Source organism: Anastrepha ludens, chromosome 4 (assembly GCF_028408465.1).
Source record: "Anastrepha ludens isolate Willacy chromosome 4, idAnaLude1.1, whole genome shotgun sequence".
Taxonomy (NCBI): Eukaryota; Metazoa; Arthropoda; class Insecta; order Diptera; family Tephritidae; genus Anastrepha; species Anastrepha ludens.
The window spans coordinates 101063689-101207867 of NC_071500.1; the positions used below are offsets into that span (position 1 = coordinate 101063689).

The 144179-nt window shown below is 37.4% G+C and overlaps 8 protein-coding genes and 1 pseudogene across 12 annotated transcripts; 2 read left to right on the top strand and 7 right to left on the bottom strand.

The window, feature by feature from the left end:
* Positions 1 to 598: 598 nt before the first annotated feature.
* LOC128860380 (ubiquitin-like-conjugating enzyme ATG3) lies at positions 599 to 2666 on the bottom strand. Its single transcript, XM_054097873.1, has 5 exons — positions 2358 to 2666; positions 2167 to 2302; positions 1920 to 2110; positions 1529 to 1855; positions 599 to 1422 (listed from the first exon to the last, which is right to left on the bottom strand). Exons 1-5 carry the CDS (start codon positions 2427 to 2429, stop codon positions 1141 to 1143), a joined length of 1008 nt encoding a protein of 335 aa, XP_053953848.1. The 5' UTR covers positions 2430 to 2666; the 3' UTR covers positions 599 to 1140.
* Positions 2667 to 3290: 624 nt separating this feature from the next.
* On the top strand, positions 3291 to 8423 carry LOC128860381 (kelch-like protein diablo). 4 transcript variants are annotated; one of them, XM_054097876.1, is made up of 9 exons: positions 3291 to 3622; positions 3704 to 3827; positions 4245 to 5012; positions 5087 to 5656; positions 5858 to 5979; positions 6035 to 6224; positions 6297 to 6484; positions 6564 to 6600; positions 6803 to 8423. In XM_054097876.1, the coding sequence occupies exons 3-8, from the start codon at positions 4299 to 4301 to the stop codon at positions 6586 to 6588; spliced, it is 1809 nt and encodes a 602-aa protein (XP_053953851.1). In that variant the 5' UTR covers positions 3291 to 3622; positions 3704 to 3827; positions 4245 to 4298; the 3' UTR covers positions 6589 to 6600; positions 6803 to 8423. The 4 variants fall into 4 exon arrangements, with proteins under 4 accessions (XP_053953851.1, XP_053953849.1, XP_053953852.1 ...); XM_054097874.1 differs by having other exon boundaries at positions 6564 to 8423; XM_054097877.1 differs by lacking the exons at positions 6564 to 6600; positions 6803 to 8423 and having other exon boundaries at positions 6297 to 6488.
* Positions 8424 to 14786: 6363 nt separating this feature from the next.
* On the top strand, positions 14787 to 18039 carry LOC128860382 (DNA polymerase eta). Its single transcript, XM_054097878.1, has 4 exons — positions 14787 to 15072; positions 15141 to 15408; positions 15478 to 15989; positions 16060 to 18039. Exons 1-4 carry the CDS (start codon positions 14912 to 14914, stop codon positions 17975 to 17977), a joined length of 2859 nt encoding a protein of 952 aa, XP_053953853.1. The 5' UTR covers positions 14787 to 14911; the 3' UTR covers positions 17978 to 18039.
* Positions 18040 to 20794: 2755 nt separating this feature from the next.
* Positions 20795 to 23461, bottom strand: LOC128860384 (larval serum protein 1 beta chain-like). Its single transcript, XM_054097879.1, has 2 exons — positions 23237 to 23461; positions 20795 to 23150 (listed from the first exon to the last, which is right to left on the bottom strand). The coding sequence occupies exons 1-2, from the start codon at positions 23444 to 23446 to the stop codon at positions 21015 to 21017; spliced, it is 2346 nt and encodes a 781-aa protein (XP_053953854.1). The 5' UTR covers positions 23447 to 23461; the 3' UTR covers positions 20795 to 21014.
* A 6300-nt stretch (positions 23462 to 29761) lies between these two features.
* Positions 29762 to 32465, bottom strand: LOC128860385 (larval serum protein 1 beta chain-like). Its single transcript, XM_054097880.1, has 2 exons — positions 32192 to 32465; positions 29762 to 32105 (listed from the first exon to the last, which is right to left on the bottom strand). The coding sequence occupies exons 1-2, from the start codon at positions 32399 to 32401 to the stop codon at positions 29970 to 29972; spliced, it is 2346 nt and encodes a 781-aa protein (XP_053953855.1). The 5' UTR covers positions 32402 to 32465; the 3' UTR covers positions 29762 to 29969.
* A 7210-nt stretch (positions 32466 to 39675) lies between these two features.
* On the bottom strand, positions 39676 to 42235 carry LOC128860387 (larval serum protein 1 beta chain-like; annotated as a pseudogene).
* Positions 42236 to 45876: 3641 nt separating this feature from the next.
* Positions 45877 to 48536, bottom strand: LOC128860386 (larval serum protein 1 beta chain-like). The gene is made up of 2 exons (XM_054097882.1): positions 48278 to 48536; positions 45877 to 48191 (listed from the first exon to the last, which is right to left on the bottom strand). Exons 1-2 carry the CDS (start codon positions 48485 to 48487, stop codon positions 46056 to 46058), a joined length of 2346 nt encoding a protein of 781 aa, XP_053953857.1. The 5' UTR covers positions 48488 to 48536; the 3' UTR covers positions 45877 to 46055.
* Positions 48537 to 60984: 12448 nt separating this feature from the next.
* Positions 60985 to 76956, bottom strand: LOC128860388 (solute carrier family 22 member 4-like). 2 transcript variants are annotated; one of them, XM_054097884.1, is made up of 7 exons: positions 76406 to 76956; positions 72202 to 72493; positions 66760 to 67009; positions 66567 to 66670; positions 65697 to 66466; positions 65447 to 65628; positions 60985 to 63422 (listed from the first exon to the last, which is right to left on the bottom strand). In XM_054097884.1, the coding sequence occupies exons 2-7, from the start codon at positions 72411 to 72413 to the stop codon at positions 63219 to 63221; spliced, it is 1722 nt and encodes a 573-aa protein (XP_053953859.1). In that variant the 5' UTR covers positions 72414 to 72493; positions 76406 to 76956; the 3' UTR covers positions 60985 to 63218. The 2 variants fall into 2 exon arrangements, with proteins under 2 accessions (XP_053953859.1, XP_053953858.1); XM_054097883.1 differs by lacking the exon at positions 76406 to 76956 and having other exon boundaries at positions 72202 to 72791.
* Positions 76957 to 105420: 28464 nt separating this feature from the next.
* Positions 105421 to 121513, bottom strand: LOC128862141 (solute carrier family 22 member 3-like). Its single transcript, XM_054100603.1, has 6 exons — positions 121024 to 121513; positions 110597 to 110858; positions 110420 to 110523; positions 109596 to 110365; positions 109345 to 109526; positions 105421 to 106036 (listed from the first exon to the last, which is right to left on the bottom strand). The coding sequence occupies exons 1-6, from the start codon at positions 121275 to 121277 to the stop codon at positions 105845 to 105847; spliced, it is 1764 nt and encodes a 587-aa protein (XP_053956578.1). The 5' UTR covers positions 121278 to 121513; the 3' UTR covers positions 105421 to 105844.
* Positions 121514 to 144179: the final 22666 nt, after the last annotated feature.

Consider the following 144179-nt stretch of genomic DNA (forward strand, 5'->3'; position numbering starts at 1 on the left):
GTTAACTGGCTCATCTCATCGAATTTGACAGTATCAGCTGATTGGCTGACGGAGTAAGGGTTATGAATCGGTTTGCTATTTTAGTGTATATGTATATGTATATAACGGATTTTCCAATAAGAGATGTTATATTGATATTCAAAGAAAAATGCTATTTTTTAATATAAAGGATCGGGTTGTTTATTTCATTATAAACAGTGGAATATAACATCAGGAAATGACCGCCACGACCACGCTTATGGGACAATATCCTTTTCATGAAATTTTCCATAACCGAATTGCAAAGTGGCTGCCCTATGTCCTCAAGGTGTGAAATCACAAGATCTCGGTGGCCAATTGTGATCACCTCTTCGCGAGATAACACGGTCCGGAATTTTATACCAAAACAGCTAAAGCAAGACATAGATTTCAGGTGATCAAAAATACAATAAAAATGAGGCCGATTTTTGAGTTTCCAGATTTCAGTATGGCTAGGACAAAAATGCTTAAGTCGGGATAGGATGCTTTAGCTCAAGATCAAAACATTTTATATTTCTTAACTAAATTTGAAATGTCCTGTACATAATATTCCAAGTGGGAAAAAGTAATGGGCGGCACATAAATCTGAGCTAAATAATAATTTTGATTTTTATTTTAAACAAACCACATAAGTAAATCAAGTATCAAAACTCTTTGTCAAATTTTCGACGGTAGGGCATAAGCTACCAGAAGTACTGGCTCCACATTCTTTACATATAGCATTAATAAATTTTTTGAAAAACAAATGTTAATATGCAATTTATTGCTCTGCATTGCAATGTCTCTTATAAATACACAATATGGCTTACAACATTCATTTCAGCTTATCTATAAATGTGTGTGCGAAAATACATAGAAAAAAGGTGAAGACATTCTTTTACAAAATCTCGAAGTCTGTCATACAGACGTACACATATATCGTTTTTGCAAGAACAAAGAATACATTTTTTGTGATAGTTAAAGCTTTAATAAATCAAATATAAAAATATTAACTTCTATGATCATAAGCAACTTCAGCAGCTTTCAAAGTATATATGTATGTATCTTATAAATAACATTAAAAATTGCTTATGTAATGATCAAAAGCCTTTTCTCAGCGCTAATCTTTATAAAATAACTAGTTTAAGACATATTAAAATTTTGTGTAAAATCATATTCAATAGTCGGTATAACAGTTTGCACGAATTTCAGGAAAATTATCAAATACATGTGCACGCCCAGTTCTCCGCCACCCTCCTCAACAGTTTGAATTATTTTCTTCATAATATCAGCATGACGACATGGATGTACGCTAGCCATATTAGGACCTGGCAAATGCGGGTGGCTCTCCATGGTAACAGTCTTCTTGGCATGATCCTGCGAAACATCCTCGTACATCTGTTCAACAGTTAAAGGTTTTCGATTCTGTTGAATGAATGAAAAATAATATTTTAGTTACACGCAAGTAAAGATGAATTTCAAAATTAAAAAAAAAAAAAAAACGGCATAGTAAAATATAACAAAATCTCACTTCATCATAGCCAACTACCCAGAGACGTGGCGTCTGATAGTATTTATCGTAAGTGATGTGTAAATCGTAGGTACGAGTATGCAACACAGAGTCTGTAGCATCAGCGCCACCAGCTGCTTCAGCAGAGTTGGAGTTCTTTGTTGCCAATTCGGGGTCTATTTTACGGGTCGTGGTGGCTACAGCAGGGTCCACTAATTGCAACATACCACTTTCTTCGAATTCATCCATATCGATCGCCTCGTCATCGTCATCATCATCATCGCAATCATCATTACCTCCGCCAGTTCCGTTAGTGCCATTGTCGCCATCTGGTGTACGCATTTCATCCTACAATTAAAAAAATTGATTTATATGGTTACGGAGAGTTTTGTTAAAACTATGTGCTATATACCTTGCTTTCGTCAAGCGTTAATTCGCAGACTTTTTCTTCTAACTCAGCGGTACCATCTTCATTCAGCTGGTGAGTTTCGACCCAGCCACCGTCGCCACCCTCCTCTTCAACGACAGTCTCTTCACCAACATATTCCATTTGTCTGCAACGTCTGTAGCATGGCACATTGCGAGTAATTAAAAATTGTTTATCTATGAAATTAATGCACTTTAGTTATTGGCAAATTTTTATATGCTATGAAAAGAACCTTTCGGTAAATATGGCTTCGTTTTTGATTCGTCGCCAGCAGCCCATTGCCAGGTGGGGCAATGATGAACCAAGTGATCACCGGCGGCTACAAACTCTTCTGGTGTCAAAACACCTGTTTCACGAAATTTAGATTCCTGGAAAAAATTACTGTTGGTTCTTCGTATACCAATATCACCAGCCAATAGTCACCTTTAGCACTGGGGTAAGATACTCAGCAACATTCAGCGCCGTTCCTTTGACAGTGTTTAAAACACTTTGCATTGTTCTCTATTTAATTTTAGCTCCTTTCCTATTATTATATTACTCTTTAAATGTAAATATACTAATTCAGTTTAGTAAATTTACTCGACTCCCACTGCTTTTTTTTGCTACACCTTGAGAAAAGTGTTATTTCCACAGACTTTCACCGACCGTCTGGAGCCTTTCGGAAAATGACGTTCAATTAGCGTTGCCAATCACGGATGTTTTTCCGATTACAGATTAACACAGGAACATAGGAAATAGTTCTTATCTATAATGAAGTATTTCGCATTTTGAATAAACTCTGAAGAATTAAAGGTAAACAATGGAAGAAAATTCTAGTTTTGTATAATTTAACTGAAAACTGCATGTAAGTTATTTTCGACAGTTATTGTATTTGTTTTGTATCTTTATTTACACACATATATGGGTGTACATATATAGCTGATCATAATATTCTATATATTCAAAATCACTGAGAGAATTGCCGTACTAACTAAAACGTAAATATGTAAAGTTTATTTTAAACTTTTGCAACTTATTAATAACACAAGTAATGCAGCTCCATGCACCATAAATAACTTTTTGTAAACAGTGACTGATTTATTTGTATTTGGGTTGCCTTGTAGTAAATGCATTTATCATCATTAATATATCTCCTCTTTACACAAACACATTACAAAAGCTGCCATATTTCGTAAATTTTTTTATGGATGATATCTGTCATAAACGAGTTAGAAAATGGTTACTTCATACATGTAGGGTTTCAATCCTACAGCCCTAAAAAAATATTTTTAAAATATTAGGGCTAAATTTCGATTAATTGTTTCGATAATTATTTGTGACGATTAAAATGTTTTGAAGAGGAAGATTGAAAAACTATTGGCAGCACTGGCAGTCGGATGCGTGTTGGTGTTTGTGCAGTGAGGTGGATCGAGAAAAAGTGACGATTTTTCTGATTTTTCGTAAAAATTATTGAGAAAAACTCTTAACTTTTCTTAAAACTATCAAAGATGAGTGCGAACACAATAGTTACGCTATAGTAACCCAGTTTTTCGTGAGTTAGATTGCTGTGATTGCATTTGCAAAATTTACCTTGCAAAATCGAACGAAAGACAAGATAAAGGGTAACAAAAATAGCAGCAGCAGAAGCAGAACGGTGCGACACCAGCATAGGGCGGTAGCAATCGCGCAGACGAACATTTTGGAGGAAGGTCGGTTGGTTAGCTGAGGCCACAAAATAGTATATGGAAAAATAAAATTCGACATAATTTTTTATATTTCGCATTCGAAAGGTTTTACATAGAGAAATTTCAATGCAACGACGCTACTGAGGAAACCGCGAAAATTGCATTTTCGAGAATTGCTACCTGGAGTTGGTCGTGGTGTTTTGGGCTTGTCGTTGACAAAAACGCTAAGGTAAGAAAAAAAGAACATGTAATTGCTAGTGTATGCGTTTTACTTAAGCAGTAATTGATAATTGGCTCAGAAAAAGTAGGTAAAGCTGTTTGTCAGGCAATGGCAGTGGCATAGATATTTTATGCGTTGTTTTTGTTCTGTTGTGAGGGCTGTTGTTGACAGCTGTTGTGGGCATCAGCAGTGCGACGGAAATAGTGGGCGAATAAGTTTTCTTAGTTCTTACATGAGCCGATACATGTGATATTTTTGGAGCGAGTTGAGACCGCACACATCTATAAATTTCAAAATAAAGCAGTGTCTGTACATCAATTTGAGATAAATATCGTAACTTGTAGATTTACAGGAAGTGAAAAAGCAGGGTGCTTAAAAGTTAATATTCTTAATCTATTTCATCTACTCATCCATCATTCTTTACAGATAGACGCGGTGTGGGGTTGGGCTTCTGCCCCGCTGCGTTTAGCGGCGAACAGGATGGGCGATCCAATGCTTCCAGGCGCAGCAGGAAGTGCGGGCGCCTCCACTGGCGCCATTGATCGGCCACCATCACCGGCACGACTGTCGCACACCTCGGAGAAGCACCCCAAAGTTACATTATCCGAGTTGAATATGCTCCGACGCCATCGCGAACTTTGCGATGTTGTACTCAATGTTGGAGGTCGTAAAATATTTGCCCATCGTGTTATACTTTCCGCATGCAGTCCATACTTTCGCGCCATGTTTACCGGTGAATTGGAGGAATCACGACAAACTGAAGTGACTATACGCGATATTGATGAAAACGCCATGGAGCTACTCATTGATTTTTGTTACACTGCTCATATCATTGTTGAAGAATCCAATGTACAGACATTGTTACCGGCCGCTTGTTTGCTGCAGTTGGTCGAAATTCAGGACATTTGCTGTGAATTCCTCAAGCGCCAATTGGATCCAACAAATTGCTTAGGCATACGCGCTTTTGCCGATACGCATTCATGTCGTGAACTTTTACGAATTGCCGACAAATTCACACAACACAACTTCCAAGAGGTAATGGAGAGCGAAGAGTTTTTGCTGCTACCAGTCGGACAACTTGTGGATATCATTTGCAGTGATGAATTGAATGTTCGTTCAGAGGAGCAGGTTTTCAATGCTGTCATGTCTTGGCTGAAATACAATGTTGCTGATCGGCGTCAACATTTGGCACAGGTATTATTTAAGTGAAAATTTGAAAAAATATGAAACTACTTATGATTTTGTAAATATTTTGCACTTTTTTTAAGGTACTGCAACATGTGCGCTTACCGCTATTGTCACCGAAATTTCTGGTCGGTACTGTTGGATCGGATTTATTGGTGCGCTCAGATGAAGCTTGTCGTGACCTCGTTGATGAAGCAAAGAACTATTTGCTCTTGCCACAAGAACGTCCACTAATGCAGGGCCCTCGTACGCGCCCACGTAAACCTACCCGTCGTGGTGAAGTGTTGTTCGCTGTAGGGGGTTGGTGTTCAGGTGATGCCATTGCCTCCGTTGAACGATTTGATCCACAAACGAATGATTGGAAAATGGTTGCACCCATGAGTAAACGACGCTGTGGCGTCGGTGTTGCTGTACTCAATGATCTGTTGTATGCTGTTGGAGGACATGATGGGCAAAGTTATTTGAATAGCATTGAGCGTTATGATCCGCAAACCAATCAGTGGTCTTGTGATGTGGCGCCAACCACTTCCTGTCGCACCAGTGTTGGCGTAGCGGTGCTTGATGGGTTTCTATATGCTGTTGGCGGGCAGGATGGTGTGCAGTGTTTGAATCATGTTGAACGCTACGATCCTAAGGAAAATAAATGGTCTAAGGTGCGTAATAGTGTACGAGAAAAGTCCATTTAGGTTTTTTTTTTTTCATTGTTTATATTTAATTATAATATTTTTAACGTTTCGTTTCTTTTTGTTTAATTATTACTTTTACTATTTTGCGTTTCATTATATTTATTAATTATAATTTGTTATTTGCACTAATTATGACTTTTTAATTAATTAATATACTTTTTTTAATAGGTTGCACCAATGACTACGCGCCGTTTGGGTGTGGCTGTAGCCGTACTGAGCGGTTATCTCTATGCAATTGGAGGCTCTGACGGTCAATGCCCACTGAATACCGTTGAACGTTATGACCCAAGGTGAGAGATAATCACTTTAATAATTATTCAGATATTTAATTTTTGTCTCTTGCAGGCAAAATAAATGGTGTGCCGTCAATCCAATGTCTACACGTCGTAAACACCTGGGCTGTGCTGTTTTCAATAACTACATTTATGCTGTCGGTGGGCGTGATGATTGCATGGAGTTATCTTCAGCTGAGCGCTATAACCCGCATACAAATACATGGAGCCCCATCGTAGCGATGACCTCGCGTCGCAGCGGTGTAAGTTTGGCTGCCATAAAAAAAAAAAATAAAATGAAAATAAGTAACCTGTATGTACTAAATTTTTATTAGGTTGGATTGGCTGTTGTAAATGGGCAACTATATGCCGTTGGTGGTTTTGATGGCTCGGCTTACTTAAAAACAATTGAAGTTTATGATCCCGAAACAAACCAGTGGCGTTTGTGTGGCTGTATGAATTACAGACGTTTAGGTGGTGGCGTAGGTGTAATGAGAGCACCGCAGACTGAAAACTATATGTGGTAAGTGTTGGCGTAAATTTGCTTAAAATTCTATACAAACTTTAATATATGTATTTTTTTTTTCACTTAAATATTTCAGGATACGTAAAGATTCCGTTGTTTGATTGAATCCAGAGGTGTGTTATTATTGAAGCCGGAGCTACGTCGTAACTATTGTGCGTTGCTACGGCACATTTTAGGGCTTTTGAGCTTATACTAAATTTATGATAAGCAAAGTATATATATTAGAAAACTACAACCATAAAAACAAATCGAATAAACTATTTAAAACTAATTAATTATATAAAACCTATTGCGCATGAATTCCATTTACAACAGATCAGATGAAATGCATTGTTTGCCGCTTGCCTGTGATGATAATGTGGATTTTGGATTTGGGCGAGAGGCACTTGTGCGCTTAGCCAATAATCACTTTGTAAAATTTTTAATAAAACATTTCCACATAGTTGTTTTAAACAGCTACATGTCCCGTGCGCTGTAATCGCAATTGAAAAAGAGAAAGAAAAAAAAAACAAATCGTTGCTTATACAGTGCACGGGACAGCGAAAAATATTTATTTGTAATCGAATAAAATCGCAATACCATAAGAAAATTATGAATGGAAAAAATTAAATTAGTTTTAACGAAGTTAAACGAAAATAAGCGTATATAAAAATTATAACTGCCTTCTAACTGCAAATAACGAGGAAGAAAGAAAGTTTGTTAGTTTTAATTAAGCACATTATCAGTATCCATGCGAAAAAAAATGCGCTAGTGGTTAAAAGAGGTTAGGTTATTTCATTATGCGTTTATTTTTTTGTTTTTATTTATGCACTATTTCAGATATATTTGTAATGCTAAAATGAAATTGTATGTAAATGCATTGTATTTTTTGAAGTTCTTTACTAGTATTTTTTTCAAATGGTTTCTTGTAAAATTACTATTTTTCAATTCACTCGCATAAACCCCTGCCGGTAGGATTTAGTAATGAAAAACTTTGCAGTGAAATAACATTTATTTTGAAAAAAAAACTTTTTCACTTTATAATTCTTACATCTTCTTATTTCACAACTATTTTCAATTATTGTTGAATAATAGAAATAGCTGTAAAATTAAAAAATAATCAAAGCAATACCTGAATACAACTGGCCATTGGTTTTTCATGCCATACCACACAATGACTGAGCTAGACTCGTCATTTTGCCGGAGGGGGTTAAGAGCGTATCAACAATTTTAGCTCTACTTCAGTCAATCTCATTTTGTACTATTGTTTCTTTAACCGAATCAACTAAAAATGAACCTGAAACTTGCACCTCCCACTCATAGGAATAAGCTATTAAAAATATGTTAACAATTAATGAAAGAAAAAATGCAAACAATGAAAAAATTGTAGCAGCCTAAGAAAAGAGAACCAAAAATTTAAATGTCGAGGAAGTAAAAGAGATAATTGATAAAAAGTAATTATGTCAATGCATGTGTGGCATTCTGCTTGATTTCCGCAGCCATTTAGTTGCACTCATGTATTTACACATATACATACATAATTTGTATGTGCGCATAATTTATCTATTTTACTTTTATGAAAGGCCTTTGTAAGATTAAGTTTATTTTAGTATTCTGTTTTTCTTTTTCTGTAATGAATTGATATATTTAGGTATGTAATATAAAAATATATATATGTATATGTATGTACGTCGGCATATCTATGTGAGAGCATGCATCACATGTACATGCATGTATGTATGCGTACGTGTATTTGAAAACTTATGAACATTGTTCTTTGAAGCAATTGCTGGAAATAAAAATGTTGATAAATTAAGAGATTATTATATGCAAAACAAAAAGAAATGAGCGTTGGCAACAACTCTAAATTGAGTTGCAATTGAGTTCTACTGTGAAAAGATAATCTAATACTAATGGACATTATTATTGAATGCGCTCAATAAATTAATGACTAATAGTTATTTGTTTTCATTTGATAAGGGGAAAAAGTAGAGAACGACCGAATATCTATTTTCGAATTCGAACCGAATTTAAGCCGAAACCGAACCGAATATTTTAAAGAGCCCAAATAATAAACAAGCAATGAGGTTTAACAAAACCGGTATTTTTATTAAAAAGAAAAACAAAGATGCCTAAATCTCAATCACATTAATTTCTGCTCATAAGATACTTATGCTTGTGAAAAATAAAAATAAACCTAACCTTAAAAATAAGTGCTAATGTGTTAAAATAATACTTCGAGTTGAATTATTTTACATTGTAATGTTAAAACATTAGCGTAAAGTACGTTCACATATGCAGTAATTAGCAATAAATCCACAAAATTAATCTAAACGTTCACATCTGTAGATTACCTGGAAAATTGACAATCAGCTGTCAATGCTGCTTTGAGAGGTTTTTCTTCATAGAAATTACACTGTGGAACAAATTCAGGTTAGCAAAAATTAGGTCCATTCTGAGAGTGGCGAGTGAAAATAGAGGCGAAATTAAAGGACCCGTATCGCGCCGTTTGTTTATGTTAGTTCGAATTTTTTTTTAATCGGCCTTCGAAGTTTGCAGTCAAATGCCGATTTTCAGTATATTGTTTATATGGTTTTTTGGCTATAACTCGTCGACTAATTGATATTTTTTCAATCTGTAAAAGCCAAATTATTGCTAGAGACCTGTGCAACAATTACAATTTTTGAAAAAATTGATTTCGAAAATGTTTATGGTACTTATGAGGCAAAATTATTTTTTTTCATGTTTTTTGAAAATATTTTCCACAAAACTAAGTGTTTTTTACTTTTTTTGTGGTTTATAATATGCTTCTCAGTTTCTTTATTGAATTTCATTTGAAAAAAAATTGTCTTAGTCGATAATTTGCGCTTTAGGCATACAGTCATAATACAAAACTTGCGTTTTTTGAGCTTAATATTAATTTATTTCTCATTTTTTTTTTATTTTTTTTATTTTTATTTTTTAGAGCTTACATGATAATAAAATTAAAAGTAAACTAAGCAAACGCAGCGCTAGCAGCAGAGGCTTTCGGCTGTCTGGTGATGTACTATATGTTGAATCAGATACGACGGAGTAGGTCGGTGTCCTTCAGAAATTTGTAAATATTTTTGATGTTTTCTTCAGTGGCTTCTTTTAGAAGTAGAAGAGGGTCTGTGCTCCTGAAGTGGTGATGCCTTTGAGAAGCAAGTTCTGGGCAGGATACCAGTAGGTGATGTACACTGACTGTTGCTTGGCAGAAGGGGCAGGTGTTGGGTGTATTACCCTGTAATAGGTGTACGCTGGTGATTATGGTGTGCCCAATACGGAGTCGTGTGTATGGGGTAATGTGGTTGGTGGGTACCGATTTTGTTCAGTGTTGGTTTTGAAGAAACATAGAAAAAGAAAATATAAAAATATGGAAAAAATATAATTTTGAAATGTTAATAATGAAAAGTTTTAAGTAGAAAAATAAAATAAATTAAATTAATAATTTGGCCAGCTGCCGTTTAGCAGGCGGCTGTGGATCAACATCACTGCTCTCTCTAATATCTTGGTCATCCACATCATCATCAGAGAGATCGATTATTTCGTCCAACAGATATTCTGGATTTTCATCTGTGTCTTCCCCTTCTTCCTCAGTTTCCTCGTCTTCCTCTTCTTCAAAGGTGTTTTTATACCACCAACAAATTTCAGCGAGTATCACATCTGGAGATTTTTTTCCTCTGTACCTGAAACGAAAATAGTTTTCAATCGTTAACATGTTTAAATTGTGCACTCTGACCAAGATATTAGAAAAATCTAGGAATTCAAAATATGCACACTCTATAGTTGCCTTATTTCAAATGGAAGCGCAGTTTGGTGATGACGTTCGCCTTGCTCATCAGATTCAGTTGACAACTGTTGAGCGAGTTTTTCAAGATGCTGATGCAAGAGATGAATTTTGTATGACATATTAACCCCAATTTCAGCGAAAGCTGCCAACATGTTTGCAACAGATTGTCTGTAGTTTTCTTCGCGTTCTTTACCCAAAAGTCCTTTGATGACTGCTTTCAATGCGAGCCATGCATTTAATTCTCGGTCTGTCAGAACTTGCTCAAAATCTTGACGACTCATTAGTTTCCGTATGTCGGGACCATTAACAACCCCTTCCTGAATTTTGGCCTTACTTAGTCTTGGGAAAATGTCTTTCAAGCGGTTGAATACTGCTGGTCTTTTTGCGATACATTTCAAAAAATTTTTAGCAATGCCAAGTTTAATGTGGAGCAACGGCAACAAAATTTTCATTTCAGGAACAAGACTTTCGTGTAGCCTATTGTCATTAGGCCATTTTCGCCCAATTCGACTACTCCAGTTATGTTGTTTGTACTGGTTTCTTCCTTTAATACCTTCTCCGTATCGTGAATCCCAATCGCACAAAAAACACGGATATTTTGGACGGCCTTAACAGCATCTGGCCTGTAATCAAGGAAACTACTTTGAGGTCGCAGCAAATGCGCCATTGGTGTTCGTTATATTTGACTACTTCCAGAATGTCTTTCAATTTATCGAAAGTTTCACTAGTGTCAGTGCTATACGCAATCGGAACAGAAGGCATTCTATTTGTCTTGTGCAAAAGTACAACTTTTAAGCTGATTAGTGAACTATCGATAAAGAGACGCCAATCATCTTTTTTATAGGTTAACCCTATCGCCTCCATTAACTTTTCAATATCGTTGCAATAAGCGAAATTTTTTGCATCATTGACATTGAAGAACTTTTGTAACTCTTTTTGGCGTTTTCGATATGCTGTTACTTTTGTACCTTTCGTCAGCAAATTATTTCCTTTCAAAAATGAAGCCAGTCGTTCTGATTTTTTCTGAGTCAAACACAAATTTTCAACAATTCCATCCAATTGGTTTTGTGTTATTAGGATTGGGTCCTTTGATGTTTTATAGGATGTACCTTCACCAGGGTTGAATTCTGAGGAGAAATCCATGGGTGTAGCAGCGGTGGTTGTAGTACTGATACCTGTTTGAAGATCAGTACTTCGGTATGTTGGTACTGGAACGAATTCTGAGTGCGGTAATGGTAATTGGACACTTGACACTGCTACATAAGTTTTATTCTTTGTTTTCCTTCTATTCAAAGTTTTATTGTAGTTGGTACATCCATAGCAATTTTCTTCTTGATGTGGGCTATTATCTGACCACATCATTGGTACACCAAAAGGCATAGCCTTCTTCTTTTCACTTTTCCATTGCATAAGACTTGAATAGCAATTAAAGCAAACTTTTTTAGGGGCATAGTTTACGTCATTGATAAACTCTTGCGAGAAATATTGTCTATAGATTTCCAAAAAAGAATCAGCCACATTGCCGCATTTTTCATCGCTTACTATGAAACGTCCACAAATATTACAAAAATGGTTCATTTTACATGTTGGTTCCGACATTTTTAATACAATATATATTATAGAATGTTTTTTTTTTTTTTTTTATGAAACTGATACACTTAACTTAAATCACTCACAAAATGAAATAGGTTCCAAAAGAATGAATAGCAAATTTTATCACGACCGAAGCGAAAATTAAAAGACATCAGCTTCGGCTGAGTTTCGAGTCTTGCCAGATATTAAGAAATAATAAGGAAAACGTTAATTTTTCGAACATTTTGTGACTTTCGTCTAAGTAGCTGCCAAAGTATTTAATCCCGTAATTTTCTTTTCAAATTACATTTATTTAAGAAACTGAGAAGCATATTATAGACCACACAAAATGCAAAAAGGACTTAGTTTTGTTGAAAATATTTTCAGAAAACATAAAAAAAAAATAATTTTTCCAACATTTTGCTTCATAAGTACCACAAAAATTTTCGAAATCAATTTTTTCAAAAATTGTAATTGTTGCACAGGTCTCTAGCAATAATTTGGCTTTTGCAGATTGAAAAAATATCAATTAGTCGACGAGTTATAGCCAAAAAACCATATAAACAATATACTGAAAATCGGCATTTGACTGCAAACTTCGAAGGCCGATTAAAAAAAAAATTCGAACTAACATAAACAAACAGCGCGATACGGGTCTTCTAATTTCGCCTCTATTTTCACCCGCCACTCTCAGAATGGACCTAATTTTTGCTAACCTGAATTTGTTCCACAGTGTTATTTTGGTGGAATATTTCGGTGTTTTTGGCTTCTCTAATTATTACTAACGATATGAAGAAAATACAAGGAGAAGGAATAGCTAATTTAATTGCGCAATTGGCTGCTAATAATAAACAGTTGGAGGAAATCCGTATGCGACGTTTTCTGAGGTAGCAAAAAATTATGGGAGCAATACGCATGGGAAATTCTATATTACATTTTATAATAAGTAATAAGAGGACAAAACGTTTATGGGCACACCATTTTTCCTGTAAAATGAATCCATAATTAATAATTTTTAACAAACACTTTATTAGAATTATGTTTACAGACCTGTTTTCTTTGCCGGCATGCATTTCATTTAGTTTTTATTTTGATGTGTCTCCTTACATTCGTAATAATAATTATCGATAACATGGAAAACACAGGGTTTTATGTCAAAAAGTACGGTTAGTATCTAGGATTATTTTATAATCTCAGTTTTTGGGAGAGAAATTTTTTATGGGAAATCTCGCTTTTTAATTACGGATTGGGAATTAAGCACGAAAAAGTAGATCTTCTACTGATGTGTGAACCTAGCATTACTTCTTGGTTTAGTTGATGATACTCAGCTGATTAACTGCCGAAATATTTCAGAAGTTATTTCGCGCCGAAGGGTTGTTTGAAAATATGCACCAATGATTTAAAGTCTGTCAAAAACGTGGCATACGTTATTGTATGTACAAAGCAGAGTAGCTGGAGTTCAAAAAATAATTCAGTACTATTGACAGTTTATTACAGTTTCCTGATAGGCAAACAATTTCGGTAATTCTTTAGATTCTGATATTTATTTAACAAAAAAAAAACATTATTCAACTTTTGTTGTCTTAATTAGTCAGACGTCACTGTTATAAAATTTTCAAATATTAGTTGTTTACCCATTCTCAATCCATTCTCGACTTGCAAATTAACACCTACGACGCAATAATGATGAAATGCAAGATTGCGTCATCCCAGACTTGTGACGCCAACTTAGAAAATAAACAAAGGAAAAGAAGAGGAGAAATGAGCAGCTCATAACCTGCGGCATTCGCTCAAGTACCCTCTGGATAGCTTCCGAACACCCGTTTGAGAGACAGCTAATGTGAGAAGGCGAAACAGGAAACCAAGATATTTGGTTGTGCGCTGGGTTTAGGACCCGCCATCGAAAAATCCTTCCCTAATGAAAAAGCAAGCAAAATCTCGTATACATACATTTTTGCTTCTCAATGGCATTTATTGAATTTTCTTCAAACATTTTTAAAAAACAAATATGAATAAAAATCTCTCTAATCTGCCTAAAATTAACAAATGAAGTTAAGCCAAATCAAAGTAAATGATATAAAGGTGTTTTCAATTCCTAATTGCTGCCATTTCTAAGTACTGCAAATAAAACATTGAGCCATTTGAAACTTCGCCGTACTTCAAGCACAGCTGACATTTCGAAGGTTTTCGAGAAAAGTGACATAATTCAAAAATACAAAATACTGAGTTGGGTCAGTTTTCTAGATAAGTGACGCGCCAATTCGATCACCTGACAAAACGACACTAACGCCATCTCTCAGAATTGCTTCAAGAATCGTTTATGACGCTTTTCCAGATAAAAATATATAAACTCTGTAGTTGATTTTTGCTTTTAACGGCAAAACTCCGAATTTTGAGTTAATTTTGAGTTGTGTCGCTTTTCTCGAAAACCATCGATTTGGTCTTATTTCAAGAATGATAGAGAAACAGATCGCGCCTTCCGAATTCGCCGTGTCATAAGAGGCCATGAATAAACAAGCAAAAGGAAGGGAATATACGTGTTTGTCAGAAAGAAGAAGAGTAGGCGAAAACAATGAACACAACCAAAGACAAGAAATCATACGCACACACACATACTTTATTGCCACGGCGTCTTCCGCATAAAAACGCAAACAAACTGCATTTGGAGGCTCCATTTGTGCTTTCACAATTTAACACACGGCACTTCGTTTGCATTAGTTCGTGTAGTTTAAATCTCACAAATCACAATATTACCAAGTCATTCACTGAATCTTCGCATACATGCAATTTCTCCTACTTTTGTTAATTTTGTATTGCGAAGGGAGCTGACGTCAGAGTAAAGTAACTGTATTTTAATGGCACCACCTTCAGTACTCAATTCGCCTTGGTCATGCGCCACTAATCCAGTTTTTACTGTATCAACTTCCTCAGCTGATATCTGAAAACACTTGTTTGCGCGCGGGCGCCGTTTCGTGTTTTGATGCAATTGCCTTTAGCGCAATCGAATTTTTATCAACATTTAATTTAGCTAAAGATATACAAATATTTATGTTATCGCAAAAATGTCTACGAGAAATTATATTTCGATGCAGCAAAAGTATAATCGTGTGATTGTGCTGGTGGACATGGACTGTTTCTTTTGCCAAGTGGAAGAAAAACTAGATCCGCAATTGAAAGGACAACCTTTAGCAGTGGTGCAGTACAATGCTTGGCGAGGTGGTGGGTAAGTTAAAATAAAAAATATAATTGAAGGAAATTTCATTAAAAAACTATCTATTAAATACGGTCAAGTATTATAGCGGTAAATTATGCAGCGCGTGCCAAAGGCGTTACGCGCCACATGCGAGGCGACGAGGCAAAGGAGAAGTGCCCAGAAATACAATTGGTAAAAGTGCCTAATATACGGGAAAAGGCCGACTTAGACAAGTATCGCGAAGCGGGCAAAGAAGTGGCAAATGTTTTACAACGCTTTACACCGTTACTGGAGCGTGCTTCGGTCGACGAGGCTTACTTAGACATAACGGAAGCGGTTAATAAGCGCTTGGGTGACATGAATGCAGTGAGTCAAATGAATTTTTGTAAAGTATCAAGAAATATTAGACTTATCTTTATTTTTCATATGCCACAGGGTTCATTCATGCTACAGCCACAAGGATTAGTAAATACCTATGCTGTTGGTTACGCTGGGATAGGCGATTATGTCAATTTGATTACAAACCGTTTCAATAATCCTAACACAGAGGATATTGATTTAGAATCTGGTGCGTTTGCCCAAGCACATGATGCCACCGACATGGCTGCAACACGTCATAGTGATATACGCCTGCTTATAGGCGCTGCCATTGCGGGTGAAGTGCGTGCCGCTGTCAAGGCGGATACAGGCTACGAATGCTCTGCCGGTATTGCACACAATAAAATACTCGCAAAATTAGCGTGTGGCATCAATAAACCGAATAAGCAGACTATTTTGCCACTGACGCAGATTCCTGTGTTATTTGAAACGTTGCCGCTTGGCAAAATACGTGGTTTGGGTGGTAAATTTGGCGAAGAGATTTGTGCTAACTTGCAAATACGATTTTTAGGAGAGTTGTTACCGTATTCGGAGCAGGATTTACAACGTAAATTTGACGAGAAGAGTGGGTGAGTTGTAAGAAAAAAAATATATTTACTTTCATTTCGTTCTCAATCATTTTAAAATGTTAACTTGCAGCACTTGGCTCTATAATATATGCCGGGGTATTGATTTGGAAGCGGTTACACCGCGATTTTATTCAAAAAGCATTGGTTGTTGCAAGAAATTTCCAGGACGTAACAACATTACCGGGTTGAATACACTGCGGCACTGGCTGGGCGAGCTGGCCAATGAAGTATGCAATCGCATGGAAAAGGATATGATTGAGAATAATCGTCGTGCTAAACAAATGGTTGTCAGCTTTGTGCAAGAATTTGACAAAGAGGAGGTATCCAGTTCACGTTCCGCACCACTCAATGGTTATGATAAGGAAACATTAACAAAATGCAGCTTAGATGTTATACAGTCACATACCAAACAATTCTTCAAAACAGGCAACACTTTGGCACTGAACAATCCCATAAAATTTTTGAGTATCAGCGTGGGCAAATTTGAAACAATACAAAGTGGACAGAGTAAATTACAGGAAATGTTTGCCAATATGGCAGCTAAGAGGAAAAACGAATCCGAAGATACTTTGATTCAGACACGCTATGTAAATAACGGTACAGACACGCAAGACCAAGTCGAGTTGCCCGTTGCTAAGAAACCAACTTTTATGGAACATTTTTTGCGACGTGGCTGTGAACAAAATGCGAATACTGCAACAAATACTAACTCGGATGCAGCTATGATAACTGCAGAGTCTGGAGAAGAGGCAACGTGCTCAACTAATGTGCAGTTCAAAACCAATACAACAGACTCAGGAAATGTAACGGCAACACAGATTACAATAAATAATACGATGAAGACTACACAAGCACCAGAAAAAAACAGTTTCTTTCTTAATGCATTGAAAAAACAAATGATTACGGAAGGCGAGTGTAAGCACATCGCAGTTGATCGAGGTGCTTCAAATGTTGCTAACTCCACGATTGAGCCTAAAAACACTGACATCTCGAAAAGTTTTTTTGCAAAGCTTTTAAAGAATTCAAAAGACGAAATTAATGTAACCGAAATAGCAACTCCAAGCAATCTGCAGATATCTTCAGAAGATGCATGCAGTACAACCACTTTCCAAAGTTGTGTTGCTGGCCTAGAACAATTCGTTGAGGAAATTCCACACATTAATGAACAGGCTTTTGAAACTGAGAGAATTGTTACAACTGAATCTCCCTCTAAATCAAATGAAAATGTTGGCTTATCAAGAAATAAGAGTAAATACGCAACTGCTATAGCCAACACATCCCCGCCGCATGCATTGCATTTAAGCAACATACCAGTAAATTCAAAGCATACTCCTTCGGAAACCTATGAAACCAGCTATGCAGAATTTGCAGTACCTGAATTGCGTACAGAATTTCTCCAAATGACGAAATGTGAAATTTGTAAAGTTGAAGTACCATCAGATGCACGTTCAATACAATTGCATCAAGACCACCACATAGCCATGCAGCTCAGTCAGCAACTACGCCAAGAATATCGCACAGAAATTAAAACTCAGTTAACTGCTAACAAGTCCACATCGACTGCGGCGGTACCTAAGAAAAAATCGAAAAAATCACCTGTACAAGCAGCAAAAGTCGCAGGTGGGAAAATTGGCACAAGTATAACCAAGTTTCTGAAGCCTACTGTTGTTGGTGCCGCAACTTCTTCGAATGTGTCTGAAAGCGTAGCGGCATCCGAGCATGCTGCCGCGCCAATCAACATCTTGGATGACACTGTAGATGCGGTGATTTGCGAGGAATGCAAGGCGCCCATAATAAACACTGAGCTCCAAGAGCATAAAGATTTTCATGTAGCCAAAGCACTGCAGCGCCAACTCAACATGCTGGAAGTGCGCACCGTGTCTGTTGTCAAGCCGAATACCGCTTGCAACAGCGTATTGAACACAACTCATTCAAGTATTAAAAATAGCAAACCAATTACACAATTCTTTTCACAATCAAATTGTTAGATGCTGTGTTAGATGGGAAGAATCTCAAACAGCGAAAAATATACAAGTAGCAACTATATCAACTCTGCTATTCTTATTTAGAATGTTTAAGGTAAGTTAAACCTCTTCAATTTATATTCGATTTAATTTTTCAAAACTTATGGGAACTTGCAATCACCTGTACCAAGCTGTATTCACATAAGGTGATACCTATTCTACAAATACAATAATTTAGCTCCCCATTGTCGAATTTCGGCGGAGGGAACAAGAGGGAAAGCAGCTGCAAATAATCTCACTTTGATGCGCCTTGTCCTGCACCTTATTTCTAGTGTTCTTTATATAGGGGTTTTCAATAAGAGGTGTTATTCCCGTAAAAGTTCAATGGTTCTTTGCTTGTGTGGCCGTAGCGTCGTCTTGTTGAAAATAAACGCTGTCCAGATCAACACCATCCAGATCAACACTTACCAGGAAAGGTAAGATGGCAAGAGTACCCCAGGTACACTTCAAGTAGCACTTGCGTGTCGTTTTGATACCATAATGTAGAGCACTACCTGTGAAAAGATTTAGGGAAGAGAAAAATCGTCTACAGCCATCCAGTGCTGTTGATGTAGTGGAAGAGAGAAAAGGGATCTAGGCTGGATAATTTTTTGAAGTCATCCCCAAAGGGCACGCTAAGGAATCTCAAGCGCCTAGCCGCCAGAGTCGGACATTTGCAGAGGAAGTGTTCCACAGTCTCTTTCTCTGCAGGATCTCCACAGCTTCTGCAATAGCGGTTGTACGGAATTCCAAGCTTCTCCGCATGAGTACCGATCACCTAGTGACCAGTGAACACCGCAATGAGTTTGGAAATTGAATCGCGGGGGATTCCCATCACCTTAAGCGTTCTGTTTCTATCGTATTGAGGCCATAATGTTTTCGAAATAGCGCACGATGAGACAGACCTCCATCACCTCCACAACAGTCGGTTCTACGTAACCTGAACGACCCGGATTCATATCCGGCCAAGGACTGTCACTTCAGCAGCATTCTTCGTATATGCACGGGGAATGTTTATGCTGCTACAACAACAACAACAATAGCAGACCTCCATCTTGCGCTTTTTTTTAGAAAGTAATTGTGTAGTTTCCCTTTAACAACGGTTGGTGTCCCCACCGATGTCTGAGAAGGGGACAGCTGAAACCGGTTCTATCGACCCCTTCCTGGCAAAGTACGGTACACTAGACAGGGCTAGTATGTCCAGCATGTGAAGGTACCCCGCACGACACTAACCACCTCTTCACATGCCCCATCAAACCCACTCATCTAACACCTCTCTCCCTCTGGACCCAACCCGTCGAAACTGCCAGTTTCCTGGGCCTACCGTTAGATGAGCTAGACGAAGGCGACCGGTAATTACACTACACTGACAGGGCGAAGATACTGCTACAACAACAACAACAACAACCCCTTCCTGGCAAGCTCATCGGCAATTTTATTTCCCTCTATAATCCTGTGCCCAGGAACCCAGACAAGGGAAATCTTTCCTGCACGTTCGAGACGTTTGAGTTCCTCCTTACAGGAGTTCGATTTAGAGTAAAGCCCCGCTCCCACTCCGGACTCCATATTGGATCTGTCAGTGAAAACAGAGGTATCAATATCCGTATCCCCTCTTTCCAATCTTGCCTGCTCGGAAAGATAGCCCTAGCACACCCCTTAAAACACAGTTTGCGGATGGAGAGGTCAGTGCAAAGAACAGAAAAGGGGAGATCCGCTTCATGATGCTACTATATCCTACAGGAAGTTGTCTCCAAAGGCCAATCTCCTTCAACCTAATAGCACTCTGAGCAGCAATGGATTTGCAGGTTAAATCCATAGGAAGTAAGTGCAGAATAACGTTGGGTGCACCATCCAATTCCGGCCAAAAAAAATCGTAAAAAATCAGCAAAGACACGACGTTGTTGATGATCTGACGGATTGAGTCCTTGTGTTAACTGGACTTTATAAGCTTTAATACCCAAATCTTTATGCAAAATACGGTGTAATGACGTTTGTGGAATGCCTAATTCCAAAGAACGACGAGGAATGGACAAACCCGGGTTTTCTTCAACATTTTCGGTTACAACAGCAATATTTTCGGCTGTTCTTGAGCGACGTGCACGGGTTTTATTCTTCACATCACTCACTTGTCCCAACAGCTCTAATTTTTTCACCAATTTTTGTATTGCGGTCCGACAAGGCGCTTCACGATGATCCAAAAATGTTCGAGTTTTACGATAGAAACCACATATGGTATTTCGAGACTGCTAAAACAAGCTTTCGGATCACTGCAGAATATCGCCCGTCAAGCGAAGCATGTTGGTTGGTTTCTGCCGGATTTTTGGGGCCTTCAGAGCAAATACGAGTTGCAGTTGAGCCAACTCGGAGATAATTCAGAAGTAATCCCTGCTGTTGTTGTTGCAGCAGTAACTTTGCCCTGCCAGTGTAGTGTAAATCACCGGTCGTCTTGGTCTGGCTCATCTAATGGAAGGCCCAGGAAACTTGCTGTTTCGACTGGTTCAGGTCCAGAGGGAGAGGGGTGTTAGATGATTGGGTTTGATGGGGCATGTGAAAAGGTGGTTAGGGCCGTGCGGGGTGCCTTCACATGCCGGACATATGTTTAGTATGTCGGGGTCGGTAGGAGTTTAACCTGCTACAGTATCCAGAACGTAAGAAGTAATCCCTCTTTGGACTTACAAGCGAGCGCCAGAAATAAGCCATTGTGCATACTTAAGAGATAATAGGGAGTTTATAGAAGTTTGGCCACGGCAAAAATTTCAATATGAATTAAATAAAAATTAGTTCTCGGTATACCTTTTGGATTGCGGTAGCAATTGGTTGCATTTTTATTTTGTTTTGTTTTGTTTTATTTTGTTTTCATTTTCTTGATTAACACACAAAAAACTAATCAAACACGTGTTACCCTAATAAAACAGGTATTGGAATCCAATCACAGCGTTTCGGTTGTCAAAATTTCCATATTTTACTTAAATATACCCAATTAGATATTGATTTTATGCCACAGCCAGCTCGAGCCTTTGGTTTATTGGAAGTATTTGGTGTAGTAATGATTGTAGAAGTTGTAGTCGAAGTGACCGAAGTTCTCGTATTCCTCGTAGTATTGCTTGAGTGTGTTGTTGTGGTAGATGCTCACATCCATGAAGTAGATGTTAGACATTGCGAGCAGTTCGGATTCATCAATTGGACGATCCAATGGATAACCGAATGGTTTGTTGTCAATATAACGTGTGCCGGAACCAATGCCGCTGCTGTAGCTTGAGTCGAAGTTGGAGTGTTGCTCGACGGATGCTTGGTAGGGCGCAATGTGGAAGAACAATTGCACAGGGAATCCACTCTCCCAACCCTTAGGCAAGAGAAGACGATCTGGGAAACCAGAGTGTGGTTCGCTAATGTCTAATGGCAATTCGTATTTGCCATCGAAGGCAGCCATAACGTAGTGGTACAATTCTGTGTAAGTGCTGCGATCCTTCACAGTCCAGAGGTAATCATCGGATGAGCGTTTGATTACATTTTCGCCAACAGTTAGCTCATAAACGAATTCATCCAACTCAACAAAGTTCTCACGGTTCTCTTGTAGTGAGATAATACGTCCGTATTCGTCGTACTTAGGTCCGTAGAATGAGCGAATGACAACCTTTTGTTGCTTGTCAGATTGCACTGTGATGTCAAAGTGGAATGGCTTGTGGTTGAGTCGCATTTGACGAGCGTACAATGATTTATCCCAAACGAATGAACCATCAACGAATACCATTTTGTCATTCATCAAGTTGGTAACATCAATGTCTACCATGTCGAAGTAGGTGACCAGTTCACTAGCCTCGACATTTTTGATTTCAACGCCGGAAAGACCAATTTCCTTTTCGGTGTAAGGAGGGAGATGCTTTTTGAAAATATTTAATATTTCGGTGCCATATGTGGCCATGCTGAGAGAGAGAGGAACACGCATCATGGTTTCGAAGTTCAATAGAGCGTTGGGGGTTACTTCGTAATCATTCTCTTTGACGTTGGCGAAGTACATATAGTGCACCATGTACCAGTAGTTGTAGAAGTGTTTATCGGGGCTCTCGGCATTGCTTTGCACATAGTTTCCGATGTATTCAATAGATTCCGGTTGGCGCAGATCGATTTTCTGACCGTCCTGTGTGGTGTAGACTCCGGAATTAAGGGTATTATATATACTTCTGTAGCTGCTTTGCAATCGGTGCCACATGTCGAAGTTGCCGACAGTTTGGATTTCGAAGTAGTTTTTGCGGTAGCTATAACCAACACCACTATACGAAACCAATTTCGGATCATAGCCTTGTTCGAAAGCATGATACCAAGAGGGTTTTGGGATTTTACCGATACCATGGGACAAACGTTCCATGGAGTAACGAGCCAACAGTTGCTGAATATTGTAGAGCCACCATTCACCACGGCGATCCTTATTCAAACCGAAGGTTTTGCCATCCAAGAAGAAAGCATAGTCCATATTCAAATAATACCAATACGAGTTCCAGCCCAAATCCTCAGTGAAGTATGACAATACAGAGTGCTTATTGAAGAACTCTATATCACGAGTGTAGTCAACGGGATGCCAGAAAATTTTGATATCCTTCATGAATGAGGCATATTTGTCGTCAGAAACAAGTTCGTAGGTGTTTTCGCGCAGTGGGAAGTTCTTCTCTGCAGCATACCAGTGTTCACCCAGACCCATAAGTTTCCACCATTGGTAGGTCTTGAAGTCTTTCATATAGAAGTAGTCTTGGTTGTTGTGTTTGTTGTTTCTGTAGTAGACATCGTTGAACTCCTTCTCGTACTGGTTATATTTGCTCCAGGTGTTGTAGTCAAATTTCTCAGCAGCGTAAATTAATTTGCTGTTGAGGAAGTATTGTGGGAAGATTTCATAGATGGAGGGTAGCATCAGACCTTGGAAGTCATCACGATGGATAACGGCCAAAGTAAGAGCATAGACGAACATGCCTTCGTTGACGTGCATGCGAGCCCAAGCGACGTTTCGTTGGAAGGTTTCCCAATCCTTGGCATAGTAGAAGTAGTTGAAGAGACCATAAGCTTGTTTGTGGTGAGTCTTGACCAGTGCGCCAAAGAATTCACCTCTTGGCAACAGCACACCCATTTTGTAGGACTCGTAGAATTTCTCCATATAGCTATCGAAATGCTGAAATTGTGCAGAATATTTTGTAAACTTTTTTATATTTTCCATATGAAAGTAAAAGTTAAATGTTGAAATGAATTTTAGCTTACGGTATAAAGCGCCTTGTCATGGACTGCCTGCTGACCCATCTTGATGTATTCTTCGAACATCAATGGATCCTCTACGCGGTAGACAATTTCAAGGAGGAACTTCTGCTTCTCCAAGAAAGCATGATCGGCGACTGTAACCTTATTGGTGGGAGGAACGCTGGCGGCGGCTACCAGGCCAACGAGTGCCAAAAGAACGATAGTGAACTTCATCCCGGCAACTGCTCCGGATTAGATACTTTGCTCCAATACCTAAAGACTGTTGCTTACAGCAGCCGCAACTAAAACTTTTATACAAAAATTTAGAAGTCTCAGCTCGCTACTTTAGGTGAGGCCTATCAATAATGACTACATTTTGGTGATATGTTTATTGCTAAAAATAATTAATATAATGCAATCTTTTTTTATATTTTTGTGTATGTAGGCATAGTTCAAAATTAATGCGCAGGCCTTATGAGTTGCATTTAGTTTAAGAATTACGTTGTTGATAACGGGATGTGATGCGCTGACACCAGCCGAAAAAAAGAACGACAAAAGAACAAGACATAATAAATATTTCTTTAATTTTTCACGTATGCATTTATATGATAAGCGTTATGTTTTTTGGCCTGGCATAACAACATGTTTTGAATATGTAATTATTGGGTATGGGAATAAGTTTGCGTCCTTTCTTAGCCAAAGTTACGAATTATTTAAACACTTAAAGAATTCATTATATTATGTGAAGTAAGTGCTATTGGAAGCTACAACTTTACTCCATCTTTCAGGCAGCATACGGATTCCCCTGACGGAAAATTCGATTTCTTTTGACTTGATCCAGTTTGCGATGCTCTCGTAAGAAGTGAACCGCTCGGACTGCCTGCATTGATCGGGACAGATGGTAATCCGAAGGTGCAATGTCTGGAGAATACGGCGGGTGGGGCAAGATTTCCCAATTCAGCCGCTCTAAAAATCTCTGAACCGATTTAGCATCGTGTGGCCTGGCGTTGTCATGCAGCAAAATCAGTTTGTCATGCCTACCGTCCCATTCCGGCCGCTTTTCTTTGAGAACTCGATTCAAACGCATTAGCTGCAGTCGGTAACGATCGCCAGTGATGGTTTCAGCTGGTTTAAGGAGGTCATAATAGATGACACCCTTCTTATCTCACCAGCTGCACAACATAAACTTTGAAGCATGAATATTTTTTTTCGCTATCGATGGACCTGGTTTTTGACTCTCAGGGTTATCATAATAGATCCATTTTTCATCGCCACTGACGATGTGATGCAGAAAAATTTTTCTTTTCTGCACTTCGAAAATCATCTCACACGCCACCAAACGTCTATCGATATCCCTCTCCTTCAATTGATGTGGCACCCGGTTACCTGCCCTTTATCGACGGTTGATCTGTCAACATCCAACTCTTTAGACATATCATCAAGGGTTTGTCATGCGTCTTCATCCAATAATTGTTGTAGTTGAGTATCTTCGAGTTTTTTAGGTGCCCCTTCGCGATCTTTATCACTCACGTCAAAATTGCTACTTTGGAAGCAGCGACACCTCCTTTACGAGGGCGGAATCTTATTCCCATACTCAACAGAAGGTTAGTTGATGGACTCACTAAAGCAGACTTAGGGAATTCTTTACACGAATTAGTACTGTATTTTAAGTGTTTATTGGCTACTAATCCAAATAGAAGTGGTTTTATAAATAGATATTTCAATCTGGAGCTGGATAAAACTTCTTTCCACATTTTTTACATTTTACTCTAAGTCACATTCCAAAGATACGCCATCGAATCGAGAACGGTGATTGCAAATTGCCATGAATAACTTAATATTAAATAAATAAATGCATTTATATACAGCGAAAATGCTTCCAAATTAAAATAAAACTATGATATGAAAAATACCTCTTATCATCCATTTATCCCTACTACTTCTATTAACGTCATTCATTACACAGATAACTCCAGATGATTGGCAACCACAATTACACCTATTTTGGTGTTGTAACGGTATTTTTTTTCATGCTATTGGCGTATGCTGACGATATCGATATTTCCAGCCAGAACAACCGCGCCGTATGTTCAGCGTACTCCAGTCTGGTGGGTCTTGCGGTGAACAAGAGTAAAACAAAGTACCTGCTGTTAACATACAAAGAGTCCGCGTGTCTTGGCCCACACGTCACTGTTGGCAACCGCGAGTTTGAAGTGGCGAAGGCTTTGTTTACCTAGGTACCAGTCTAAACATCCGAATGACGTCAGCCTAGAGATTTAACTAAGGCCAACAGGTGTTACTTTGGGCTCAGTAGGCAATTGCGAAGTAGAGCTCTCTCTCGAAATACGAAAACAACGTTGTACAAAAGCCGACTCATTCCCGTCTTTGTGTATGGCGCTGAAGCGAGTGGATGATGACGACAACTGATGGGAGAGCACTGGGAGCGTTCGAGAGAAAAATTCTCCGAAAAATCTTTGGTCCTCTTCTCGTAGGCGAGAATGAGTTCCGTATTCTCTGATGGAACAGCGAGTTGTATGAGCTATACCAAGACGTGGACATAGAGAAGCCTATGTATTAAAATACAGCGGTTGCGCAGACTTCGTCATATCTCGAGGATGAACGAAAGTGCTCCAGCACAGCACTCCTTTGAGAGCGAACCCCCTGGTGGTCCTCGTCGTCCAGGAGATTACCTAATATACGTAGGGAAGATCAAGTGAAGCATAACGCCATAACGCATAATGGCGCCAGCGAGCAGCCAATCGATCTAGATGGCGCAATGTTTTAGATTCAGCCAAAACCGACATACGGTTTTGCAAATTATATCGCCATTGCGTAAAAGTTACGCCGTCTTCTGTAATTTTGAGTGCAGAGGTACTTGATTTTGATTTTTTTACAGTTTTAAAAATGGGTTTGAATTTGCAATGAAGAGTTTGTATTAAATTTTGCGTTAAAAATGGATTCAATGGTGCGAAAACCTTAGAAATGTTGGGAACTGTTTCGGTAATGATACTCTAAAGATACGAGCCGTTTATGAGTGTCATGGATGCTTCAGAAGAGTGGCATGAACGCTTCAGAAGAAATCCTGAGTTGATCGAAGATGATGAACGTCGACATCGAAAACTGATGAAAACATTAATAAAGTGAAAGATAAGTTATCAAAAACCCCAAAATAGCCATCAGAGAGCTGACAGAGAACTTGAACATTGCTTATGGATCCGTTCAGGATTTTGATTTGCGCCGTGTTGCTGCAAAGTTATTGCCAAATGACCTGAATTTCATGCAAAAAAGGGAATGCGTTGTTATCATCAAAGACATGATTTCCGACCAAGCTGAATCCCACTCAACATTCATCAATCTCATGGAGACTAAACGTGGGTTTATGAGTACGACACGCAATGCTCACATCAGACGAGTGAGTGGAGAGCTCTACATGAACCAAGACCAGTCGTTTTCAGTCAAAAAAGAAAGCGATGAACAGACAACGAATTCAATCCTGAATATGGCTTTTAGCGAATTATCTAATTTGTGTTTGATCGAGTAAAAAACCCACTACGGGGAAGGCGTTTTAACAGCTGAAAGGAAGTAATGGGCAAATCGAAGACGGCTCTGATGGCTACATCGAAAATAGAGTTCCAGAAATGTTTCGAGAGCTGCATAAAACGCTGGCATAAACACATTGCAGTTGGAGTAATCCTCCATAGTAATCCTCTTGGAGTAATGCTCGAAAGTATCGCGGTATCGTGGGTATCGCGGGTAACGATATCTCTGACTCTTAAGCCAGAATGGGTTCTGAGGCACAACTTTCTTGGCCCGAAGCCCGTTCTGCCACTCCCTTCTACGGCTATCAAAGCCACGGTTAGCAAACGGGTTACTCTAACCCACAATTGAGCTTGGCAGGCTGAGAGAGGCTGTCATGCCCGACCTACTGTAGCAGTTCCTGATGTCACTAAGCAGAAGGGACTGTAGGAGGCTGGTTGGACTGATGACGGGCCACTTTCTATGGACAAAGCACATGGAAAAGGTGGGAATCTCTGCCCAGTATGGGAAGAGGAGGATGAGACGGCGGACCACTTTCTGTGCGTCTGCCCAGCCTTCGCTCGAATCAGGCTTGAAGTCTGTTGCACTGGTGTGTTAAGAAGCGACCACCTTGGCTCCTTGGCACCACAAGATGTACTCAGATTTTTTCGGAGGTTGAGTAGATTTAAAGAAAATTAAAAAGGGAATCCGAGTGCAGTACAATGGATTTGACTGTGTCTGAGTGCTGCACTTGCTAGTCTGTGCCGACAAAAAAAAGAAGTTGATTGGAAGTACTTTGATACGATAATATCACTTTTGAGGAATAAGTTGTATAAGTATGTATTTTGAATTTTCTGAATATATTCCGTGAACTTTTTGGCCAAAGTGGTATAACTTTTATAAAAAGCAAAAAACGTGATTTCTCTGTTATAAATTATGCAAAATTACTTAAATTTGGTACAAATGATGAACTCAAAAAAAAAAAAAATAAATAAATGCGACACAAGTAAAATATTGAAAAATGGGCGGTGCCACGCTCACTTTTGCGTAAATGCGTGACGGCTTAATCAAATTCGTTCAAACTTGGCACAACTCATTTAAATTCGACATAAATTCTTTTGAGCTCGGAAAAAACTACACCTATTTTATACTTAAATATGCTGAGATAAATTTTCCGTCTGTCCCTCTGCTGTTACAAGTTATAAATGAAAGTTAATATCTCAAGATCGAAAGTGTCCAGACGAGCGGAGCAAAATTGACAAAATGGCGCGTATTTGAGCGTCCGTTGTTCCAATCTGGGTTTCTATCTTAACATCTATCTTAACAAGTTCGTAATTTTTTGTTTTTGAGCGAATATGGGCTTTTTGGCTTCCAAGTGCTACGAAAAATTAACAACAAAAATTACTAGGGATACCTCGAGAAACTTCTCCTTTAATAATTCCAGTTTGACTTTTTTATTTTAACTGCTTCTGTTGAGATTTACACCGCAAAATAATTTTTTTTTCGAAACGCCTTGGGAGATACACTGTCACTTGCTCAACTTTCTACCAATTTTCCAAAAAAAATTTAAATGTTCATGTCAAATGTTGCATTATAACATTTTTTTCTATTAATGCCGCCTCCGAACGGCCAAGATGGTTTTCTTGAGTAGCTTTTATCATGGTAGAAATACTCTCGATGGCTTGCCATTGTCTGCCGGGGGCGACCGCTATTAGACACAACTTTTTTATTCTTTGGTGTTTCATGCGCAGAATTTCGAACCAAGGTAGTACCGAATGGTAGTCACGCACCAGTCCATTCGGCTACGGTGACCGCCGTATATGCATATATAAAACTACTAAACTTCAGTAAATTAAACAGCACCAAAATTTTAGTTTATAAGGGCGTTGTCAAAAGGGGGTGTTTTCAATACCTACAACTGTTTGCTATTAGTAGAAGATCGATAAAAAATGCAGGCGTACCAAATCCCTGTACCTTAGTACGCATAGTTCCAGAGATCAACAGTATGAATATTTAGCGGTGCCGTCCTCCGTTTTCCAATAACTATCTCTCTTAGAAGAGTCTTGCTACTCATCTTTTACCAAGCCCTTGTATGCACTTGACTATTTCTTCAATTGAAGTTCAGCGCTGCAAAATTCCACCGAAATCTGTAACTTTTGATTGTATCCATACGGCTTTGCTCCCTTACTTTTTACTACACTCAAGTTCAAATATGTTTTTTATGTTGTGTGATATTAAAGTTTAAGTGTGGAAGTTTTGTGAACATCCTGGCGATACTCTGGCAATCACTTAAGCATTCAACGAGCTTCTGACAACTAGGCACAATTTAAAGTTAGCTTCTAGGTTCATTTTTTGTACCGCTTTTAGTTTAGCCATGCATTCTGGTCTCTTTTCTAAAGAAATACCATGTGTATGGGCGTAATCCCCTAGTCTTTCTCTCTCTCGCCGCGTCTAATGGAAAAAGCGGGACAAGGCGGAGTGAAATTCATTGACCTGGCGCTAGTTATTGTACTCGTACACACAGTTGTCCAAATCTGCGCAGTTTATGTTTAGCCTTCCTGCCTATCTTTAAGCTTTGCGCTCAGTGACGACTCGGAGGAGGTGACAGGTTGCAAGTAGCCAAGTTCTTGTTGAAATCATTACCCTTTAAAAACTAGAGTTTTAGCTCACCTCTGAAATATTTATGCAAACGATTAAGTTTTAGCCTCACTTTTCAGAGGAAGATGAGCCGTTGGAAGACTCTGTTCAGAACTACTTCTTAGCTTTTGTGGGTTTCCAGCCCTAAAAGAAGTGATAATAGAAGTGCAGCAACTCGGATCTAAGGAACAATTGACTTTAATATGCGCCCCAACGAATATCCGCAGGATAATGAATGCGAAGGTGTGACCAAATTGGCTTAAGTTTTTAAATGTTTTGAGCCTTGTCTGTCTTGCGTGACTTTTTACCGACAATAAAGAATAAGTAGGCCACAATTTTTAACTCTGTTCATTTAGTTTCATATCTTCGGTCTACCTGTAATTAGAAATCTATTAATTTAAAGTAGTTGGCGACATACTTTTTGAATCGTCGTAGCGATTAGTTGCACTTTTTTGTTTTATTGTATTTTGTTTTAATTGAATAACGCTTAAGATACTAATTCAACACTTGAACGCTACATAATAGTTGACAAGATTTTAATTTGTTTCTTAATTATACCCAATTCGATATTGAGTTTATGCCACAGCCAGCTCGAGCCTTAGGTTTATTGGAAGTATTTGGTGTAGTAATGATTGTAGAAGTCGTAGTCGAAGTGACCGAAGTTCTCGTATTCCTCGTGGTATTGCTTGAGTGTGTTGTTGTGGTAGATGCTCACATCCATGAAGTAGATGTTAGACATTGAGCGCAGTTCGAATTCATCAATTGGACGATCCAATGGATAACCGAATGGTTTGTTGTCAATATAACGTGTGCCGGAACCAATGCCGCTGCTGTAGCTTGAGTCGAAGTTGGAGTATTGCTCGACGGATGCTTGGTAGGGCGCAATGTGGAAGAACAATTGCACAGGGAATCCACTCTCCCAACCCTTAGGTAAGAGAAGACGATCTGGGAAACCAGAGTGTGGTTCGCTAATGTCTAATGGCAATTCGTATTTACCATCGAAGGCAGCCATAACGTAGTGGTACAATTCTGTGTAAGTGGTGCGATCCTTCACAGTCCAGAGGTAGTCATCGGATAAGCGTTTGATTACATTTTCGCCAACAGTTAGCTCATAAACGAATTCATCCATCTCAACAAAGTTCTCACGGTTCTCTTGTAGTGAGATAATACGTCCGTATTCATCGTACTTAGGTCCGTAGAATGTGCGAATGACAACCTTTTGTTGCTTGTCAGATTGCACTGTGATGTCAAAGTGGAATGGCTTGTGGTTAAGTCGCATTTGACGAGCGTACAATGATTTATCCCAAACCAATGAACCATCAACGAACACCATTTTGTCATTCAACAGGTTGGTAACATCAATGTCTACCATGTCGAAGTAGGTGACCAGTTCACTAGCCTCGACATTTTTGATTTCAACGCCGGCCATACCAATTTCCTCTTCGGTGTAAGAGGGGAGTTGGTTTTTGAAAAGACGAAGTATTTCTGTGATCCAGGTAGCTCCACTGTAGGTGATAGGATCACGCATCATGGATTCGAAGTTCAATAGGACGTTGGGGGTTACTTCGTAATCATTCTCTTCGACGTTGGCGAGGTACATATATTGCAGCATGTACCAGTCGTTGAAGAATTGTCTGTCAATACTATCAATGCTACCTTGCAAAAGGTTTCCGATGTATTCAATAGATTCCGGTTGACGCAGATCGATTTTCTGACCATCCTGTGTAGTGTAGACTCCGGACATAATGTTACCACAGATACGCTTGTAATGACTTTGGATTTGGTTCAATATGTCGAAGTTGCCATAAGCTTGTATTTCGAAGTAGTTCTTACGGTAGCTATAACCAACACCACTATACGAAACCAATTTTGGATCATAACCTTGTTCGAAAGCATGATACCAAGATAGTTGAGGGATTTCACCGATACCATGGGACAAACGTTCCATGGAGTAACGAGCCAACATTTGGTCAATATTGTAGAGCCACCATTCACCACGGCGATCCTTATTCAAACCGAAGGTTTTGCCATCCAAGAAGAAAGCATAGTCCATATTCAAATAATACCAATACGAGTTCCAGCCCAAATCCTCAGTGAAGTATGACAATACAGAGTGGTGATTGAAGAACTCAATATCACGAGTGTAGTCAACGGGATGCCAGAAAATTTTGATATCCTTCATGAATGAGGCATATTTGTCGTCAGAAACAAGTTCGTAGGTGTTTTCGCGCAGTGGGAAGTTCTTCTCTGCAGCATACCAGTGTTCACCCAGACCCATAAGTTTCCACCATTGGTAGGTCTTGAAGTCTTTCATATAGAAGTAGTCTTGGTTGTTGTGTTTGTTGTTTCTGTAGTACACATCGTTGAACTCCTTCTCGTACTGGTTATATTTGCTCCAGGTGTTGTAGTCAAATTTCTCAGCAGCGTAAATTAATTTGCTGTTGAGGAAGTATTGTGGGAAGATTTCATAGATGGAGGGTAGCATCAGACCTTGGAAGTCATCACGATGGATAACGGCCAAAGTAAGAGCATAGACGAACATGCCTTCGTTGACGTGCATGCGAGCCCAAGCGACGTTTCGTTGGAAGGTTTCCCAATCCTTGGCATAGTAGAAGTAGTTGAAGAGACCATAAGCTTGTTTGTGGTGAGTCTTGACCAGTGCGCCGAAGAATTCACCTCTTGGCAACAGCACTCCCATTTTGTGGGACTCGTAGAACTTCTCCATATAGCTATCGAAATGCTGAAATTGTGCAGAATATTTCGTAAACTTTTATATATTTTCCATATGAAAGTAAAAGTTAAATGTTGAAATGAATTTTAGCTTACGGTATAAAGCGCCTTGTCATGGACTGCCTGCTGACCCATCTTGATGTATTCTTCGAACATCAATGGATCCTCTACACGGTAGACAATTTCAAGGAGGAACTTCTGCTTCTCCAAGAAAGCATGATCGGCGACTGTAACCTTATTGGTGGGAGGAACGCTGGCGGCGGCTACCAGGCCGACGAGTGCCAAAAGAACGATAGTGAACTTCATCTCGACAACTGCTCCGGATTAGATACTTTGCTCCAATACCTAAAGACTGTTAATGTTTTGCCAGCAAAGGTGCCTTTATATACACATTCACTTATCAGTGAAGGAACATTTTTTTTTTTCAGTGAAACTGTAAGAAAAAAATAAAGAATACAAAAACAAACCTTTGCCGATTCTGCATGACCTTTTGTTGCCTAGCTAGTGAGCATAAACAATGCATTATGAAGAACAAATTTAAATGTTTATTTAATTTTATTTAGTTTTTATTTTCAGCATTAGGGTAAGACAAGCAGATAAGTCTTGGCCCAGTGCCTAAACAAAAATAGTCCGTAAGTCATGCGGTCTGCGCCCCTCGTATTGTTTGGGCGGAATGAGGGCAACAGTTGGATTGAATAATAAAACAATTACTGAAAAGGTTCGGTAACTATTGCGAAGAGACATTTCTCTATTTGAGTTTACTGAGCTGGTATTATATGCCGAACATCGGACACCTCTGTATTATTGCAGCCATTTACCAATTGAATGCTTGAAATACAGGTTATACCAGTCAAAGAAATTATTCCGAGTTAGAAGTAAGAAGGATGCAATGAATATATTATGAATTTCTTTAATTATATATTTTATACCGCCCCGGCGGTATGAGAAGCTTTTTCGTGGCACAAATACACTCAGAGATTTGTCATTGCTATTATTAATAAATATCAAATCAAAATCATTTTCAAAGGATAATTAATTAACTCTGGTCCTGCCTAGGCCTAAGTTGGAAGCAACAGATGAGCGCATGGAGCGTTGTAGAAAGAGAGAAGCGGTGTATACCTATTCAAGAGAATAATAAGTAAATAGGAGGTGTGACAATTAATCTCGGATAACTTAATTATTACTTTGAAATTAAAAACTTCGGGTCGTGAAAATGTCTGGAAAAAGAGGTCGTTCCTTGGGTGCCGGTAATAGCACGTTTCTTTTGTGTTTTATGCTTTTATTTGAATGAAGGATTTCACTTATTAATGTTTTAGTTTTGAAATTTTAACTTGTTAAGGCGAGATGGCAGTGATTTAACTACAGATTTTAGCGTGGACTTGCTGATAGTGGCCCACTCTCTTTGTATTGCCAGTTTTAAGTCTCTTGTGGTGTTAAATTGATGCCCACGGATCTTCAATAGGCTTCAAGTCCCACGCACACTTTGACATCATCGTAATGACTAAGTTTTCTGGTATTGGCGGATCTTCTGATAGTGAGGCTAAATCCAATCCAAGTGAATTTATTGATCTTGGTCTTGTTGGAATCAAATGTTGTGGAGATGAAGGGCTTCAATTTCCGGCATACGGCATACGGCATCCAGTATCCGGCATCAAAAAGTCGTTTATAATGGCACAATAGGTCGCACCAAACTGTTGATTTCAATGGATGTAATGGCTGTTCTTGAAGGGCTTCGCATTGCTCTTCAGCGCAAATATGGCAATTTTTCTCATTAACATAGCCATTAAGCCAAAAATGGGCCTCATCACCATAAGTTGGCCTGTTCGCGCGATTAAAACTTTTCATAGAGAGTCGATTTTCGTAATACAATTGGACGATTTGTAAACGTTGTTGAGGCGTAAATCTTTCCATGAATGCCAATGAATACTAAAAAAAATTATGTATTTAGTTTGACAGTAGTCACGCGTAATCTGTCGAAAAACCCCTATTAGAAAAAGTACCTCCAATCTGATCGCCCTTTATAATGCTTTCTTTGACGTGGTTGACCGTGCACTAGTTATGAGAACAGATACGAGTCCTTGAACCTTGCCAAAACTTTTAATATTCACACCCTTTTCAAGGGCTGTTTCCAAACGCCCAGACATATTTCTAGTAGTATTCCAAACCTGCCTTAACGAAGGCACTTTTTCGAAGAGGTGGAAGAAGCAAACATTTGTGCTTTCCCCAAGGGCAATAAAAAGGCTGGCGAACCCGAGTCTTACCGATCAATATGTCTACTAGACACAATGCGAAAAATTCTCGAGAGTATTATTTGGAACAGATTGTCATCTTTCGCTGAAGATAAAGGTATTCCATCCACATACCAGTTTGGCTTCAGGAAATCCCACTCAACAGTGGATGCCATCAAATGCGTGGTAGATTTAGCAACAGAAGCAACTGAAGGCAAGAGATGGCGCGTCGGGAAAAAAGAGTACTGCGCTGTGGTAACTCTGGACGTTAGAAACGCTTTTAACACGGCTAGCTGGCAACGTATGCTGGGAACCCTCGCAAAAATAGTTATATTATCAGAATAATTGAGAGCTATTTCACGGAACTTAATGAATGACGGTTCTAAGACTGGATATACCCCCTAGAACTAAAGTCATTGGATTCGTGGAGGACAGCGGAAATGGTAATGGTAGCAAAGCAAATCCATGAAATTGAGAGGATCGCCAGTGAATCAGTAAGCAGGATCAAGGCTTGGCTAAGGTCTATGAATTTGGAATTAGCTGAGCATAAGACCGATGTCCTAATAAGCAGCAGAAAGATAGTATTGTAGAAACCATAAATGTAAAAGTTGGGACTGTAACTATTAGTTCAAAACCCGCTATTAAAAGCCTAGAGTGATGATTGACAGTCGTTTAAACTTCAAAACGTACCTGGAATATGCTGTGAAGAACGCATCGAGTGTGCAGTCCTGTCTGTCGCGAATAATGCAAACAACGGCGGTCCTAGCCACAGCAAAAGAATACTATGTAGCAGGGTAGTCAGCTAGGTTCTCTTATATGCCGCACCGCTCTGGGCTGATGCACTGAACATAAATAGCTACACAAAAAAACTGATAGCCATCTATCAGCGCTTTTGTGGACTATCTGCGACTTCCGTACAATTTCAGCCGGTCGTTATAGCCGGTTTACGCCCCGTAGGCATTTTGGCGAAAGAAATGCAGAGAGTGTATTTAAGGCTATGCGAGTCCGACGGTAGAGCAAGTCGTAAAAATATTGCAGAAGAAGAAAGGCGTCGTTCGATCGCCCACCGGTAAGCTCGGCGGAACAGATCACCAAAAGGTAGATGGACGCATGGCCTAATACCCATAAGAATGGGTGGTTAGAAGGGGGTTATGGAGAAACAAACTTCCATCTAATCCAATTCGTCTAAGGGCACGGGGTGTTTCGAAAATACCTCCATAGATTCGGTTATGATAGTTCAATAAGCTGCCCAATCTGCACGGAGAGGGAAGAAGACGCTTATCACGCCTTGTTTCTTTACCCACGCTATGCTCCCGAAACCTGTAGCAAATTAAACGGAGATAATATTAGGGTTTTTATGGTAAAATCGGGCAATGCCTGGAATCGAATCTGCGCGCATGTAAAGCATATCCACAATGATTTAAGACGCGCGAAAGTTCGTAGACGAAATACCTACCAGTCTATGAGCTAACCAGCCCCGTGAGGTAATTTTTTTTTGGACTGCTCCGCGTGGAGAGTGGTAGATAGTGGAGAGTTTAGTACGTAGGTGTGGCTGTAAGGCTACAAGTAGTGCATATTGCTATGCCGGTATAACAGTGCTCAGAGAATTTCCTCTTCACGGGCGTCATACCGGAAAAAACCCTTCTCAAGGGCATTCCAGATTTTGGGTTCCAACACTAATTTTTTTCCAATTAGCCTTCTGCCGGAGTACAAGCCCATCATTGCTTTGCCCACATGCCCATGAATTTTTCCCATCATGAAAACGATTTTTTACCATCCGATGCATTACCATCCCTACTCCAATTCTGATATTTTGCTTGGCACCGCAGAAACATAAAATTTAAAAAGTGCGTTTGTGGGTATCCCGTATGAGATTAGATGATACGTGTTAATTTGCTAATTGAAAAAAAAAAAAAACAAAAAAAAATTGCTACTTCTATGCCATAAAGCCAAAATTCATTAAATTTATAATCTAATGAAACGTCGTGCAAGTTTTCGTTATGATTTGACCTCGAACATGAATTTGATTCGAACAGATGTGCCAAACCATATTTATTTATAAATATATCATACATACGTACGTGCGTATATACATACATACATACACATAATATATAATGCCTACATTATCTTATCATTACTCTTATCAGTGGCTTGGAAAACTACCAATGTGGGCGACAATTAATCACACTTTAGGCGTGATGCTGATTTTATTTGTCTGTTGAGAGTATATAAATATTTGTATGTATGTTTCCTCGTATTTTTCACTTTCAGATAGTTTCAACACCTGCTGCCATAGCGTTGGCCAGTGTTGGCCCATAGGGAAAATTAGCACGCCAAAGCTTTACGATAAGTCTATATTTAACGCGACATCAAATTAAAAACATGTCAACAAAAAGATAAGTAAAGTGATAATAATAATACTCAATTTCAGGGGCAAAATAATTCCAAATCAGGATGAAAGAACTACACCCGTGCAGGTCTAGCACATAAAAAAGTTGTTGTATATTTCAAGGGGACATAATTGTTCGTTTATTTTCTGTGTATTTTCTTTTGCTTTCTTTATACAAATATTTTGTTTGAGAATACTGTTTGTGAAAATTTGCAGCGAATAATTTTTTAGAATATTTTGACCCTCTGGCGACCTCCCAAATGCCACCTTATTTAGATTTTCCAAAAGAAGGGTCTAAATGACCTTTTCGTGAGAAAGCTACTAGGTTAAAATGTTCTAAAAAATTATTTCTCATGAAATTTAATTTTTTGTATCTAAACTACATATGCATGTCGCTCCGATATGTAGACCTTTTTCCACTAATTCTAAAAGCTCTAAGACAAAAAATTGCAAACTTAATATGGCCATAAAGAACCAGTTTACCTTAGAATGCCAAAAAATATGGAGGTTTTGCTATATATGTCTTGGTCTTTCTTCCTGAGTTGGAATCCTTCCGACCACAAAAATGCTGTTGCACTTCTTCTTCCTGATTGGCGCCATAACTGCTTAAACGATTTTGGCCGAGTTTTACAAAGCGTGCAAGTCGTTTCTTTCTCGTGCTAACTGGCGTCAGTTGGAAACACCAAGTGAAGCCAAGTTCTTTTCCACCTGATCTTTCCAACGCAAAAGAGGGTTTCCTCTTCGTCTGCTACCCCGACTGTGTAATAATATTGTATAAAAAAAAATATTAAAAAGGTTGTGCTTGATCAAAAAGTTCCCGGAATATTCAGAAAATTCAAAATACTTCTACAATTTATTCCTTAAACGTGATATTACCGCCTTCAAAGTACTCCCAATCAACTACAACGGACTTATGCCGGTTTTCGTTCCAGCTCTAAAAAGAAATACTGGAATTCTATTTTGGGTATATCCATCAGAGCCGTTTTCAATTTTTTCATTACTTCCTTTCGCCTGTTAAAATACATTTTCCGTAGTGGTTTTTGATTCGATCGAACAGATGACAGAAACAAATAGCAGGGAGCTATATCAGACGTATTCGGGGGCTACTGGATGATACTCGAAAATAATAGCCACAGATAATAATGACACTGCCCGCGGTGCGTTATCATGGTTCAAAATTTACGAGTAGTTTTCTCACAATTTCTTTCTTTTTTGGTGAATTCCTTCTCCTAAACGTCTCATGACGCTCAAGTAATAGTGCTTTTAACTGCCTAATTCTCTGGAAAAAATTCGTGGCATACAATGCCGTTGTAATCCTTAAAAACCGTGAGCATCGCTTTCTTTTTTGACTGAAAACGACTGGTCTTAGTTCATATAAAACTCTCCACTCACGCGCCTGATGTGTGGATTGCGTGTCGTACTCATAAACCCATGCTTCGTCTCCAGTAATCATGCATTTGATGAATATTGGGTCGGGTTCAGCCTTGGAAATCGTGTATTTTGCGATATCAATGCGGCCCCTATTTTGCATGAAATTCGGGCCCATTGGGATCAACTTTGCAATATTCTGAATGGATCCATAAGACATGTTCAAGTCCTCTGCCAGCTCTGTTATGGTTAACTTGCGATTATTAATGAAATTTTCTTCCACTTTATTGAAGTGTTCATCAGTTTTCGATGTCGAAAGTTACTACGTTTGCCATCTTTGATCAACTCTCGATCTCTTCTGAAGCGTTCATGCAACTCGTAAACGGCTAATTCCTTTAGAGTAACAATTTCCCAACATTTCTAAGGTTTTTGCACCATTAAATCCATTTTCAATGAAACATTTAATACAAACTCGTTATTGCAAATTCAAATTCAATTGAGGTAGATTTACCGAAAACGGCGTAACTTTTACAAATGTCATACAATTTTGCTAGGAATGTTAATTACAGAATTGGCGATCGAACAAAAATAAAAGAAAGGACCTCAAATCAGTCCACCTAGAGCGGCAAACTGACCAGGGGAGGATCGCGAAGGGGTGGGTTTCCATGTGCAAGGAATGGATTGGATTTCCCTTGGCTAACTACTGGTCTACTTCTGGAAAGGTGGGTTGTGTGTCAACTCAACAGGCGCTGACACTCCTCAGTTACTTTCTTTCGTGATACTAAGATTCCGACACCTTGGCACCATAAAGGACGAATTTAGGATTCACGTTCCAGTGAGCCTTCTTATCTTTGGACATCTACTGTCCACGGATAACTCCAAATAACCTGTTATTAGGCAAGGAATATACATGAGATGTCCAAACCTGCAGCTCGCTGTTACCTGGTTGAATGAGAAATTTGTTAGTCTATGTGATATCCAACATGATATTCTAAGAAGCTTCTTCCACGCATAGAAATCCTTTCTATATTTGTTGGTAATCGCTTACTCAGTATTACACGTTAGAAATTTGATCTCTTGTGAGAACAAAATTTCTGTTCCTCCCAATTTTGGGTTTCGTGAGAGATTTCATTGGACTAAAAGACAGTCTTTCAACGGCAGTAGGTTTCATATTACCGAAACGATTCGGATTTTTATCTGGCCAAGGACTGTCACTCCAGCAGTATTCCCCCTACATGTATAGGGAATCTTTATGCTGTAAATGTAAATGTATCCTATAAATTCAGCGCTGATTACTGTCTTGAACAGACACCTACCTGCCTGCTTACAGTATAGATTACTAGCTGATCTACAAACCCAGATGCATTGAATGCTTTACCATTAAGTTTTACCAGAGTTTGTCTACCTCCAGCCTTCATAGCAAGAGAGAAAGTGTTCTATCTTAAGGACATTAAGCGTTTACTGATTGAAAACATAAATACTTGATTCTTCTAAATTATTATCTTTCAAGAGTAAGTGTAATAATCTACCCAGTATAACTCTGTTTTAATAACTAAAAGAAGTTGTCGAATACATTTTTATTACATTTTATTTATTGCATTTTCTATTGCTCCTTTAACACTTACAATACTAATATAAATCAAGACTTCAGAGTCACTTGACAATATTTCCATATTTTACTTAAATATATCCAATCCGATATTAAGTTTATTGGAAGTATTTGGTGTAGTAATTATTGTAAAAGCTGTAGTCAAAGTGACCGAAGTTCTCGTATTCCTTGTAGTATTGCTTGAGGGTGTTGTTGTGGTAGATGCTCACATCCATGAAGTAGGTGTTAGATATTGAAAGCAGTTCGGATTCATCAATTGGACGATCCAATGGATAACCGAATGGTTTGCTGTCAATATAGCGGGAGCAGGAACTAATGCCACTGCTGCAGGTTGAACCGAAGGACGAGCATTGCTCGACGGGTTCTTCGTATGGGGCAATGTGGAAGAACAATTGCACAGGGAATCCACACTCCAGACCCTTAGGTAAGAGAAGACGATCTGGGAAACCAGAGTGTGGTTTGCTAATGTTTAATGGCAATTCGTATTTGCCATCGAAGGCAGCCATAACGTAGTGGTACAATTCTGTGTAAGTGGTGCGATCCTTCACAGTCCACAGGTAGTCATCGGATGAGCGTTTGATTACATTTTCGCCAACAGTCAGCTCATAAACGAATTCATCCAACTCAACAAATTTCTCGCGGTTCTCCTGCAGTGAGATAATACATCCGTACTCATCGTATTTAGGTCCGTAGAAATTGCGAATAACAACCTTTTGTTGGTTGTCAGATTCCACGGTAATGTCAAAGTGGAATGGCTTGTGGTTGAGTCGCATTTGACGAGCGTGCAATGATTTATTCCAAACGAATGAACCATCAACGAATACAATTTTGTCATTCAACAGGGTGGTAACATCAATGTCTACCATGTCAAAGTAGGTAACCAGTTCACTAACCTCGACATTTTTGATTTCTACGCCGGAAAGACCAATTTCCTCTTTGGTGTAGGGGGGAAGTTGATTTTTGAAAAGGTGTTGTGTTTCGATGTTAAAATTAGTTTCACTGTAGGTGATAGGATCACGCATCATAGTTTCGAAGTTCAATAAGACGTTGGGGGCTACTTCGTAATTATTCTCCTCGACGTTGGCGAGGTACATATATTGCAGCATCAGTCGTTGGAGAATATATTATCGAGACTATCAACGTTACCTTGCAAAAGGTTACCGATGTATTCAATAGATTCCGGTTGACGTAAATCGATTTTCTGACCATCCTGTATGGTGTAGACTCCGGACACAATTTTATCATAGATATCTTTGTAATGGCTTTGAGTTTGGTTCAGTGTATCGAAGTTGCCATAATTTTGAATTTCGTAGTAGTTTTTGCGGTAGCTATAACCAACACCACTATATGAAACTAATTCTGGATCATAACCCAGTTCGAAAACATGATACCAAGATAGTTGAGGGATTTCACCGATACCATGGGACAAACGTTCCATGTAGTAACGAGCTAACATCCGGTCAATATTGTAGATCCACCATTCACCACGGCGACTATTAACCGATCCGGCGATCAAGCCGAATGTTTTGCCATCCAAGAAGAAAGCATAGTCCATATTCAAATAATACCAATACGAATTCCAGCCCAAATCCTCAGTGAAGTATGACAATACAGAGTGTTGGCTGAAGAACTCAATATCACGAGTGTAGTCAACGGGATGCCAGAAAATGTTGATATCCTTCATGAATGAGGCATATTTGTCGTCAGAAACAAGTTCGTAGGTGTTTCCGCGCAGTGGGAAGTTCTTCTCTGCAGCATACCAATGTTCACCCAGACCCATAAGTTTCCACCATTGGTAGGTCTTGAAGTCTTTGACATAGAAGTAGTTTTGGTTGTAGTATTTGTTGTTTTTGTAGTAGACTTCGTTGAACTCCTTCTCGTACTGGTTATATTTGCTCCAAATTTCTCAGCAGCGTAAATTAATTTGCTGTTGAGGAAGTATTGTGGGAATATTTCATAGATGGAGGGTAGCATCAGACCCTGCAAGTCCTCACGATGGATAACGGCCAAAGTAAGAGCATAGACGAACATGCCTTCGTTGACGTGCATGCGAGCCCAAGCGACGTTTCGTTGGAAGGTTTCCCAATCCTTGGCATAATAGAAGTAGTTGAAGAGACCATACGCTTGTTTGTGGTGAGTCTTGACCAGTGCGCCGAAGAATTCACCTCTTGGCAACAGCACTCCCATTTTGTGGGACTCGTAGAACTTCTCCATATAGCTATCGAAATGCTGAAATTGTGCAGAATATTTCGTAAACTTTTATATATTTTCCATATGAAAGTAAAAGTTAAATGTTGAAATGAATTTTAGCTTACGGTATAAAGCGCCTTGTCATGGACTGTCTGCTGACCCATCTTGATGTATTCTTCGAACATCAATGGATCCTCTACGCGGCAGACAATTTCAAGGAGGAACTTCTGTTTCTCCAAGAAAGCATGATCGGCGACTGTAACCTTATTGGTGGGAGGAACGCTGGTGGCGGCTACCAGGCCGACGAGTGCCAAAAGAACGATAGTGAACTTCGTCTCGACAACTGCTCCGGATTAGATACTTTTCTCCAATACCTAAAGAGTGTTGATGTTTTGTCAGCAAAGATGCTTATCAATGAACGAATAGTTTTTTCCAGTCAAACTGTAAGGAAAAAAACAAACCATTGTCAATTCTTCATGACCTGCTAGTGATCATAAACAATGCATTATGAAGAATAAATTTAAATACATATTTATTAAATGTTTTATTTTTTATTTCAATATTAGGGTAAAATAAGCAGATAAGTGTTTTTACATTGCGTGTGAAGATGTGGTATAGCTATTGAAGGCACAATTATAGGAATCACAAATAATGGTTCTTCTCGAATCCACAAGTAGCATCTGAAATAATTGCCAGCAGTGCTGAGACTTGACACATATTTCAAGCAATGAGCTCGGATGCAATTATAGAGGCAATAAGTAGCCGTTTTGTTTGCATGGAAGTTAACTTTAATATTTTATCACGATTATCAATACACTTAGGTCGCTTTTTTTATGGAACTAAACCAGTTCTATCCTTATGCCATAGATTTTACCTGTCGTTCCAGCACTTTTCATATATCGGACCTGCTTTTTACTATTAAGAAAACGATGCTATCTTCTCTGCCTTTCTTGGCCCAGCGCCTAAATAAAAATAGTCCGTAAGTCATGTAGTCTGCGCCCCTCGCAACAACTGGGTTTAACTTTTAAATTCTAACTTGGTTAAGACCTTTTCCCTCTCTTGAGGTGTTAAACTTATGTATATTCTTCTATAGGGTTCAAATCCGAACTTTTTAATGGCCAGTGCAATAGCGGTACTTTCCTGGACCAAAATGATTTGGAGCATTGGTTTGTTGAAATATCCAAATGTTACCATAAAGTTGGCTAGCAAATTCTATATATTCACAATAAAGCAAGTTCAAATATGCTCATCAGTGCATTTATCTTTGTCGATATGAAACAAGTAGGAGTTTTTCTCTCCTAACAAAAGGTAGCCCACACCGAACTTGAACCTCCGCTATAAAAGCAACGGAGTCAGGAGCATTTTTTGTACTGTGCCAATACTTCTTATAATCATCAGCGCCATAGAGGTTACATATTTTTTCGTCCCTGAAGATGTTACTTAGCCACTCTACATCTAAAAGTTGGTATTTGTCTGCAAATACTAAACAGCGTTTATATGTCGGGGCAAGAAGTCTGTTTGTGGTACCGTAGAAAGGTGTTTCACGTTTGGGGTTTCATGAATTATTTGACAAATTCTCATTCTTGTAACATTTAGACCCATTTTTTTTTTGTTTTACGAGGATTAGGCATCGAAAGTCTTTACCCCGTCAGTATTGGACTTTATCCCGTGCTTCATATCGGTGATTGACAATGAAATATTATACCATGCATACTTTGACGTCATTATGATTTCGACTAAGTTTTCTGGTTTTATCGGATCTTATGATATTGTGTCTAAATCTCGTGTGCTAGCCATAAATCGTGAGCATACAAAAAATACATGCCTTGCATCTTCATTTTCATGGCATACTGGGCATAAAGGCGACTCACATTGCTTATACCGATGTAGATAATTCTGGAGCAGCCATGACCTATCAGGAGTTTTATTAGCTCAAAGTTAATCTGGCCATATCTTCGATTTAAAAAACTCTCTATGTTTGCGCAAAGTCTGTACAAGTCACCCTATGGTTTTCCATCCAAAGATTTCCTCACAATTGTCACCCTATGGTTTTCCATCCAAAGATTTCCTCACAATTGTCGGGCGACTCTGCAGGTGGGTTCTCTACGCCATCTTTCATTCGCTGCGCTTACAATTTTCTCAAAAATAGGTAGTTCGCAAGTCTGTAAGGGTATGCCTATGTCATTGCCTTTGTGCTCATCAGTCAACTTGGTGCCAAGTCTCGCTAGTTCATTGGCCCTACAGTTACCCCCAATGTCACAATGGCATCCATGCATGGAATCCATGTTACCTTTAGTTGAAATGATTAAGCCATATCGTTAGAGGTGTGCGGTATTTCATGGCTACCTTGGAGAGATTTTATCGCCGCTTAGCTATCAGTAAAAATATAGATATTATCTCCTACCAGTGTTACGGTTTTTATTATTGCCACCAGTTCAACATGGAAGACACTGCAGTAGTCGGGAAGTCGCAAACTAAAAGAGATTCCCAGATGTTCGGAATATGGCCAGATCCAGATCTACTGGAAGGAAGTTTAATGTCACATATAATGCCTTCAGAGATGTGAATTACATTGCACCGGTTATGAGAACAGATGCGAGTCGGTGAATCTTGTCAATCCTTTAATGTTCACACGCTCTTAAGGGCATTCCACTTTACTACAATGTCATAGTAGAAAATTGGCTTAACTTTAGGCCGGAATATTAGTCCTATTTTTTTTCAATTAGCCTTCTGCAGGAGTAATACGACGCCATTGCTTTGCGTTCTCTACCTGGTACTGTGACTCCCCAATTTAGCTTTCTATGCAGTAAACGCCTCTTCCATTAATCTCAGGGGTGCTCCCTCAGGGATATTTGTTTGAGAACAGGTGTTTTATGTTTCCTGCTAAAAAGTCGCCGAATCGTTTTTTCCGGATTTACCCATGAATTTTTCCCATTATGACGGATTTTCTATGCGTATATGATAAACGCTTTGCTTTGCCATCTCTACTGTAATTCTGATATTTTGCTTGGCACCACAGAAATATAAAATTTAAAAACTGTGTGTGTTGAAAAAAATTTATATATATATAAAATCTGTTATTTCTATGCCATAAAGCCAAAATTCATTAAATTTGTATTCTTATGAAATGTCGTTCAAGTTTTCGTTAAGTATGTGACCTCGAACTTGGGTTTGAACAGATGTGCCAGCCCATATTTATTGTTAAATATATCATACATACGTACCTAAAGTACATATATACATACATATATACAAAATATAATACCTACATTATCTCTTTCAGTGGTTTTGACGACGGCAGTGAGGCGCGCAGTTAAAATCTTGTTTCTAAGTTTAATTTCAAATTCAATAAGTAAATTTGTCAAGTAACATTTACAGTAATCAGAAGCTGAAAACTTTATTGGGATCAATAAGTTTAACAATATAATATCAAAATTCCTATATAATTTAACTTACACTTTCTTTTCTGCTGCGTCCATGCGCTTTCGTCAACGGCTAAATGCAAAATAACTGAATTTGCTGCTATTTGGCAAGTGTTGATTGCGGAATGCGAGAGAAATAGATAGATGAGAAAATGCTAAATGGGTTGCCAAAGCGACTTTTCGCAACACCCCTCTTCGTAAATTTTAAGCAGTTTTATGCACGACGGTTACCTCTTCTGATCCAGAGCTAACATTATCTGTTAGTTCTCGAATACCACTGGAGTGGTTTGGCGTAAGGGCTTCATCTTCGGCTGCATTAGGCGGCACGTAAGTCAGTGGCCTTGAATTCAAAATGCTTTCGATGTCAGCTCCTTACCGGTCCTCTCGCAAGCCGGAATCTAGCGTTCATACCAAAAGAGAAAGTATCCTATCTTGGGGGCCTTAAAGCTTTACTGATTGAAGGCCTGCATACATATTTGATACTTCTAAATTCTTACCTTGCAAGACCTTATTACACTTACAATAATATTCTCAGTATAACTCTGTTTTAATAATTAAACGAAGTTGTCGGATACATTTTTAACAGCCGTAACCATCAGTTGAACTTTTTATTTATTGCATTTTCTTTTGCTCCTTTAACACTTACAATACTATATAAAACTTGAGAGTCACTTGACAAGGTTTCCATATTTTATATAAATATATCCAATCCGATATTTAGTTTATGCCACAGCCAGCTCGAGCCTTTGGTTTAGTGGAAGTATTTGGTGTAGTAATTATTGTAGAAGCTGTAGTCGAAGTGACCAACGTTCTCGTATTCCTCGTAGTATTGCTTGAGTGTGTTGTTGTGGTAGATGCTCACATCCATGAAGTAGATGTTAGACATTGAGAGCAGTTCGGATTCATCAATTGGACGATCCAATGGATAACCGAATGGTTTGTTGTCAATATAACGTGTGCCGGAACCAATGCCGCTGCTGTAGCTTGAGTCGAAGTTGGAGTGTTGCTCGACGGATGCTTGGTAGGGCGCAATGTGGAAGAACAATTGCACAGGGAATCCACTCTCCCAACCCTTAGGCAAGAGAAGACGATCTGGGAAACCAGAGTGTGGTTCGCTAATGTCTAATGGCAATTCGTATTTGCCATCGAAGGCAGCCATAACGTAGTGGTACAGTTCGGTGTAAGTGGTGCGATCCTTCACAGTCCAGAGGTAATCATCGGATGAGCGTTTGATTACATTTTCGCCAACAGTTAGCTCATAAACGAATTCATCCAACTCAACAAAGTTCTCACGGTTCTCTTGTAGTGAGATAATACGTCCGTATTCGTCGTACTTAGGTCCGTAGAATGAGCGAATGACAACCTTTTGTTGCTTGTCAGATTGTACTGTGATGTCAAAGTGGAATGGCTTGTGGTTGAGACGCATTTGACGAGCGTACAATGATTTATCCCAAACGAATGAACCATCAACGAATACCATTTTGTCATTCATCAAGTTGGTAACATCAATGTCTACCATGTCGAAGTAGGTGACCAGTTCACTAGCCTCGACAGTTTTGATTTCAACGCCGGCCATACCAATTTCCTCTGCGGTGTAAGAGGGGAGTTGGTTTTTGAAAAGGTGAAGTATTTCGGTGATCCAGGTAGCTCCACTGTAGGTGATAGGATCACGCATCATGGATTCGAAGTTCAATAGGACGTTGGGGGTTACTTCGTAATCATTCTCTTCGACGTTGGCGAGGTACATATATTGCAGCATGTACCAGTCGTTGAAGAATTGTCTGTCAATACTATCAATGCTACCTTGCAAAAGGTTTCCGATGTATTCAATAGATTCCGGTTGGCTCAGATCGATTTTCTGACCATCCTGTGTAGTGTAGACTCCGGACACAATGTTACCATAGATACGCTTGTAAAGGCTTTGGATTTGGTTCAATATGTGGAAGTTGCCATAAGCTTGTATTTCGAAGTAGTTCTTACGGTAGCTATAACCAACACCATTATACGAAACCAATTCTGGATCATAACCTTGTTCGAAAGCATGATACCAAGATAGTTGAGGGATTTCACCGATACCATGGGACAAACGTTCCATGTAATAACGAGCCAACATTTGGTCAATATTGTGGAGCCACCATTCACCACGGCGATCCTTATTCAAACCGAAGGTTTTGCCATCCAAGAAGAAAGCATAGTCCATATTCAAATAATACCAATACGAGTTCCAGCCCAAATCCTCAGTGAAGTATGACAATACAGAGTGGTGATTGAAGAACTCAATATCACGAGTGTAGTCAACGGGATGCCAGAAAATGTTGATATCCTTCATGAATGAGGCATATTTGTCGTCAGAAACAAGTTCGTAGGTGTTTTCGCGCAGTGGGAAGTTCTTCTCTGCAGCATACCAGTGTTCACCCAGACCCATAAGTTTCCACCATTGGTAGGTCTTGAAGTCTTTCATATAGAAGTAGTCTTGGTTGTGGTGTTTGTTGTTTCTGTAGTAGACATCGTTGAACTCCTTCTCGTACTGGTTATATTTGCTCCAGGTGTTGTAGTCAAATTTCTCAGCAGCGTAAATTAATTTGCTGTTGAGGAAGTATTGTGGGAAGATTTCATAGATGGAGGGTAGCATCAGACCTTGGAAGTCATCACGATGGATAACGGCCAAAGTAAGAGCATAGACGAACATGCCTTCGTTGACGTGCATGCGAGCCCAAGCGACGTTTCGTTGGAAGGTTTCCCAATCCTTGGCATAATAGAAGTAGTTGAAGAGACCATAAGCTTGTTTGTGGTGAGTCTTGACCAGTGCGCCGAAGAATTCACCTCTTGGCAACAGCACTCCCATTTTGTGGGACTCGTAGAACTTCTCCATATAGCTATCGAAATGCTGAAATTGTGCAGAATATTTTGTAAACTTTTATATATTTTCCATATGAAAGTAAAAGTTAAATGTTGAAATGAATTTTAGCTTACGGTATAAAGCGCCTTGTCATGGACTGTCTGCTCACCCATCTTGATGTATTCTTCGAACATCAATGGATCCTCTACGCGGTAGACAATTTCAAGGAGGAACTTCTGCTTCTCCAAGAAAGCATGATCGGCGACTGTAACCTTGTTGGTGGCAGGAACGCTGGCGGCGGCTACCAGGCCGACGAGTGCCAAAAGAACGATAGTGAACTTCATCTCGACAACTGCTCCGGATTAGATACTTTGCTCCAATACCTAAAGACTGTTAATGTTCTGCCAGCAAAGGTGCCTTTATATACACTTTCACTTATCAGTGGGCGAACAGTTTTTTCCAGTAAAACGGTAAGCAAAAAAAAAAAAATAAACAAACCATTGCCGATTCTGCATGACCTTTTGTGGCCAAGCTAGTGATCGCATGCGCTGATTTATTAAGAACAATCAATATTTTAATGTGTTTATTTTTATTAAGGTAAGATGCATTCGTGTGTTTATATGTTATTATACTCGTATGTTTTATGTGGCTACGATAAGGCCATTATCATTACTCAATAATGTTATGGTCAGCTGTCGTTTATGTTTTCGTTGTGAATTTTCGAGCAGATGTGCCATGCCATATGTTTTATACTTATATATGTTTTTAATTTTTATAAATATATACTCACATTTGCACATATACAATATAATAATATAATTTCTACTAATTGGCTTTAGGTGCATTTCTTATCTATGGATTGTGAACAAGGCCTAAGGAAAACCGCCTGGCCTAGTCTAACTGAAATGAACTTTGAAATTATTTCAGGATGAATATGTTAGTTGAAAATACATAAATATGTATGTAGGCTGGTATGCATATGTGTATGTGTCAACATATGCTGATATTTTTTATTTTGTTTTGAAGATAGTTCGGATAGCTTGTCTATATTTTGAGACGTTTAATAAATTATATTATTAAGCTGAGTAAAAAGTTCTTTTTTGGACTAGACAATTTAGACGTTAGAATTATCCGATGCTCCATTTTGTTCGATAACTTTTATCCATTCTGAGGTAAGAATTTGTAGTCTGTATAAATAAAAAATTTGATTATCAAAACTTTTCACAAGTGTATCCTGAGGCCAGTTTTTTGCCATAAAAAAATTTTGCAAATGCTTGACAATGACAATCGTTTTTAGCTACATAGGTCTCGGCTATAAGCCGGATGTCATGGAAACTCTCATCCAGGCTGTCTTTTGGCGCATCACTAAAAATATGTTAGATCTGGCATAAGAATGAACGTGAAAAATATTGGTCGTGCAAAAATCGTTGTAACATAAAATTTTTTAACAAGTTTTATTTTATTTTCTTCTTTATTATCATATCAATTTTCTTTGTTATGGCGCAATTTAAAATTTGAGTAGGTCGAGCCAAAGAGCACCAAGAGATTTGGTGGCTCCTAAAAGAGCTCTGTAAAGAGGGTAGATAGTCAAGGAGGGAAAGAGAAAAGTGTTAGAGAAAGAGATAGGAAAGAATAGAGACAGAGATAAAGGTAGTTAGTCCTGTGAGAATTTTCCAGATTCTTTGGCAAATCTGTAAATATCCTCCAGTTTTAGAGAACGAATACATTTGGAGAATGAATTAATTTTGACTTCTCTCATTGGGCGATGCACATCAGTTTTTTGTTATGGTATCTGCAGATCTCTGCCAATTCATTTTAAACCAATGTTTAATTTTAATTTCTTTTTTGCCTCTTCAGCAATTTCTTTTTAGCAATTGCCCAATATTTTTCAATGGGTTGCAATTGTGGACAGTTTGGTGGGCTGTGGTCCTTTTGAACAATATTTACTCTGTGATTTCCATACCAGTTCATGGCAAGCCAACTTTAATGACACGATGCTATATCGGGCCAGAACAGAACTGAGTCTTTATGTTGTCTTATGAATTTCAGCAAACGTTTTTGCCAATACTCCGTCATGTACATAAATGTCTTGATGTATAGTGCCCGTGATAATGAACGATTGCTTTTCATACCACACCGGTAGATGGGTTGCCAAACCAAATGTTTTTAAGAGAACTTCTCTAACATTGTTGCTGAAAGGCACCTGGAACTCCCCCTCTCGTCCTGCTTAAAGTCTGCTTTGACGTACGTTTCATCACACTAATCGAGCACATTTTGAAGAATACGTAAAAGTTACAAAAAGTGAAAACGCCAAATTAATAATGACAACAAACACTATGAATATGTAAATATATTTATGTTTATTTGCATTTAGTTTTATCCAAACGATGATAAAACACAAACGACTAGTTTGTTTCCATTCTTAATTAAAGCGACTCCAAATGAGCAGCGACATTTCCCCGGCACTTAAAAAGAGTATTTACCCCGCATTCAATGGCCTCTTCACCCGATACCCTAGAAGACGTAAATTCTATTCTAACTCAAACCTATCAAATTGACCCATCGATACGTAAATTTTCTAAACTTGAAGTGAAATCTGCCATTAAAAATCTGAACACAAATAAATCTCCCGGCTACGATCTTATTACAACCTAAGTACTCAAAGAGCTTCCAGAAATAGGAGGCAATTATACTAACTGGAAATTTTTCTGCTCAAAGGAAAGTGGCTCAAATTAAAATGGTCCTCAAACCTGGCAAAAAACCAGATTCAGTTGATGCGTATCCAATCAGCTTGCTACCAATCACTTCCAAACTTATTCTGAAAAGGCTGTTTCCGATCACCGAAGAACGAAAAATAATACCCAATCATCAGTTCGGTTTTAGAAGAGAACACAGAACTATACAACAAGTTCATCGAATGGTTGAATACATTGACAATGCATTCGAGCAAAAAAAAAAAATGCTGTACAGCAGTCATCGCTGAAGCTTTTGACAGAGTATAGCACGACGGTTTTCTCTACAAAATTAAAACCACCCTCCCTATAAATTTCTTTTTTTTTTTGTTTTTCCTTGTTCACTCCACTCGTGAGCATAGGGACTCGACAAGACTTGTCTTGCGTTGGTATCGTTAACATTTTTGTTTGCCGCTATCAGTCCTAAATAGTGGGAATGCTCACCTGCCTTTGCTTAGGAACAACGCCTTCTTTACTGCTTGGAGCGCCATCTGTGTGTCACATTTTTCTGGCAGAAGGATCGCACAGTTGGTTCAAGACTTTGCTAAATTTGGTGTGTCTGTGCTATTACCGCGGTTGCCCGCTTCCTCTTGCTGGCGCCACTGATGCAATGTGTAACTGTGTGTTTTTGCTTGTTGTAGCAGTCATAATGCAAATAATGCGGTGACTATTGTGTAGGAGTAAGGATGGAAGAGATACGTTTTTGGGTTTGATGAATGAGGTGTTTTTTTTTTGTTTTTTTGAAAGAGGCAAAGTAGGTAAATTTGGAAAAGTGCGAGGACCGTGCTTTACGTGGGATTCGAACCCACAACCTCTGGGATGGCAGGCTAGTGCACCTACGCTAGACTACCGAGACCGCCTATATACTTCTGCATATTAATAATGTCTTATCTCCATAGCCGAAATTTCTTCGTCAAGGAATTAGATTACCTCTCTGAGCTCTCCGAAAGTGCAGCGGGCGTTCCCCAAGGAAGTGTAAGGGCACCAATATTGTACCTACTCTACACATATGACTTACCCGAAACTGAACGGGGGTAACTATAAACACATTTGCTGATGATACTGCTTTACTACCAAGTGACAATTTTCCGCAAGCAGCTTCTTCTAAACTTCAAAAGGGACTCGACAAAATCAACCTATGGTTCAAAAAATGGAGAATAAAGTCCAATGAAACTAGATCAGTACAATTTACATTCACTTCTAAGCGAGACACTTGCCCACCCGTTAAACTCAACGATATGGAAATGCTATAAAGCAATGAAACCAAATAGCTAGAAACGCATCTAGACAGAAAATCAACGTGGAAAACACATATATACTCAACAAGAAAAGCACTTGATATTAAAATCAGCGACCTTCACTGGCTTTTAAATCGTCATTCCCCAGTTTTTCTCGAAAGCAAATTGTTCTTATACTCAGCAGTTCTAAAACCCGTGTGGACTCATGGCATTCAACTTTGGGGCACAGCGGCAAACTGCAATATCGAAATTTTACAACGATTTCAGTCAGAAACATTAAGAATGACCACCAACTCACCCTACTATATTACAAACTCGCAAATACACCGTGACCTCCAAATATCCACTGTTGTGCAAGAAATAGAGAAATATGCAAGAACCCACAATCTCAGGCTCCAAGCTCACTCTTATTCAATCCCATTGCTTTTACCCCACTCAAAAGAAAATCCACCACAGATCTTGTCTTCTAGTGGAAAAAACTAAAATGGGTTGTATCATTGGGTGCATCCATAAACGACTGAAATTCTCTAGCTGTTAGTTTAAGTTATTCTATAAATATTGCTGAATGCATGTATACAGCTTGCCATAAAAGTGTTCTTAAAAATCTTAATTAACATGTAAAACAACACTCTTTCCATTAGCCAATTCCGGCTGTTTGTGGTCGATTGCTAGAACGTTTTTCCTGTTGGGCAGTGTTGGGAGTGGATCATCCCTTCCCAATCACACCAAACACATAGAAAAACCTTCTGGGTCATTAGTTCGAGCTTGATAATCGTCGTAAATCCCACAACATCGCCGATTACCATCCGCTTGAAAAATGTGTGAATTCATTAAATTTCAGTTAAAAACCGTAAGAGGTTCTCAAAAGCTCCAAAATTTCAAAGCCTTTGATTGATTTGGGTGAAACTTCAAATAAAGCAGTTTTTGAGGGCGCTGGTTAGGAATCGGAAATTAATAAATAATTGTTGTGTATATCTACTTCTGCTAGGGGTTTGGATGAGCTCCTCCTCCTATTTGTGGCGTGCGTCTTGATGTTTTTTCACAAATGGAATCGGAAATTAGTTTTCAAAAATTTCGAAAAAACTCATCCGATTTTAACTAAACTTCGTATATAAGACGAAGTCCAAAATAAAAAAGATTGAGCTAAAATAGAAACGACAGGAGCTTTGTTCTGATAACTTCAAATTTATTTATTGAAAATAGTCCCCTCTGACATCGATACACTGTTTTGCGCGGTCTAAAAGCTTTTCGAAAGAGCTTTTCGGAATGTCCTTCAGGATGTCGGTACAAGCCTTTTGAATGACGTCTACGGACGCAAAACGCTTTCCTTTCATGACCAAATGCAATTTTCCGAATAGGTAGAAGACACAGGGAGCCATATCAGGCGAATACGGTGAGTGATTGATGGTTAAAATGCTATTTCTAGTCAAAAAATCAGTCACAAGAGTGGATCGATGAGATGGTGCATTATCATGCAACAAGTGCCAGCTTCCTCCTTCGCGATATTCAGGGCGAATTCGACGAATGCGACGCAACAAATGCTTCAAACCGCCAAGATAGAAAATTGCATTGACGATTTGGCCTATTGGCACGAACTCTTTGTAGACAATTCCCTTAGAATCGTCAATACAAATGAGCTTGGACCTGATTTTTCACTTCTCCAAACGCGATTTTTTGGGTGGTGGTTCGTCTGGGCCTTCCATTCGGCAATCGTCTTTTCTCGCCTCTTTAATGAGCAGTTCGAATGTTAAATTCTGAGCAAGTTTTGGTTAACTTGAGTCGAACGAAACGTGCACAGACTTTTCGTAAGCCCAAATGATCAGTTAAAATACAATAAATCGATGTCTTGGAGATATTCAACTTCGATTCCATGAATAAATAAATAAAAATAAATAAATTTACGAACAATTTCGATGGAGTTTTCGGGGATTACTGGTTTTTCTGCGGCCCGTATGTTCATTGTCATTTACGCCCTCACAACCACCACTGAAACGGTGAGCTCTGGCACGAGATAGACAATCATCGCCATAAACTTTTTTCATCTATTCAAATGTCCCGGTAAACATTTTACCGATTTAAAAAAAAATTTCATATTAGCTCTTTGTTCGAAACTCATGTTTGTACCGATGACATAAACATACTGACACTTTAGACGCTATAACTTCGCTTCTACTGAACCGAATGCCACCACGCTTTCACCACTGGAAGTCAGCTAGGGATGTAACTTTCAACTCACTAGCTCAGTAAAAAGATGGCGCCATCAAAAACATTTTTATGACGCCAGTTTTGTTTATTTTGGACTTCACATTGTCCGACCTTAGGTCGACTCATCGAAGCTGCGCTTATACCTGTAGTTTAACGCAGTTGGGTTACTTTACATGAAGTATTTATTCATATAATAAAAAAAAAGCTGCATAGGAAAAAGCTATACATTGCCACTTTCTGACCGCAATGAGAGCATTTTTATTACTAGAAATTCTAAGTCCTACAAATTCTGATTAAATAAAAATAAATAAATAATTGGCGCGTACACTTCTGTTAGATGGTTGGCCGAGCCTATTTGTGGCGTGCGTCTTGATGTTGTTCCACAAATGGAGGGACTTACAGTTTTAAGCCGACTCCGAACGGCAAATGGTTTTTTATGAGAAGCATTTTCTTGGCAGAAATACACTCGAAGGTTTCCCATTGTCTGCTGAGAGCCTTTAGAAAAAAGTGTGTCTATAATTTTGATGTTTCATGCACGAAGATTCGAACCTACGCACTCCCAAATTCTGATTCCCAGGGCAACTATTCTTTCGATTTTGAAGGCCGATCAGAAAATTAAATGATTTTGAGGTGGACGAAATATGAAATGCATTCTATATACCATATACCATTCTTTTTTTTTTAATTTATAAAAAAATTCATAAAATTAAAAAAATTCATAAAAATAAAAAAGACTCCAAAAATAGTACTACGGCGCCAAGGCTCATTGTAGCTTATCGGAGACGGTTTTCGTTTTGCTAAAAAATGCAATTAAATTTCATTAATATTGAAATATTAAAGAATGAAAAATTCAGCATCAAAAATCTTTAAGACTTGCATACATTAAGCGCATTGAAATACATAAAATTATTTTTAGCATTAAGCATATCACCGCGAGGTTATCAGCAAATGCTTGTCTGCACGTATTGCATTGCTTAGAACGGTGTTTCTCAAACTGTAGTATGCGGTACCATCAGTGTTGCGTGAGGTATCCTAGCATTAAAATAAAATGCTGTTCTGTTTCGTACAACTGCAGGACCATAAAATAGACAAAAGCTGAAAACTACGTCATCCTGGCCATAACAAGAGGGTCTGTAGGGAGAGCCAAGCTGCTCTAAAGGCTTTAGAATCCACTCTCACCTCTTTAAAAATAGTACATTAATGTATGTTGAAACTGAACTCCGTTGCAAGTTTGAATGAATTTGAACTTGTGAGGGTACCGGGACACTGTAGTGTTAAGGCAACGAACTGGCGACCGTTCTTTGGAGCGTTCAATTTGACTGGAACCAAGTACAGTCGCGCACAGCCGATTACTTCAAGGAATTCATTAGTAAAGTTCATGAGAACCGTTGAAGCAGTACCGACACCTGCCCAACAACCAAGCGTTTCCTGACAAGGCGTGACAGGGTGGTTGAAAACTCCTTCACAGACGGAGAAGCAGTTATTTAAGTGCTCTGATAGGACTTATTAAAGATCACATTCCATGTTGATGACATATGGTGTTCATAGGCATCATCGGCGGATTCACGGTATACACATTATTTGGAGGATGAGGATAGTACAAAACACTTTCTCTGTCGCTGTTCGGCTTTCGTCACATTTAGATGTTGTTTTTTTGGGTCGCAAGTGTTGAAAATGGACAAGGTACATTCCCTTTCTTTCGATAAACTGCTATGATTCCTAAAAGAGTATGGAAAGTCTGGAGATGAGCAATGAATGTCCACACCAACTGTCTTTTACTACACTTTAAATTTTCGTACTGCGCCTTAATAAAAAAAAAAAAAAAAAAAATAAATAACCGGCGCGCGCACTTCAGTTACGTGTTTGGGTGAGCTCCTCCTCGTATTTGCGACGTGGTTCTTAATGTTGTTCCTCAAATGGAGTGACTTACAGCATTTAAGCCGACTACGAACGGCAAATTGTTTTTTATGACGGGCTTTTTCATAACAGAAATTCACTCGGAGGTTTGCCATTGCCTGCCGAGGGGCGGCCGCTATTAGAAAAAAACTGTTTCTAACATTTTGCTTTTTCTTGCATAGCGTTTCGAATCTACGTACTTCCGAATGGTAGTCACGCACTAACCCATTCGGCTACGCCTTAATTGCAAGATATTGCCCATACTGCCTGATAATATCAATAATACCTATACCATTTTTAAACGATTACATCCATAGTACAGAGATTTACTGAGATTTTTTAACCAGAACTCACAAAGATTTTTTAACCAGAACTCACAAAAGTTACTTCTAAGGTAATCTGGTTGTGATACGTTAATGGTCCACATTATTTGTAAAAAAGTTTGCGAGCCACTGGCTTGAGGAATATTCACTTTTTAGTAGGTATAAAAGCCTCTAGCTCAGTTTTTTGAAATTAAAAGTTTTAGTTGAACAGCAGTTAATAATTTTGGGCCTTAGACGGCCTATTGGCCATCACTCTTCTGTTTGGGACGGTTAATGGCATTGCGCCGGCAGGGCACCTTATTTCCTTCGTAATAAGGAAGGAAATACCGGTATCGTGAATGGCTTTCGGTTTGGAGCAATATTAACCGATTTTCCGTGGCGAGAGCTTGACGATATCGATATATCCGAGCGGTGGTAGCAACCACATTACGGCGCAGTTTCTTATCTCGTCGCCCTATATTCCGATTTCTCTTTTGTAGTTGATAAGAGTATATGGCGTTTAAGCTTTCATGCGGTAAGATTTTTATTCATAAACTTTTTTGAGCACACCTTTTTAATTATAAATATTCATTCTTATTTTAGCACTTCGATTGGTAGATGGGGGAATTGGACGAGCTCTACATATGAGTTAACTATTGTTTGAACGTAACTTGGTAAAGACTCGCCACAAACCGGCGTACAATCTATTCAATTTCTTTTCCTACAATCTTACCTGCGTTAGCATCCACATCGGCGAAGTCATGCTCGGTTATTTATTTCCAGTTATCCATTCGATCGTGCAGTTGATGAGTCCGATTAGATGAGTTGCTTTTGATGCCTACTATGTACTTTAAGGGCAAGATCATGCACCAGCACACGCCGAGAATACAAGAACATCTTTAGCTTCAACTCATCATTGCATATAAATAAGGTCCAGTGCTTTGGTTAGTGAAAAAAATCATAAAAAATTGAATACGATTTTTTCCGTTCAATTTTAAAAAAATTATTTAATTTCATTTCAGGAATATTTTTTAGTTTTATATTTCGCGAAATATTCGCTCAAATGCCGGCATGTGCCCCTTTTTCGTAATTTTCCAGCATTTTTGCCCATGTTTTGGCATATTTGACATCTTTTTCTGTTAGATATTTGCCCTAAGTTAAACTAAAGTCCTTGGCTTGTTGTGCATAAATCGACTTTAAGAGGTTTGGGGTAGTCAGAGGCCCGAAAAAAATGATGATTTTCAATAAGTTTTTTTGCTAGTCAATTCCTTTATTTTACAAAACTAAAAACATAGTATTAATATATCATGTTTCGACTTGACTTTAGCAAAATTTAAAAACAAAAAAAAAAATTATAATAATTCTAAAAGTTATCGCTGTTTTACGTGCAGCATCCAGCTACTTGCTCTCGAGCGCTCCCGAGCGCCCTTTGTTAATTGTTGAATAACTCGAAAAGTATTTGTCGGATTCACTTCAAATTTTCACACAATATTTTTAAGATATTATACTTTAATAAAATGCAAAAAAAAAATTAAATTTTGTGAAAATTCTGACTACCCCTAACCGCTTAAGTAGGCGTACAGGAAAAATATACATTCCGGCGGTAGTCAGATGGGTCAGATGAACTTGGAGTAAAAATTTTGCTTTTTATAATATTGAAGCACTTGAGTGATGGCGTCAGATATGTGCGGTTAATGGCTCGGTTATTATAGCTTTAAGAATTACCTGATTAAAGGGAGGCTGCTCTACCACGTTTATCTTTCCCGCAGCGTTGTGATATTAGCGGTTCGCCGTTGTCTGAGCTTGCCTTATTTGGCTTGACCTATTTTTAATGATATAGTTTTAAGTGCTAAATTGTACACTCAATTGCTATCTAATGCTGCTGAAGTAAGTTACCATGGCATCCGCGGGAATGTGGAAAAAAACTTGGAGGTTCTTTCAAATATGATCTTTAAATTTATTATGTATTTCTATTTTTTGTTTTAAATATAAGTAAATATATATTATATGCATATATATTTTTATTGTAAATAGTAAATAGTGTCTATAGTAAAATTTCTAATACAAATAAATTTTGTTAAAAGTAAAAAAAAAACTATGGAGCACTAATTTTAATCTTTGAATAATAAATAAACTGATTTTTTAAATCTATATACATATGTAGTTCGGAGTTTCAGTATTATATTTATATAAAATTTGTATGTAATAGCCTATTTCCATCAAGAATCTATGATATTTAACAGCAATTAAGAGCTCTGTTAAGCTTCAGTAGTAACAACCGTTTCCACCGCTATAAAGTTACATCTGAGGTTTGCTGCCAAGAGATGGCTACTAGAACAGTGAACATTTTGTTTGTTTCTTTCGCATTGAGCCCTTCAGATACGATAACTATGAACTGGCAGTGCTCCACAACGGCAACATCAACGACCCGTTCACCACCAACACAGGCATAAAGAAAGCTTGTTCCCTGTCGCCCCTTCTCTTCGCCATCGTCCTAGACGACGTTATGAGCCAATTGACCCTGCACACAAGAGGCAGGGACTTCGCTGATGCCATCTGCCTCCTCTCTCACAAACATGTAAAGCGAAGGCGCACAGACTAGTCTAGCTGGCACGCACTGTGACAGTCAACCACAATAAAACAAGATCTATAATGGTTGATCGGTGTCCGGTGGAATTTGTCGAAAGTTTCTGCTTCCTGGGCTGCACTAACATGACAGACGGCGGAACAGATGAAGATGTCAAATCTTCAGGCGCGTTAAACTGTGAGTATTCAGCGTGAAGTCTGTATTGTTGTACAGAAGTGAAAGATGGCTGGTCTCCAACACCATCACTACAATCTTTCGTCAACAAATGCCTCCGCATCATCTGTGGAATATTCTGGCCGAACATCATCAGCAACGACGCGTTGTGGAGATCAACGAATGAGGAGCCCATTCTATGGCAAATCAAACGCAGATAGTGGCGATGGATAGGTCACGTGCTTAGAAAACCACCAGATAGCATAATGAGAATGGCACTGGACTGAAACCCACAAGAGAGTAGAGGTCGCGGTCGGCCAAAGGTCACCAGGCGAAGGTCGATGTTGTGCGAACTAGCAGACGCCGACATCACATGAGACGGCGCAAGAACAACAGCCTAGAACCGTGAGCGATGGAAGAGTCTTGTCGAGGTCTTACACTACCGCGCGGGGTGAACAAGGATATACAAAAATAATTTCAAATAATGCGACTATTTACTTCGTTTGTTCGAGAAAATTTAAAGGCTTACCGGAAAATGAAGTTAAGGAAAAGAATGACATTCGTATTAGAAATATGGGCGGTCATGTCGAAAACGAATTATAATGCCAAAACATGTAAATGAATGGTTAAGTTTTTTTTTCAGTCACATATTTTTTGCATTATTTCTTTCTAATAAAATTTTCCCCTCCTTGGAGTGGAGCCCGCAATCTCTCCATGAGTTATTTCTTTACTTTAAGTGTTAAACCTTTTTGTATAGCTAAAAAAACATACAAATTTTGATTTGCAGAATAAATTAACTTACTGACTGGTCTGAATAGATCTTACATGGACCACAAGGGTCCTTAGTGTCAGCAGTGTCGTTGGAGTCGTGTTAAATGTAGTTCGTGATGCATGTCTTGGCGAGTTTTAAAAGCCAATATTTTATATTCCTTCCTTGGGAATAATAGAATAAAGTTGGTTGCTTTCATGTTGCAAGTTTGTAGCAATATTTTGGCAATCCTGTGGGAGGTCTAGGCTTCCTATATATACTGTGCTTCTCGAGTTAGTTCCTCGTCTAGTTCCGTCTTCAAAACTGCGAGTGAGGGATATATATTCGACGTACTCAGCCTAGGCAAGCGGGTGTCTGCCTTAGCAAGCTCGTTAGCTCTTACATTTCCCTCTATTTCCTTGTGCACCTGTACCCAGTGAATTGTGGTCTCTTTATTCTCGCAGAGCTTCTCCATTTTGGTTCTACAGTGTTGCACGCATGAAGGGCTAGTCATTACAGCCATTATTGCTTTAATAACAGCGATTACTCTATGAAAATGTGTGTGGGACTGTTGAGTGGCATAAACTCCAACGCTAATTCAGCTGCTTAGTTACAGCATAGATCTCAGCTTAAAATATGCTACAGTGATTCGGAAGCCTGAAAGACTATTGGTTATCAAACTGCGGGCAAAGTACAGTCGCTTCTACTCTTTCCGTAATTTAATCGGATTCTAAACGCTTCTGCCAGTCATTCTCTATTATTTTCAAAACCAGGCCTCTTGGCAAAGTTTAATTGTGGAATAACGTAGTCTGACGTTCTGTTTATGTCCTGTATGTTGCTGTGAACAAAAAAACTTTGTGAGGATTGACCAGTCATTGATTTGCAGAACAGTTTCCATGAAAATAGAATAGACATTATTGATAATGTTTACTGCCATTTTACATATTCTTTAATAATAAAAATAAGTTAAATGGTTGAACTAACATTTAAAAAAAAGTGATTTTATTTAAGCAAAAATTTTTGAACTCATCTTTGAAATCTAATATCTCCGAAGCTGTAAAGTTATATATGTATAATCACATATTTTTTTATTTAAATGTAACCAAATTAATCAGAAATTGCCTAACTAATGTCTAGAACGTCTGTTCCGGTAACCTCGTATATTTACATATTAAAAAATAAAAGAATCAGTAATTCTTTTTAATATTTCCATAACTATGAATTCATTCTTTATAAATTCTTTCAAAACTTAATTAATTACTCCTCTTTTGTTTGCTTGCTTGCAGTTCGGGCTGAGCCTGAAAGTATCTTGAAAAATTCGACTATCCCTGTTAGCATAACATTTCCTGTTAGGCCAGAAAAGCTATGTTAACTCCATTTTGCAAGTGAGTAACTACTTTAAAAAAATAATTTCACGCAATTTGGCTAATTTAAAGACATTATTTAACTGTAGTTAAGCGTAAACCTTATATAACTTGTAAATTGGAAAACGGCTAACAGCCAATTAATGAATTACCTGCCTGCTAACAATTCACTAATCTTAGCACTTTGCAATTTTTGACTAGTCTGAAGTTTTTTACGGCTTTTAAATTATTAGAATATTTAGTAACGTGTGAGCTCCTTAAATATCAAGTTACTACCAACTTCATCTAAAAAAATGTTGGTAGCATTTTACAGCTCTCTTATGTTCTTGGCCTACTACGCAGCTACTCCATTTGCACCTGTGAGGAAATGTCATCTACTATTTTCATCGAAGTTTAACGAAGGTGCATATTATATCTCACTCTAAGTCTTGCAGAACTATCGACTAGCAGGCAAGTTGCATATTAAATATTTCTTTAATTGCCTATACGAGGTGCGTTCAATGGTATCGCGAATTTTGAATTTTCGCGGGTTACGTATATTCGAATTTCCATTTTTTCATGGCGATATGTTGGTACTCATGTCTCTCACTCATGCCGACGAGTTCGGCCATTTTGAATATCCAGTTAATTGTTCACAGCTGCTTTGCTTGCACGTGTTTCGGCTAGTCATCGATTTTCACCTATTCAAAAAGATGGATCAAAGAACCTGTATCAAATTTTGTGTGAAAAACGAAATTAAGTGCGCGGATGCATTCTGAATGTAGACTGTGCCATACGGAGAAGCAACGTTTATCGGTGGTACAAAATGTTCGCAGAAGGCCGAGAAGATGTGAACGACGAAAAACGTGCGGGACGTCGGAGCACTTCCACAACAGACGAAAAAAATGATGAAGTGAAGAAAATGGTATTGGCCAATCGTCGAATCACCGTTAGAGAAGTTGCTGAGGACCTAGACATATCGATTGGCTGGTGCCATTCGATTTTTTTCAATGATTTGGGCATGAGACGGGTCGCCGCAAAATTCGTACCAAAACTGCTCAATTTCGACCAAAAGCAGCATCGCATGAACATTGCTAATGAGATGTTGGACTCTGTCCGTGACGACCCAAATTTGCTCCAGAGGGTCATAACTGGTGACGAATCGTGAGTTTATGGTTATGACGCGGAAACCAAAGCTCAATCATCTCAAAGGAAGCTGCCGCACGAAAGTTTTGCTTACCGTTTTCTTGGATTGCAGGGGTCTGGTGCATCATGAGTTCTTGCCACAGAGTAAAACGGTCAATAAGGAATATTACCTGCAAGTTATGCGCAATTCGCGCGAAGCAATCCGCCAGAAACGCCCGGATTTGTGGAAGAACAAAAATTGGCTCTTGCATCACGATAACGCCCCTGCTCACACATTGTTGCTTGTGCGCGACTTTTTGGCCAAAAACAACACACTAATGATGCCACAGCCACCGTATTCCCCAGATCTGGCCCCCTGTGACTTTTTCTTGTTCCCGAAAGAGGTCCAGGACGTCGCTACGCTACGATTAACGAGATAAAAACGGCATCGAAGGAGGAGCGGAACAAGATAAAAAAAAATGATTTTTTGAAGTGCTTCGAAGTTTGGAAAAAACGTTGGCACAAGTGCATAATATCTCATGGGGATTACTTTGAAGGGGACAAAATAGATATTAATGAATAAATAAATAATTTTCGAAAAAAACACAAAATTCGCCATACTTTTTGAACACACCTCGTGCTCCACTAATTATCCTTTAAATATTCTCACTTTTATAATTTAGTTTCATTGAGAGTTACCCGTCTTTGTTCTGTTTACTTTTAAATATTATGGTATACCATATTTCTTATATGTAAGTGTTCTCATTTTCTAAGTTAATTGTACTGCTATTTGGATCCTTCGAAGGTTTCTTGTTGCCAATTTTATGCGCTTCATGTAATGTTGTTGGCAAAATCGTATTTGAGGTTTCGGGAAACAGCAGCGATAGACAGCCACTAAGTAAGGCACAGAACGCGAATAGTATTGCTGGTGCATTTTCATAGTATTTAGTCTGAAAGTAGGTAAGAAAAAATGCAAATGTAGCTAAGCATGTAAAGGGTCTTTCAATAAACGGGTCTATATGTTGTTTTAAAATAAATAAATAATGTAAAAAAATTGATTTTTCACTTTGCTTTAGATTCTTTACACTTCTTTCTCTGTTTTTTAAAAAGTCGCAATAATTTTAACGCTTTGTTCCATCGTGTAAAATTGTATATCTACCTACTTGACAAATGTCAAAGATACCATAGACAAAAGGTGCCGCTTAAAAATTATTCACTACTGACATCTAGGTGTCACTTTTGAAATACAATTCATTTTATACAGTTTTATAGATTTATATATAGACCTACATCTATGTAGAATCGAGACGTAACTATTAACAGTTTTGAATTGCCGCGAAAATTCATTTTTGCTTAAATATTATTTAGGGTTGAGTAGGTAAATAAATGAGTAGTAAAGCCCTCTCGAGCTGTCGAAATTATGACTGATGATAACATCCGATTAAGCGCCCTTAGAATGTGATTTTCGGAAGATTTATAAATCTCCGCACGCCTGAAGACTATGGTATATCATTTTGGTCTTCTGAGAGGTATGAGGGCTTCTAATAAATGTACTATAATTACAGGAACAAAATAACTATGCAAAATGACGTTGCTCAATACCAAAAGCGTCGTCGGAATTGGGGAAAACTTCTCCGAGCCGTTTGATACCAAACGAGGTTTCAAGTAAGGTGACTCTCTGTCGTGTGACTTCTTTAACCTGATGCTGGAAAAGACCGCGTGAGTCGCAGAATTTAATCGCTCAGGCGATATCATCGGCCTTAACAAACGCGCTGCTAATTCGGCGTTTTCCAAAATGGATAAAAAAGCGAAGCGAATGGGTCTGTATCAGCACCCACGTCACTGTTGACAGTTATGACTTTGAGAGAGACTTCGTTTATTTAGGAACCAGCATTAACACCGATAGCTCTCGACGAACAAAATTAACACTACAAGGCTCTAATATTGCCCGTCCTATCGTATGGCGCAGAAGCTTGGATGATGATAACATCCGATGAGGCGTCCCTTGGAGTGTTTGAGAGAAAGATTATGCGGAAGATTTTTGGAACTTTGCAATGGAACGATGAGCTTTATGACGACATAAACATAACGCAGCGAGTAAAGATCCAGTGGCTACGCTGGCTGGGATTCGTGGTCATGCACATCCATACAGAACTCTCGCTGCGACTATCCGATCCATCCAATCCTTGCTGCTGCTTGTTGTATGCGGGACAACACGTTGTTTGTAATGTGAGTCACTTACTGTGTTGTTTCCAGACATCAGTTCATAAGTTATAATTACATTGCCAACCTCGTTGATGTGGACACTGAAGAACCAGTTTTCTTGTCGGAACTACTTAATTGTCCATACATAAAAAATCCTCGGACTAGTCAAAAAGCATAAAAAGTGCGGGCACTTGGATTAACTTCCACACCAATCGATTGCCGGATCAGTGACGACCAAATCATCTGGTGGTAGGTATAAACGGCACAACTAACTTCTCCTTGCTCGGAAGGAGATGCCAAGGGTGTAGTATTTTATTATGTAATGTCCTCTCTGCTGCCTATACGCATATTCTACTAACTTTTGTTTTTAATATCGAAAGCAAACAAAAATAACCTACACTGATTCTGCCAATCTTCTTTGTTGAATTGAATTACAGACCTGGCAGGCGGTCTGCCAGCAACGATCAACAAGTTCGGATAGTTTTTTTTCAAAAACCCAGACGAAGATAAGAAAACTCGCACTCGATAGATTTGCTTATTACCTAAATGTGTCAATTAAGAAGAAAAAAAGTTTAGAAACATCTAGAGGTCGACCGCAGCAGCTCGCTGAAAAATATACCCGCAAACTTAAAACTGTGGGTCCCTCCGTTTGTGAAAACACATCAAGACCAACCACACAAATACTAGGAGGAGCTCGGCCAAACACCTAACAGAAGTGTACGCACCAATTTTTACTTTTATTTTTTTTTATGTGTTATTTAAAGCTTACCAGCAATGGAGTTTGTGGCGCCACCATCGCTCCAAATCGTCCCACCATCGAACAAAATGACATCAAACTGTTGCGCAGATTCGTTGGAAATATCTCCGAGGTGAAAAAGTATAAAACCTGGAACGCTGCGGTAATGGACAATTTGCCCACCAAAAACAAGGTCAGTTGCAGATAATACTGATCTGAAGTAGGTGAAAAAGGCACATTAGTAATGAATATGAATATTTATATTTGCATCAAATACTCCTACCTGAAGCCACGAACACCGTACACAAACAACATAAGCCACTGAGCAGCATATAACCGCAGAGCGAATATCTCCTGCCATATCTATCCATTGTTAGGCATGGCAAGAAGAAGCCTGGAATTTCCACTAGCGCAATCAACATGAAATTGTAATACTTGTTGCCGCCCAAAAACACCGAATTCAAGCTCAGTCCATAGTACACAAGCACAATGACTACCCAACTCAGCGAACAGTTTGCAATACGAAAAAATAATTTTCCACATGCCTCACGTATAGGGAAACGCCTGCCACCCTGAGTGTTTAGCTTCTCACGATTCGCCAATATTAATTTATCCAGCGTCGCATCAGACAGTCGACGTTTATTCGTGCGTGCTGCACGCTTCAATATGTCCGTAGCTTCCGTTTCACGCTCCTGACTAAGTAGCCAACGTACGCTCTCTGGCAGTATCCAGTAGTAGGATAAAATCGCTAGTGCTGGTATGTACAAAATCCGTAGCATAATACGCCAATTCGGGAAATACATCGAGACTGCGGCCAAGATTATTTCACCAATGGCATAGAAGATTGTAATCACGCTACAAGCAAGCACGCGCTTACTCGGCCCCACCAGCTCGATGCCAATGATGAAGCAAATAGTATAGAGTGAACTATTGGCGACGTTGTCTAGGAACTCGAAAATAAGAAATGGCACAAAGGCTGTGGTAAAAGAGCGCCAAATGCCAAATATAGCGCTTAGTATGCCGCCAAGTGTGAGCGCATTACGACGGCCATATCTGTGAATTGGTAGATTAATAATAATTAATGTTTAAACAAAAATTTCCCAACCAACTATATAGAACTGAATATTGATCGAGCATAAGAGAATGCACTCACTTATCTGATATCAGCCCTCCGAGTGGTATACCAACGAATTGTCCCACATTGTTGACCGTACCTGCCAACGTCAGCTTCCATTCGTCATCGCAGTAAATGCCAAACTGCATATGTGGATTGATAAAATTTTTATTATTTTTATTATATGTATGTATGTTGGTATATTGTTACTTGCATTTCGCTACACACTCACATCATTCGATATCGTCACTTCTTCATCGCGAAATATGAAGCTATTGCTTGGACAATCCTGTGCCACCTCGCTATCAAAATTGTCTGCCCCGCAATATTGTTCATCTTCGCGTGGGGTTGTCCAATTTGTAATTGCTCTGGGTGCATAACGTCGGCATTGATCTAGTTCGCGACTCTTCGTAGGAATGGCGTATTTCGTCCATGGCTCATCGTAGACGCTTTGTGGGCCATCGCATTCGGTGATGTTGCACCTGAGGAAAGAGAATATGGATGTATTTTATGATTGACAACGGAAGTCTTTGCGAGCTTTATTTTATAGATTTCTAAAATGGGAAGGTAACTTAGTTTCATTGTTTGTAGTGCAAATATTTGAAGAAAACTCGATTTTCGAGGTTCGCTAACACTTTTGATTTTTTATGCGAGTTTTTTGTTTTCTGAAAGTAATATCTGTGGTGACGTTGTGAAAATGAGCGAAAATCTATCTGCAATGATTCGTTGTCCTACACTCAGAACAACGTCAGACATCGGATGAGTCGGGAAGTCACTGGAGATGAGACTTGGATATTTGAGTATGATACCGAGAACCGTAAATAAAGTCGCATATTTTACATATACCCATATACAAAGTCTTTCAAGTTTGAGTTTCTCTTTTAACCTTAGAATCTCCATCAAGTGTCTTCGATCTACACATGGAGACCTCAGAAGTTTGTGTTCGTGCACAGCGTTCGCTGAGTGGACGCGTATACTACCTTTCCAGTAGTAGAACATGGGAAAAATTCTTTCATTTGGCAGGGAAATTACTTTACGGGTCCCCTGTCTATTTATCTCACCCACCCAGCAGTTTCCTGCAATGCCCCTCTGCCCAAGTAGTCAGATGAGCTTAATTTCTGAAGCAATTTAAAGAAAGCCAAGCATTTCCCATCCAGTTTCGAGCGCACCATCATCCTTAGGCTTAGGGTCCTAAGTGCTGCTTGCCTGTCGGTATAGATATTTACTTACTTTACAGTAATTGTACAAGTATGCAGCCAATCAGCTGCTTCTTCATTGAAGCAACCTCTGCTTGTCACCGAGTACCCGCTCACGTTGGAGCCGAAGCTGCCCGCACAATTTTGTTTTTCACCATAGCAGATTTGCCAAACCTGTTATAGCTGATTGTACCATATTTGTATTTGTATTTATATTCAAAGAAGTTGTTACCGGCTTTTTTTAGCTGTATGGAACTATCGATATCGATAACTGTGGTTTGACCGCTGAGAATGGTAAATTGCGTTGACATTTCTGTTTGAAAAAAAAAAAAAATCTGTTCGCGTAGCTCATAGAGCACTGGCGGTATCATCGGTCCTTATTTCTTTCTAAAATTTTGTTTCTAAAATTAATCAGCTAAACATCGACGACACTCAGTTTCAACAAGATGGCGCAACTTGTCATAAAGCGCGCTTAACCATCGATTTATTGCAATATTCCAGTCACCATTGACGGCATACGGCCAGATAGATTTATTGGCAAAACTAGTCGAAAATTTAACTGATCGAATGGATCGTGGCGAAGATATGCCAGATATTATATTCAAGAAATAAAAGCTATGAAATTATCTACCAGACTAAAATAAAAAAAGAATTCATTTCAACAAGATTTATGTTTTGTATATTATTATCATTCTAAGTTTTCAGGCTCTTAAAAAGCATCCGATATTTCTCAGCTTCAGTACAATTTAGGAATAAGATTTGAGAAAATGGTTAATACATTTCAAATCAGGTGAATTGCTGAAAGTCAACTTGATAACTAAGAGAGTATTGGATAATATTTTTCCATGTGTTTGCTGGGAGGCTATATAATTGATATATAAACTGATATTTCAATATTACATGAACATTTGGCCATCAATTATATTTGTTCACGTTGAATGAAAAAAGATTTGGAAAACACTCATAAAAAGGCCCGTGTCGTTTGCTTCGAAAATTGGTTCAAGATTGACTCAAAACAGAAATTGTTGGTAAAAAAAAAATCCTGACAAATTCAATTGCGGTAGATCAAGCGACGTGTATAAGACCTAGACAGATGAGGAATTATGGATATGCGAATATGCAACTGAAACCATACAGCGATCGACTGCATCAGTCTTTCAGATGATCCGAATCCAACAAAAGCTGAACGTGCATGGTGCACTTCGAAGCAAATTCAGCAAGTTCAGAATTATTGGAGTGATACCAGCATGTCATTAGAACAACGTACAACGGTAAATTATGAATAGCACACCATCATTCGTTTAGCAAAAGTATTCGAAGAAAAGGAAAACAAATCGCAGAAGACGAATCGATATGTACCATGTAATGCAAGCTCTCCGAGATGGGCTCAAACAAGTGAATTTTTGAATATTCAAAACATCTGGAATCAACTGATTACATCTCGAATCCGCATACACTTATGATTTGGCACCCTTGATTGTCTTCTTACGACCGTAGAATGAAAATAAATTGCGAGGCAAACGTTTTAAGGCGCTTGAAGGAACAGCTCTTGAGTTCATATCAAATCTTTTAGGTTTACCTAAGGCTTCGAATGGAAAAATGCTTTCAAAGAAAAAACACACGACAGCCATTTTTGATTATAAATGCAGTGGTCACACCATTTACTCGTAACCCTGCGTAGCACGTAAAAAAGTTAGCTTTACGCAAAATGTTTGCTGTAACAATATATTTCCTTTGGGTCGCTGATAGAATGTTACATTCCTAATGAATTGCCGTAAACAAAACTCGCGTTATTTCAACTCACACTGAAGGATTCCAAGGAAAGCAGGCAAATGTAGCGAAATGCTGCAAAACATTTATTCGTACACTATCAGCTCATGATATTGTTGCTGCAACAGTAACAATAGAAAGCGTTTGTGTTTTTACAAATATTGCTCAAGACGAAATAAGATTGGTTTTTCTTAGTTTTTATCGCCGATTCAGTTTCAGCTGGCGCGGGTCGATTTTGGCGCCCTGTGGCAGCCATTTTGTTTTGGTGACATCTGTCAAATCTTTTGTTTATTATTCAATTGCTTATGCCAAATCATCATGGCAAGTTGCACGATTGAATAGCACGTTCAAATGATAAAACTTTATTATCAAAATGAGTGTTCATTAACGCAAACGTTGCGCGCATTGCGCCAATTTTTCGGTAGACGTGGTGGCCCTTCAAATTCGACTCTTCAACGTTTGGTGGCCAAATTTGAGACGACCGGGTCAGTAAACAATCAGCTAACACCCGTACGTTCAAGGAACGCAAGATCAGCCGAGAACATTGCCGCGGTACGTGAAAATGTACAGCAGAACTCGAGGAAGTCTATTCCTCGCCGTGCACAAGAACTTGGCCTTTCGCAGACTTCAACTTGGCGAATTTTGCGTCGGGTCTTGGGCCTACACCCGTATAAGATCCAACTGACCCAGGAGCTCAAAGTTGATGACCATAGATAACGCCGTTTGTTCGCTGACTGGGCTTCGAATCGTTTGGAAGAGAACCCCAGTTTTGGGCGAAAAATCATCTTTGGTGACGAGGCGCATTTTTGGATGAATGGCTGTGTTAACAAACAAAATTGCCGTATATGGGACGACACCAATCCACACGAGGTTCACCAGGTGATAATGCATCCTCAAAAAGTTACCGTTTGGTGTGGATTTTGGGCCGGCGGCGTCATTGGCCCGTACTTTTTTGAAAACGACGTTGGTGAGGCGGTCACCGTCAACAGCGAGCGCTACACAACGATGATTACTCAATATTGAACCATATGGACCTAGACGACATGTGGTTCTAGCAGGACGGCGCTACGTGCCACACAGCAAACGCCACGATTGACATTCTGCATTAACGATTTGAGGGTAAGGTTATCTCTCGCAGGGGTGATGTGAATTGGCCACCAAGGGCATGTGATTTGACCCCGCTAGACTTTTTCCTGTGGGGTTTCTTGAAGTCTCAGGTCTATGCAAATAAACCACAATCGACCGATGCTCTAAAGGTGAACATAAACAAAACAGCAAAAATTATGTTGCTTATTCCTTCGATTAATTACTAGATTTAACATTACCATACTTTAACGATATCTGTTTGGTTTCTTAATTTCAGAGTACCCAGTTCAGAGATCTAGTGGTCACCGCAAAACGTCTTTTTTGAGAGGAGCTCCCGGAGATCAACTGTAGCTCCTTTCCAAATAAATATTTTTACTAATACTAAGTCTTAAAATGCAGTTAAAAGATAACATAATATGTGTAATGAATTTAAAAGCTATCTCAGAAAAAAATGCTGGCCTTCTAACTGTATAATATAACCCCTTAACAGAAAGAAGAGATTTGAGTTCGCCAAACGCTATATCAATGAGCCAGATTCTTTTTGGGACAACGTCAGTGTATTTAGTGATGAGTCGAAAATTAATGTTTTCGTATCAGATGATCCTCCAAAAGTTTAGCGAAAAGAAAATAGAGAACAACATGAAAAAATCGTATTCCTACCATTAAGCATGAAGGAGGAAATGCAATGGCTTGGGAGTGCGTAGCTGCAGCTGGAGTAGAACATCTGTATTTAAACATTTTGAAGAATAATAGTGCCGTTAAACTTGAATTGGATGCTAAAGGGTTCTTGTTTCAACAAGACAATGACCCAAAATACTCATATTATCTCGTGCAAGAATGACTTATTTACCACTCCAAGCAGCTTAAAACTCCATCTCAAACACCGGATCTGAACCCAATTGAGCATGTCTGGGAGCTCTTAGAATGGAGAAACAGAAACCACAAAATAACATCAAAGTCGTCATTAAAGACAAGCTCTAAGTGTTGAGTGGGAGAAAATTGCAGCTTATGAAACCAAGGTATTGGTAAAAAGCATGCGGCGCTATTTGGAAGCAGTTATTAAAGCTAAAAGCGGCCCAAAAAAGTACTGAATACTTGTTTTTTCTATTATTTTTTTAATAAAATATTCTTTATATGGCTATGTACGAATAATATTTTTGCATAAAATTGTGCCTTATTTCGTTATTGCCTTAAGTTATTCCAGAAATCAATTTGGAAGTTTTTGTTCCTTCAACATTTAATAAATCTTACTTTTTTACCAATGTATTATTGTAAAATTTTATTATTTTGTATAAATCGTGTTAAGTATTAAGTATACCTGCATATAAAGTGTGAGTGTACGAATAAATTGTGTGACCACTGTATTTATTTCACTTGACTACCTCAAAACTGATTTACATAGTATTTGAACCATCTTGCAAACATACGACTACATACATCTGTATAATATTTTTTTGTTGTCGCACGTTCATATTTAATACGTCTGTTATGCAAAAGTCACATGATTGCGGTAAAAGTATTTCATTTCACTGAGTGTGCACAACAGTAGACTTTAGCATTTTATGTAACATTTTTAGATATTTTTATTTGTTTTTGTTTTGTGTTTTTTGTTTTTTGCTCACCTGTGCGCTACAGTGCCAGCTGTGAAAACGTATGTGATCGACGAAACGGAATTGAACAGCACCGGCAGGCAGGTTAGCACGAGTATTACAGTCTGGAAGCGTCCGAATTCACCCAAACGTATAAGTATCGCATCCAAGGTGGATTCTTCATCGCTGCTGCTGGTAGCAGGCAATGATTCTATGCTCTGCGTGGCACTTGCCGGCGATTGCATATTTCCGATAGGCAATTAATTTGAATTCAATATTCTTACGATAAATTAAAGCGATGTAGTTAAAAACGCGAAGAGCACCACTTTAAATAAATCCGGGTAATTTAAGGTAAGGATTTTAATAAATAATTAGGGCAACTTGATATGGGAATGGCCTTCAAAGCAAAGTGTTAAGATTTATGCAATATGTGTTTGCATGTGTATGCATATTAGGGTGGGCTAATTGGTGTGCACAATTTTTTCTCAATTTCGTTCCTAACAAAGATTGGGATTCTACATAAAATTTTAAGAAAAGCAATGCATTAGTGTACAGCTCTAAAGTAAATTTTGAGCTGACCATAATTGAAAGGGAGTTATGACATTGAAGATAGAAAGCAGAAAAATACAACTCCTGTTGAAAGAAAAAACAAAAAAATGTATTATTAGAAAAAATTTTTTTTTAAATAATTTTCAATTTTATTGTACCAAAAATTACATGCAGTAATTCATATTAGAATAAGAGAAACGTTACAGATAACTTGCCTTGTAGCACCCTGGTGGAGTTTTTTAAATAAAGAATAGATATTAAAAATTAATTTTTCATACCAAATAATCCCCTAGTACAAGTTTTTATTGAAAATAAAAGATTGCATTCGTAATTTTTTAGCCAATTTAAATCTTCAAATTAACTTCGTTTTAATTTAAAGAGCTTTTTTTTAATTTCGGGTCCCGAAATTGACTTTGGAGCTATGCTCTAGTGCACCTTTTTTCTGAGAATTTCACAAAAAATCAGAATCTGAAAATTGACCCGTCCTAATATACACCTATGTTCACAATAATAACCGCACAAAATATGGCAAAAATTGTACGATTTATTTAATTTTTTTTTTCAATAATAAAAATATAGTTCACACTACAATAAAAGCCAAAACTTACAGTTTCAAACTTCGTACAAAATTTAAAATATTCAACAGAATTTCTAGAAAAATGTCGAATATGCAGTTTTTCAGCACATTGAATTTTGATAACGTGCAAATTTAAAGTAACTTAAAAGTCGCGTTAGTTTTTGGCATTTTTTTCGCTGGCGGTCTCTTACATTTTTTTTTACTTAAAAGACATTTCGCGCATTCGTTGTATAAAAACAAATGCATACACCGCCATTACAAAAATTATCAAAAAACAATGCGAATTTCGGGCTACTTTGAACTGGCACTTTAAAAAAATAAATAAATAATTGGCGCGTACACTTCTGTTAGGTGTTTGGCCGAGCTCCTCCTCCTATTTGTGGTGTGCGTTTTGATGTTGTTCCACAAATGGAGGGACCTACAGTTTCAAGCCGACTCCGAACGGCAGATATTTTTATGAGGAGCTTTTTCATGGCAGGAATACACTCGGAGGTTTGCCATTGCCTGCCGAGGGGCGACCGCTATTGGAAAATTGTTTTTATAAATTTTGCTTTCACCGAGATTCGAACCAACGACCTCTCTGTGAATTCCGAAAGGTAATCACGCACCAACCCATTTGGCTACGGCGGCCGCCAACTGGCACTTTATTATATCAAAAATGAATGGGTTACAAAACAGCATATCCAGAATTTCTCAAAAAGTTCTCACCAAAAAGCCCATTGCATTTTGATAAAGTGGAAGTTTAAAGTAGATCAAAAGTTGAGTTGATATTTGACAGTTTTTTTTTGACGGTGGTCTCGTATATTTTAAATTCTTGAAAATGTCACGGAAATTTGTTGAATTTTCTTAAATTTTATACAAAATTCTCAGTTGCATGGTTTTTATTGTAGTATGAACCATATTTTTATAAAAAAGTAAAAAAAAAAATAAATAAATAAGTAATTAAAGCTTTGCAATTTGACGCGTTGCTATTATTGTGAACACAGGTGTATGTTTGTATATATAAATACATACAAGCGTTTAACAGGATTGACCAAAAAATATACTAACATACAATTTTTTTTAATTTCCTGTTTTAAGGAGGTTGTGGAACCGTATAAACTAAAAGGAAAAATCGAAATATTTTCCTTTACTTAAAAAAATGCGAGCAAATCTTGACGGATTGACTTGAAATTTTAACTGCTTATTCACAATCAGATTCTGTATGAAAGTACGAATAGATTTTTTTTATAAAATTTTTTTTTTGGTAAATAATTTGAATTATACGATTTATTTTTTACATATATAGAACTTCCGACAAAATTTTTTTAAATACATATTCACAGTCACATTTTGTATGGAAGTACGGATGGTTTTCTTTTTGCAATATATTATATAAAATATTTTTTTATAAATAATTTTCCAAATTTTTTTTAACTGCATATTCACAATTATTTTCTGTCAGATTCTGTATGAAAGTACGAATAGATTTTTTTTCATTATATTAAATACGTATGTATTTTTTTGTTCATAATTTTAACTAAACAATTTATTTTTTTATAAACAATTTTCGAAATTATTTTTTAAAGTGCATATTCGCAAGTACATTGTATGGAAGAATGAACGCATTTTTTGTTTCTAAAAGTTTTTTATGAACAATTTTTTACTTTTTTAATTTTCAACTTTTTTTAGTTTTTTTTATTTATGTATTACATATTTTTTAAAATTACGTAGTCACAAATACTTTCGTAATGATTTTTTTATTATAAGTATTTTATATGTTTTTTATTAGAGGTAGCCGAATGGGTTGGTGCGTGACTACCATTCGGAATTCGCTGAGAGAACGTAGGTCCGAATCTCGGTGATAGACCAAAATAAAGAAAACGTTTTTTCGAATAGCGGTCACCCCTCGGCAGGCAATGGCAAACCGACGAGTGTAATTCCGCCATGAAAAATCTCTTCAAAAAAAAACTATCTGCGTTCGGAAACCGTTAGTTGAAACTGTAGGAGCAACATCAAGACGCACGCCATAAATAGGAGGAGGAGCTCGGCTAAGCTCGAGTGTACGCGCCCATTATGTATATATATATATTTTATTAAAAAGGTGTTTTTATAAACAAATTTTCTTTTAATGTTAAACTTTTTTTAGTTTATTTCTTTATTACATATTTTTTATAAATAGTTGTAGTTAAACAATTTTTTTACTCCATATTCACAAATACATACTTTCGTTATGGAGTTTTTTATGTTAAAAGTATTTTATATGTTTGCTTTTATAAAATGTTTTTATTAAAAATTATAAAAATTTTTTTAATTTAAAATTTTTTAAAATTTTTTTATTTTGAAATTAATTTTAATGAAACAACTTTTTTACTCCATATTCACAAATACTTCATACGGGGTTTTTATTTTTATAAGCATTACATGTTTTTGTTTATAAAAACTTTGTATTAAAAAAGTGTTTTTTATAAACAATTTTCTATTTTTTTGTTATTTAAAAAGTTTTTTTAGTTTTTTTATTTCTTACATATTTTTTAAAATTATTTTTAATGAAACAATTTATTTATTTTTAGTAAAAAAGTTGTTTTTATAATCAAATTTTAATTTTGTTCTTAATTTTTAACTTTTTTAGTCTTTTAATTTAGTAGCCAATGGTTTCTAGAAATTCTGCAAATTGATTTTTTTCCGATAATATGATGTAATGCTTTAAAAATGGCATATACAAATTTTTTGAATTATGTTTTTTTTTTTATTTTGAACTTTTTTTTTAAACACCTCATTTTTACAAAATTTTTTTTTTCTTTGATGTTAACCTTTTTTTAAATACATCGTTTTTCCGATATATCGATAGATTCACGGCCACTTGTATAATAAAAACAATTTTTTTTACTATGAATTCAAATTTGCAGTGCTGCTCTGACTGCGTGCCACTCAAAAAAGGCTTCGAGCAAAAAAAGCTGTGCAGCCCCTTTTTTTAATATTTTAATATTGTAAACTATGTATTAATTAATTCAAAAAATAATTATCGTTTTTATACTGATATACATGTTTTCACATTTCTGATTTATTTCATTGTACGGTGTAAAAATTTCACAAAGTATGCGTATTTGTCAGTAGCTACGGTGGCTTTACCCCTTCAATAATTCGTTTGCACCAAATGCCATTTCATCTTAGCATCCATTTACATTATACATACAGAGCACATTTATAGATATGTAAAAATTAAAAATTCACAAAAAATAGTTTTTTTTTCAAGACAGGCAAATTACCGTTATTCTTCTTATTTCTATTCATTAAAACACACTCAATCGTTTAGCTTATAAACGCAACCTGCGCTACGTCACACAAATCATGGCTAAAGCTACTTTTTTATTGCCATGTATAGATGAATTTATGCATGTATGTAAGTATGTGTGAATGTATGTATATCAGTAAATATAATTCAATCAGCCGCTAGCTACCGCCACTCGCGCACGTTTGCTTCAATAACTTTGTGTGTAGCCGATTTTTAATTACTATGCACGATTCCAATGCCGCTATTCACCGCACCACTGCGCAGGCGTACACATTACAACATTGCAAATGAGTAACAGTATCAGAATAGGTAGAAAATAAAATTGTTAAAAAAATTTCATTCCACACGCTCAGCGGTCTCAACGATCTGTTTACCTGAAAGTGTAGAATGCGTATGCAAACGTCAAGCGCGCCAATAAGGCTTTGAGGGATCGCGAATTTGGCTAAAAGCTTAAAAAACTTTTCCATATTTATATAAATATCTGTTATATTGGGTGGCTCAGAAAGTTCATTAACAATGCTGAGTAAAGTTAAACTATTTTTATGTGTATTTTTTTAAGTGAACTATGTATATTAAATTAATTGCATTGTGTGGGAGTGAAAATATGCTTTATTCGAGGTGTACATCAAACGGTAGGCTTAGTTAAGTGGAAAAAAGTGCGGACTAAGGATTGTGAAATTCCCCTCAAAATCTGAAAAAAGGTCGAAAAACACATTTTTTCATAGGTTGAGACAGGATAGGGATACGCACCTATGTTCACAATAATAGGAGCGCGACGTTGTTACGAAGTTTCAATACAGGTGTTAAGGGGCTTACAATTCTCGTTGATTTTTGAAATTTTCTTTCTCTGGGGTGTTGCGTATTTTTTGAAATATATAGAATGCATTACATTTCTGAACTGAAACTTCTTTACGCGCGTCAGAGTGTAATTTCAAGGCCGCGACACACGAGTTAGCGTTATGAAGAACCGTCACGAAATGTATAAGCCTACGGCATGCAAGCTATTCTCTTTGCCAGTACCATACATAAATCTCAGGGCGGTACATATTCTGAAATAGTCTACGAATACGATAAAAAACAGTCACAATCGCTAGTGTGTGTCGCACTTTCGCGTGTTACTTCCATTAATCGATTGTTTATAATTACACACAATGATGATTTGAGATTCTACCATGGCCGGAGACCATCAACAACAACGACATCATTGCAAGCAGAATTTCGAAGACTGTCGATGAATTGTTTGGAAACCCTTGATCAACAAATGATTCAATGTATACAACAAAGAGAAGGATTGCCGATATACTCTTTTAATTGTCAAAGTCTACGTGATCATGCTACTGATGTATTGAATCCAGTTATGGAAAAATGCAATGTGATAGTTTTTCATGAGATTTGGTTGCGTGAAGACGAGGAAATCAGGGGTGGCTTTCTGTAATTCGATATCGAGCAAAAACGAAGTCGAAGTACGGTTTTTACTTTCTCTAACAAAAAAAGTCGTAGCGTTACATCGAACGTTCGATAGATACAGCTCGACATCACTTTTGCTCTCGTTTTCATTTTCTCAGCTGTTTATTTCTTCAAAATGTAAGTTAAAAATTAAATTTTTTTTTTAATTTTTAGTTTTATATAGTTGTTTCCATAAGTCTTAACAAACAAACGCTGCTCAACTAAAGATAATGGTAGAATATATGGAGAAACACGATTCATTAGCTAAAAATAGCTTACAGAGTGCAGCTAATGGCCGTTCGAAAAAGAAAAATTATGGGATAAGCTAACGGAATTGTTAAACAGTAACGGACCTCCCATGAAGCCAACAGAAGCATGGCAGAAAGTTTGTATTAACACTTACCATTGCTTTTAAACATTTTAATTTGTGGTAATAAATTCTTGTAATACCCCTTGGTATGGACTGACTACAAATACAATGCAAAACGCAAGCTTACCCAGCGCATGAAAAGTATGACGAAAACGGGTGGTGGTCCATATGATGCGGTTTCATTGAACCATATGGAGGAACGGATAGTTGCCGCAGCCAAAATAAGCGATCACATATCGGGAGTACCAGGCGCAACTTCATATGGTTGCCATACAGACGGACCCAGCTGTTCTACTGCGGCTCCTCAGGCAGACGACGAAGGCAAAACATCAAGGAAGTCTGAGCCTCCAAAAATTAATATACGCGAGGAAGGGGAAATCGACGATGTACAACCTGCTAAAACGAAAAGATATTCAGACCCCAAAATCAAAATAATTGAAAAAGAGATTGAAAAGCAAGAAAAATTTCAAAGTGAAGTGTTGAGGCTTTTCGAAGAGAGCAATGAAATCGCAAAGAGGAAACTGCAACTAAAGGAGACACAAATTGCAACTGAAGTGCAATATAAAAAAATGAAGATTCAAGTCTTAGAGCTAGACTTGGAAAAACTGAAATGTGAAATCGCATTGCTAAAACGAAAAATGAATAATTAATGAGTTACTTTATGTACAGGGTGGCTGATGAATTTTGCTACATTAAGAAACTCAAATAACTTTTTTTTTAGTGTATGGAATTCATTTATTTTTTTTCAAGTTGAAGGTCATTAAATTTTATTAAATGTAGCTTAACTAGTTTTAAAAATAATTGAATTTAAATGCCCCCCATGCTCGTTGACACAAGTGCGGCATCTTAGTAAAAAGTTGTTCATTGCTGCTTTGAGAGTTGCGACAGGAATAGCCGCAATTGTTGCCCGAATGGATTGTTTTAGTTCATCCAAATTTGTTGGCTTTGTTTTATAAACTTCTTGTTTACACAAACCCCACAAGAAAAAGTCAGGTGCAGTAAGGTCAGGCGACCTGGGGGGCCAACGAAATTCGGAGTTTCTTGAAATCAGTTTATTGGGAAATTTTCGTCGCAACTCTGTCATAACAGTCTGGGCTATGTGAGACGTTACCTCTTCTTGTTGAAACCACACAGAGTTGAAAGGAATTCTCTTTCGGCGTAGTTCTGGATAGAAAAATTCTTTCAGCATTTTCAAATAACGGTCTCCAGTAACCGTAACGGTGTGACCATTTTCTTCAAAAAAATAAGGCCCGACAATACAGCGTGAAGAAACCGCACACCACACTGTCACGCGAAGAGGATGCAATTCCGTCTCGTGGAGTATCTGTGGGTTAGAAGTACTCCATATTCGACAATTTTGTTTGTTCACATTGCCGTTTAAATCGAAATGGGCCTCATCAGACATGAAAAGGCAGTTTAACATGTTTTGGTCTTCTTCCACCATTTGCAGGATCTTCTGGCAAAATTCCAAGCGAATCGGCAAGTCTGCTGCATTCAGTTTGTTAACCATTTGAATTTTGTAGGGAAATAAGTCTAAATCTTTGTGCATTATTGTTTGCAAAGACTGTCGGCTGACACCAAGTTGAGCAGATAAGCTTCTTGTTGAAACCCTTGGATTGCTTTGTATAGCTGCAGCTACAGCAGCGATCGTTTCCTCCGTCCGAACTGGTGGGTTTCGATGATAAGGCCTTCTTGCGACTGCTCCTTGCTCAGCAAAATTATTCACCAATTTCATTATGGTCCATCTGCTCGGGGGATCGCCGCCAAACATCCGCCTGTACTCTCTCTGTACCAAAACTACGGACTCCAGTGCGTGATAGCGGCGGACTATCCAAATTCTTGTTTGCGTGTCCCAGTTATCCATTTTAATAAATTTTAAAGATCAATCTGCAAATTAAAACAAAAATGGAACAGATAACTTAAAATGAAAAAAAGTTATTCAATTTTTTTTTGGTAGCGGCTTTCATCAGCCACCCTGTATGTGATAACTTTAAGCTTAGTTTTTTACCTTTTATAAAAAGAAAGACTTATACCTGAGAAATGAAGTACAATTTTTGGTTATACTTAAGAAATTTTATTTAATTTGCCAGCAATAAAATGAAATCTTTACATTGCTGATTGGGAAAGATGGTATTTTATTCTATTTCTTATCCTCTCTGATAACACAGGTCAACAACGTTTTGTTCTAGGGAAGTGTAGGGTCATTTTCGAAGTAATTTTTTGCGTAGAATCCGAATCCAGGGTTTAAATTGCTCTATCACGTCAGGATTTTGTGATATCCTAACCTAAAAGTGCAAAAAACGCTGTTTTTGCCCATTTTTGAGGTTATGTTGCTACGCAAATTTTGCTCTTCATAAAAAAGTAAATATAGTATTTTAAAGTATAAGTCTTCCTTTTTTAAATGCCATTGAGTTTGCTTAAATATCTTTATTTTTCACTGAGATATCGTACATGGTTACACTCGTGAGGGTGGTAAACTTCTTCCTCAACGCGACGATCTGAAACCTCTCATATTAACTGGAGATTTCATTGTAAATTTTGCATCGGACACTTCCATGAAATTATTAAAATTTTTAGAACATAAACTGAATTTCCAAATGAGCAATGACTGCTATATTTTAACAACACAATCAGGAACAACGATAGATGCCGTATTTTCTCGCTATATCGACACAACACAGTTACCACAATGTACAGCCTATTGAAGCACCGATTAATGTACACATTTCAGAAATAAATGAATAATAATATTATCCACTATTCGACCTCAAACTAATTCATCCGTTTTTACCATCCACCTTTTATCTTTCCTATCTCTATTCCTTCTACTGATATCTATCCGGGTGTAGTACAATGGTCTACTGACTGAGTGCTTGGACTTGTCCAGCCCCTCACAAATCTAATCTAATCTAAAAAATTATTGCATGTAATTTTATAAAAAAACTTTTCAATTCTCATTAATATATTTAAATTTAATCCAGAAATTAACAAGTTTCACTTCAAATATGCGCACATAGTGCGGTTGGCCTCTTTTTTTTTATACGAAGAAAATGCGACACATCGTCAGGGAAAATAACTATCGAAAATCAACGAAACTAGTTAGCGAACTTAAACTTACACTTTGTTATATTAAAATTTAATAGACCTCAAAACTGCTACCCAAATTAAAAAAAAAAAATTCTGATGAAAAATTTTCATGGAAATTTGTCGAATTTTTATAGATTTTGTATAAAGCTTATAATTAGGATTATTATAGTTTTTGTTGTATATTTTTATTATTTGGTTGCATTATTTTTGTATATTTTTATCAAATAGTAAACACTGAGCATGTAACACTAAATGATAAAAACGAAAAAAATTTCTAATAAAGGGTGGATAATTTTCAAGGGCCGATGTTGAATGTGAACCCCACCTAAACGTCAACGACACCGTTGGACTTCTTTCTTTGGGGCTATTTGAAAGAAAAGGTGTACGTCGATAAGTTAGCAACAATTCAAGAGCTAAAGGATGAGATAATCCGGTACATTAACGGCATAGAACCTCAATTATGCCTCAGCGTCATCGAAAATTTGGACCATCAGTTGGAGGTGTGCCGCCGAAGCCGCGGCAGCCATTTGGCCAATATTTTATTCCATACATAATTGAGCTATACCAGTATTATCATACTAAAGAGAAATGACAATAATTTCCTAAAAAATTGTATTTTATTCAAAATTAATACCAGCCCTTGAAACTTAACCATCCTTTACAATCACTCCTTGGCAGGCTATGAAAATGCTCCTCATAAAAAACCGTTCAGAGGCGGAAAAAACTCTATTTTTGGAAAAAAAATCAAGGCTCACACCAGAAAGCGTCGATTATATTTTGAGTATGGGAATAAGTTTCCGCTCTCGTCGTAAAAGAGGTGTGTCTGCTGATACTACTTTTGTGTTCGGTCTAGTAATATACAGGTGATTTGAAGGTGTATATGTGAGGTCTCGATTTCAGTAGTTGACATTCGTTTGAAGTGTAAAGATCCTTTTTTATCTGACGTCAAAAATGTCTATGTTCGTCCCGGAAAACCCGCACTTGCGGGAAGTCATGCTTTGTTATTACCTTTTAAAGAAAAGTGCAGATGAAACGTGTTGTACATTAATCAATATTTACGGTAATCACGCCCCACCAAACAGAACTTGTAGAGAGTGGTTTCGACGCTTCCAAAGTGGGAATTTCGACGTGAGCGATAAAGATCGCGAAGGGACACCGAAGTAATTCGGTGGGTGACGAAACTAATTCTATTAATAGACAAATGCGTTCAAAGAAACTTCGGGGAAGTGAATTACTTCTTAACTCAGTTCCTCTCGGACCACAGATACTACCGGAAATACCGATACCGCATGGGGCAAGGTAAGCGATCCCAAGTGCATATACGGCAAAGCGCCAGGCTATGATGCTGAACACACGTTTTTTAGTTGAGATGCTCCGAGGAAGCAGATTGGCGACATCGCGCCGGGCAGCACAATCAGCAAAATGCTTGAACTCGAGGTTAACCGGAATGCGGTAAAGATATACATTAGGGTGTCCGTTATTTACTAATTTGATTATTTTTCTTGCGACGCCCCCTAAACTTTTAGTTTTTCGTCTATGAAAAATTATCAGATCAAAATCAGCGCTGCAAAAGTGAAAAAGTCTGAAATTTACACACAGTTACACTTTAACTTCGATTAACTTTTAAAAGAGTCAATTTATCGAAAAATTATATGAGATCTTTTTTGTAGAGAGTTAAAATTGCCATCAGAATATATGTATGTTTTTCATAGCTGTAAATTAGCATACTAGAGAAAAAAAAAGTTTATTCCAAAAAGTAGCAAAATCCCATGTTATGTCCATGGGAAATATATCGTGTTTGGGGCAAGGTTTATTCTGAATATTAAGAGCTGATTTTGATCTGATAATTTTTCCTAGACGAAAAACTAAAAGTTTAGGGGGCGTCGCAAGAAAAATAATCAAATTGGTAAATAACGGACACCCTAATATACATCGAGGTCGTACTCCGGAAGAAAAAGATAGACCTCGACACAGTGCAAGAGGCGCTGTATGAACGCGGTCTCACTAATACTCATTAAAAGCTACTTCACAAATGTAAGTTTTGGCAGCTTATTTTCCAGTTTATTTATACCAGTTGCTTCATCTATTCTCTACTCGCTAAAGCAGGGCAGACCGAAGGCGTCTATTGATAATTATGAACAATTATTGGTAAGTATGTTTGTGGTAGTCTGTAAGGAATTATGTAATATATAACACATTTACTAAAAATAAATAAATAAATGGAAATAACCATCACTTAATGATATGTTTGAGCAATTTTAATTTTACTTTTAGCTTAAATTTTAATTTTATTTTAATATACCAAACCAAATGTTTTCACATGCTAATTCCCTGTATATTACAAGAGATATTCGGGCTTCACTAAGTGCATCAGCAATTTGCTGCCGAACTTTTTAGAGTACCCAATATATTAGTAAACATGTTCGTATATTTGTCCCCAAGTAATTTGGATACATTTGCGAGCGTTCGTTCGTGCTACAGTTCGTACACTCGTGTGCACGTACCTCTTGATAACTTCACTTCTTTCTCCTTCTTTCTCTTATATTTCTGATAGAAATATATGTATTCTATATGTTTGTGTATGTACGTGACTTTTTAGTAACTCATTAGCAAGTTATTATTTATGAATATTTAGTAGTGAAATGAATATTTAGTGTAGCAAATCACCAACAAAATGCGAGATCAAATCTGCGCACCGCACAAAATGTGATGGAAATTGCCAAAAAAGAAGTCGTTTTTGTTGCATAAATAATGTCAGCCAATTATTCATGATTGCTTTGGAAACTAGCCGAGCGTAATGTTAATAAAGAAAAAAAAGTGTTCTAAATCTATAGATAGTTGCCACAAGTATTCAATAATTAAGGTTGTCATAGATATTTCAGATTCAGATGGGGCACCCGGTATTTCATGAACTACTTCTTAACCATGACAATGAGTTGTTTGGCGCTTTATTGTAGGAATCTCTATTATTTCGCCTTATTTATTTTTAGATAAATTTGTTTATATTAACAGGGATTAAAAAATTCTTCTACATACATGGTGCGTACGGTATTTGAGGGCAACTTGAGAGTGAAACTAATTAGCTTTTATTATGAACAAAATTTAATGAAATTTTGTGAACTTTCTACACAACATTAACTTATCACATATCTATAAAATCATTTAATAAAATTTCCATTAACTGCAATTATCTTCTCGTTCCGGGTCTGGAAATAATTGCCTGCGAAAAATCAAAGGGTCCTTACTCATATTGAGCATTACGGTAATAATTGCAGCCTTCAGAGAAGAAATAGTGTTATGAAGTTGCTTATAGATTTCATGCTAAACTATGCCCCATACGTAGTAGTCCAGGGGATACCATACCTGGAGTTAGGCCGTCATAAGCTCGATGCTCTCCGGCACTTTAGGGTGTTTAATTTTGCTTAGAACGTGGTTTGATCGGATAACTCACTGTTCTCATGTCTGCTTCGACATAAACTTTGTTCTGCGCTTAACGTGAGATTTATACCGGAGATCTTCATGGACTACTCAACGTCTTAAAAATACCCTAGTTTTGAAATACAAGCGTATGTGGGAGATCTAAAGACTCATGAAAAAAGAGTTCAGAAGGTTTGGCCAAGATCAGATCGTTAACCGCGTTTCACTGAATTTGAAAGAATCAGCTGATTGGCTGACATTACCGGGGTCAGCGGTTTGTTTACGAAAAAATTGAGATTGCGTAGGTGATATATGAAAAAAATTAACACAACCTCCGTCCGTGTTACTTCTTTGCCCTCTGACCAACGACAGATTGAACGAGTGTGTAGATACGTGTGAAATGAGCGGGCAGAACTCGGCTGCTGAGTATCCGGTAACGTGGCAGCCGAATGTGTTTTTCACCGTAGCAGATTGGTCTTGATAATCTATCATCTATGCATGAGGTTTAAAGCATATACATGTATATAACCCAGGTTGAAATGATTTTTAGAGGGGTGCAATTTAGTAAAACGTTATTCGGCTCGTAGCGAATTTCACAAAATCAGCTGATGGGCTGACACCCCTTGAGGTGTGTTTCCAAAAAAAAGATTGTGTTGGTGACATGTGAAAAAAATGAACCAATGACACTTCGTTGCCGTCTGAACAACGACTGATTGGAGTGTGTGAATACGTGTGAAATGATCGTGCAGAATTCGGCTGCCGTTTCTCCAAGTGACGTGCGAGAGTATTTCCAAGCCAAAGTTCCCCTCACAATTTCCTTTTTCACCATAGTAAAAGAGCAAACCTAGTAAATCTATCATCCTTGAATACAACCAATCAGTTTTTCGATGAACGAACGTACAATATCTGCCAAAAATAAAGATGAGATTTGGGAATTTATTTAAAAAAAATAATAATTCCATCGAACATATTGAAATTTGAAAAATATATTGAGGTATTTATGTAGAAAATAATTTGTGTGTAGTAGTTTCTTTTGCTAAAGGTAAGCGCCATTTTCTCTTCTTAATTGGTGCGATAAATAATTGGCGCGTACACTTCTGTTAGGTGTTTGGCCGAGTTCCTCCTCCTATTTGTGGTGTGCGCCTTGATGTTGTTCCACAAATGGAGGAACCTACAGTTTTAAGCCGACTCCGAACGGCAGATATTTTTGTGAGGATCTTTTTGATGGCAGAAATACACTCGGAGGTTTGCCATTGCCTGCCGAGGGGCGACCGCTATTAGAAAAATATTTTTATTAATTTTGCTTTCACCGAGATTCGAACCAACGACCTCTCTGTGAATTCCGAATGGTAATCACGCACAAACCCATTCGGCTACGGCGGCCGCCATTTTAGTCTGCAAAAAAATCGAATAGGACTATATGCCATTTCCTTTCCACAAAATTGTATAAGGGGTTAGGGGTAGTCAGAGGCCCGAAAAAATGATTTTCAATAATTTTTTTTTTGTTAGTAAATTGCTTTATTTTACAAAAATAAAAACATAGTATTAATACATCATGTTTCGACTTGACTTTAGCAAAATTAAAAAAAAAATTATAATTGTAAAAGGTATCCCAAGTTTGTGCAGCCCGTTTCATCAGACGTCCCTTGCGGTGATCATCACAAGTCCTTGGAGACTTATCTAAAATCAATCGGACAAGAGAAATTTGTTTTATGAATAGATAATCTTGTGCCTGATCGAAGTTTTTCTTTTCACAAATTACAATGTGGCGACCACAGGAAATATTTCTCAGATTTTCGAGAAAAAAACCGACAATTAATTGTTTAAAAAAATCGATATTTTTGAAAAACAAAAAAAATCCTTTAATCAGGCACGAGCAGTATACATTTTATTGAAATCTACCAAGCGGTTCCTAAGTTGCAGCGAACACCAGTTCAAAAAACTTAGTTTTGAGAAAAACTAATATACAATATTTTAAAGTTTGCTTTCGATTTACCCTATGATCAGAAAGTACTGAAAATGTTTAATTTAAACAAACCCCGCACGTGGAAATCGATCCATATCTTTTTCTTATGTTGGTAGGACTGTAAGACACACATCTGTCACTTTTTAGCGCCATCCGATCATTAGTGTCTGCCTGGCCGGCCGGACATGTGGGCAAACAATTCCTGGATTTCGCATAATGATAACGCGCCATCGCACCGAGCCCAAATTTTGCTGTATTATTTGTCCAAATACCGAGTAAATACCATCGTGCTACCACCGTATTCACCTGATATGGCCCCGTGCGACTTCTTTTTGTTTCCCAAGTTGAAGTTATCACTTCGTGGAAGAAGATTTCAATCGATAGAGGAGATCAAAGAGAATGCGACGAAGGAGCTGATGACCATCCCTTCGTCGACCTACCAGGGGTGCATGAAGGCCTGGGTTAAGCACAGCGTTGGCACATGTGTGTTGCTTCAGACGGGTCATATTTCGAAATAAATTTGCCCGAAATTTAACTGTGTTTTGTTTTATTTAAACATCCCCGGTACTTTCAGATCATAGGTATGTAGAGTTATACGAAATACTTAATTACTTACACTGTGCCATCTATTCCTGGGCCATTTAATAGTTTTTCAGCCGTCATAGCAGCTTCCAAAATATCGATTTGCTGTTGCCTACGTAGCATTCTACCTTCGCGAGTGTTATCGTTACCGCGCTTATCTGCCACTGCAGCATCCAGCTACTTGCTCTCGAACGCTCCGTAGCGCCCGAGCGCCCTTTGTTAATTGTTGAATAACTGGAAAAGTATTTATTGGATTCGCTTCAAATTTTCACACAATATTTTTAAGATATTAAACTTTAAGAAAATGCAAAAAAAAAATTTCGAAAGTTTTGACTACTCCTAACCCCATAAGTCTAAGTTGTCTCATATCCATGAAAAAAAATTAGACCTGTGTTAACTATAATGTATGGAAATATACCTTTTATTTTTGCGTGAAAGTGTATTATGTAGGCAATACAATAATATATTTTTTTGGTAATATAATATTATATTATATAATGTAAGGCACCTCGAAATATGTCTTCCCTGCGCATACAATTCCTGTAATGAATATACGATGACATAGCAGCAAATAAAAAAGAACACTCTTTAAAAATTAAAAATCATCAAGTGTTTTTACAACAAATTAGCGCTGTCGTACATAAACATCGAAGTCCAATTGTGTTTTGTTGTGCCCATTGAGTTCGATGTACTCTCATTATCTTATTAGGTTGTTCAACGAGACTTATTATACGATAAATCTTTTGTTATGTCATCTTGAAATTGACGTCGAGTGCACTTAAGTAGAAATTTTGTTTAGTTATACTTACAATACATACACACCTACAAATTGTACTCGTATATTGCTTTCCATCACATACATCCATCATATTTTGAATAAATTGCAACAGCACGAGAAAGCAAAGTTCCATTTAATTCTCATCACGCTTTACCTTAAGCGCGAATTTCTAGGGATCGATAAAAAATTGGGTTTTACCTGGAAATTTAAATTTTTTATGCCTTGCACTCATTTGTATAAATTATTGAAGGTTTTATTTCAATGTAGCGAACAAAAAACAAATCAATGTTGGTGGCATATTTCCAAATGTGACGATTTAGATAGAAGTTATTCTTAGCGCACAATGATATATTTTAACAGATGAATTTGCGAAGATGGAGATAAAATTGATAAAAAATTAGTTTAATCCCTTAGCCCTTATCGGATACACATTATAAGGTTCAAACAACATTTTGTTTTTCGCTTGTTGTTTCTGCCTTAATTTTTTCGATGGTCAAAAAAATTAGACACCTATTTTTTATAAACTTAATGTTTACCCGTGCCGCCAAAACTTCGAAAATTACCATTAAATTCAAAGAACTGATAAAAGGTGATTCTTAAGTTCCAGGGATATCTTTAAGTTCTTACTTCTCAATACCAAATGCAGAGCCAAAATAGGCGTAGTCTTAGAACACTGGTTTCCGTTATGCAAACACATGACTTCTGTAGAGCTGTCTAATTGAGGAAAAGGAAGATATGATTTCGCAATTTTAGGTAGACAATTGTTTAACCCTTTCGCTACTGCTGGGACACTGATATCCCACAGCATGTTCACTTCACCCTGAAACTTGCAATTTTCATAGGAAACTCAACCGAAATGTCCTAATCAGTAGCTACGAACAATACTTACAATTTACCGTTATCCGCATTCCACACTGTTTTAATCGTGTTTAGTTTTGATCAGTTGTTTGTGAGCAGTCGCTAATATTGCATCAAATTTACGCGTAATTTTGGTGAAATAATACGTATTTTTATAAGAAGTGTTAATTTTTCTAAAGAAAAATATTGCCCTTTTACTGGTAAGTACAAATATATACTTTAATAAGAGTTTTGGGAAAAATATGCAGCGAAAATTAATTTTGGGATGCATGTGTCCCAGCAGGGATTTATATAGGGACATATATGTCCCAGCAGTACGTTGTACATAATGTATCACACAGCAATTTTTTTTATTTTTTCAACTTCGTAGACAGCAAAAATGTCGAAATTAAATCGCGATCAAATTAGTGCATTACTTCAAGAAGATGATGATGAATCTATGGAATCAGGAACTGATTTTAGTGTCGAAAGTGATGATATTTATAGTCCTGAGTTAGATAAAACCACTGGCAATGACGATTCTTCCAGCGATTCAGAGGAGACCGGTTTGAGTGACGAGAATGGTGGCATAGACGATCAACCTGCACGAGGTGAGGAAGCCTCAGGCACGGTTATTTGGAGCACACCGAATGAGTCGTTTGTTTCAAAAAATCGGTTAGTAACCACCGCGAATGCAAAATTGCAGTAAATATTGGGCGCCACTCAGCCCCCTACGAAATTTTTCGCAAATTGTTTCCAAGAAGCATATCTTTGTACAAACGGGGCATCAAAATGTGGCTTCGCTGCGATTCTTTGACTGGATACATCTATGACATGAGTATCTATTGTGGAAAAGAAGGATCTGTCCTTGAAAGGACACTCGGCGAACGAGTTGTGAATGATCTTGCAGCAACGATTTCGTCAGGACACTTTGCTTTGATCGTTTGATCACCACTGTTAATCTTATTAACAACATACAAAATCCAGCTTTGGGAACATTCATGTCCGAAAATACCAGAAAAATTGCAGCGAGGCGAAGCTAAACTAAAACCCTTTAATTAATTTTTTAAGTAACTTTCTTGATTGCAGGTACCATAGCGGTAAAGTGGCAGGACGTCAAAGAGGTAATGCTGCTCAGTAACTGCCACACTCTGAAATGAGCACTGTTAGACGCAAAATGAAAGATAGAACTGAGGCAGAGTTTCCATGCCCTGACATCGTAAAGACGTACCGCGCAAAAATGGGCGGTGTGGACTTGGCAGATCAAATGTCGGGACTGTATGATATAAACAGAAAATCAAATAAATGGTGGAAAAAAGTATTTTATTGTGGCATGATGATGGCTGCTGTAAACACTTGGGTTATATATTCGGAGCTGAATCGGAAGAAACCTGCCTTCTTACCAGTGTTGGTCGAGATTACTGAGTCGCTAATTGAAAAAGGAAAGGAATCTACCGCCTATAAACGATCCCGTCGGTCTGGAAGATCATCGAATAGGTACAAATCAATGGCAAATGTAGGGGATCATTTACTCATAGAACAGTCTAAAAGACGTCGGTGCGTAGCATGCGCCAAACGAAAAGTCGAGAAAAGAACAAAAATTATTTGCCGGGCTTGTAATTTGCCATTCTGTATACAATGTTTCGCTTCATCATATTCATAAAATAAATAAAAGTACAAACCATATGTTATTACCAAAAAAATGTTTTTACTTTCTAGGTGTAGTTTGTACCCTGTTGGGACAAATATATCCCATTTTTAAATACTGTTGGGACATATATGTCCCACCTCAAAATACCGTTATCTACATAAGTTACAAGCTTCATCTAGTTTCTATGCACATAAAGTACCAATGGGTATCCAAAAACTCAAAAATAAAGTTTGAGCAAATCCCCTGCAAAAGTCGGAGCGAAAGGGTTAATGAGTTAGAAGATCCCTGTACTTTAAAAATCAGGGATCTTCTAAAATTTTTGAAAAGTGTGACAAAGACAAGTTCCCCATGCGGCATCACAATAGGCTATGAACCTGAGTTTGTCCCATAGTGCACAACCGCTGCAACCTAACCTAACCTACTTATAAACATGCATACGAGTTTGTAGTTGGTGTTCATCTTCAATGGGTAGTTTGGTTCGTCTTTGGGTTCTTTTTTATGAAGAATCTGATTGTAAGGTATGAAGTTGTTGTTGTGGTTTTTGTTGTAGCAGTGTACTTAACCCTGTCAATGTAGTGTAATTCACCGGTCGTCTTCATCTAGCTCATCTAACGGTAGGCCCATGAAACATGCTGTTTCGACAGGTTGGGTCCAGAAGGAGAGCGGTATTAGATGAATGGGTTTGATGGAACATGTGAAAAGGGGTGCCTTCACATGCTGGACATATGTTGCTGGACATGCCTTCGGGCGGGATGCCTTCACATGCTGGACATATGTTTAGTATGTCGAGTTCAATTCTGGATAAGTAGGAGTTTAGCCTGTTACAGTATCCAGATTGTAGTTGGGCCAAGAACACGCGGAACTCTCGGAGAAGCTGGAGCTCTTCGTCTGCAATGGGCGGTGGTTGGACTCCGATAACAGGAAGTGGAGGAAGTGTTTCCCGATGCATGTCGTTTCTTGTCGGCCTGTACACTGTCTGGTCCAGTAATTGTCGATCAGTTCGATAGTTTACAAGTTCTTCTGCCCTGTTGTATCCCTCTAGGTCCCATATCATAAATATAAGTTAACTTAGACACCCTCTGTGGAGGTCAGCGCAGACAGTCCAGCGCAAGTTTAGTATTGAAAGTGATGGAGCTTTCTATGGCTAAACATGAGCTGGTTATGACTAAACATGAAGGGCTCCCTCGCTAAAGGTTCAGTTCTAAGCAGCTCTGCAGTTTCCATGGTGACTGAAACTTCAGCCTGGAAGACGTAGCAGTTCGAACAAGTGAAAGATAGTTTCAGGGATATGCTTCCAGGGCAGAGGAATCCACCTCTGCACTATCCGTGTAAACAGCTACACAAGATAGAGTGTGGCAATTGTTTCTTCACTCTTATCTGCTTGCGCTAACGAATGGAAATAACAGTGCAGCGATCTGCGCTCGATGTAAGAAAGCTTTACATTTTTAGTATATGCAAGTGCTTTAAGGTTTTATATCCTACTGCCATGTTTCTCTTAAGCGCGGGGCAATACAAGCCGAGACTATTATACTGCAAGATTGCGGGACAGGAGAATCAGAATTGGTCCAAGAGTTTCACTCGGTGTGGTTCCCAAGCTTTTTTTACAGCTAAAGTTGGCTTTAGAAGCCGTGGTATGCTGCCGTTTCAACACAACGTCTCACCAACTCGTAATTTTTATGTTTTATTTTATTTTTGTGATAAGTTTGTATTTCTTCAACAATTTGACGCCCAGAGGCGAAATAATCAGAACGTGATGGCATTTAAGATGGATCTAAACATCAAACTTTAGTTGCTTTATTGCTTTCAGCCCTTTATTCAGCTACGAGTAAAAGATTTGCCAGCTGAATAAACATATAAATGCCATAACATCTGGAATGCAAAGTATGGAGTTATAGCTTTAAGGCGTTGACCCAATTCGCGCTTTCGTTGCTTCGGCTGCATGCAAGTTGGCCAAATTATAGCTGGGTTTCAATCGAATTCAAGTTTCAAATAACGCAATATTCTGTATGACAGTGCTTTGTCGGCCTTTGACATTTTAATTTCCCTTATCGCTTAATTTTTCTCTTCTTCTGAGAGTGTTAATAGCAACCATTGGGTCATAGAAGCCTTTAAAGTAAAGCAAAGCAAACCTCCACTGTCTCCACTGGCTTTCTGGCCTTAGACTCATTTTATTATTTAATGGCACCGATAGGGCCCCCAGACGTTGTGATCGAATTGCACGATCGCCTGTGTGAAAGGCTTTCGTTAGAAGCACACAATGAGATTTTATAGACAACAAGTTTTTTCAACTTTACTTCGATCATAGGTCTGATTGAGTGCAAATGAAACGATCAACATATGGTATTTATTGGACTTAAGGTTATAAGTGAAATTTATTTATTTTTTTATTTTTAAAAGCTTACATGATAATAAAATTATTAGTAACTCAAGCAAACGCAGCACTAGTAGCAGAGACTTTCGGCTGCAGAAGCGAAATTATATTGGGTATTGGCTGCATGAGAACTATTCATGGCGATAACTATGGCTTGACAGCTGAGAATGGCAAATTGTGTTGACATTTCTGTTCAGTAAGGTTTGGCAGTCATCTTGAATCGTTTAACGCCAGAACATCGCTTTCGAATTGTGGAAATTTTATTTGAAAAACTTGAACCTGTTTCCGAAGTTCATAGACCAATGGCGCCATTATCGGTCCTTATTTCTTTCGAAATGAGGAAAGAAAATTAATTAGTACAATAAATCGACGACATTTTATTCCAAAAAGACGGTGCAACTTGTCATTCAGCTTAACATTCGATTTATTGCAATATTCAAGTCACCAATGAGTAAAAAATTGGACTGATCGAATGGACCAAAAATGGATAAAAAAAAATCATTCCAACAATATTTCATTTCAAGCCCTCAAACTATTAAAATAAAAAAACACCCGATATTAAAAACAAAAGAAAATTATAAAAAATCAACACGAATTTGGAGACATTTCAAACTTGCACCTAAATTCAATAATTCAAGTATAAAATTTAATACTTCCATTTTTTTAGAAATTCTGACTAAAAAGTTTGAAACTATGATGAATATTTTTTGAATGGGTTCGCGCATAACTACCATTCGTAAATAAAATATCAAATAATAAAAAAGTTTTTCTTAAAGCGGTCGACTCTCGGCAGTAATATATAAAGTTTTAAGCTTTGTTGTAGTAAAAGAAAATAAACAGTATTATTGTCAATACAGATGTATGTATATTAGAAATATTTACTAAAGTGTCCGGAAATGTTTTACGGCTCGCAAAATAACAAATTGTATTTTACCAGAAGGCAAGAGCCCAAAAGACCGAAGTCGCTCTGGCAAGTCATGGAATCTGGAAAATGAAATGGAAAGTCTAAATTGCAAGTATCCAAAGCCGAAAATGATTGGCCATTACTGAAATAAAAATTCAGCGAAAAAAATAGTAACATCAAAGCTGCTAATTTTAATATTAAAATGGGGTTGGCCAGAGTTTCCTTTGGAATTTGCTCAAGAATTGAGTCAAAGCTGAACCAGGTATATTAGATAAAAAGATATTTGTATTCACTTTCAGAAAATATATGTATATATATATATATATATATATGTAATATATATATTAGCATATAATTCATTAATATATTTTCTTTAGTGAATTTACTTAGCAAAACCTGTCGATATCATCTTACAAGGCGGGAGTTAATTGCTGTTTCTTAGAATGTCGCCGTGTGAAATTCACCAGTTGCTTATATGTAAAAAGCAGGGAACGCCCACCGGTCACGGTTTCTAATTCATCAGAAGAGAAACAATTCAGTATCTACTTGTGGTTTTCCCGCAGGTAGTTTCCCTTAGAGTTTTACGTTATAGTTATAAAGAATTAACTATTGAATTAAATTACTACTGCGTTAGAGATTTAGAATCTATTCACATTTAGCTATATGCACATCAATTATTATGACTACACAATGTTACAAAAGTAAAAAAAAACATTTCCAGGTATTCTCACATAGGGGGTAAACACCTCGCGTTACTCATTGGCTATATACTTCGGTAGTTCGACCAATCTTAATATATGGAATACTTGCATGGTGGCCATCTACTCTAAAGGTGAGTTACGCTAAAATCATGAGTAAGGTCCAAAGAACAGCTCTTTTATGCATCTCTGGTGCTTTAAGGACTACCCCAAACAAAGCGCCAGAAGTGCTAATCAATTTGCCTGCACTAAATCTCGTAGGGAAAAACGTGGCCGCCTCGGCGCTTAGACTCAAAAGTATGGCGCTATGGAAAGAACACGGGTTTGGTCACGCCTGTATTTTGCACACTCTGAACAGTCACAAACAAGAAGTAGGCTATTCTTATCCTAGACTTACCTTTGACAAGCTCTTCAAGACAAGTATACTGTCAAGAAGGGAGTGGCAAACACCAAGGCCATGGAGAAGGGGGGAATTAAATACTAAACTTAAACTGGATCTATCCGTTCGACTACCAGACTACTGCAGCGCCTATCAAGCAGAGGTTCAAGCCATAAAAAAAGTGGCTACATACCTAAATATGCATGCCGTAACAAAAACGACTATAAATATATTCTCGGATAGCCAAGCGGCCATTACATCAATGAATGCGGTTATACTAAGATCAAAGGTTTTGCACAGGAATGCCGAGCAGCCCTAAATGATATTAGCGTCGTATTCAAGGTCAGCTTTATTTGGGTTCCGGAACACAGAGATATTGAGGAGAACTGTAAAGCTGATGAGCTAGCTAGAAAAGGTACTGCTCTTCAACTGTTCCGTGATAAAAGTACCATTGGAATACCTTTGGACACGATTAAATTAATAGTAAAAAACAACATTACCCAAGAGGGCAATAGGTCAAGGGAAGAAGAAGATACATGCGTAAAAGCCAGGCTACTATGGCCGCAAATAAACAAGAAAAGAACAAAGGAATTGCTTAGCCTCTCAAGAGAAGATATATCGAAGGTCGTAGATTGTGTCACCGGCCACTGGCTATTTGGAAGGCATTTCTTGAGACTAGGAGTATTCTCCCATGAATATTGTAGAAGCTGTAGAGATGAGGACGAGGAAGAAACAGTAGAGCACTTCCTTTGCAATTGTCCAGCCATAGCTAAAATCAGAGCCGGTTGTCTAGGTAAACACTTTTTCAATTCTCTTACATATCTATCTGGCGCGGGGATTAGACCAATCCTGCGCTTCATAAGAGCCTCAAAATGGTTTCACGAAAGTAAATAAACAAGGTTCCCGTGTCGCACAGTGGTATCACAACGGACCTTTGAGGTCTAAGTGAGTTGGTCATACGGGACGACTACCACCATAACCTAGCCTAACCTATTCTCACATAGAAATTCTGCTTTGCTGTAGTCCATGACTTCGTTTAGTAAAGTTTTGATTGGCAAAATTACCTACACATACATTGGTTTTCCTCACGAAGTTATAACTTTTCAAACCCGATTTTCAAGTTTTTTCTGGTTTTGAAAGTTATGACTTCTGCATTTCAAACCCAAAAACTTTTGAAAATTAGTTCAAAAATGGAAGAATTTTCGTATTGTTACTCTTTCGTCCGTGAATGTTAATTTCGCTCTCTTAAGGACAACTATTTTCAAATACAATATTAAATAAAATTTTCGATCAAAGAAGAGGAAGCATAGTGCCAGTAAGGTTTTTATCTGTTACATATACAGTCCGCAAAAAATATATAGCTCCTCAGCATTTTGACAAAGTTTTGATGACTTATTTATTTACTTTTTACTTCAAATAATTTTTTATATAAAAATATACTTTATTTTATATTTTAGACTATATTTATCCAAGTTTCAAACTTTGTGCAAGATTTATAAAAATTCGACAAATTTTCATCAAAACTACAAAATTTGTAGTCAGAATTTCTAGAAAAATTTTAGTCTGACATTTTCTACACCATTAAATTTCGCAATAACAAAAATTCTCGTTGATTTTGTTTGTCGACAATTTTTGTTCGTGGTAATGGGCAATACAGTCAAGGAAAAAAAAAGATAAAATATCAACGGGATTTTCCAGCAACTTGCACTTTATTAAACTGAAATTTAATGAGCTAAAAAACTGCGTGCTCACTGCGTGCTTTGTTTTTTTGAATTTTAGGTAGGCAGGTAGGTTAAATGGTTAAGGGACCACTCTGGCACTCCCCAAGTAGCACTAAAGCGCTGTTCGTCGTTTTGATACCATTATAAGACCTCCAACGGGCAGATATCTGCAGCCCACCAGAGCTGTTAATGTAACTTAGAAGGATAGATGGGGCTCAGGTCAGAGCACAGTCCCATATTGCCGAAGAAAGGAGCACCCAAACCGCCTGGTCCGTCAAACCCGGACATTTATAGAGAAAAGGCTGGAGTGCCTCCTTCTCTGAAAGGTCCCCACAGCTTCTGCAATAGGTATTAAATGGTAAGCCGATCACCGTAAACACAACTATAAGTTTGAAATTGAATGGCGTGGAGTACCGAGGACTATCCTGAGTATATTGTACTGGGGCCATAAGATTTTCGAAATAGCACACGAAGAATACAAGTATATCCATCTAATCAGTGCTTTCTTGAAAAATAAGTTGTGCAATTCAGGAAGATGCCAATGACTGGGTGGGAGACCACTGAAACCAAGTCAGTCGATGGCTTCCTGCAAGCTCATCAGCAATTTCATTTCCCTCTATGTTCCTATGTCCTGGATTCCGGATCAAATAAATGTTACTTGCTCACCCATGAGATTTGATCTCCTCCTTACAGGGGTTTTCTAGTTTGTTCTGCACCATGGCATCGTCAGAGCCTTGATCGGAGCTTAGCTATCGGAAAAAATGTGAATATCTCTAATGTTAATAACACTAGTAGTATTCGGCAGTTTTAAAGAAATAGATAAATTTACTGATTCAAAGAAAACCCCTGCTCCGACTGTCGATTGAATCAGTGAAGACAGAGGTAACACTCTCGGTACAGATGTTCCCTTCGTTCCAGTCATGCCTACTTGGAAAGATGCGCTGGCACGATCCTCAAACTCCAGTTTGCAGTACGTACATCTGCACGAAGTTCAGAGAAATACGGTGTTAACAGCCCTCATATCCCAATTTTGGGTAAAAAGTTTGAAATTTCGAGAAATGTTTGTCCATTTTTTCTAATTTTTGTATAAAGTTCGAAAGTTGGATTTCTATTTGGTTGTTTGTTGAGCAATGATTTATGCTTTTATAAAAAATTGGTATACTTCAGATGAAAATGCCACAAAGGTTTTGAATGTATTGCAATCGATACTACAGGTCGGCCATTGTAATAATTTTTTTAAGAGAACCACTCCCTCGCCATAGCGCGGCCAATAAGAGCCAACCGCTCCGCTGGCTACGTTATGTCATCCGAGTAGATGCAAATGCTCCGGCTCTGAAAGTGATCAATGCGATAGCAGCTGGGGGTGCCAGTGGAAGAAGAAGCCCTGCTCTGAGTTGGAAAGATTAGCTTGAGAAGTACTTGGCTTCACTTAGTGCGCCTAACTGACGCCGATTAGCACGAGAAAGAAACGACTGGCGCGCTTTGTTAAACTCGGAAAAAATTGCATAACCGAAACTCTCTGCATTGAAGAAGAGACTCGCTCGATTGCCTTCAAATGTGGGTAGATGCACTGCAAGTTTTTTCAGGATATCAAGTCATCTTCGATTAGATCTGAAGCAAATCTGAGTTCATTTTTGTCGTTATAAAACAAATTAGTTCTGTGAAAAAATGACGCCTAGTTGCACAATGTACTCGTAAGAATTTGTTTTTTTTACTTGATTTATTACTGAAAGTTAAATGCAATTAAATTTTGACAAGCACGCGGATCTGACGTGGAATGAGTTGAATTACAGAACAAGTGAGAGTTTTAATTTTCCACATTTCAATGTTAATGTGAGTTCATGCGCTGATTTATCTACAGATACTCAATCTTAACAATTAGAAGAAAAACATAGAAAACCACAAATAAAAATAAGAGTGAGTGACACTGCAGTCGACTCCACATAAAAGCAAGTAAGTTGCTTTACAACACAAAAAAAGAAAAAATCAGAAAGTAGAAGTTGTTATTGCATTAAACACTTAACTCGTATATAATTAAAAAATAACTTGGTAGATTTCATACAATTAAAGCAAATATTGCTAAGTATTAATAGACACTCATGCAGTTTTATGACAGCTTCATTAAAACTTTGTTATGTGAGTCAGGTGAGAGAATGCTAAGTCACGTGCCAGAATAGCGGGATTAATAGCTCATTCACATGCGTACATGGCTTACCTCCGTTAAGTTGAAGTGTCTGACACATTGTGGAATGTTTGTAGTCAAAACGACTAAATGACTATTAAAATTAATAATTACTCATATAATATCTGTGAGCTTTTCAAATAACGATAGCTGGTTGAAGTAGATTTTCGAATTTCAATAGATTGCAACTTTAGCACGGACACCTGAGGAGAAAATGCGATAAATGCATGTCAAGTGTCATCATTCGTAAGAAAGCTTCTACTGCATTTGTGCTTACGATAAGAGTGATTAATAGCTTTCCTAGGTTAAGTGGGTTGGGTAGTGCTGGCTGATCTGTAAAAATACCTCACATAGACCTCTAGGGTCCATTGTGTTACCAGTGATGGTAATGGTTGTACGGGTTAGGCTAAGGTCTTTATGCACTGCGACCAGATTGATCTATTGTACGACCCTAATTACTTAATTATAATTATTTAGTATACCGAGGAATCGAACCAGCACCTTAGGAGGGAGCAATTGTAGGTTTTCTTCCTCTAGTAGGTACGAGCCCAGGATTCTATGCCTCCTGCGGCGTGTCCCTCCTGTCCTGGTACCCAAATCACTGAGACCTGATTATGAGTGGCCAGTTTGTTGAGTACATTTTTACAATCTATTAGGACTTTTGACTTGAATATGAATTCAAGGCTTTGAGAACCGATTGGCTGTCCGAAAGTATTTTAATTTTTACTTCCTCGAACTCTCTTTTGGATATGATTTCCACTGTTTCCTTTATGGCGAAGAGTTCCGCATGGAAAATTGTGGTATCTGTACTTAGTGTTAGGGATTTGTGTGATCTAGGCCCCACTATTCCTGCCCTAACTCCTTGGAGCATTTTGGAACCCTCTGTGTACCATTTTTGTGAGTCATCATTTATCCATGTTGAGTGATATTACCAGTGATATTATTTTATGTAATTCATAATAAACGTCCTAAGAAGCCGTAAAAGTCTTCAGAAGCCCTTCAGCCTTTTGTCAGCAATATTCTTGAAGGATGAAAAATATGTCGATCCTAGACACTTTTGTCGGGTTCTATAAAGAGTAGGGCAGTGGAAAATCAGTAGGTGTTCTAAAGTCTACCATCGACCAAATATTCACAATACGCCAAATCTTGGGAAATACCTATGAAAGGAGAATCGACACGGCTATGCAAGATGACGTTGCTAAACACCAGCAGCGCCGTCAGAATTGGGAAGGACCTCTCCGAGCCGTTTGATACCGAACGAGGTTTCAGACAGGGTGACTCGCTGTCGTGTGATTTCTTTAACCTGATGTTGCAGAGGATCGTACGAGCCGCAGAACTTAATCGCTCTGGCACAATTTTTTATAAGAGCGTACAATTGCTGGCATATGCCGATGATATCGACATCATCGTCCTTCTCCAAACTGGATAAAGAAGCAAAGCGAAGGGGTCTGGTGGTGAACGAGGACAAAACGAAGTACCTCCAGCCATCAAACAAACAGTCGGCGCACTCGCGTATCGGCACCCACGTTACTGTTGACAGTTATGATTGCGAGGTTGTAAAGGACTTCGTATACTTAGGAACCAGCATTAACACCACAAACAATGTTAGCCTTGAAATCCAACGTAGAATCTCTCTTGCCAACAAGTTCTACTTTGGACTAAGTAGGCAACTGAGCAGTAAAGTCCTCTCTCGACGAACAAAACTAACACTCTACAAGGCTGTCATCATGCCCGTCCTAACGTATGGCGCAGAAGCTTGGACGATGACAGCATCCTATGAAGCGACGCTTGGAGTATTTGAGAGAAAGATTCTGCGTAAGATTTTTGGACCTTTGCACGTTGGCAACGGCGAATATCGCAGACGATGGAACGATGAGCTGTATGGCTTTACGACGACATAAACATAGCGCAGCGAATAAAGATCCAGCGGCTACGTTGGCTGGGTTATGTCGTCCGAATGGATACAAAAGCTCCGGCTCGAAAAGTATTCGATGTGGTACCAGCTGGTGGTACCAGACGAATAGGAACGCCTCCTTTGCGTTGGAAAGATCAGGTGGAGAAGAACTTGGCTTTACTTGGTGTGTCCAATTGGCGCCGGTTAGCACGACAAAGAAACGACTGGCGCGCTTTGTTAAACTCGGCCAAAATCGCGTAAGCGGTTATCGTGACAATTAAGAAGAATAAGAAGAATCCCATTTTGGCTGCGTGATGTGGGGTGAGACAGTGTCCCGATATTTCAACCGATATTTTGCAGTCTTTTCAAGAGAGTGATAAAATAAAGTTTGTTATTGTCGAAATTCCAAGTCCTTAGCATAATTTTGGCACTTCTAATTTTGTTCCTATATCAACTGCGTTTCCAGAGCTAGTTCCTTATTCAGTTGCGTTTTCAGAAAGAGATGTGATGGGTATATGTCTGACGTGCTCAATCTCAGCTGCCTTAGCAAGCTCATCAGCTCTCTTATTTCCTTCTACTCCTTTGTATACTCCTGGTATTCAGTAAATTGTGGCCTGCCCATAATCAAAGAGTTCATGCAGTTTGGATCTGCATTGTTGAACACATTCCGTGTTAGTCCAAGGAGCTATAATTTCTTTAATATCCGGTTGACTATCAATGAAAATGTTTGTTCGAGTATTAAAAGTAGATAATTCCAGTGCCAATTCCGTTGCTTTTGCTGCGGCATACATTTCAGCTTGAAATATACTACAGTAATTTGGGAGCCTGGAAAACTTTTAGAGATCAAATTGCGGACAAACGACTGCCGCTCCTACTCCCTCCGCCATATTGGATCCATCTGTAAATCTGTAAATGAATTTATGAATGGTTTGTTGATTCTAGACCTTTCTGCCATCCATTTTGCTCTATAATGACGCTAGGCTTTTTGTCAAATTTAACTTGTGGTTTCTTCTTGTTTTCCTAGCCAGTAGAGCAATTTAGTAATGTTTACTACAGCGGGAAGAGGCGGCTAGTTTGTCTGTGATATATAGTACCAGAGTTGTCTTCTATATTTTGCGCACAATAACGAAATGACAGTAAAATATTAATTAAAATGCTTGCATTGTTTTTCAAAACATTCTCCTTGCAAGTCAATACACTTCTACATTCGCTTGAACCAATTTTTGAAGCACTTTTGCTACTTAGAAATGGACAACTCCAAAAGGAGCTTTTTAAAGGCTTCAACAGGCCTTCTTCAGGCGTGGAAAAACGTTGACCTAGCATTTTATTTTTGTTGTTCGGGATCAAAAAGGAATCTTTAAGTGCCAAATTAGTGCTGTAAGGCAGATAACCTATTCCTACGAAAACTTCTGGTAAAGAAATTGTTGTGTGGTACTCAGAATTGACTGTTTTAAGTTGCGCGAGTAGTGAAAAAGCGAAAAGATTTGATTTTTCAAAAAAAAGGCGACCATTTGTAAATAAGTAAAACAAGAAAATGGGGGCTGCCGTACACGAATGGGTTGATGCCTGACTATCATTTGGAATTCGAAGTACGTTGGTTCGAATCTCCGTGAAATACCAAAATCAAGAAAAAGTTTTTTCTAATAGCGGGCACCCCTCGGAAGTCTATGGCAAACCTCCGAGTGCATTTCTCGGAGCTCGGCGAAACTCCTAATAGAATTGTAATTTTTTTTAGAAGTTATTTATTATTTTTATTTATTATAGTTGCGACATGACCAGATTTTCCAAAAAATAGGCGACCATTTGGAAATTAAAAAATTTGGACATTCTTCTTTTGTGATATTTCTATTTTTTTCAGCCAGACAGGGAAACATTCGTGGTCTTCTTGATCGTTAGCCGAGCTGGCTCACCGCGATTTGATCCAGACTTTGTTTTAGTTATTATTCTCATATGTTATTTATTTGCATCTTCCATTACTAGAAAATTCAAAAATGTGTCAATTTCGTTAAGTAAAGAGTCGCTTACGTCAATTTGGTCCAAAAGGTTGTGTGTCACCAATACCTTGAGCTTACTCGCGAGATTAATTGATTTGAACCGGGCTCTTCTTTAGCTCGTGTGCAATGGAGTAAATGCTCACTTCCCGGTCCGACTCCATTGATGTGAATATTTTTAATGAAATTTCCGACGAATCTCCTACACGACTATGCCGTGTTTTCGATATTCATACTAACAGAACGGATTCTTTGGAACCACTTCTCTGTCTCTTCGTTCGATATTTAATTGGGTCTTTGGAACCCAATCAGCATGAAATATGTGGATGACCTCGACTATGCTAACGACATTGCTGTATTAGAGAAACACAACAGACAACGGAAGCTAAATGATATAGTTACACATGCTGAACGTGTTGAGTTGCGTATTAATGTTGGAAAACGAAATTCTTTATAAGGCGTTTTTCAATAGGTGCGCTTCAACTTTTTTCCGATAGGGAGGGCGAACGACGCAATATTTTTTATTTTTCGCTTGTTATTTGTAAACTTCATTAGTATACATTTCATCACGGAACGCTACACACTTGAGCAACGCTTGCAAATCATTGAATTTTATTATAAAAATGCGTGTTCTGTTAAGAAAGTTTAAAGTCGAAAAATCATCTTCAGTGATGAAGCTCACTTTTGGCTCAATGGCTTTGTCAATAAGCAAAATATGCGTTATTGGGCAGAAAGCAATCCACACGTGATTCATGGGGCACCGTTGCATCCCGAAAAAATCACTGTTTGGTGCGGTTTACATGCCGGCGGCGTAATTGGCCTATATTTTTTCGTTGACGAGAACGATCGCCACGTTACTGTGAATGGAAATCGATACCGCGACATGATAAACAATTATTTTTGGCCGCAATTGAATGGTATGGACTTAGACGACATGTGGTTTCAACAGGACAAGCCACAAGCCACACAGCACACGCTACAATCGATTTGTTGAAGAGTAAGTTTGATGAGCGCATTATTTCCAGAAATGGACCGGTCGAATGGCCGCCGCGCTCGTGTGATTTGACGCCTCTAGACTATTTTCTTTGGGGTTATGTGAAGTCATTGGTCTACAGTAACAAACCGGCGACGATTTGTGAGCTCAGAGCCAATATTGAACGCGAAATTGCTGGAATTTCGGCCGATTTATGCAAAAGAGTGGTCGAAAATTGGGTTCAATGATTGGACTTCGTAAAACGTGCACGCGGTGGTCATGCAAAAGAAATCGAATTTCATACTTAAATGTATATGTTCAAACTCGATAATAAAAAAAAATTAGTTAAAAAAGTCAAACTGTTTGTGTTTTATTCAAAAAAAAGTTGAAGCGCTCTTACTGAAAAACGCTTTAGATACTCGGCTTGGCGCTTTCACGTTGTACGGCCAATCTATCGAAAATGTAAATAAATTTATAACATACATTTATAAATTTTGTGTGAAAAACGAAATTAAGTGCGCGGATGCATTCCGAATGTTGACTGTGTTGACAGAGAAGCTACTTTGGACCAAATCAACGTTTATCGGTGGTACAAAATGTTCGCAGGAGGCCGAGAAGATGTGAACGACGAAAAGCGTGCCCGACGCCCGAGCACTTCAACAACAGACGAAAAAATGGATGAAGTGATGAAAATGGTGTTGACCAATCGTCGAATCACCGTTAGAGAAATTGCTGAGGACCTAGACATATCGATTGGCTCGTGCTATTCGATTTTTTTCAATGATTTGGGCATGAGACGGGTCGCCGCAAAATTCGTACCAAAACTGCTCAATTTCGACCAAAAGCAGCATCGCATGAACATTGCTAATGAGATGTTGGACTCTGTCCGTGATGACCCAAATTTGCTCCAGAGGGTCATAACTGGTGACGAATCGTGAGTTTATGGATATGACGCGGAAACCAAAGCTCAATCATCTCAAAGGAAGCTGCCGTACGAACCAAGAGCGAAAAAAGCGCGCCAAGTTCGGTCGAATGTAAAAGTTTTGCTTACCGTTTTCTTCGATTGCAGGGGCATTGTGCATTATGAGTTCTTGCCAAATGGTAAAACGGTCAATAAGGAATATTACTTGCAATTTATTCGCAATTTGCGCTAAGCAATCCGCCAGAAACGCCCGGATTTGTGGAAGAACAAAAATTGGTTCTTGCATTACGATAACGCCCCTGCTCACACATCGTTGCTTGTGCGCTACTTTTTGGCCAAAAACAACACACTAATGATGCCACAGCCACCGTATTCCCAGATCTGGCTGCCTGTGACTTTTTCTTGTTCCCGAAACTGAAGAGGCCCATGAAAGGACGACGCTACGCTACGATTGACGAGATAAAGACGGCATCGAAGGAGGAGCTGAACAAGATAAAAACAAAAAGATTTTTTGAAGTGCTTTGAAGATCGGAAAAAACCTTGGACAAGTGCATAATATCTCATGGGGATTATTTTGAAGGAGAAAAAATAGATATTAATAAATAAAGAAATAATTTTTGAAGAAAAACACAAAATTCGCCATACTTTTTGAACACACCTCGTAATAATAATAATAGTGGTGCTGAGGAATATATCGAAGTCTTTTATTTTTAGGTTCATTTTGGAACGGATTAACATACATACATTTATCTGGTTTCACCAAATACAAAACTGGCAAATAATTTATTTTGAAACTTAATGTCGCTTTTATAGAAAAATATATACAGTAAAAAAAAAGTTTTTTTAAGTCCATTGAATTCTGTGGTACTAAAATACAAGTTTCAAGTAGCTAAAAAAATCCGTTGATTTGGAGCATTTTTTCCCTGTCGTTCTTGTGCATTTCCTTCATATGACGAATACTCGGTATTCCAAAAATTCATTTTTTGGTACACACCGTAGCTGCTTATAATAAATATTTACTTAGTTAAAATTTGATAGTTTTAGACTTTTTAAATCACATTTTAATTGTTCTAGAATGTCAGAATTCAAATAATATAGCCGACATTTTCATGAATTTACATTATTACTAGGATTCACTTCTGTTTTATTTTTCTGCTGTTTCACCCCAATGTTGTGTGCATCATGCATTGTTGTTGGCAGCACAATATTTGTCGTTTCGGGAAAGAGTAGTGCCAAAATGCCGCTGGTAATCGCGGAAATGGCAAATAATATTGCCGGAGCGTTCTCGTCATATTTGGCCTGAGAAAGAGGGGGAAAACCGTTAATATAAGTATTAATGAATTTAAACTGCAAATTAAGTAATAAGTGATTGATGATTTAAATCGAAAGCAAAAAGTGTTAATTGGGTTCATTTAAATATTGAGATGATTTAAGCATATTTTGAAGTACGAAGGGGTAATCATCAGTGGGCATCAGAAGTGAGCTCTATGACTACTGAGCGTATGCTTTGTGAGAGCAAGTCGTACAATTTAAACAAACCTTCCATAGGTCCTTGGCTCTTGGGACATAGCAGCAATGGTGAATATATATTATTTAGAAATCGTAAAAGTCTTATACTGAAATGTTGAGTTATTTCGTCAAAAGTTTTAATAATTTTTAGTACTAAATGAAGAATTTTTGGTTTGAGTACACTGTGAGTTGCGCTTTGGGCCTTCTTGCTTCATTTTCACTTCATGTATTTTAGAACCCACTTCCACCGCGCCTTAACTACAGTTATGTTTAATCAAATACAGTTAAACATCTCATTTAGAAGTCGTAAGTCTACGCAATTTTTGTGTATAAAAACTGGTAAACTCTACTTTAGAAAAAAAATAAAATAAAATTTACTAACAGAGAATGTTGTGTTAACAGCAATGGCCAGGTGAAGCGAGTGTTTATTCTAAAATAAAATTTTGAAAAACATTAATAGTTTCGCGATCTATCAAATGTTCAAAAATTTGATACAGAGGTTTTTAACACATTAATTTTTTCTTATATATTTTCGAAAAAAAAAAAAAATTCTTTTTCAATTTTTTGGAAAATTTTTGGGAAAAAGCTTCCTAATTTATCCTAAAGCAAAATTTTGAAGAAAAATAATAATTTCATAGACCGCGAAAGGTTGAAAATTTTGAGACAGAGGTTTTTAAAGTATGCTTTTTAACACTTTAATTTTTTTTATATATATTTTGAAAAAAAAAATCTTTTTAAATTTTTTTTTCAAAATTTTTGGGGAAAAGTTTTTTTTTGTAATTTATCTTAAAACAAAATTTTGAAAAAAATTTAAAATTTTCAGGTCTATTAAAGGTTGATAGTTTTAGTACAGATCATTTTTGGTACTCTAATTTTTTTATATATTTTGAAAAGATGTCCTTTTTTAATTTTTTTTCTAAATTTTATTTTTGTCCCAATTTGGTTTTGATTTTTTTTTATATATGTTGAAATAAAATAAAATAAATAAATAATTTCGCGATCTATCAAATGTTGAAATTTTTGGTACAGTGGTTTTTAAAGTATGCTTTTTAACACTTTAATTTTTTTAATTATTTTGAAAAAAAAAATTCTTTTATATATTTATTCCAAAATTTTTGGGGATTCGTTTTTTTTGTAATGTATTTGAGGTCTATTAAAGGTTGAAAGTTCTGGTACAGATAATTTTTGGTACTCGAATTATTTTTATAGATTTTGAAAAACAAAAAAAAATATTTTTTTCCAAAATTTTTGGGGAAAAGCGTTGTTTTGTAATTTATCCTAAAACAATATTTTGAAAAAAAAAATTAATAATTTTGAGATTTATTAATTTCGCGATTTTAACACTTAAATTTTTTTATATTTTTTGAACAAAACATCTTTTTAAATCTTTTTCCGAAACTTTTGGGTAAACGTTTTTTTTTTGGAATATATCCTAAACCAAACTTTGAAAAAAATTAATTAATAATTTTAATTAATAATAAAGGTTGAAAATTTTGGTACAGAGGTTTTTAACACTTAAAGTTTTTTTTTATATGTTTTGAAAAAAAAATGCTTTTTTAATTTTAAATTTTTTGGGGAAAAGCCTTTTTTGTAATTTATCTTAAAACAATATTTTGAAACAAATTAATAATTTTGAGATCTATTAAATGTTGAAAATTTTGGTACAGAGGTTTTTAAAGTATGATTTTACATTTAATATTGTACACTTAAATATTTTTTATATATTTTGAAAAAAAATATTCTGTTTTTTTTTTTTTTTTTTGCAAAATTGGTTTGGGATAAACCAAACAACTTTTGAAAAAAATAATAATTTTGTGATCTCATAAATGTTGAAAATTTTGGTACAGATAATTTGTGGTACTTTAATTTGTTTTTATTTACAATTATTTTGAAAAATATATCCTTTTTTGTTTTTCAGAATTTGTCGGGAAAAACATTTTTGTAATTCATCCTAAAACATTAAGAAAAATTTTAAATATTAAAAAACAAAAACCAAAAATATTTCGCTTTAAAAAACTCAAACAAAATTTTCAAAATTAACTTAATCTCAAAAGTATTAACTTTTTTAATATTTATTAGCTTACTTCTTATTATACTCAAGCTTACAAATAAACCAATTTTCGCAAAAATTTATGACGATGTCCAAAATACTTGGGTCAATTCACATGGAACCGCTGAAAAGTGAATATTTCTCTCAAGGAATTTTGCATATTTCTACATATTGTAACAAAAAATGTGTTGCTATATAGAATTCCCAACCTATTTGAAAGAGTAGAAAAATTTGCCAAACTTCATCAATAGTCCTTGAACTTCGCTGCACTAACAGGGAATGTTATGCTAAAAGTGATAGCTGTACCAAAAATGTATTCGTATGTATATTTTTTTGAAAGGTAATTTCAGGCGCAGCCCAAGGCGTACCTGTGAAAATAGGCGAACTATCATTAACTAAGTGTCGAACTATCATTAACTAAGTCTTGTGTTATGAATTTTCGTGCAGAAAACTACTTTTCTCTCTATTTTTAACATAAATGTAGATTTTTCGTAATAAGCAAAGTTTCTATTCCCATTATTTGGAATTAAAAATGCAAAAAAAGGTCAAAAATGTAAATTTTGCAGATGATCCTCTTCATCTATTGTTAGAAAACCTAAAATGTAAAAGAAAAACCAGCTATTGAAGTTGAAGTTAATTCGGCAGCAGTGGAAAATTCTGGCATTTGTGAGGCCTAGTAGAGATTCTAATAGCATTAGGCCACAATAGGTCGAAGTGCCTACCTCTGAATCATACATCTTCAATTGCAGTAGAGTTTTTTGTTGGGTAAATATTCTTTATTTGGGTGTTTGACCCAGCTTGCAATCCAATTTTTATCCAATTTTTGGTGTGCTTCTTGGTATTTTTCTGTTAATGATCGACTAGGATCTACAGTTCTAGTTTTTTTAATGTTGAGCTCTTTGATGGCTCAAATGCACTCGGAGATTTGCCATTGCAATTTTGCAATTTTTCACCATTTGATTTTTATGCTTAAAGCAGCTTTCGAAGCCCAGCTCTACCGGGTGTAAACTGGCTGTTACCTAATACAATGCACTGTTATGCTACTTACCAGTAGCGGTGTTTGTGGCGCCAACATTGAACCCACACGCCCAACCATCGAACAGACACAGAGCAAACTGTTGCGAACATTTGTTGGAAATATTTCCGATGTGAAGAAATATAATATTTGAAAGGCTGTTGTAATCATAAATTTTCCAATTAGGAAGAGCGTTAAGCGCACTCCAAAAGCATCTGTAAATACGAATACAAAATTATTAGATGAATAGCACAGTTTTTATATTGAGCTTAGGAAACACTTACCGGTCGGTAGAAATGTCGTAGTCAAACAACAAATTCCGCTTATCAACATTGTGCCGCATAGCGAATATCTCCGGCCATAACGATCCATTATGAGAAAAGGCAAAAAGAATCCGGGTATCTCCACGAGCGCAATAAACATAAAGTTGTTGTACTTGTCACCATCCAAGAGTACCGCATTCAAACTGATGCCATAGTAGACCAACACAATGACAATCCAACAAAATGAGCAATTTATGATGCGCCAAGTTAATTTTTTGAATGCTTCCTTGATGGGAAATTTACCACCCGTTGCTGTTGCTAATTTTGCGCGATTTGTCAAAATCAATTTATCCAGCGAATTATCGGAAAGTTTACGTTTATTTATTCTGGCTGCACGCGTCAGTATGCTCTTGACTTCCTCATCCTTAGCCTGGCTCAGCAGCCAACGTATACTCTCGGGTAATATCCAGATAAATCCAATGCATATTACAGCGGGCGTGTAAATAATGCGCAATATGAGACGCCAATTTTGAAAATACTTTGCCACAACTGCTAACAAAATCTCGCCGATAGCATAGAAAATGGTGACGAAGCTGCAGGCGACGACACGACGTTTGGGACCGACCAACTCAATGCCTACAATGAAGCATGTGGAGTACATCGGACTCGATGCCATATTATCGAGAAACTCGAAAATTACAAACGTAGTGTAGTTGGGTGAAAAAGAGCGTATGAGACCCAAAATGCCGCTGAAGAAACCGCCAAATGCGAGCGCCGTGCGCCGGCCAAAGCTGTTGGGAAATAGAAAAATGAATAACATCAAATTCAAACGCAACGAAGCTTACCGATCTGAGACGTAACCGCCTAGGGGTATACCAACAAATTGACCTACATTGCCAAATGTGCCGACCATCGTTAATTTCCATTCATCACCGCAATAAATACCGAACTAATTTTAAAGCAAATATCATGAAATAGCAAAATGATATACTCATATAAACCTTTCGCTAGCCGATACAAACCTCATTCGCAATAGTCACTTCCTTGTCGCGAAATATGAAATCGTTGTCCGAGCATCGTTCTTTCGTGCTGTTATCGAAATTGTGTGCATAGCAAAGTCCTAGTGACTCGTCGGCGGGAGTGGTGGTGAGTGTTTGGTTAGTGGTATAGTTACTCGCATAGCGATAACATTGATCTAATCCGTTACTCTTTGTGGGAATGGTGAATTGAGTCCAGGGCTCTTCGTATGCGCTTGAGGCCGTGTCGCATTCTGGAACTTTACATCTGCGGAAAATCATATGTTTGGCACAACCCAATTGAAAAATGTTCAAAGTAAAGAAAAGTATGCATGTAATTTGTTTATTATCTATGGTAAGAAGTTCAAACTAAGTTGTGCCTACGCCAGCTTAGACTTAAGGGGAACGGTGGTCTAGAAATTTCAAAAAATCATTTTTTTGTTTTTTCGATATTTCGAAAGTATAGTATCTTAGGAATATACTGAGATATTTTCATGCGGAAATTCCCAATATTATAGCTTCTACAGCCCATTAACTAGGTAGAGAGCGATCCGCGCGCTCCTGCCCCTCAAATTTTAAACTCATTTTTCTCGAAACAATTTCAGCGCCATTTTTTAAATAAAATTTTTTTTTTCATCTTTGTATGTAAAGGAAGTTAAATAAAAAGCCTAAAAAATTTAAATATTGTTTTTAATTTCTTTTATTGCAAAAAAAATTGCTGAGAGTACCCAAAATTTTCTAGTTCGGACCCCTTAAACGTAAACTGATTTGAGGCTTGCACTTCGACGGAAGAAATTGAAGTTCGAATCTTTTTTGAGGTAGGATTGTTCTAAAGATCATATCAAGGCATAGATCCACACTGGTGATTTATTAGACCCTCGGATAAGAGTAAGCTCCATGCAGTTATGTTCCAAAAAAAATACCAATAAAATTAAATTTTTCCTTTTTTTGCATTGCGAACTTTACTTTCTGTGTTTTAATACATGAATTTATTTACTGAATCGCTCTTAACTATACTTAAGCCTATTGCAAACTAATTGTTACCGGGCCATTAGAAAAAATAGAAGGATTGATGAAACCTCTACTACTTCTAAAATTCATCAGGTTTTTAATATCAATGCCTGTGAAGAAAAGTGATGAGATGATTCCACCTCATCCTCCATGCAACTGACGCAAAAAGGACTCGAAGTAATGCCGAGTCTCACAGCATGTATACCTCGCGGCTAATGTCCTGAAAGGGCACCTACGAAATTCGAGAGCTGAGATTTTATTATCCTCAGGAGACCCCTTGAGCGCCTCCGATCCACTCGTGGCCAGAAAGATTTCGCGACCTTATAAGTTTGTGTACTTGTCCAGCGTTCGCTAAGTTGACGTGAGGCCCACCTAACTACCTCACAGGTCCCTGTGTAGCCAGCTAATCTGCCTCGCAGTGTTCTGCAGTGCGTCTATGATCAGGCACCCAGATAAGACTTATATCGAAGAATTTGGATACATCGAGAGTGCAGCGACCCTGATTGCCATTTTGCTGTCACAGTAGATATTAACCTCCGTGACAGTTATTACGCAAGTGAGCAGCCAATCAGCTTCTTCTTTAATTGCCCCTAGCTTTGCTTGGAATACACTGCAGTGGTCCGGTAACCAGGACTTGAGTCTGATGGGGAGCTCCCTGCAGAATACTCCTCCATCAACGCTTCCACCCAATGTTGAGCCATCCGTGAACAGGTTGGAAAGGCTCTGCTCCTAAAACTGGACACCGCCCACTTTTCCCTTGAAGGGATATGAGTGCAGACTGTTGCGGACTCGGACTGTCGTCAAAGAGATGAACCCCAAAGTTTTTAAGGATATAGGAGTGTGCGTAATTGAGGTCAAGCTCGTAGTCTGAGCCTATCAGTCTGATTGCGGCACTTGTAGCCGCAGCTTTCCCTGCAATGTCTACAGGTATCACATTTGGCATTGCATCAATCGCTAGAGTAGGAGTAGCTCGAAGCCCCCCACTAATTGTGGAGTACCAGCTGTGTATTTGCTTGGATAAGAGCAAGCTTTATATAAGCTTGTTGAAACAGTCTTCTCACAGAGGCTCTTGAACTTAGGAAATAACCAGAAATTACATGGTGCTCAGCTACGCAAATACGGTTGTTGTGGAATTTCTTGCGAAATGCTCTGGAAGAAGGAAATATTGAATAATTGATTTTGGCATATGACAAAAAATTCTTCAAAATACATTGGCATGATCCAAATGAAATATCAACAGTATCGAAGTGATATTTAATGGTCAACCGACGTTTTGTGATTAGCAAATCTTCTGTTTTCTTCAGTCGTTCAAGACGAGTTTGCTGTTGTTTTTATTGTAACATTATGAAACCACTTCCATAATATTTTGTGAAAAGCTGCTGAATTGACAGTCTCTGATCTATTGTAAATCCGATTCGCTCTGGCGACATTGGAGCGACTATTGAAAGAACGTCGCTTCGCCTTCACAGCTGTCTCCAACTTCTTTGTTTGCCGCTTGTAATAATTTCTTTGTGACATGACCTGTAGCCGGAAGATTTCTGAATATTTCTGCAGCAGGAATAATATTTTGAAAACAAATTTAATGCAACTCCTTTGCTCAATAAAATCAGGTATTGCCATGAGATGAAATTCGATACAGATACCAAAAGATTCTTGAACAGCTGAGCGCGCATGCTTCGTATTTCATATTTAAAATTTCAGTTTTCTTTTTGACTATATTGTAATTTATAGTATTCAGGTAACAATCTAACAATCTAATAAAATTGTAATTCAGACCGAATCAGTGAAGACAGCAGTGCGTCACCCTTATCTTTTATTAATAATTTAATTAATTTTTAAAGTGCACTTGCCCAACTACCTATCATCAGTTTCCGACTTGAAAACGTGTGTCGACAAGTGCCATACAAAGTCATAATAATTACAATTTGCACTTATTCATCGTTGCTAAAAAGATAAGTTATTATTATGCAAATAAATGCATATACTTACACATATACACACCTACATTTGTGCTTACTTATTTAAGTCACTTCATCCTTTTACAATATTTGCAAATATTCTTTTTCACGCTAAATTTTTTCCTTCAGTTTTTGGATCTAAAACATATTTTCTTGTACAACAAAAGCCTTATAACTAAAAGTTCAAAACTTTGTACAAAATTCATAAAAATTGCACAAATAATTTAACTTTTTAATCAGAGTTTTTAGAAAATTTATAGGTATGCAGTTTTATAGCACATTCAATTTTAGTTTAACAAAGTGCAGGTTTTACGTTGCTCAAAAATCGCGTTTATTTTTGATCATTTTTTTGCGTGCGACCCCAAAGGGTTGCAATCGCGATGTTTGAGCGACTTCATACTTGCACTTTATTGTACTAAAAATTTTGGAGTTATAAAATTGCATAACCAGAAGTTTTTAAAAATTCCGATTAAAAGGTTTTTTAAATTTGTGAAATTGTATACCAAGTACGACTTTTGTTATACAATGAATGAATTAGGGAAAATAGTTTAGCTATCTTCCCACTGCATCGATTTCAATTTGCCTATCAACAGGGAAAATCCACTGAGACTACTATACACAGCCTGGTAACAGTTATTGAAAAGGCTATTGAGTCCAAACAGATAGCTCTATGTGCATCTATTGACATATCAGAAGCTTTTGATAACACTTCCTATGAGGCAATCTATAATGCCCCATATCTAAAGGAGGTACCTGAACCCATCACTAGATGGAAAATATTCATGTTGAAATCTAGGACGATCAGCACCGAACTAGGAGGAACAATCAATTCTATCAAAGCCACAAGAGGTTGCCCCCAATGAGGCGCACTCTCTCCTCTTTTGTGGACTCTAGTCATAGATGAACTTCTCCACAAACTGAACAACCTAGGTTTGCACACTCAGGGTTATGCTGATGACCTAGTAGTTTATGTATTACGCTGGCATGAGGAAACCATTTCGGATCGCATGCAGCAAGCCCTTACAATAATAAATGGAGTACGGAAAAAGGGCTTTCCATTAACCCATCCAAAACAGCACTTAAACCGTTTACTGGGAGAAGGAACATAAATCTCAAATGTCCGATCCTTTCAACTCTTGATAGAACCGAACTATCTTGGCGTCAGTCTTGACAAAAGGCTTACGTGTAATTCCCATATTGAGAGGATTACTTAAAAAGCCACAAGGGCATTCTTTGCCTGCACAAGGCTTTTTGGTAGGACATAGGGACTAAACCCTAGAGTGACATTCTGGACATTCACCACAGTTGTGAAACCCATGCATCCTTAGCATGGTGGCCCAAGGTCAAGCAAAGAAAGGCAGTAAACGAATTAAACAAACTGCATCGCCTGACATGTGTTGGTATTACAGGGGCTATGAAAACATGTCCCACGGATGCATTGGGTGTGCAACACCGCTTCCAATTCTAATTGAAAGGGAAGCTCGCTCGAGTGCCTTAAGATTAAAAGGTATATCTGAACTTAAAAGTGGGGATATGAAAGGACATTTAAAGATCTTGGAAGACTTCCTACATAGTCCCATTCTTCATAGGGATGTTATACTATCACCCAAACCAATACTCTTCAGGAACTTCGAAGTTATAATTAATGAACGAACAGACTGGAAAACTAACTTTATCACTTTCAAACCTGGCTCCCAGCTATGGTTTACTGATGGGTTCAAATTGGAAAATGGTAGAACAGGGGCAGGAATCAATGGGCCCAAATTCAAAAAAATCGATTCCGATGGGATCCTACCCAACAATATTCCAGGCAGAAATACATGCCATTGAAATGTGTGTGAGAGAATGCCTTAAATGCCAGGAAAATGAGAGGTACTCACATCTACATACTTTCAGATAGCCAAGCGGCTCTAAAAGCCCTTCTATCAACAACTGTCACCTCTAAATTGGTAAATGATTGCATAAACCTTCTCAACACGTTAGGAAACCTCAACATAGTAACACTAGGCTGGATTCCGGGACATGAAGGACATGAGGGAAATGAAATGGCTGATGACCGTGCAAAACAAGGAGCAAATATGCAACTTACTGGTCCTGAGCCATTCTGTGGACTGACAAAAGGCCACATTAATGAATTCCTTAGGATATGAGAAGAAAGAAAACTTGCCGCACACTGGCTAAACTGTGCCGGTCAGCGTCCAGCCAAACTATTCCTAAGTCCCAACAAAGGAATATCTGACAAGCTACTCTCACTAAGCAGAGTAGATCTGCGTATTTTAGCCTGAGGTATCATCTAAATAATATTGGTCTATCTGATACCAATGTCTGCCGGTTTTGCGAAATAATAAAATACAATGAACTAAATTTTTTATCAGGTTTGGTCAGGTTAACCCAGCTGGCATTAATCCACGCATATACCTTTTGGTCCCTTGCGATTGAGACTGAGTTTAAGTAAATTATTTTATAAAATATTAACGAAAATAATTTAGCTTGAAAAATATCCCAAATATTATGAAAACATAAAATGACTTGATTATGTGAGCACAAGCGTATATAAAAGTGTCTGTAAGAGTATGAAAGTATGAGCACATACGCACACCCTCCAAAATGCATATTGGGAGTAATATTGAGTGCGGCGCTTAGCCAAGTACTGGAAGAAACCGCTTTACTTTTGGAAAAATGTGAATTTAGGAAATGAAGACTACTATTTATTAGTTTACAAAACGTATTTATTTTTGCTTGTGTTACATACATATATATCTTATACAATACTGGGAAACTTATGTATTGTACGTTTTTCAGTTGCTGCTTAGGCAAGGCATTTGAGCTCCAAATAAATTATTTATTATAGCGAGCAGAGGTTGGCGTAAAAGTTAAAATTAAAATTGTTAATTTCATTAAGTTTGCTTCACATACGAGGATTAACTGCTGCTATAGGATTAACTGTCGCAGTAGTTGGCGAAAAGTTTCCTTTTAACTTGAAATTTTGAGGATATCCTCTACTAACAGGCATACATCAATATACATATTTCAATAGCGAAATAGTTGTGAAGGGGGTTTCATTAGGAGGGCTCGAACTTTCAAATCAAAAAAATTTAAGTAAAACAAAATGAAATAAAATGACCGAAATAAACACTCGAAATGGCATTTTTCAAGGTGACTCATTGAGTACACTCTAGTTTGTTCTTAGCATGAGCCCCTTAAGTCACATTCTGAATGAGACGGGACATGGTCACCTTTTTTACGTAGATGATTTGAAACTCTACGCCAGCAATTCCAAACAATTAGATAAGATTTTGAAATGTGTCCAATGACATTAAAATGCCTATTGGAATTGATAAGTGCCGAAAGATCTCAATAGTTAAAGGGAAAATGGTTTCTCGTCATTAAACTGCGGAAAATAGCGGACTCAACATAACAGAAATGGAACTGGGAGAGGTGTACAAGTATATTGGAGTTATGCAAAGCAGCAGCATAAATAGGATGCAAATGAGGAAAAATCTGATAGCAGAAAAAAAGGCGTCTTCACGCTGTCTGTAAAACCCAACTTAATGGGAAAACCCAAATGCACGCCATCCAAAAAGCTCTGTCGTTTGAATGATGAAGAATAGAAAAGCGGGCGGCAGGGGACAGATTGATGTTGGAGCACTGCATGAGACCCTTATCTTAAACATAAGAGCATGATTTCAACATAAGTGCTCCCAATCCGACCTGCACAAGGCTGCAATTGCTGCGAATGATAATGACACCCTACTTCGGATAAATCAATTCTACGAAATCAGGAATGCAACCTCAACGGATGAAAAAATTCAAAGATGGTTTAAAATGGCTCTTCATGGCTTCCATTTTCGCCAGACAAGATGGTGTGATTCCAACAAGAAATTATATTAAATATGTAAAGCGAGATCCAAATGCCGCTGCAGACAGATGTCGCAGATGTCATAGTCGGAATGAGACATTAGACCACGGGCTAGCAGGATGCACTGGCAAACTCTATGTACCTGAAGCAACACAATTACATCGCGAAAATAATTCATCTAAAACTGAGGCAGATGAATAACTTCAATCAAAGCAAAATACCGTACTTCCGATACATCCCAGAACCTGTTCAAGAAGACTCCAACTACCTTTTGTACTATGACCGAACAATTTTAAAAAATGCAACAAGAGACCACAATAGGCCAAACATTTTCCTGATCGCTGATTGCTGTTCCTTTCAACAGAAACATGCAAAAAACATATGCAGAAGAAATATCCAAATATTCTGACTTAGGGATTGATGTCAAACGCCAGTGGAAGCTAAAAAAGGTGTACATACGGACTCGTGCATAAAAAGCTAGCAGACAACGTGAAAACTCTTCGACTTCCAGAATCTTTAATTTTTTGCATGCAGAAAGCAGCTTTACTCAATTCTTGCCATATAGTCCGAAACTTTTTACATTAAACGTTTATCTTTTTTGTAAATTTGTAATAGTTAACAATATATATTATAATATTTATATTTATAACATACATTTAATTGTAATATTTTGTACCTGTTATAAATTATTGGCTTGCAGCTAAGTTGTCGCCAATTAATGTAAATCACTCCTTTTTTGGGATGCAATAAATAAAAAATAATATAAAATTACTGTTAAGTAAATTTTGTTTGCTACTCTCATACACTGTGCGAGGAAAATCAACTTTTTTTGTTAAACAGGAAAAATTTAATATGCACGTGAAAGAACGTAATATTGCTGCATAGTCAGTTTTTGATTTTCTCATCAATAAGATTTTTAAAGAACTTTGGAGTTTCAAAAAATCAAATTTAAAAAAATAGTTTCAGGCACTTATATTCAATGTATGATATTAATAAAGATATCAAACGAAAGAGAATATATCAAGATTTTAAAAACATTTTTTGAAGTGAAACTTTTTAGACGTCGATGGACGAGCGAGAATGGAGAGTAAAATTTCAAGGCCATGCAACGTTTTGAGCATTTTTGTTCCGCGAGAGAGAAAAAAGATATAACGTAGAGGAAAAGAAGAGAGAGAGCTATACCTTATACGAGTATTTTTCCTGAGTTTTTCCTTGTGGTTGCTAATTTCTAGTGAGAAATAACACTGCCTACTTTTTGGCGCTTGTTTGCTGGTGCAAACTTGCAGGAAATATATTTTTGGTGCCTACTGCTTGGGGCGTTTTTTGGTCTCAATTTTTTTGGGGGGTTTTTTTATGCCTACTTTTTGGCGATTATTTCCGTTTCCTGGCTAGTGCTTGTGCGTACTATAAAGTGCTATCTATTGCGGCGTCGGATTTATTGGTATTGTCTTGCGGTAATTTGTGCCGTTGCAGCGGTCCTGGAAACGCTTGAAGTAGTGCACGTTGTTGCCACGGTTTTTGTCCGGCGTTTACTTACACCGGTCGACCCTTCTCCGTTTTTCGTAAATTTTGCCTATTTGTATTCTCTGCAAATGTTGTAAATTTATTTAGATATATATTCTTTCTATCTCTCTCACATTCTCTTTCGGGTATCTCTCTTTCTTTGTCTGCCTTGAAGGTTTCACTTCTGTTATGTGTACTACGCTACACTCACTTTTATGTTTTTGCTTTTCGCCATGACAAATACACTTTTTTATTAAAGGTGGTGTTGGTAAATCAGCTTATTTGTTTTTTTTTTCTTTCGCTGTGTCCATGTAGCTGTCAGCACAGAATAAAACAAAGCGAATTAATTTTTTGTTTCTACTTCGCCAATACCTTGCCGTGACAATCAAACGTACAAAACATTGTTGTTGGTCTAATTCCAGCACCTTCAATAAATGCGCATTGTCTTATAGTAATCATTTCGTGTAATTTATTAAATAGGAATATAGGATACGCTACCCAAAAATGCGTGTAAAAAGAAAATTAGTTAAAAATAATACTAAAAAATTCTTCTAGAGTTCACTTAGGAATTTATTTCGTGCTTACACATTTTAATTTATTAAATGTATTATAAGGAATAAATTATTAAGCACCGAGAGCAAAATCTATCGAGCCTCGCAGACTTTTCCTGAGGCTGATATATGTAATTGGCGCGTACATTTATGTTAGGTGTTTGTCGGAGCTTCTCTTCCTATTTATGGCGTGCGTCTTGATGTTGTTCCACAAATGGAGGGACCTACAGTTTCAAGCCGACTCCGAACGGCAGATATTTTTATGAGGAGCTTTTTCATGGCAGAAATACACTCGGAGGTTTGCCATTGCCTGCCGAGGGGCGACCCGCTTCATTTAACCTAACTGCACTCGTTGTTGCCATCTTCTTGATATGTAGATCTACCGAAATAATGTGTGTCAGAGAGTTCAAAGCCTCCCTAGGACATCGTCTGATTGCACATACTGTTATTGCACAGGCTGATCTTTGTATTCTGCCAAGTAATTTGATGTTGTATTCTCTCTCTAGAGCTTTCCACCAAACTACCGAGCAATACGTTAGAATTGGTCGTATAACCGCCTTATACAACCATAATGTATACTTGGGTTGAAGACCCTATCTTCCTCCTATCATACGTTTACAGGCATATAAAGCGAATTCTGCTTTCTTTACCCGTTCTTTAATGTTTAATTTCCAGCTAAGTTTGGAGTCCAGAATTACCCCTAAGTACTTTGCACTGGTTAAAAGTGAGAGGGTTTGTCCGTTAATATTTGGTAGGGTAAACGTTCAAACTTAGGCCCCAGCCTGTAACTCAAGAGAGCTCGCCTAGCATCCTTTGAATAATCCCACTGATCGTATTGGGACACAGTCCTGATGCCATTAACACCACATCATCAGCGTACGTGACCACTTTTATCTCACCTCCATTAAGTTTTATTAAGACTTTACTAATAACTCATAACCAGAGGAGTGAAGATAACTGTGGAGTGCCCCTGTGGACTTTTTTAGTTATGTTGATATTACCCATATTAGCTCTAAAATGTTTCGAATTTTTTCTTTGTTGACTCACAACTGAATGGAACAAACAAAAAACAGCTAAATATTTTTTTTAGTGTGAAGTGTCATCTGGACAATGAACATACACTTTAAACTCTTTGAACCATACTTTACGAGATAGTGATCCCCACAGCCATCTACCAAGAGTATAATGAATTTCTTTTTCCCCACACTTTTTGGGCGATTTCCTCCTCCTATTTGTGTCGTGCGCCTTGATGTTGTTCCACAAATGGAGGCACCTACAGTTTTAAGCCGACTCCGAACGGCGGATACATACTTTTTATGAGTAGCTTTTTCATGGCAGAAATACACTCGGAGATTTTTAATTGCCTATCGAGGGGCTACCGCTATGGAAAATAACTTTGTTTTTTATCATTTTGGTGTTTCATGCACGCGACTCGAACCTACGCACTTCCGAATGGCAGTCGCGCACCAAACTATACTTGCACGTTATTGGTTTATAACTTTACTATATTCAACTTATGCGTCGTTTATTCTAATATACGTTTATTCATACCTGCGTGTAACAGTACCCGCAGTAAAGACGTACGTAACCGAAAACATCGCACTGAACAACATCGCCACGCAAATCAACGAAAGTATCATCAGCTGAAAGCGGCCAAATTGGCCAATTCGTAGAAGTATTTCATCGAGACTGGAGTTTTCCTCATCCTTCTCGTACACAGCGCTCACTTCGATATGCGTCTGCGTGTTGGGCTGGCCACTAGCCGGTAAATCATACTGATCTTTATGTGTCACAGAGGGATCCATTTGAGCGATTTTTTGTAGGAATAACTTTATTACTTATTTAACTCCAAGTAAAAAGTAAAATCATGTCAGCTAAATCCTTTCGGTTTTTAAACAAAATATTTTAACTTCGATCACTTTTATTTTGATTTCATTCGCACAGTTGCTCGTCTGTGTATATCCCCGCTCGTTCGTTTTACCCGTTGGTTGCGATCTGTTTGGTTGAGCTTTACGCGTGTAACTGCCAGTTCATTGGTTAACGTAACTTAAATCAGCAAATTGGCAGTTGATCACGTCGGAATGCTTATCTGAAGCGCCTCGGCGCGTGTGTCGTTTTTTCGAAATAGCCGCTGGTGTTTTGATGGCAAACACTGCAGTTCACATGCGAGTCCACTTATGAGGATTTGTTTACATTGCGTCTACATAGTAAAATATACAAAGTGGGCTCTCCTTTAGGCCACTTAGTTCTGTGCTAGTTACTGCATATCAATATTTGTGATAACTTAATTATTTTATTAATAGGCTTGTTGGTTTCAATTTTTGATAAACGACGCCCGCCTTCAATAAATTTTTCTAGTGTTCGCATTGATTACCTAATCCTAATGAGGCGGTGATATGGCGAAATTTTTATCTCTTTTTCTCATCAGTGCCGGGATAGAGAATAGGCAATCATGGAGCAGATTTTAATTTTGTTGTACGGGTGCAGATACTCTACACACAACCAATACGAGTTGAGTGTTGTTGTAAAAATACAATCAATTCAATCTTTCATACTTGCATTACATCACAAGATCACTGACCTCACATTTATTCTCGGTGACTGGTTCGTATTGAAAATTTGTATATGCGATTATGCGATTCTTTTTTGAAGCTGAGAGACAATAGAGACGTGGAAGTGCAATTTTTTATTAAAAATTAAACTCAATACTTTTTAAGTGCACGTAGTCCCGCGGCGCTGTAACCGAATACGTTTGTGTGTGACCATTATATGATGGGCACCGAGTTCGTAGAAAATATTTTTATTTTTAATAGAGGCCGCTCCTCGGTAGGCAACGGCAAACCTCCAAATAACATTGTGACCTTAATCGTCTGGCTGTCAAGCCCGGATATTCGCAGAAAAATTCTCCTTCTCTGAAAGGTCCCCACAGCTTCTGCAATGGAAATTAATTGGTAAACATAGCTTTTTTTGCGGGTGCCCCGATCGATCCAATGGCCGGTAAACATAGCTACGAGTTTGAAAATTGAATGGCGTGGAGTCCCAAGAACTTTCTGAATTCTTCGTCTAAGAAATAGAGTTCCATCCATTCTGCGCTTTTCTGAGAAATAAGTTGTGCAGTTCTGTTTTAACAACAGTCTAGGGGATGCGGATGTCTGGGTAGAAGATCAGATAAATGTTACTTGTACACCCAACAGATTTGATCTCCTCTCTACAAGAGTTGATCAGTTTAGATCTACAACATGGCATGGTCAGAGCCTTGATTGCGGCTTGACTATCGGAAAATTGTTAATATCTCACAAGTACCCAAGTTCTCTAAGCATTTTGCATGTCTGCAGGATCGCAAAGACTTCTGCCTGAAAAATACTCGACCATTTTAAGGAAATAGAGATTTGACTGATTCCGACTCCCGATTCCATAGTGGAGTCATAAGGGAAGACGCTGTCTGCTATCAACAAAGCAAAGTGAAAGGAAAAACAAAAATACGGGGCAGTACTGTCGATTTGCGTGCAATATATTGTAGTAGCAGTACGAAGAAAACTGTAACTCGAATGTTGTGAAGGTCTTCGCAGAGCGAAAACGAAGCCACAGCAAAGTACCGCCGCTTTTGCAGCCGCTCGGATATCTGAGCAGTTTTCAAGTTTTTCAAATGCTTGACCTCGAATAGCTGCTTGTACTATTTGTGTGACTCGATTGATGAAAATCAAAAAGTCGTGAATGGGATTTAATTCGTCTATAATATTCATTCTGTCTAAAAAGTCCCGGGAATTGTTCAATAAAACGCAAAATAATTGTTTGATCAACAAAATTTATTTTCTCGCCTTTAAAATAGGCTCCATTCGTGACAATACACATATGTCAACGGTTAGTTCAGTCATCAAAGCACCTTTTAAACGCGTTTGAAGAGAGCTTCTTCAGCTCCTTCAGCGAATTTTACTTAATGACCTCTATCGACTCAAAGCGCCGTCAGCGGAGTGTCAATTTAAGTTTTGGAAAAAGGAAAAAGTCACAGAGGGCTAAACCCTGTGGTTGTTAGATGATATTTGTCGAGTTTTTGACCAAAAAAGTGTTCACAATATGAGTCTCGTGAAAAGGTGCGTTATCATGTTACAAGATCCATGAGTTTTCTTTCCACAAATTGGGCTGTTTCCTACACACATTCTCACCCAAACGTCGCATAACTTCCAAATAATATTCTTTACTTCGAATTACCTTGAAAGAAAACGAGTAGCATGATTTTCACTTCTGACCGACTTTGACTTGGTTTTTTGGGTTTAGGCTCATGTGGATAACGCCATTCAGCTCATATACCCACGTCTCATCACCTTTTATGATGCGCTGGAATTGGGTTGGGTCCGAATATACTTGCTCAAGCATGTCTTCAGCCACCCTTTTCCGATGCATATTTTTCTACTCTATTGGAACGAGTCGACCAGCCGCGCGTCTCATGCTAAGGTAACGAGCTACCTCCGTCAAACTTAAATGATAGTTTGATGCTTTTCAACCACCATTTCCCTGACTTTGTCGACGTTTTCAGCCGTTGAAGGCGTTGATGGCCGACCAAATCGGGGCAAATCTTCCACGACTTCTCGGCCCTCTGCAAAAGCCTTATACCACTCGTAAACCCATGTTTTTCAACGATTCGGATACATAAAATCCCGTTTAAACACAAAATTTAAGACAAATTCTTTGTTCGGAAATCGCAGATCACACCTGCGGTTGACTGATATACATAATTAAATGCCAAACACAAACTAATTGACAGATTCCATTCCAGCAAAACAAATGTAGACATATTACACATATACATATATACACACGCAAGCTATGTACTATAAGCCTCTGTTAATAACAGAGCTAATGTTGTTAACATGAAACAAATATTAAACAATATAAACGATGTTAAAAGGTTAAATGTTAAGAACTGTTATGGCAAACACAATGTTGGAGAACCTAAATTAAACAGTTCTAGTAACAACAAATAAACAAATAGTAAAAAGGAATATTGGATGGTAGAATACTATGGCAACTGAGCTTTTAGGTGACGTGATGCTTTTTGTTTAACTGTTCATAAAATGCAGCTTTGTTTTAGGTAATAAGCAACTAAGTTTAGAATGTACAGAGGAGTTTTAAGTTGACGTTGAAGATTAAAGTCATGTTTTCTGCAAACTACTCACTGTTTCATTTTAAATATATAATTTTAAATGAACAGTTCCAGTTTTTTTTGACAGAAAGACGTATGAATATTTTTCAATGAAAAATGTTTACTCTAAAGATTAACTCATTCACTAAATATGGAAAACATTTCACTAAAATGACTTTTACGGCTGACACTCCAGTAACGCATACTATCAGTACATTTTTGACGTGATAACGTCTTATAATTCGATTTAACAGGCTGCACGCACGAAAAAATGTGTCGTTACCTTGCTCATTAGTGTTACCTTGCTCATATGTAGTTACCTTGCTCATTAGTGTTACCCTGCTCTTTAGTGTTACCTTGCTCATATGTAGTTACCTTGCTCATTGCCGTTACCTTGCTCATTTGTCGTTACCTTGCTCATTGCATTGAATGAACTGCAAGCGAAAGCGCGGAACGAACGACAAAGCAAACAAAGCAAACGAACGGCAACGTTCGACATCTTGCTCTCTCCTACTTAAGTGAGCGTATATATGTATGTATATGCGCATATGTACATATATAAATTCACGTATTTGTATTTGCATATGCCTTCTTATTGATTATTATTAATTTGATTCACTTGAAGAATTTAAAATAAAACCAAGTTTGTTAATAATATCTGTTGTTTTAATGTTATTATTATTAATTTTTTTATTATATATGAAGGAAAAAATGTATGGTAATATAATATTTACCATATACCTTATAAGATATGTTGTCTATACTAATATTATAAAGAGGAAAACTTTGTTTGTTTGTAATGAAGAGGCTCAAAAACTACTGGACCGATTTTAAAAATTCTTTCACCATTCGAAAGCTACATCATCCACGAGTAACATGGATTATATTTTACTTTGGAAATAGGGCTCGAGATATAGGTCAAAACGTGGACCCGGGTAACCTTCGGATGTGTATGCACAATATGGGTATCAAATGGAAGCTGTTGGTGAATGCTTTAGTCCAGAGTATTTTTCATGCCGCTCCGTGACTAGGGTCTCGACATAGAGACCAAAACGTGGACCCTAGAATGTGTTTGTACAATATGGATATCAAATTGAAGCTGTTGGTGAATGCTTTAGTACAGAGTATTTTTCATGCCGCTCCGTGACTGGGGTCTCGAGATATAGGTCAAAACGTGGACCCGGGTAACCTTTGGTTGTGTATGTACAATATGGGTATCAAATGAAAGCTGTTGATAAGTGCTTTAATACGGGGTAATTTTCATACCTATTGATGACTAGGGTCTCGAAATATATGCCAAAACGTTGACCCGCCGTGTCTTTGAACCGAATTAAACCAAACTTACACACATTGTTAAGTAGGTATTGAAGGTGATTTCCGTATAATTTGAATACCTATTGGTAGATAGGGTCTCGAGATATAGGTCAAAACGTGGACCCGGGTAACCTTCGGACGTGTATGTACAATATGGGTATCAAATGAAAGCTGTTGGTGAATGCTTTATGATATGTTATGTTCTGTTATGTTATGTTATGTTATGTTATGTTATGTTATGTTATGTTATGTTATGTTATGTTATGTTATGATATGTTATGTTAATGTTAACTCATTCTCTATATCCATACAAAATATCTATCAAACAACTAAAATTAAAATTTTCTTTTGAAAAATGCAACCATTCAATCAGTATTTTCTTATGACGTTATCACGTTAAACTATCGCCAGTAAACCGACTTTACAGACAACCTCTTTTGTTTCGGCACTTTCTCACTTCGATTTTATGTTTCCACTCGTTAACCGATTAAAATATGATGGGAGAATGGAGATAATTCGTAGCTTTTAGGCGGCCAATTGTACTCACCGTTTCGCCGAATTATTCCATTTTCGACGACAATATGCAAATGATTGAATATAAACCAAATCTGCTCAATTCAAATGTCGTCTACGTCATTCTCTTGAATATGGGGAAACCAAAAATCAGTTCAAATAGCGGGATAACTGCCACCATTTGCTGCGGCGGAGCGGCCTCTTGTGAAAATGGCCTTTTAATGAAAATGGAATAAAAAACCATGTTTTAATGATGTCAGCCGACCAAAATCGGCGTCAAACAGTCATTCGCTGCAAACAAATGGGTGGACTTCTCCGATTCCCAAATGTGAAAATTGTTAACATAGCCGCCGAGGTGAAAATGAGTTTAATATGAAAAGATGATTCTTCGGTAAATATTTTCGACCGAGCATTTTTCGCGTTACATCGACTCATTTCCTATTTAACTCAATCAAAAAAATGGACAGTTCAAATTCCGAAAACTGTATCTTATCAAATGCTTAAATTTGGCTTGCTTTCGTCAAAACAAAATTAGTTATATATAACGACACCGGCTATGCCGGCTAAAAGGCTAATAAATAAACAAAAACAAAATCGAATAATTTTATTGACTCATACAGTTACTCGACAAGAAACTAACTACGCAAGTACGCGAATCTCTTGCACACATACAAAAAAAAACATCCAGAAGCCGACGCGTGGATATTGAAAGAGAACTGAAAAACCTGAAATCGTAGCTCCAAAACTGCAGATTTTTAACCTCTAGATTTTGTTCATTAGATTAAAATTATACTAAGCAACAAAGTTAAATGAAGAGGTCCACTGCCACTTTTTTATGCACCTTGATTTCTGGTTTTTGAATTGTAAAATTGTGCTCTGCAAGTTTCTTAATTTTATAGTTCATACGCTAGGCAACAAAATAAAAAAACTTTCACTCGAAAAAAAATTTTTTTTGAGTTGTAAAATTTTTCTTAGTTAGTTTCTTAATTTTATAATTCATACACTAGGCAACAAAATAAAAACAACTTTCACTGCCACTATTACTTTTTTATGCAGTTCGATCTTCTAACCATGAAAATCGAAAACAAGATACTTTTTTTTAATGGAAATACTTTTTCTCTGCAAATTTGATTAAATTTATGTTCACACAAGGCAACAAAATAAAATGAAAATTCCATTTGCACTAATATTTCCTTTTGTATTTCGATTTCAAAGCCATGCAAAAAAATTCAACGATATAATTTTTCTCTGCATTTTTATTTAAATCTGTAATCAAACTAGGCAACAAAATAAAAAAAAGAGGTTGTCTGTAAAGTCGGTTTACTGACGATAGTTTAACGTGATAACGTCATAAGAAAATACTGATTGAATGGTTGCATTTTTCAAAAGAAAATTTTAATTTTATATATATATATAGAGAATGAGGTAACATTAACATAACATAATATAACATAACATAACACAACACAACACAACACAACACAACACAACACAACACAACACAACACAACACAACACAACACAACACAACACAACACAACACAACACAACACAACACAACACAACACAACACAACACAACACAACACAACACAACACAACACAACACAACACAACACAACACAACACAACACAACACAACACAACACAACACAACACAACACAACACAACACAACACAACACAACACAACACAACACAACACAACACAACACAACACAACACAACACAACACAACACAACACAACACAACACAACACAACACAACACAACACAACACAACACAACACAACACAACACAACACAACACAACACAACACAACACAACACAACACAACACAACACAACACAACACAACACAACACAACACAACACAACACAACACAACACAACACAACACAACACAACACAACACAACACAACACAACACAACACAACACAACACAACACAACACAACACAACACAACACAACACAACACAACACAACACAACACAACACAACACAACACAACACAACACAACACAACACAACACAACACAACACAACACAACACAACACAACACAACACAACACAACACAACACAACACAACACAACATAACATAACATAACATAACATAACATGCTGTTCAAGCAAGGTAACGAAGCATGAGGAAGATAACGACGCATTTTTTGGTGCGTGCAGCCGGCTACATAGAATTATAAGACGTTATCACGTCAAAAAATAATAATAACATTAAAACAACAGGTATTATTAACAAACTTGGTTTTATTTTAAATTCTTCAAGTGAATCAAATTAATAATAATCAATAAGAAGGCATATGCAAATACAAATACGTGAATTTATATATGTACATATGCGCATATACATACATATATACGCTCACTTAAGTAGGAGAGAGCAAGATGTCGAACGTTGCCGTTCGTTTGCTTTGTTTGCTTTGTCGTTCGTTCCGTGCTTTCGCTTGCAGTTCATTCAATGCAATGAGCAAGGTAACGACAAATGAGCAAGGTAACGGCAATGAGCAAGGTAACGACATATGAGCAAGGTAACACTAATGAGCAAGGTAACGACACATTTTTTCGTGCGTGCAGCCTGTTAAATCGAATTATACGACGTTATCACGTCAAAAAAGATCGCTAAAGAGCAACTCAAAGCCATTCAAGAACAGCCATTACATCCATTGAAAATAACCGATTGCTGCGGCTTGATGGGCTTGAGGAATCATCGGCCCATATTTCTTCAAAGACGTGGCTGCCGCCAATGTAACAGTGAATGGGGAACGCTATTGCGCCATGATTAATGACTTTTTGATGCCGGATGCCTGAAATTGAAGCCCGTGATCTCTACAACATTTGGTTCCTACAAGACGGCGCTACTTGCCACACATCACGTGGATGGATGGATTTATACTCGTCTCGGATTGGCCATCAACATCGTGTGATACCACACCTTTGAAGTTTTATTTGTGGGCGTATGTAAAGTCTAAATGCTTTGTGGATAAACCAGCTGCGATTGAGGCATTGGAAGCCAACAATACTAAAGTTATTCACGAGATACCGATAGAAGTCGTGAATGGATCCAACACCTTTAAATTGATCACCCTTTAAAGATTTATTGAATCACATAAAAAGTTCGGAGAAAACAATTTCATATCTCTAAGCAGGCTAACGAAAATGTTGCTTGCTTTGAAAATACCGCTTTATTTACCACTTGTTGTTGCTACTACATTGACAAAAGCACAACTGAAATACATAAAATTGGTTGCAGATTAGCGGCATAGGATAGTAATTTTTGGGTATATCTTTTTGTATAAACAGTCTGTGTCAGAAAAAAGGAACCGCGATTATTCATAAAATATAAAAGAATAAATTTAAATTTTTATTACATGAAAGTTTGTACAAAACTACCAGTCGCAATTACTCAATAAACCGTGTAGTCTTCATCGTTGTTTCTTGAACCAGCTTTTCTGCGTAGCTCGTCGACAAACAGGACTAGATTTAGCGAACTTGACGCACGAGTTGCTTTAAATCATGGACTGACCTTCCGGCAAGATGTGTTTTCATAGTTCCAACACATTTCCAATAGGGTTGGCGTCTGGTCAGTCCAATACTGTGACGCCACTTTCTTGCGGTGCAGTAGTTTTTTATGATGTGGGACGGTAGGATATGTTCGCCTCCTTCAGTCGTCGTTCGATGGTGTTGATACTCTTTCTTTTCTTCTGACACAGACTGTACGTCATCAGATAAAAACGAAGATTTTCTGTCACTGATTTCTGCAAGAAGAGGAGGTGCATTGATTGTTTTAAATAATTTAAATTAGTGTTTTTCCAGTTCTGTCAGTTTTTGAATGCCCGACACCTTTTATTTTAATTAGCACATAAAAAAATACATTGAACAATCTGGTGGCGCACCGCTTCTGTGTGCTAACTAAAAAAGTACAAATATAGATGTGAAGCGCCATTTCCTCTTACTCAAATGGTTAGGTTAGGTTGAAATGATTGCCCAGAGAGAGTACACACTGGGCGAAAATCAAATTTGCCCTTTGTGATACTATTGCAAAGGAAATAAGAAGGAAAGGAAACTATTGAGAAGGAACGAAGGAGCCGTGGAGGGAAGAAGTATGTATGTTTGTTGTAATCAAATGAAATTGAACTATTTTGGTACAAACATATATATATATATATATATAATACAGGGATCAAAGATGAGATCTTCGAAAAATTAAAAACCTTACATTTCAAACAAAAATTTAATCTTATCCTTTCAAAAGCCATCTGATCTTTTTAATGCATCCGCAAAAATGTTCATAAAAAATAAACTTTATAAATTCTTCAGAAGAGATATATTTCGTTATTTAGAATATATTATTTAAAATTTAAAGATTTTTAATATTTCATATACTAGGTTGTTCAATAAGTTATGCGATTGGATTAGAGAAGGTGTTGCTACTATCCAAATTTTTTTTTTGTTATGTTGGTACACTTTTCATATGGACGTATGTGAAGTTTCATTTCAATCTGTCAATTCATTCTTTGTTTATAAGCCATTCAGTATCGACGTGTACCAGAATTTTCAGCAATAGAACAAATCAAGTATCGTGCAGTGATTGAATTTTTATTTTTTGGAAGGTTTTAAAACAAAGGAAATTTATGTACGAATGTTGAAAGTGTATAAGAGCTTTTCGCTATCAATTAGTACAATAGAAAGATGGGTTGCTGAATTTGAACGTGGCCACATCAACGACAGCAACTACGTCCAAAAACAGCAACAACACCAGAGATCGTAGAAGAAATACAAGAAATCGTATTAGAAATTGGGACTGAAATGGGTTTAGTAGAAACCCTAGGCATCTCATTGGGCAGTGTAAGCAATATTTTGCTGAAGTATTGGGTTTCAGAAAGATGTGTGCACAATGGGTGCCGCATTCGCTAACAACGAAAAAACAAACCCACATTCGAATGCGACTTTCTCAGAAACTTTTAGAGCGTTTTCGAAAGGATAAAGTGAATTTTGTGTGTCGATTCATCACTATGGATGAGACTTGGGTCTATCACCACAGTCTTAAATCAAAACAGGATACTAAAGAGTGTTGTGAACCTGGTTCTTCGGCTCCGAAACGAGTTCTGAGATGCAGAGGAATTTTAATTGTAGATTACTTGGATACTGGAAAAACAATAAATTCTGAATATTATTGTAATCTTTTAGAGCACTGAAGGAAAAAATTCGTGGCAAAACGCCCAGTTTGCGAAAGAAACAAATTATTTCGCATTAGGACAATGCACCGTGCCACAAGAGCATTTTAACCATGGCTAAAATTCATAAATTAAAGTTCGAATTGTTGGAGCATTCACCGTATTCCCCAGAATTGCCCCCTAGCAACTTCCATATGTTTCCAATCCTAAAAAATCCACGCGTGGAAAACGTTTTTCAGCAAACGATGAGGTCATAACAGCTCTGGGAGCGTATATTGCTCCAGATTCTCACTTCAGAGATGGAAATCATAAATTGGAATCTCGTTGGATTTTGATGTTCAGGGAGACTATATATATATATATATAATTGGCGCGTACACCCTTTTTGGGTGTTTGGCCGAGCTTTTCCTCCTATTTGTGAAGTGCGTCTTGATGTTGTTCCACAAATGGGGGACTATACTTAATAATAAAGTGTATTACAAACCGTAAAATCATGTTTTTCTTATCGAACCGCAAAATTTATTGAACAACCTAGTATTATGCACTAGCCTAGTTAACATTTTAGAGAAGTCGCATGAAAATATTAACATTCCATCCCTTGAATTGAAGCAGTGAACAATTAACTATTAGCCGTCAACACAGTCTTGCATATTTGGGTTGACAGTTTGGTTTGGTAGCGATAATAACTTATCGAGTAGAACTGTATTCAGAAATGAATCGAATCGCTCTTTCCTTTGAAGCAAAAATCATTGAGATGTATAAAATTATACTTTTGTCTTATAAAATTTCTAAAAAGAAACCAATCGATGGCTCACCCTGTAAATATGTACTTTAGTACTTTTTAGTTGGCAATATTTTTATTGCGAAAAAGTAGTCGTCCTCAGTGGCTAATACAAAGTTGTTTAAACAGAACCCGCCAAATAAGCCACCCTTTAGAAAATCCATTAAATGATGATGATAAACATTAATAAATGCTTATAAATGTTATCAACAGGCTGCATTATTGTGAGATTAGGAACAGCTGAAAATTAATTTGTAGTAGTCTGAAAATCTTGTTAATTAGCTATTAGAAATAAATTATTAGCGCCTGTTGATTGAAGGTATCCGACTATGGGTGTCGTACAAACATACATACATTGTAGCTGGTTATCTGATGTAGTAATGTAATGCAATAAAAATCTAATATTTTGCTTATGATTCGTAACATTTTACGAGTATACTTTGTGGATTAGAATGTTCCTTATCTAACCTGATAGGCCTTTATTTGCCATGCTAGAGTGAGCGATATTATTCGCATGATAGAAAATATTTTTTTTTGACCAGGGATGCATGGAGGACTGGGTTAAACACAGGGTTGGCATATTTGTGTTGCTTCCGACGGGTCATATTTTGAAGGAGATAAAATAAAGGCAGGTTAGATTTGAAGGTGCGCAAAATTCGTGAATAATCACTCCGGCCTCTGTGTTTCAAATACGGCATTTCATGTTTGAAACCGAAATCTAGTATCAACTAGTATTTTTTACTTTCTCGAGTTGCTTATACAAGGCGGCGCAAAATTAATCATCCTATCGGAAGATTTATGACATATTTGACTCTTGTGAACAAAGCAGCTGCAGTGTAAAATCAATGGAGTGCATATAGGATAATATAAAGACTTCATCATCACTCAAAATTACGATTCAAAAACAAAATTGATTGATTAAGTGATTGTACAACACTTGTTATTCAGCTACATGGTAACTAAAAATTACGTTGAAATTTTAATGCAGAGTTGGACTTTGCTAGTTCTAAAATGTACTTCTTGCTCTTATCTCACACGAACATTTTTTACTTAATATGGCATTCTTTTATGGAAGTTGCTCGGGGGCAATTCAGGGGAATAAAATTCCTGGATTTTGCATGATGATAACGCGCCATCGCACCGAACCCAAATTTTGCTGTATTATTTGTCCAAATACCGAGTAAATACCATCGTGCTACCACCGTATTCACCTGATATGGCCCCGTGTGACTTCTTTTTGTTTCCCAAGTTGAAGTTCGTGGAAGGAGATTTCAGTCGATAGAGGAGATCAAAGAGAATGCGACGAAGGAGCTGAAGGCCATCCCTTCGTCGGCCTACCAGGCGTGCATGGAAGACTGGTTTAAAACAGGGTTGGCACATACTATATGTATGTGTTGCTTCAGATGGGTTATATTTTGAAGTGGATAAAATAAATTTGCCTGAAATTTAACTCTGTTTTGTTTTATTTAAACATTCCCGGTACTTTCTGATCATAGGGTATATACAGGGTGGCGCACAAAAACAAATCGTAATAACTTTTTTTCTGTGAGAGTAATCGGCTTTTTTTTTTTTTATTTTGCAGATTAGTATTTAGATTTACAAAAAATGGAGGCTTGGGATACCGAAAAGAGGATTTGGATAGTGCAGCGGTACCATGCTTTGCAGTCCATCATTTCCGTCCAAAGGGAATTTAGGCGGGAGTTTGGCGGCACTCCCCCGAGCAGATGGACCATTATGAGGCTGGTGAACATGTTTGCTGAATCTGGAAGCATCGCACGCAGACCGTACCATCGAGATCCCCATGTTCGGGTCGAAGCCACAATCGCGGCTGTAGCATCGTCAATTCAGGCAAATCCAAGAGTTTCGACTCGTAACTTGTCGGCGCAAATTGGAGTTAGCAGACGGTCATTGCAGCGGATAGTTCATGATGACTTAAACTTGTTTCCGTACAAAGTTCAAATCACAAGCAAATTAAACCCTCTGGATTTGCCTATTCGCCTGGAATTTTGCCAAAAAATTATTGAAATGGCCGAAGAAGACAACAACTTCATAAATTGCTTGTTTATGTCTGATGAGGCCCATTTCGATCTAAACGGCAATGTAAACAAGCAAAATTGCCGTATATGGAGTCAATCAAATCCGCAAAAACTCCATGAGATGGAACTGCACCCAGAACGAGTCACAGTGTGGTGCGCAGTTTCATCAAGGTGCTTTGTCGGGCCATACTTCTTCGAAGAAAACGGTGTAACAGCGACTGTAAATGGGGACCGTTATTTAAACATGTTGAAGGAGTTTTTTTATCCAGAACTGCGGCGAAGACGTATCACTTTTAACAGCATTTGGTTCCAGCAAGATGGAGCAACTGCACAAATAGCCAGACCGGTTACGGAGAAGCTCCAACGAAAATTTAGAAATAAATTGATATCCAGAAATTCCACTTTCTGCTGGCCCCCAAGGTCACCTGACCTCACTGCACCAGATTTTTTTTATGGGGTTATCTCAAACAAGAGGTGTATAAAGCAAAACCAAGTAATTTGACTGAATTGAAGCAGTCCATCACAACAATAATTGAGGCGATCCCGACTTCAACCCTTCAGTGCGCAATGAACAATTTTCTCATCAGGTGTCGCATATGCGTGAATGAGCATGGAGGTCATTTACGTTCTATTATTTTCAAAACTAATTAGTTACATAAAATAAAATTGAATTATCTATACAATAAAAAAACAAAAAGTTAAATACATTGATTAGAAAAAAAGTTATTACGTTGCCTGCCGAGGGGCGCACGCTATTAAAAAATGCTTTTTCTTTCATGTTGTGTATCATACCCCTCGTTTCGAACCCAAACATTTTCGAATGGCAGTCATGCACCAACGCATTCGGCTACGGTGGCGGCGCTGTTAGGAAGCTCTAGTAAAGTTAGGATGCCTTTGTGACGTCTCACGTATTTCATTTCATTGTATCTCACCATTTCCTTACCATTTCACATAGCTACTGCCCTTTTTTCATAAGAAAAAAACACATTTAATTTTTATTTGTTGTTTAATATATCTAAACACATACGTTTATTAACTTGCTTCAAAAATTGTGTTTTGTATCATATACAACATGTTGTTTTTGTTTTTCATTTACTTTTTAAATCTAATTATTTATACATTATTCAAATGTCTTAGAGTACGCAGTGCAGTAATACAATAAATTGTTTATATCCTTCAAAATACATACACGATTCGCAAGTCATTCAACTCAGAGTATGAAAATTTATGTTTTCTCAATAATCTGTAATGGCAAAAAAATTCCACACAAAAACTTGTAGAAATGAGAGAAACGGAATAGTAATTAATTTATGAAAGCAACAAAAATGTTTTGTTTTTAATCCACCAGATGTGTAATTGTAAATTAAAATATTTTTTCTGCCGAATTATGCAAAAAATTGTGCTCGGTCCATCTAGAGAAAAAATTTCATATTTATAATTTAAGATTTTTTTGTAATTAATTTTTAAGAAAAACGTTATTGAGTTTATGTTTTGCAGCTTAAAAGCTAATAATATATTTTCAATGAGAATTAGTTTTAAGTAAATATATTTGGTATGCATGTATGTTTGTATATGTGTCTGTATATTTGCGTAAATAATTAAATAGTCGCTTCTTTGGCTAAATGCGTTAATAAATATAAATATGTATGCACTATTATGTATGGTAAGCATGCCTGTTAATTACTTGTATGTTTGTATGTTTGTATGTATGACGTAATTATATGTATAAGTATAAGCAATAATGCACTTGACTGCAAAATGTTTTGTAAATATATTTTTCCTTCCGCAATATTTCATTTAATCGATTAATGTACTTAAGTTATAAATGTTTGCCTGTTATTTACCATAGATTTTAAATATTACAAATTTTCAATTTTATTGTATTGTTGCTTGTGACGTTCGCTAACATGAGTACGTATCTAGTTTTGTTTTTTTCTTTAATATTTTTTGACAAAAATCAACTTTTCTCTGCGCAGTTAAGTACAACGTGACGTGGCATAGCTACACAAATGCACGTATAAACATTCTCAGCATCAACCTACTTATATGCTGTGTATGTATGTAAGTGTGTGAGGTTATCAAGTAATCTCATTTATAGACATTTGAGAAATAAGATATTTCTATTCACTAAAATGGGGTGCCCGTTAAAAAATGTATGGTGTCAAATAGGCTTAAAAAGAAAATTCTTAAATTTTAATTGATTTAGAAGCAGGAAACTATTAAGTAACTGCAAATAATTTTTTTTTACTACTTTAATTTCCAGTACTCTCAAACTAAAAGCTGTGTGGAAATGCAACTCCGTACATATGCAATTCCTAAAACGTACGAATAAGTAAAACACGAAAGTGAAAATAACGTGAGTTTAGCGCTACGACGTCAAAACCATAAGCGAACATAAATAATGTGCCAATACTTTTTTGATGTGAATTTGTGCCTTATTTTACCTCTCATGGTTGAGCTTGTAAACCTATGTCGATATTAATTTTTTTACTATTCAGATACGTAATATATGTATAAATAAATACATTTAGAAAATACCGTATTCTATTTTTTTATACTTTCATTAGAAGAGAAGTTATAGAACTGAGACCTTTGATTTTTCGAGTGTGCCAATACTTTTTTGACCCACTGTACTTCCACAGCGCAACAAGTTGTAGTAATGGGTTAAAGTTTAATTGCTCTACAGCAATAAACTACTTTATATTCTTATTTAGCTTTAGTTTAAGAAAAAAAAAACAATTAATATTTTGATTAAGCTTTGATTAAAAACCAAAATAACAATTAATATTTTTATTAAATTTTAATAAAAAAAAAAAAATTATATAATATTGTATTGTATTTTTCAGTTTTTTTTTAAGTTTTCTTCATATTATTCAATTTTCTTCACATTCTTCATAAGTTCATTAAAATATTTTTCTGCCGATTAAATGATAGCTACTTAAATACTTCTAATATCCCCAATTTTCCTAATTTGAAACTTTTACAAAAAAATTATTCGCTTTCTTTCACACATTGTGATTTAGTGCGATTGCCGATATTAGCTTTCCTTCGGCTTAGCAGCTGATCAACTTGTACTCGACCACAAATGTTAGTAAGAGTTAAGGAGCAGTGAAGTTCACTCTTCTCTTTTAAAGCATGAACGGCTGGCCTTGTATTTACTTTCACTGCGTTTCGAGTTCAAAGCTCGGTGCAGTTACAGCGCGTTTGCCGATGCTAGTTTTGCTTCGGCTTAGCAGCCGATCAACTTGTATTCGCCAACAAATGTTAGCACTTTTGAGGGGCAATGAAGTTCACTATTCTCTTTTAAAGCATGAACGGCTGGCCTTGTAACTATTTTCACTGCCTTTCGAGTGCAAAACTCGGTAACAGTTACAGCGCGTTTGCCGATGTTAGCTTTTCTTCGGCTTAGCAGCCGATCAACTTGTACTCGTTGTGTGTTAGCACTCTTTGAGGGGCAATGAAGTTCACTCTTCTCTTCTACGAGTAAAGCATGAACGGCTGGCCTTGTAACTATTTTCACTGCCTTCGAGCACAGAGCGAGGTAGCATGAGAAAATGCAATAAGCAGCGCAATTCATTCGATTGAACCATTGCATGTGTTCTGCTTGATTTGCGTTATTGCTTTTCAAATAATAGGAGCAGGTGTAAGTTTATTTTATTAGCAAACATGTCTCTCTCTTTAGTGCAGTGTAGTAAGGTGCGCTTTCACTCTTTATTTACAAGCCCTTTCGTTCACAACTTGAGTTAGTATTGTACAGATGAAGAAGGATGTTTTTGCTGGGTTTTATGTGAATGAGCGCCAAATGAATGCGCTGTTACAGGAGTTTATCATCTTGCCATTTCTGCTAATACTTTTGGATCTGAAAAAATCACTCATACGTCACGTAGGCCCATTGCAGCTTGAAATCTGAGACAGCCAGAATTTGAGAATTTGAGAAAGTACGTAACGAATGGTGTAAGGAGCTTTGGTATCAAAGACCGTAATAGCTGCGTACCCTTTACGTATGTTAATGAGTTTGAGAAGCCTCACAAAAAGCATTGCTGCTGATGTGACACTCTTTTGCCACATATATTTTCGCGTTATTTTTAGAAACCATGTTAATAAACTTCACACTCCAAGATAAAACGCTGAAGACTGGAAAGCTGAAGGAGCCTGTAATAACGTAAAACCTGCTGTGGGTAGAGAAAAGATCCACAACTACAGGATATGCACCCATTTTCGAGATAATCTTTTTAGAGAGTACTTCTTTAAACAAATTGATGGTTTGGACAGTAGTCAAGCACTCGGTATTGTCTTTCTAAAACCAGGGCTCTTTCAGGCTATTCCAGCTGACCTCTCGACGTTGACTTTTTAATTATAATTTGCTTTTGATGTTGACAGCTCTATTTACTTAGTTTTTGAAGAAGTTAAATCGGGCTCTATTATGTTTGTGGCTCACAAATTACTTCGAGTAATGCGTTTCTTGTGCCGCATAGGACCATGATGAGCCACATGTGAATTTCTGCTGTTCCAAATAAAACAAAGCTCTTAAGCCAGAAGGCGCTCTCTGTACAATTTCTATATAATAAACACTGATTTAAATTTCCAAAGTTTGCTGCTGACTGCGAAAAAGTTTTTGCTTCATAAAATGTCCACTTTTTAAAGTGTTGTAAGTCGTCAGTCGTCAGTCAGTTAAATGTTATGCAATCACAGTTTCTTACTACTGAAAAGTAGCCATTTAAACTAAACTGTATTGAAAGGCAAACCCATGAAATTTCATCGAAAGTGCAGTGAAACTGCAGAAAGGAAAAGTTCTACCACAGTCAGCTATCTGTGCGTTTTTGGAGTGATTCAGAAACTTTTAATAGTTTTTTTCTTCCTACATTAATTAATTGGCCCATATATTTTCATTAGCTATTTAAACTGCAGACGTTGCCTAAGTATTAAGTCATCTTTTATGTAACCGCCTTCTCAAAAACAGCAGGCAAGACAGCAGCAGACAAATACTGTTTCATACGCATTGCGCTCGAAGGTTTTAAATGTAAATTTATGCATTTTTAATTAAATGTAATATGAGAGTACTGGAAAATTAAAAAATTTAATCATAATAACGCTATGGGACAAAATTTTGTTTTATTTTTTTTTGTTATCCAGAAAAAATTTCATATGCATGTGAAACTATAGCTTTTATGTAGTAGTGCTGCATGCTCAGTTTTCACTTTGCCAGGAATTTATTTGTATTTTTATTTATTTATAATAATTTATATAGCAATTAATTACTGCATAAATAAAAAAGCGGTGCTATTAACGAGGCTTTCACTCATCAATGTAATGTTTTAAATTTCCCCTTTTATGTTTCAAAGGGGAAATGTTAATAGAGGCCTCCTTTGCGTATACTTTATTTCATCGGTAAGTTCAATTTGTAACTTCAAGATGACGCGTCCCCAGGTGGTGGATAGGCGAATGCATTATGTTTTCGTGTGGCAAGAGTGAAATAAAATAGTTCTCGCGGAGCAACAAGATAGACGAGAAAAGTTCGAAAAAAATCCCATACTTATGTATATGCTCGTACAACAACAATTGCTTAATTTTTACGTTTTTATAAAACAGCAAGAAGAAAGAAATTGAGGAATGTTTTTATATGTTTAATACATTTGAGGGGTTACGTAAGTCCAGAACATTCAAAAAATCGATTTGTTTTTACAGATTATTATTCTTTAGGTGTATTTCTATGGAAGTTGATTGTAAAAATTCCCCATAGATACAAAGTTATGGTAGAAAATGTAACTGCCCGACGAGAGTTTGATGCGCACAGGTAACTGTCCTTGAAAGTTTAAACTCGTTTTTCTCGAAACTACTTTTTTCGGCACGGTCTGCATGATAACTCAAACAGTTATTAGTCTTTTTTGATGCAGTGTTTTTTAAATACTCGAAAGTGTTTTCTCTACAGTCTGTCAAGCCGGATTTTTGATATTTTTATTAAAAAGGTTTTATAAACATAATTAAAGTGTGACATTTATGACGTAAAAAGCATATCTTTTTTTTAAAATGCCGTATATTGCAAAATTATTCGACATTTAAAAATCCGGCTCGACAGACTATAACTACAACTTTATTTTACACGATTTTTTTTACTTTTTACAGATCCATCAACATTTCAAGGAGGTTAGGTTAGTATGGTTGCCCAGGGAGTGGGCACACTTGGACGAAGAAAGGTTCGTCCTTTGTGGTACCATTGTCAAGGAAGTGAGGAGAGGGGAAGGACCGATGAGGTGCAGGGAGAGGGCGGGGAGAGGTGGTGATGGGAAGGTTAGGAGCGTGCGGATTATGAACGATGACTATGTTTGCGTCAACCGCTTAATGCTGCTGATGAAACTCATCAGATTTTTAATGTCAGCGCCAGCTATATCAGCAGGCGTGGCAAAGAAGTAAGAGCCAAGATGCCTGAATCTTAGCCCCGCCAGGGCAGGGCAGCTAAGGAGAAGGTGCTGAGATGATTCCACCTCATCCTCCATACATCCAGCACAGAAAGGACTCGAGGTGATTCCAAGTCTCACAGCATGCATTCCTCGCGCATTGTGTCCTGTGAGAGAACCCACTAGATTGGAGAGCTGATATTTTGTCAGCCTCAGAAGCTCACCCGAGCGCCTTCGGTCCACACGTGGCCAGAAGGATTTCGCGGCTTTGCACGTTTGCACGTTTGTGCATTTGCCCAGCGCTCGCTGAGTTTGCGCGATGCCCATCTTTCCAGGAGCAGACCGCAGGTAGTCAGTGGGATTCCAATTTTCTCCCTCCGCGGGGAAATCACCTCACATGTCCCTTGTCTGGCCAGCTCATCCGCCTCACAGTTTCCCGCAATGTCGCTGTGACCGGGAACCCAGATGAGGCTGATGTCAAAGAATTCGGACGCAGTCGAAAGTGAGGTCAAGCATTCCTTGACCAATTCCGAATGCACCGTCATAGACCCGAGGGCCCTTATTGCCGCTTGGCTATCGGAGTAAATATTTACCTTCTTGACTGTTAGTACACATTTGAGCAGCCAATCAGCTGCCTCCTTGATTGCGGCTACCTCTGCCTGGAACACACTGCAGTGGTCCGGTAACCTGAATTTTAGTCTGATGGGGAGCCCTTCGCAAAAGACTCCTCCGCCAACCTTTCCTTCCAACTTCGATCCATCCGTGAACAAGTTCACCAGGCCCTGCCCCCAAGTGTAGCCCCCCCGTCCACTCTTCCCTTGACGGGATGTGAGTGGAGAATGTTCCGGTTGGACTAAACGAGGGTATACACTGGTCTGTTGACAGAGGAGAAATGATGCAGACCCTGATGCAACTTTTTTTTCATTGCTCTTTGGGTCACGTGATTTTTTACATAGTAATTAAAATAATTTTTTTTTATAAAGTTTGAGTACTAAAAACAATTTATAATTTTTTTTTAAATTTATTTCTACTGTTATCCCTTCTAAAAACAGTTTTTCTTTTAGCGCATTTTTGGCGCTGCTCGACGTATGTAACCCCTTTCTTCGACAGCCTGGGGTAGTGCATCAACTTAAAAACCGTCAACCTTCTCCGTTAAATCAACAGCTCTGATTGGCTGTAGATATTTGCCCGTTGGAGATTATGAGAGATGAAAACGGTGCTTTAGTGCTACTTGGAGAGTGCCAGTCTAGTACTCGTACCTCAACCATTTCACCTACCTACCTTAATACACATACTACACAACTATATTAATATAATAAAATGAGTGTAAGCAATTTAAACCATTTCTTGAAAATTTAGTACTTTGAAACTTTAAAGTCCATTAAAAAATTGAATTGCTGAAAAAGTATGCAGCATTTCTACATAAAATCTGTAGTTTCGCATATGCAATTTTTTGGGATAACTGTTACTGCCGCATGGAGTAAATTGACAAAATATTACGACATAAAGAAAACAAAATTTTTAAATAAAAAAAAGATATTTCTATGAATTTTCCTCTATTCCCTAGAATGCATTACTGGTGTCTTTATTTTTTATTTTACATTCACAATAATAAATTACAGTTCCTTTATATTTTAATTATTTTTACCAAGTTTTTGTTATTCTAATACATGGTTTTGTTTGTGGTTTGGGTGCAAACATATTTATATTGGATTTTTTCACTACTGTTTTTGGCTTCATTTGCGGTGCTCAATTACAAATACATATATAAGTATTCAAGGACTTAATTCGAGTAAACATTTATGCCGTTGGGTGTAATGTGCAAACAATTTGAAAATTGGTATTGATAAATTTGCAAAGTTTTTTGTTTTTGCTTGGAGGTCATTTATGTAAAAAATAGTGCCTACAATAAGTGACTGGTGTGTGGGAGAGACATGTAAAATAGTAACGTAGCTTTGAATAAAACGTGGCCGACTAATAGTTTTTTGTTTTTGCATTACAAAAACATACATATTTGACTTTCGTATAGTTTATTTTGTGTATGAAGGGGGGAAAAATGTTCAATTTTAACGATAACAACGTTTTTAAAACTACACACACATACATATATGGTGATTGTTGTATGTAGATTTTTTGTGGCAATTAAATTTTGACCTCCTACGATATTTAATTTGGGTGCTTTATAGGGTGCTGTGTGTTGATTGTTATCCAGTTACACGGAAAAGAATTTAAATTTCATTGGAATTCACGCTGCGTTTTTTTTTTTCTTTGACTATTAGCAAATTTCTATTCACCAAAGAAATTTTTTTACTTTTTCTAATTTTAGTTTGAAATTATAATTTGTTTGCTTGCGAAACCAATTTATTTACTAATTTTATTTTATTTCGGTAACTGCTGCTTCTTACTTATTATTGTACACAATTTTCGGTGATGAACCATAAACTTCGTTGCTGTGGTGTTCCATGACTTATTGTTGTTGTATTAATTTAAGTTTAAATTTAAATTTCCTTTAAATTTTCCCATTAAAAAACTAATAAATTCGCTTGTATTCTTGATAAATTTTCTTATGCGCGTAACTGCTTGCATTAATGGTAATTTCGTAAAACTCCAAATATGCTAGCCGCAAAAACGCTTATTTCGGTCAATTGTCAATTCATTGCAATTGGCGCTTATTTGTCCGCAATTGTAGTTTAGCCTACATTTAGGCTGCTTCTAATGTTCGGTTGTTTTTCACTTTGGAATCACCTTATATGCTCAACAATTTTCTATAGTGCCTCTAATTTATCCTTTTGTATGCTCTTTGACATCTTTGAATTTATTAATTATGCTTTGTTGCTATTTATCGAGGCATAATTTCAGGCGTTAGACGTTCATTTGGCACACAATCAATGTCATAACAGATTTTCTACCTTTTTCAATACAAACTATTTACGTTTTTATATGCAACTATAATTATTTTAAATGCAATACTGAATGCAATCATTTCGCAATGCCAACTCTGCACTCGTTTTCTGTTACTTATGCCACTTTTTTTGCGTTTCAGCTTTGTTAGCATTTTAATTGTACTTAACTATTGATTTCATAATAACTGCTAAATTTTTGCTTTTGTAGATTTATCTTACATTACAACAAAATTTTCTTTTCTGTGATCACTTTTTAATTTTTTATTTGTATTTATTTCTTTGTCAGTTTGGTTTGTTTATTCTTCTACTGCATTCATTTAAATTTTTTTATTATTCTTATTCGAAGCTCTAGGTTAATGATTGCCTTGCATTTCTTCAAAAAATGTTTGTTTTTGTTATCATGGTATTTAGCTTTGTTTGTTATATGTTT

Excerpts from the sequence above, each read along its gene's own strand:
- LOC128860385 (XM_054097880.1), bottom strand. The coding sequence starts at position 32,401 with ATGAAGTTCACTATCGTTCTTTTGGCACTCGTCGGCCTGGTAGCCGCC. Across the intron at positions 32,106-32,191 it reads ATGACAAGGCGCTTTATACC|CATTTCGATAGCTATATGGA; the intron begins GTAAGCTAAAAT and ends GCACAATTTCAG.
- LOC128860384 (XM_054097879.1), bottom strand. The coding sequence starts at position 23,446 with ATGAAGTTCACTATCGTTCTTTTGGCACTCGTTGGCCTGGTAGCCGCC. Across the intron at positions 23,151-23,236 it reads ATGACAAGGCGCTTTATACC|CATTTCGATAGCTATATGGA; the intron begins GTAAGCTAAAAT and ends GCACAATTTCAG.
- LOC128860382 (XM_054097878.1), top strand. The coding sequence starts at position 14,912 with ATGTCTACGAGAAATTATATTTCGATGCAGCAAAAGTATAATCGTGTG. Across the intron at positions 15,073-15,140 it reads AATGCTTGGCGAGGTGGTGG|TATTATAGCGGTAAATTATG; the intron begins GTAAGTTAAAAT and ends AATACGGTCAAG. Across the intron at positions 15,990-16,059 it reads AAATTTGACGAGAAGAGTGG|CACTTGGCTCTATAATATAT; the intron begins GTGAGTTGTAAG and ends GTTAACTTGCAG.
- LOC128860380 (XM_054097873.1), bottom strand. The coding sequence starts at position 2,429 with ATGCAAAGTGTTTTAAACACTGTCAAAGGAACGGCGCTGAATGTTGCT. Across the intron at positions 1,856-1,919 it reads TAACGCTTGACGAAAGCAAG|GATGAAATGCGTACACCAGA; the intron begins GTATATAGCACA and ends TTTTAATTGTAG. Across the intron at positions 1,423-1,528 it reads GGGTAGTTGGCTATGATGAA|AATCGAAAACCTTTAACTGT; the intron begins GTGAGATTTTGT and ends TTCATTCAACAG.
- LOC128860388 (XM_054097884.1), bottom strand. The coding sequence starts at position 72,413 with ATGCAATCGCCGGCAAGTGCCACGCAGAGCATAGAATCATTGCCTGCT. Across the intron at positions 66,467-66,566 it reads GGAGGGCTGATATCAGATAA|ATATGGCCGTCGTAATGCGC; the intron begins GTGAGTGCATTC and ends ACCAATTCACAG. Across the intron at positions 63,423-65,446 it reads CGCCACAAACTCCATTGCTG|ACTAAATACTATGAAAATGC; the intron begins GTAAGCTTTAAA and ends ACCTACTTTCAG.
- LOC128860386 (XM_054097882.1), bottom strand. The coding sequence starts at position 48,487 with ATGAAGTTCACTATCGTTCTTTTGGCACTCGTCGGCCTGGTAGCCGCC. Across the intron at positions 48,192-48,277 it reads ATGACAAGGCGCTTTATACC|CATTTCGATAGCTATATGGA; the intron begins GTAAGCTAAAAT and ends GCACAATTTCAG.
- LOC128860381 (XM_054097874.1), top strand. The coding sequence starts at position 4,299 with ATGGGCGATCCAATGCTTCCAGGCGCAGCAGGAAGTGCGGGCGCCTCC. Across the intron at positions 5,980-6,034 it reads GTTGAACGTTATGACCCAAG|GCAAAATAAATGGTGTGCCG; the intron begins GTGAGAGATAAT and ends TGTCTCTTGCAG. Across the intron at positions 6,485-6,563 it reads CAGACTGAAAACTATATGTG|GATACGTAAAGATTCCGTTG; the intron begins GTAAGTGTTGGC and ends TAAATATTTCAG.
- LOC128862141 (XM_054100603.1), bottom strand. The coding sequence starts at position 121,277 with ATGGATCCCTCTGTGACACATAAAGATCAGTATGATTTACCGGCTAGT. Across the intron at positions 110,524-110,596 it reads AAGTGACTATTGCGAATGAG|TTCGGTATTTATTGCGGTGA; the intron begins GTTTGTATCGGC and ends CTTTAAAATTAG. Across the intron at positions 106,037-109,344 it reads CGCCACAAACACCGCTACTG|GCCAAATATGACGAGAACGC; the intron begins GTAAGTAGCATA and ends CCTCTTTCTCAG.